This window comes from Cinclus cinclus, chromosome 17, assembly GCF_963662255.1.
Source record: "Cinclus cinclus chromosome 17, bCinCin1.1, whole genome shotgun sequence".
Classification (NCBI taxonomy): Eukaryota; Metazoa; Chordata; class Aves; order Passeriformes; family Cinclidae; genus Cinclus; species Cinclus cinclus.
This window is the reverse complement of record NC_085062.1, coordinates 10,189,664-10,303,292: the sequence shown is the minus strand read 5'-3', so window position 1 is coordinate 10,303,292 and position 113,629 is coordinate 10,189,664. Positions and strand designations below refer to the sequence as shown.

General features: G+C 49.4%; 2 protein-coding genes across 2 annotated transcripts; both read right to left on the bottom strand.

Moving 5' to 3' along the window:
* Positions 1-48,600: 48,600 nt before the first annotated feature.
* Positions 48,601-52,150, bottom strand: HSPB8 (heat shock protein family B (small) member 8). Its single transcript, XM_062504542.1, has 3 exons — positions 51,772-52,150; positions 50,693-50,756; positions 48,601-49,849 (listed from the first exon to the last, which is right to left on the bottom strand). The coding sequence occupies exons 1-3, from the start codon at positions 52,148-52,150 to the stop codon at positions 49,690-49,692; spliced, it is 603 nt and encodes a 200-aa protein (XP_062360526.1). The 3' UTR covers positions 48,601-49,689.
* Positions 52,151-60,521: 8,371 nt separating this feature from the next.
* SRRM4 (serine/arginine repetitive matrix 4) lies at positions 60,522-101,638 on the bottom strand. Its single transcript, XM_062504473.1, is given in 15 exon segments — positions 60,522-60,762; positions 61,363-61,497; positions 62,592-62,702; positions 62,957-63,169; positions 64,764-65,101; positions 72,114-72,227; positions 73,350-73,512; positions 74,499-74,591; positions 77,210-77,260; positions 77,724-77,750; positions 79,337-79,408; positions 80,160-80,240; positions 82,423-82,566; positions 101,391-101,393; positions 101,508-101,638. Coding segments are annotated over 15 exon segments (1,917 nt in total).
* Positions 101,639-113,629: the final 11,991 nt, after the last annotated feature.

Here is a 113,629-nt window from a genome sequence, read left to right as displayed (position 1 = left end):
TGTAACTATTCACTTACTAAATTACTCTGTAAATCCTTTAAAGACTCAAGGTCATCAGTTAATTGGCCATTAAATTGTTGAGGAACTGAACTTTTACTGCTAAAATTTGGGTTTCTTGGTGCCTTTAACCAGAGAATTACTCATAAAAATAAAAGGAAATCTTAAATTGGTCTTAGTTATGATTTAGTGCGAGTAAAACATTAGGAAGCTGTGATAGTAATGCCAAAAACTTTTTCATCAGGTTAAGGACAAGCTAGATATTTAAAGTTTTGGGTTTTTTTTTTTGTTTTTTTTTTTTTTTACATAGTTTCTGCTTGTTTAAGTACCCCAGGTCATCTTCACTGCCTTCAAAGGAATCACAGAAGGTTGTGTTTGTCCCAGAAGATCAAATTTTATAGTTGATAATGTCAGATCTACCGTGTGCAAAAACAAATTCAGGGGAGAGATGCTTATTAAAGGACTGATGTGATGCCAAACCCTTGCTCAGTTCAGCTGGTTTGGCTCCAGCCTGAACAGATTTGCCAGGAAAATGGGAAGAAAATTGCAAAGCCCTTGGCTGCTCCACTGTCTGATGCTACGGGTGGTGTCACCAGTTGCTTCGGCCTCATTAATTCTTTCTCCTCCTCTCCCTCTGCCCCTTTCTCTGAGGCTGAGTTGCAGACAATTTATACCAGTTTGGTTCTCTCTCTACATCTAAGATTCCTGGTGAACAAATATTTTAAGCAGTAAATAAAGTAATCAGATATCTATCAAGCAATGTACACATAGGTATTTCTCTGATCATGGTAATTGTTAGCCACCATTTCATAAAATGGCTCATTCAATTTTCTAACTTCAGCCTTTATATCAACAAAACTAATGACAGAACATCTCGTGCTCCAGACACTGTTAGACAGAATCCAGCCTTTTCCAGAGGCTTAAATACATATATATTTATATGTAAATATAAACAAGACCCATGTGTCACTACTCTGAAAGCCACTGCAAGCACAGGCTGAGGGCCATTTCCTTTATTTTCCTAAAAGCATTTCCATGTGCATCTGCAGCAGTTCCCTGCTGGACCCATAAAAGCTCCTCTCTTTGGGCACCTGGCCAGACCCTGCCGAGGGTGTTGGGAGGAACCTGCTGGGCACTGCCTGACTTGCTGCAGGAGTGGCAAACTGGAGAGGAGCTAAGGCTTCCCAGGTGAAAAAGAAGTGCAATTTAATTCACACTGCAACTTCAACAAATGCCAGTAAGTATTTTCTGTGGCAGAAAATGTAGTACAACAATCCATTTTCTTATAAACCAGAAAGCGCAGGAGGCAAAAACTTTGAAACTACAGCAAATACAGCTGAACTGTTTCCTGAGCAGACTAAAACTGCATTAAAACCCACTACAAATCTTCTAAGTGAGCACTTTGCATTATTTGCAGCCACGCCATCATGAGCTGTGATCCCATCACAAATACCAAATGTGGACAGTGAGCATCTGGACACTGAAGATTTCTGATATCCAGTGAAGGAAGCAGGGAGAGCAGGAAGTTGACTTCATTTGGATTAAACTTGAAGTCTGCACCCATCTGTAGTTTTGGGGGCACCATGGTACTGGAGGGTCTGGTTTTTTTGAACACATAATAAAATGGGAGTTCTGACAAGCTGAAGGATTCAGGATGTCATGGCAATTCTCTACAGGAGCACGAGTGTTAACACTGCAGTAATCAGATTTCAATTGATTACACACCACTGCCCTCGCTGCTGTTTCATTTTTAATAGGACCTTTTTTTTTTCTAATCCTTCCAGTTCCCCAAAATATATGTTGAATGAATCTGCTTTAGAACTCCACTGGAGCTGTTGCTGCATACTAATGGCTAAAACAATTCTTCCATGTCCCTTAACTTTCTGACAAGGTGCTGTAACAGCTAAATAGCAAATAATTGTGAAACTGCAGGAATTGCCAAGATAAAAGAAAATCCATATGTATAAAGTGCTTTTCTTATTTACAGAGCACACACAGAACAATAGGAGAGCAAACTCTGCATTTCTTGTAAACTGTCAACAGTGATACTGATTCACACCAGGGTTCCATTCTCTTATCAGCAAACACTGGAGCTGCTGACCATTTCACTGCAGGGCCTTACATTCAGCACTGTAATTTATATCCATGCCACTATGTCCCAAATTTATTTATATTAGGACTGTTCTATCACCTTTCCTGAGCAATGTAAGGCAGTCTTACTGTAAATGAGAATTAGGGCATTGTTCACTTAAGAATTATTCGGTGAGTTATTACAGGGCACACACATCCTGAAATTTATTTCTGAAATTACCAAAAGCCCTGAAGTTGAATTTATGTGGTGGTGAGTCTGAGCCAGCAAGTCCTACTGTTGAGCTCTGCATTTGGGTCATGCTCTAAAAGCTCAGCATGTGGACAGAAAAATCTTGCACCTAGTCACAGTTCAAATGTAGATACTATTGCAAATTAATTACAAATTCTGGTTTGGCAGTGTTCACAGCCAAGTTAGAGATGCCCACGCAAGGAATTAGGAGCACAGTGGTGGCTGCTCCCATTAAATGCTTGAACCAAATGGGTAAACATTCATCCACCCACTTTAATTCGGTGAAGACCAAATGATAACAACATTAAAAATCTATTAAATGTAGGTACCAACCCACAGAAACTCAGACATCTGTGATCATTTCCCAGGCTGAACCACTGGTGATTCTGCCAAGGAACTCAAGTAGCACCTCATCAACATCTGTCTGGAGCAGTTGAAGACACACAAACAATCTGGAATTCCCACATTGTTTCAGATGTTGATTCCCATTTTATTCTCCTGCAGATGAGTACAATATTCTGTACTCAAATGTCTGTTTAAAAAACAAAACCAGGATTTGCATAATGGGGAAGATGCACATTATCCATGGAAATCTGAATGGGAAATAAGTCACAAAACAAGATCAAGTAAGACACGGGCAAATTTGTGGTACATTCACAGAAGGTTGTATGGCAGGAAATAAAGATCTTCAATAGTCAAAACACCACCCACACTGTGATAGGAGATGTCACAGGTAGATGCATTCCCATAGTACTGCATATTTAAAGTGTCTCAGAGTGGTTTTCAATTAACTACAAAGATGTTAAAACACAGATGCTGCTTCCATTTGTGAAATGAGACAGAACTCGTTGGAAAATGAGGAGGCTCTCTAACACTGAGAAACCCAGACATCTTTGGCTACTAGGAGTTTAAAAACCCTGCCTCAGGAGGAGTACATAAACAAAGGTGAGTGGGCAAAGAACTTTCAGAGCAGCACCAAAAAGTCAGTTTTGTACTGATGGTGGGCAGAAAAATAGACCTGTGAGATTTCAGAGCTTTGCTTTAAATTTTCCTCCAAAAAGCTGTGGGTAAGCTATTACCAAAACTTCAAAAGAAAAAAAAAATCACATGGAGATTTCTGGGATTTTTGTTTTCTAGCTGTAAGAATGTACAATAATGCCTTTATGTCATATTACCAATAAAAAAATCACTGCTTGTTAAGTGTAATTTCAGTGAGGACTCTGGTCCTCCACCAGGAAACAATGCTGCTTTGAGATTTTCATATGAAAGTAGAAAACAATTCTCATTTCTTAATGTCTTGCTTTACTATTAAGGTATTTACAGAGCAATAACACTTTACTGCTAAATAATAGAAACTTCATTTTACATTTCAGCATTGTTCAAACATCCAGTGACAATGTGTCGTTGGGGTACCAGAAATGTGGGATTACACTGTTGTGTTTAGATAAGTAGTAAAATCTAATAAGGATGAACTATTTCCACTTAAGAAATCTCAGACATAAACAAATATTTTTGCCTAAAAGGAAAGGAATTGAGACTCAAAGGAACAGCCTCTGGAAAGACAGAAATGCTGATAGGAATAGCAGTCTTGCCCAGTGATTGATGATAGAGATAATGGTTCACACATCCATACACTTAAATGGCTGTCTTTCCCCATGACTGCTGTCTAATTAATGTGAGCCATCGTTCATGTAAAAGAAAAATTTTGCTTCTGGAGAAAAAAAAATGCTGCAAACTGCCAGCAGTGACAGTGCTAGAAACATGGCAATTAGAGTGATTTCTGCCAAGCAGCAAAAGGGCACAAAACACTGGTTTCCAAGCAACTGACATTATAAAGTATTAAATACACGGGAAACTAAAATTGGCAGATAAACACTTCACCTTCTCAGCACTGCTTCGTTCTCTCTTTGCTTCTTAACTCCACGTTGCCTCTCCTGCCTGTTCCTGTAGACTCCACTGTGCCTTCCAGTACATACATGCACGAAGGGATGGCAGCTTATCACACTGCTAAACACTAAACATCTTCTGTCTGCATATATTAGAGTAGCACTGGGACAGATTCACAGGTAAGGACAGAAAAGGTCGTAACCAGAACTCCAAAAATAACACATTAAAGTCTTTCAGTACATTTCAATTACATTGAAAGGATTTTGTACTAAAGGGAGATCCACAGCCACTACCAGGAAAGAAATAGGAGAAACTGCTCTTCAGGTTACAGTCAGTGTGCTGTCCCAGGCAGGAAGGATGGGTTAGGAGAGGCTGGGCTTTCTGCATGCAGAGTGACTTTTAGAGATCTGCCTTCAGGAAACTTAAACCATTTCAAAGAGCAGTCCAGTTCCTAGTTTAAACCAGAAAAAGCAGCCGGTTGAACACTGTTGAACTGCCAGCAGTTTGACATTTTGCTTTATCTAACCAGCACAGCCCAGGGGAAAAGGAGCACAGGAGGTATTTCCTTCCAATTCTGGCTAATTCCATGCAGAGGTTCTGTGTGGCCTTTGCAGGTAAGGGCTTGGCTGGCTCATGGAATAGCACAGACACTTCCCCTTTGGGTTTGCAGCTCCAAGCTGTCAATTCCTAGACACTAAGGATGACCACAATTTGTCATTTTTACATGGCACCTGTGCTTAGATGGCTGTCCTTGCAAAATTTCCAGTTTCTATCATCTTTCATACCTCCTTTTTACACACACAGAAAAGGTGTTTTCAGCCAGTCTCATTTGAAGCAATATGCTTAAAGATTTTATTTTATTTTTTTTTTTGTGAACAGGAGTATGTCCAGTACACTTGCATGGTCTTGGTGGGCTGAGTTAGTCTCAGAAGTGATTTATGTCAACCTGCTTTTATTTATGGATTAACCACTACAAATTTTCAATACTTTTGTAATCTCTCTTGCTGTGTAACTGTTCTTAATGCTTCTGCAATTTATTAATTATAAAGACTTCTACTTTATTGGTTCTCATACAGTACATCCTCATGCAAGCATGGATTACTTAACATTATTTCTGGATGCCAGGCATCACTGGAACAAGGCAATAAGACAGGATCTCCCTCAGAGTTCAATGTCATTTTGTAGGGACTGTGCTGCTTGAGTTTACTCAGTTCTAGTAAAATTAGCAACAGAAATGAAAACACAATTCTTAGCTCAAAAGCACAGATATTTGAATGCTCAAGGACAAAGGTGGTGCCTTTTCTGCCACACTGTATTCCAGCCACTGAATCCAACACTGGGCAGTACTAAGCAAATTCCCTCCCATGTTTCCATGCTGTGTGTGGGTGCAAGGATATCCAGGAGGGGACAGGGGTCTCCTGGAGTGATTGGGCACAGCTCATCAGGGAACACTGTACCTGGGAAGAGGGACTGATAGTTTTGAAAGATGAGTAGTTTGCATTCTGTCTCATCATCCTCTTCTATATCATCATGAGGACTCAAGAAAATGTAAGAGAATATTACTGACAGGAGGTATGAGGTCATAATTATAAGGTTTATCTTTAGTTTAATTATGTTTTTAATGTGTAAGGCAGAATATTAAAGCTGTATGAATGCAGCTAAGTCTGTTCCGGTAATGACTCCTCAAACATTTCTGAGATAATTTTAAAACTCCTACTACTCTGCTATGTCACTGTGATTATTAATAAAACTTCCTCACACTTCGTTCCATTATACTCTTTCATACAAACAAGCTGCAAGATCACAGACTCTACTTCCTGTGAATATGTATCAATTAATACCCAATTAAGACAACTGCTGCGTGTCCTTTTCAATCGGGAGGAAAAGCAGCAAAAAAACCAAATCCACAAAGGTCATTTGTATTCACTGACTCTCTGTAGTATTAACATGCTGCTCTGCTAGCCCAACTGCTTTAATTGAGATTAAAAGTTGCTGCCCTGGAGAAGAAAACTTCAGTGTTCTTCTTTATTTCTTGCACTTTCCATTCTGCTTTTTCCCCCTAATATATCCCCTTTTTAAATGTCTGAAATTATTACAGGAAACACTGCTGACACAGCCTTTGATCCAAACCAGCAGCATAGTCATTCTGATTTGAAATTATCTTCTCCTGCAACTTCCTATTTCAATATGTGGTTAAATCATCTGTGGGGCTTGATTTCTTTGCCATTCTTACTGTTTCTTTTTTCCTAGATTTAGCCAAAGTAACAAACCCTTAAGGTGAATGGCTAAGATGTTTTCATTATGAAAATGTTTCCACCCAGGCACAGAAAATCACGTGAACTTAGATTTGAATGCAGCTGTGAGTTAAATTTGTGTGACTAGAAGAAGATGGCCAAGGGATATTTAATAGCTAGGGAGTTTCTTACTGACCAGCACTTCAAACTCTGCCTGGGATGTTAAAATTAAGTTGGGTTCTTTCCATCTTCTGCATCAGAATAAAAGGGATTCTGCAACCCAAATTTTATACAGTTTCACAAACCCCACAGTGCTCTGTGGGTTGGAGGGCAGAACAGACAATTCTGCTGATAATGTGCATAAAGGACCACAATCATGTCTGTCCCTTTAGCAGCACCGGCTGCTGTAGGGTGGGCAGGGATGAAAGACTAAAATCGGGGAGTTTAATCACTCAAGGAAAAAAGATTACATCAAAACACATTAAGATCAAATCTATTCACATCATTAAAAAATATACATTTAACATAATTTTGCAGATTGCATTACCATTAAAAATTCAGTGGAAAGTGAGCCTGCATTTATCATAATGTGGCCCAGGAAACAAACGTCCTCAGTAAAATCTGGCTAGAGAGTCCATCTGTTAGAGAGAACAACTGCACTCCCGCGGAGTAATGGGCTGCAGCTCACAAAAAGTCTTTCCCTGGAGATTCTAATTTAGTAGGTCAACTTTGAAAGTAGAAATAAAATCAGAGAATCAGAGGCAGCACTGAAGTCTAGAAGAATTAGTAAGGTGAGTAGGGTATTTACTTCCCTGAGATACTCAAAGTTCCAGTTGTGGCTTACACTTACATCCCCAATTTGACTTTCATAATTAAGCCTTGAGAGTAATAATATTTATCCACCTAATACCTATCAGTGCTTCAGAGATGAACAGGACATTGATTGCACTTACTTGAGTACTAGGCATTGTAAGATTTATCAGATTAGCATTCCTGAAAGTATAAGAGAGTGGTAATAAGATTTTTAAAAATCAATTAAAATAGTGAGAACAGATATTACCTATGTGTAAAAAACCTGTAACTTGCATTGAAATGAGTAGTCCATCTTGCTTCATCTAAATGCCTACAAATCAATGTGTTACTATTTAAACTGAGCAAGTCTTTTAGTACCAATTAAATGAGGGTAATTTGCATCCTACAGAACACTTGCAGCTATTTCTCCTCCTACTCATTTGAAAATAACGAATGCAAAGCAAACAAAAGCAAGCTCCAAGCACCTGCAACTCATAGATCAAGAAGTAAAGTGATCTTTGGCACGTTATCACCAAAAGAACTTTAACTTGACCTCAAGGAGGCAATCCCTCTGAAACTTAGCAGAGAATAATGATTGCAGACAAACATAACTAACAGTGCATTTATGGGAAAACCAAGTCATGCTTTACTAAAATGGCTTATTCAGCCTTCAAAATACATAGGATTTATTATTTTGTTTACAGTTTATTACTATTTTCAGTCAAGTTTATCAAGGGAAAATCCACTAAAACTGATTCAGTTGACTAAGTGAATAATAAAAATAATTGGGGGCAGAGAAGGATAAGAAGGGAAGTATGTGAAATCTAATGTTACCGCAAGTAAATAGTATAAAATTTAGAAATCGCTCTCATATAAAAACTTGGGAACATTTCAACCACTTAAATTTCACTTCATTGTGAAATGTAAAGCTCTGGTTTCTCTACAGCAGTACATGCAAAGAAGCTGGTTTAACTTCCTTGACTTTTATGCAGTTAATCCCAAACAATGCAAGAGCTTAATTTTTCTTCAACATATGCAGATACAATATCCCACGTTGTCTTGACTGCCACATTTGCTCAGATTTAACCTAATTATTAAGGCTTCATATAGATGTCTGTCTTATTGCTGCTTGCTTTAATTCAACTTTTTTCCCCTAGTGAATGCTCTTCAAAGACTTAGTCTCAGAAGCTTGTAAACACTCATGTAATTTGTAGCCTGCTGGGGCTGGCAGGGGTAATTTGTCAGTTTTATTTGCAGCAGGCTGTAACTAAACCCTGCCAGATGTAAATCATCTTTTTGTGCTCTTTGCTGTTCAATTGCAAATGAATCTCTTTCCTTAGATTAACACTCCTATCAACGAAGTCAGAAGTTTCCCGGAAAAGTTAGAAAAACCTAGAAAACCTACTGCTAGGCTAATTGTGCAGTTTAGCAACTGTTTAAGGCAATTCCGAAAAAAACAGAGTGGTCTCTGTAGGCAAGTTTGGAGTGCAAGCAGAACTTGTGAGTGCCACAGAAAAGCAGAGTGAAGCCTCGGGCGCTGTCAGCTTAAGCAGCACCTGCAGTGGCAGTGGTGACACCTGGGCGACAACACATTTTTACATATTAAAAGTGCCTAAATGGGAGTGTACTCTGCTCTCAATAGACCTCTTCTAATGTTTATTTGTTTGTTCGAGACCATAAAAAATGTCCTGCTGGACCAGAAGTTTCTTGTGTCTACTGGCAATTAAAATACGATTTCTAGGAAAAGAACGCACAACCTTGTACAGCCCTGCCTGACTCAAGTTTCTGTGTGCTTTGGGTTCCTTCCCTTGATTCAGATCCATTCCCAACTCTCTAAAGGGGAAGAGCATCTTCCCTGGTCCATGTGGACCGGACTGAAAGTCACCAAATTGAAAATAAACATTACAGCATTAATTAAGAACAGCTCAGCACAGAGAAGGTATGTGCAGTCTCAGGGTCTGGTTTCAATCACCAAATATTTTCGGAGCTGGTCATCACCTGTGACAGCATTGTGTCATCTCACAAGCATGGAAACAAGTCTGAGTTCAAGTTTGACAGAGATCTTGCAGGAAGTTGAGCAACCACGACCTTCATTAAAATACCAGGCAGGGAAAAGAGCTTGTTCAATGGCCTAGACTTAAAGAATGGCTGCTGTGAGTGCTCATGGATTAACGACAAAACTACAAAACTTAGGCATAATTTTCAAAACAAAGCAGTGCAAATGAATTTTTCCATTGAGATGCAAACTACAGCAAAAGTGTCTCCACCAGTCTAGTGTAGAAAAACTTTGTATGCCAGGAAGTGTCTTTGGTGCCCAAATAGAGTCCATTGGAAGTACCTGTTCAAAATGCATGTATGTTTTATAAATTGTTATGCTTAAATGCTTAAGAAATGTAACTTTTTTTCTTGGGAGACTATTATATAGACCACTATGTCTAACATTAAAAAAAATCCAATTTCCAAACCCAGGAATAGAAAATTACTTACTTGTAGCTGCTTTTCCCTGAAGATATGCTCTGTTATAAACCTCTATTCTGGGGCTGTGCTTTCACCCCTAAGGAAGGCACAGACCCATAAAAAGCCCTCAAGTCAGACACAAGCACAATTTTGGAACTCCCATCACTTCAGTCAAGTGTCAAAAAAAAAAAAAAAGACTCAATCCTGCCTATTAAAAAAATTATATAGGTAGATTAATAAAAGACTTCAAATCATTCAGCTGCATCTGGAGTTCAGACTAAAAAGAACATGAAAACAGTAATTCCTTTCTGCACGAGTTTTAGATCAAAGGGCTCATTCACTGCTTCCAAGTAATCCAAAGCCCCAGGTCCCCAGAATTTGTGTCCATGTACTTCAGGTAGAGCAAATGCACAAAAAAGGGGGCCTGGCAGACTCAGAGCTGTGGCTGGAACACTTGCTCTGCTGTGTAGCTTTTGCACAAAAGAACATTCAGGTAGTTAAAAAAAAAAATTTGGAGGAGAACATTCTGCTTTTTGGAATCTTGACTTAAGAAGGCATAAAACTCTTCAAAAAATGTGTGTTCCTGTCTAAGATTTCAGCAGAACAAAGGTTCAAAATGAAAGGAGCAGTGACTAGGGCACCCAGCCTTCACCTGCTGGAAATGCCAACCAGAGATTACTGGACACATTCAGCATGGAGAGTTTCTTACATGGAACTGTAAGGAAAATAAAAATTAAGTATTTGTCATTATATAAATTTAATAACCACTATTTGACATATTTTTTCCAGGGAAAAAAGTTATTTATTGTAACAATTTATAATAAAAACCAGGTTTAGGATATTAAATGTCTACATCTCTGGAAACAGGCTTTCAAAGGTAGACTGGATTTTAGAAATTAGTTACCAGACAACATACTTTAAAAAAATTATTTCCAGTATAAAATCTTAAATATTTGTAACTTCATTCCTGTACCCCCCAAAATACAACTGATCTATCCATAAATAACACTAAAAGACGAATAATTATTTCTTCTGATAAGCCCTTCTAAATTTCATGGCATTCTTGAAGACAGAAAGGTGCCAGATGGATGGAACAGACTTTGTGGGTAGAACACCTTCAAAGAAGTTCATTCCAAAGCAAATTGATTTTAAAAACGGAAGTTTTCATATTTGGGGCAATATTCAACCTGTATCAGGCAGGGGACATGTTGGGACTGAAAAAATCCAATAAATTCTAAGTATTTGAACAGCCTTTGATCTTTTTTCTCCTTCTCAGTTACCATTTCCTTAAGGCTGCGTTTCCTGGCGTGTCTGTAATGTGGAACACCACGGCCTCGGCACAAAAGTGAACAACAGCCCCAAAATCCACCAGCTTGGGCCAGCCTTCTCCTCACCTCTGCTACAGAAACAGCACCGAGCACAGTGACGCCGGCACGACTTGTTTTGTGCGCTTTTTTTCAAATCTCACACATTGTATTTAAAGAAAATACTAGATGAAACCTGACTGGGATAATCCAGGAACAAGGAATTTCCAGTCTGCTTTGTTCATGACGTATATATATATTTTTTTTTTTTTTTTTCCCAGCAGCAGCTAAGGGTTGCCAACAGCCAGGTACCATCAGCTCTCTCCCCGATGACACAACTAAAAGAAATTAAAGAGTGTTTCGAGCTCGCTCCCCACCGAGGGGCAGGAGCGGAGCCCTCAGGCTTCAATAGCGGCAAGGCGAGGGCGCGGCCTGGAGACATTGAACCGCAATCATTTAAAGCGTTTAACGCCACCAAGGTTAAAAAAAAAAAAAAAAATCTGTTCTCTCATTAAAAACCTCGTTTTCTCAAGGTACAACATTTCCTCTGGCCAGCGAGCTGGGAGAAGAGAAAGCAGCGGGCGGTGGGGCCTTGCTGAGGGGGGGGGGGGGGGGGCTCAGTCCCTGCCCTGCCCTCAGCCCTGAGGGGTCATTCCAGCACCTTCCCCTCGGGAAACGCCGAAAAAAGGGAAAAGTTTTATTTTATCTGTCGCTGCAGCGTCTTGGCTTGGAAAGGTGCGAGCCGAGCCTGAAACGGCACGTAATTACAGAGCAGTAGAACAATCCCTTTTTAATTTGCCGTGCAGTTCTAAAACCAAAAAACACTGCTGGAGTGTCTCATTTGTTAAGCTCAACAATACATTATTGTGACAATCTGAACAGTCTTTGCAACTTGGGTGTCGGTGGGTTGGTTTTTTTTTTTGCTTTTTTTTTGAAAGTGTTTTCAACTTAAGAAGAATTTCATTATAGCTCATGTGACTGGCTTTAAGCCTGTTGCAGCGATCATTTCCTGATGTTAAAAAAAAAAAAAAAAAAACCAAAAAACCAGCTCGTACAACTGCATATGTAAGAAGCAATAAATTGCAATGCACGAGACATCCCCATAAAGTGAGAGGACACCAGGAAAGGACCCGAGAGCTGTCTGTGAGGATGATGACAGTGGTTCTGGAGGTGGGAGGAAGGCGGCCACGATGCAGGTGGAGCTCCATGGTCTCCGATGCTCCAGGACTGCATTCCCAAGCACCTGGAACACCCTGGCATCCCTGCTCCCTGCCTTGGACAGCTCTTCTCGTGACATCCCCACCTCTAGAAAGAAAATTGCAGGCTCCTGAAGTAATTTTTTATTAAAATTATTTCTTTCAGTCAAACCCCCTCTTCTGTAGACTCTAGATTTCACCCTAACAATTCTCAAATACTTCCACTTTCTCTTCTAGATAATTCTGGCAGTTGAAAATTGCTCAATTCAGACAAATCCATCCTTTTGCTAACATCATCCACCTGTCAACCTTTACAGATGTCATTCTAAGTTTTGAGATTTTTCCAATTTTTTTTGTTTGTTTAAGCTGGTAAAAGAACCTGTTCCCTCTGAATTAATGAAACTTTTTCATTCTGGGTAACTCATTAAGTTTATATGTTGTGTCAAAACTAGCAGACTGACACACCTATTGAACTCTTCTTCCTGGTAATATAGCACTCCACCAGGAGTATTATGGTAACATTTGCAAACTGAATGTTTTTTGATGAAAATAAATCAGCACAGCCTCATCATGGGCCAACATTTAGTCCTCCAAATGCAAATTCGACCTCAGAAATCTTTTTTAAAAAATTATTTTATGAAAGTGTTTAGGCAGCTTTTGTAAAGCACCACAGAGATGTCTGCTGCAGTTCTGCAGGCAGGATTCTAAATGTTGAATTTTAAAGACAATATTCTAGCCATGCACTCAGGAATTATTTTTTTTCACTATTTCCTCTTTTATTGCTGCTGCTCAATACTGACCCATCCTGCCCTCTCACTAGAAAGTGGGAACACAGAACAGACATCAGGACCAAAAGAGAATTTTCAATTAAACACAAGAGGCTCCAAGACAAAGAACGTGACAAGGAATAGACTGCAGAACATTTAGATTTCTTTCAGAGCAACACTATTTTAATGCTTAGGAAAAAAGGAAGAAAGACACAACTAAATCTGCAAGACAAGACACCTGATTTGTTAAGGCTGTGCTGTGCCATATTAATAATGCAAAGCACTTTGCAGTTGAGGATCTCAGTTGCCAAGGGGAGCACTTGGTAAGAGCTGCTGCAGGAGCTCTGGTCGGAGCAGTGCCAGCACCCACAGAAAGGGGCCTCATCCCTCTGTTGTTCCATGGCAGTTTTAATGAGCAAGGCACTTCCAGTCCTGCTGGGTGCCCCTCTGCACTCCAATGAACATGTTACTGTCAAGGGAGACACATCAGCCAAATGGAAGGAGACAGCTCAGAAGTCAGACAAAGGTTGCCTGCTAGTGAGAGCATGAGGAGGAAACTCTGAATAAATAGATTCAATTTCATCTCTGTCAGGAATTTCCTCTGACACTCTAAATAAAACATTTAGCACCTTATCCCAGCAGGCAGAGGCCTTTTCTTGGCTATGAATGAATTCCACAGCTCATCCTGCCTCCACTTCCAGTGCCTGGAATGGGAAATAAAACTCTTCTCTTCCATAAACATCCACAAAGCATTCTGATATTACGGTGATGGAAAGCACCTGTATGGAAAAAAACCCCCTGTTTTCATAACAAAACCACCTTGAATAGCTTGGTATTGTTTATCCCATACATTTGCTTCCATTTCTCATACTCCTGTGAGAAATCTCTTTATTTTCTTGTCTCCAAGGACTATATACTAATTCTGGCAAGGTTGGCAAGTTTTGAAAAATAATTGGATCAAATTAATCATGGTTGCAATATTATTGCTATCAGTGCATTTACCCTACAGCATCTTGGAACCCTTTAAGCAACTACATTATTTGATCTGCCATCTTTATAGTCTTTGTAAACTCTTTTCATTCAGATGATTTAAAATTTTTAAAATGTGTCCTTGGAAGTCAATAAAAATAAGGAAGAAAAAAAATATTCCACTTAGGTGGTATAGAGAGATGCCATACCTATCTTTGTCTTCTGACTCTGTCACTTATGTGGTCTGTGGACACTGTGCCTGTAATCAGAAATTTGCAACTCTTCCAAAGCCCTTTATGCACATTTTTGGTTGCTTCCTGGCAATGACAGTGTTGCTCAGACTTAGCTAATGTTTTCTAGATATTTTCCCCCTACTTAAGTCAAAATTACAAATGTTCTTGCCAAATTTCCCAGAATACCAAATGTCCCAAAGCCATTTTCAATTGCCAAAAATCCATTCTACTAGAAATTAATGCAATCACTGTTAAACAGAAAAGAAGAAAGCCCCATCTGCACCATAATACTGCTCACTTCCCCCCTTGCTATTAGAGTTTAAAGTAGATTACCAAAGTGCTGAAAACAACCCTTCAGGCACAAAGAACACTCAGAAGGCAGAAACATCCATGAACATCTTTAAAAAAATTGGTTTCTTACTTCTGCAAGTCTAGCACAGGATTTCTTATTGCAATGTTATGCTAAAAACATGAGAGTTCATGAACCAAGGCAGGAGTACCTAATAAAATTATCAGATCAATATCTGCTACAGCACAGACTCTCTATTCAATCCAAAAGCAGCAAACAAAAAAAAAAAAAAGAACATCTTATTCTGTTTTATTTCAGAGTGAGAGCAAAGTTAATTTGAAAAAGAACTGGGGGAAGACACAGCTGGAGAGCAGAATTTCCAGCCTCAGGAAATTCAAGGAAATGTAATTGAGAACAAATTATCTTTAATTACTTTTGACCAAATCAATAAGAAGCATGGAATAAAGAGCATGATGGCTGCCACCTGGTAGAGGACTAAAAACACCAAAGTTGAAAAGTAACACAAAACTAAAACACAGCTGTGGTAAGGACAATCAGAATACTTCTCTTATCAAATAAAAAGAAAAAGAAGAGTGTGAAGAGTAGTAGCTCAAGAAACAAACACTGCATTCAAAAATTGATAGTTGTTTATGACCACTTCTCACTGTTCTCAACTGTGAAGACTGTTAAGGCTTCACTATGTTGTCCACTCCCAAAATATCCCCTCATTACTTAGGAATCAGAAGGAAGAATCCCCAAGACCTCTCATTTCTTCCTTACTCTCCATTACTTCTCCCTATTTAGCAAATACCAATGTAAGAATTCTTTACTGTTTGAGTTTAAGGCAAGAACTTATTCTTGTCAGTGTGTTAATAAACCAGAGCAAGATCTTACCTCTCCCTTGGCTTCGTTCCCAGGTCTGAGCAGGAATACTCACACCCAGAGGTCATGTGTGTGTAGCTAAGCAGGGCTGGATGGGACAGAGTCCTCTGGCAAGGCAGAGATGGACGGGCTGCAGGGGCTGCACTGCCATCGAGCAGCAGTGAAGACTCCCAGCCTGCCTTCAATAATTAATTAATAATACATGGTCCCCATTCCCACAGTAGTTTAGCAGTTCAGCACCTTTAAGACATTAATCCTCACAGCAGCAGTGTGGCATTGTCCTCTGTCTTGCTGACGAATGAGGGTGGAACAGGACAAGTGCCTTGTCCCAGCTATTCCAAGCAGGGCAGTGAACCCAAAACCTCCATCTCAGCATGGAAACCCCAGATCCTCTCACACAGCCTGACTGAATGTTCCAGCATTTGTCACTGTCACTGAGGAGCGTGTGAGGAGGCAAATTGCTGAACCTCCTCCTCTCTCCTCAGCCACGTTTTAGTTTAACATTCCACAGCTGTTCTTCATGTGGCTGCTGGGCACTGGGGTTAAAGCAGATTTCAGATGTACTGTCGACACCTTGCCCTCTGCCTTTTTCTCTTTCTTATCGCAACTCCTGGGGGACCTTAAGATCTTCAGCATTTCAAACAGTTTCTTTAAAAGTCTTGGCACCTATATGTGAGCAGGAAAATGTGTTCATTTTATGGGCTGAGTAAATGAAATTTCACTCTGATGTGACCTTTGCTTGGATTTTTTTTCTTGGAGGAAAGCACAGCGGTCATTTTCCATCTCCAGAATCTTGCATCTACATTCACAGCACACATGCTGGGATGGCTGACTCAGCTGATCTGTTCACTAGCTCCTCATGAGGTGTCTGACAGCGATCATCTGCTTTATCTTCTTCACAGTACAGCTGCAACAAGAAATTCTAACAGAAACAAAATTTTACAGCACCAACAAAGTAACATCAAGCTGGCCTGTAACTGAGCTCCAACTTTTATAGGTCTTTCACACAGGGATCAAACCTGCAAATGGAGCATCTCTGTTGTCAAAAATCACAGTCACATTAGCCAGAATTTCAAAATAATTGAAAATTTGATATTACAAGACAATTTTTTCCCTTAGAAGTATACATCTTATGATTTTTGCATAGGTCTTACTGAAGACATGCCTAAAATGTTATTAATTTTTCAGTGAAACAGAGCTGACTTCTACTACAAGTAACATCCTTGGCCCAGAAAAAAAAAAAAAACCCTCAGAAAGATGAGCTAGTTCCTATTTTATTGTCAGACATACAATAGGAAAAAAAAAAATATCCAAGTGCCAACACAATGCAGACAATGCAGTGAGACATACTATGGAGCCTGAGGTGAAAGAAAGAGGCTTTGGAGTCCTTTTTCCTGTAAGCTGTTGTATCCAACTTAGCGAGTAAATGGATTTCTGGCCAAAGCCATTTTCATCACTGAGCCCATTCCCACAGAAAAGCATTCCCTGAGAGGTCCTGGGAGCAAACATGAACCACCCCACTGGTTTTGTCCATAAATAGAAAAATTCATTCTGCAAACAGAAATGAACATTTTTTCATAAGAACTAAAAATCATTTTAACCTCCAACAACAAAGAAAAACATATTAAAAAGATACAATGACAGGTTTCCTGGAATAACTCTCTCAAACAACAACTGGCCAAGTATGAGAGATTCACATAGAAGAAAGAGCTGGCTGTTCTTTGTAAGAGACATTATTTCAAACCAAGATCTCAGAACTCCCTTTATCCAAAGAGAAGTCTTTTTAGTTGGCTTAGGAGCTGAAAAACTATTGGTAGAATGAGCAAGTAATTATTGTTAAATTCACCTCTGGAAGGAACTGGGAGTGTAAAACCAGCCCTGTAAGCAGAACACACATCCTTTTAAAAGGATGCAGTTTCCTCATCACATCCAGATGGACAATATCCTAATGCACAGATTACAGGTTCTCTCCTTGAAGAACACAGGCAGATGAATCAGAATCTCTCAGCAGATTGGCAAATACAAAATTTGTTTGATGTTACTCAGCATGCAGTGATATACCTAAGGTCACACTGCAACCCTCCATATGGAGAAGTTAGACAACAGGAATAATGTAGTAAGATCATTACAGAATTTATCAAATTATGTTTTGTCTATCAAAACTTCAACTTCTACATTTATTTTTCACACTGTCTAATCTTTTTGAGATTCTAAACCTATTTCAAAATCTCAGATGATTGCGTTTGTATAATGAGAAATTTAATGACCTGTAAAGTGAGTGCATCTGCCAGCCCTTAAAAAAGTAATCTTTTTTATGTACTTCAAAATATGGGACTGATGGTTCCACTGTTACTTTTCCAGTCATCCACTCCTGTTGCCTCCTTAAAACAAATGTACAATTTGGGATGCAAGTTGAAGACTAAGAATATTAAAATGCTTAAATATTTATTACAATATTTTTCCAGTAACACTTTGTAGAGAAATATTAGCATTCTCTAAGTAAACTGAAAATAGAGAGTTTGCAAACAAAAAGATAAGCAAATTCTGAGCCACTGTTTGGTTTCACTTAAGCATATTTTTGTCAAAGGGTCAAATACTGTGCTGGAATAAAAATCCTGATTGAACATGCATTTTGACAAGGTTGAATATGATCCATATTGCAACAGCAGAATGAGCGTGTATCCAAACACTGGCTGGCACCAACTCCATCCACAGTAAACATGAGACAGATGAACATGTCAAGAAAAAGATCTTAGTGGCTACGTTTTTTGCAAGATTACAGAGCATCCTTTAATCCTGATACAAACTCCAAATCACCCTTCATAGCTGCGCATACAGAATGTGCTTTAAATGTAACAAACAGAGCACAATTTAAATGTAACATACAGAACTCAAAATGACCTCTCTTTATTAATTTATATTAAAACTTTAGCATTCAGGCACACACATCCAGGCTGGACGTCAGTTTATATTCATTAACATTCTGGCCTAGATTTGTTTGGTTTACTGCAAACAAAGCCCTAGCTGTGACTTTAAAAAATATTAATATTTAAGTATTACTCTACGCTCATTGCAAGTGAAGCTCAGCCCAAACTGCTAAAGGTCTGACGTGTAAATAAGGGAATAAACCCCAATCAAGCTTGCCTTTCTGAAGGACAGCTATTTTGAGCAGCAGTTTGTGATGGCCCTGCCAGCTGCACACACAGCCTGCCTTGCATCTGTGTCACATTCTCTGTGAGCATTGCCTTTGTTTTGATTTCCTAGTTTGTCCCATTAGTTTTAAGGCTGGATGTCACATTGCCATTAAATCACTGTTTTCGAGCAGCAGTGTCTCCCAGCTGACCTCAAAGGCACAAACACTTGCATTCTCTCTCCACTTTCTCTGACAAGCCAGGGGTGCTGAGAGGCTCCAGCTCACACAGCAAACATGCTCTGACTCACCACACACCAACCCAGATCTCACACAGATAATCAAAATGAACATTAATTTACGAGAACAGCTCAAAGTGGAAATACCTGAAGGGAAAAAATTACATACACAATGTTTCACTAAGAGCAGCTCCTCAAAAGGGAAGGATTTCTGATGAGCTAATGGAAACAGCAAAGTAACTGTTTGGAAAAGGTTTTTAGGGCCTTGGTTTCGGTTTTTTAAGAAAATGTTTTTATCTGCTTTCATTAAGAGATGAAGCAAACTCACCATCAGCAAGAGTGATTTCTGACTGTCAGACAACAAAGCTAAATAAATTTTGTGCTTCTGAGCTTTTAGAAAAAGTCAGAAAAAAACCAACAACAACAACAAAAAACCCTAGACCTTTCATCTGATGAACCTGGACAGGGATCACTAGGATCCTGCCAAGATTTAATTTCTCATTTTTCATGGATTAACATCATTGTTTAGATAGTGCAGGCTGTTGCATAGTGACACAGGCTCCAAACAGGGTGAAAAGAAACAAACCCAACCAAACAAATAACAATTCCAAGATGCAGCAATGCCTCTGATGGGTGTTTAGAATGAGCTTATTTTACAGAAATCCACCTATGAGCTTCTCTAGCAGAGACAGCAGTTGTGGAGCAGAGCTTGGGGGGATGAGGAGCCTCCAGTGATGTACAGCTGCCTGCACAGAGGAGTCAGCTCCCTGAACTGTGATGAGCAATTTGTCTCACAGCTTTGATCCACTGTCACTTTAGCTGACACTGACTCCAGGAATTAATTTCTAACATTTCAGGGTAACCTAGTAAAAAAAAATATATAATGGAAGCAGCGCGTGGTAGATATCCTGTAGATAACCTATCACCTGCTGCAAGTCTTGACAGCAAAGTTAAATATTTCCTGTTACAGCACAAAAGCTCTCAATTTCTTGAGCACATAAATACATAAACCTACCTAAGGCAAAGTATCAACAAAGTAAAGCAGCATAAAGGACAAAAATATTTCAGCCATATGTTCTAAGCTAGTACTGTGCTGGTCCGATGTATGTGAGAGGCTTCCTGAGTGGAAGATGTGTTATTTCAACTCTCTGCCCACTAGAAAAGGACATCAGTTCCATCACAATGGAATTGGGCTAGAATATGTTTGAGGGTTTAATTACAAGACAGTTGCTATAGAGCTTTAATTATCTTGTTAATGTGATAAGTGCACTGCATGAAAGCCATAAATATTTCTTGCTCTGGCTGAACTGATCAACACAAACTGGCTTTGGAAATAATTTAGGAAGGGAATAGAAACCCTTGTTAAATTCAGCCCTATTTTTATGCTGTCATGATGCAGATGGATCACAAACCCTCTATTTCAGCATGTTTTGGACAAAAATCTTTGTCATTAGCAAACTGACACTGAGCCGTAGCTTCGGGTTGTCATGCTTGGCCATGATGAACCAAAGGCAGTCACACCATTCTTTACCAGCCAGTGAACCTGCCAAGGTTGTGACCTGCAAGAAGGTACTGATCCTAAGGGCTCTCAGTGAGCAACCTCTGGTCCTTTCCTGGCTCCTACTCCCCTGTATCCAGGCAGGAGGTGACAGGAGAGGAAGACTGCTGACCCACAAACGTACAAGTTGAATTCATCCACAGTTCAACCAACAATCGCATGTAAAATGGTATTCTGTGTCAGACAGGACAGGTTGGACTTCCTGCCATTAACTCCCCCATCACAAAGGCAAAAGTTTGCTCTTTAGTTTTAGGCCCTAGTTGTGAGATAATTAATTCTTAAATTAAATAGCTCCCCAAAAAGCAGGGTAAACAATGAGCCCTGAGGATCAATTGTTACCTAATAAAGCTGTAAGTCTTCCTCTATCTGAACTAGGAACTATCAGGTTCAAGGGGTACAAGCACCAAAGAACAGCCTTGGGAAAGAGAGAGGAATCAACAGAGCACAAGTCAAAACCACTGGATTCCTGAAGCACTGGGAAGGAAATGCTGACAAACACTGGCACTCAGGGATGCCACCTGGACAGATGAGGATCCTCAGCATGGCAGACAAACGAGGCTCTCTGATTGCTGTTGTACCTGGGGGAGTACCAGGGGAGAAATGAACCACCAAGGCCAAAACTACTGAAGTAAATACACTTCAGACTGAAGGACTGCAGTCCAAGGGCTGCTCTAACAGACAAAGAATGATATGATTTCACCCTCCCAGCAGTGCCACAGACCTTAGCTCAAGGCCAAAGACACAGCAGAGAGCACACTGTGACCAGAATTGGCTTCAGTGGGTTCTGGAACCTACTGCAATGTGATTTTAATTGCAGAAGAGAAAATATTACAAATAACCCTAACAGCTTTGCAACCTCTTTATTCCAAACACATGGGTTGTTATCTGCAGCCTGATGTAACACAGCTAAAATGTGCCTTTTATGAGTAAGGAAACTTAGGAAAAATAGTCACTTTTCAAAAGGGAAGAGGTGTAATGGATGCAGTGTATGAATGAGTCATTATAAATTTAAATATATCATATCAGCTTTATGAAGCATCTTTTGACCCTTAAATGAAATTGAGTAGGTGTAAATGAAGTGAAATGCTCACAGACCAAAATCTACCTGTGTTTCTCTTGGAGAACTGTACCTTACTCCACAATTACTGCTCTGATAGACAGGCATATGAAATATCTTGGTCCTACACACCAAGAAGGATTGTGGAATCTATCCTTTCTGCCCATTAGATTAGCAGAGAGGATGCCTAAACCTTTTAGCAGCAAGCCATTGAGGAATTAAAGTTAAAACCTCCCTCTTAATACACCAGAAAAAACAGGTCCAGGCTATGGTACTTGGAACAACGTCACAGCCCAGATTTCACAATTAACACAAAGCAACTCCTTCAAAACGGATGGAATGCAAAGCAACGTTAAGCCCCCACTCCCCATTCCCTGCTTTTGAGCTCTTAATGTACAGAGTAAGTTACAGCTGCCTAATTAACTTGACTATTGCCCCCTAAAAATACTTTCTATCTTAGCTCTCCTTCTGTGCAAACAGCATAATGTTAATGTAATGGAAAGGTCACATTATACCACAAGGAAGGGAGTGACATTCCATTGTGTCCTTCTCGCCCTGCTCGCAATCCTCCCCCTACTGCTGCCATGCATGCAAGGCATTTTCTATAAACATTTCATGAATAATGAGAAACCATCTATCCAGGGAAAGTGCTGCCTTCCACCACTTGCTGTTGCACATCATTCTGCGGTCTCAAGGAAAGCGAAACACCACCCACTTGATTGTACACAAACGGTTTGTCCTCTGCAAGTCAAACCCAAGATTTAATTATTACACTTTGCCTGTCACTCCTGAAAGCCTTCATTCACTTTGCCTGCACAAGGAAATATTCCAATCCAAGAACAGGTTTCAAAGTTCTTGCATGTGGAGCAAGTTACCCTGAAACTCATTTTCTTTATGAGGGGAATGATTCCTTATCTGCCGTGCAGTGTTTGGGGGGAATTAGCAAGGTGTCCTGGCTAAACTTCATCTGCTTCAGCTGCTGTCTGCTCACTGAATCTCACCTCTCCTTTTCAGCTGGATCTATCATTCTTCATAATTTTCTACCCTGCTCTCTATCAGGTAGCTTTGCTCTGCTCTGTTGGCCACAGTTAATCAGGGGTGGCTGATGTGACCTCTACATTCGGCCCGCAGTGTGCTTTTGGCATCATTTGGGGCAAAATTGATCTATGAATATGTGATTCTTCCTAGAAACTATCACAACCCAATCTCTATCTAAAATTCTACTCCTGCATTTCTCTATCAGTCCTGATTATTTTTCTTCAAATATAGAAGTCTCCACATTGATCATGTTCCCCTGCCCCTAATTAAACAATTATCATTTCCTGCTAGTGATCGCAGAGCAGTTTCTGTGTATGCAAAAGAGCTCAGCTTTCTCTCCTGAAACATTTTCTTGACATTTCAGCTATGCACGCATTCACTCCAGACATAATTCCACTGAAAACAACATTAGAGAAATCCACCAGTGTCTGGTAAGATCAGCATTAACATTCCTTTGTGCTGAGTGACATAAAGGAACCAGAAGCTCATCCATAAATTATCAAGTGTTAACCAGTACATGTTCTAAAACTGAGCCTACTCAGAAACAGGAACTACCATTTATTTCTTACAAAGAACTTCAAATACAAAAGGGTTTTTTCCCATTCTCACCCACAAATAGCCATTCAATGTGGTGTTTACAGTTACCAAAAGTAATTCTTAGCTGCCACACTGCAGCTGGGGGAGCAGCAGATTCTCCAAATACAGGGAATAGTTTATTGCCTTCATTATCCAAACTACAAAGCATTTGAATGCTCTATTTCAGAGAAACAGGCACAAAACCTGTTAGAAATCTAGTGTTTTGAATATTCACTGCCCAGTGTAACCTAACCTTTCTAGTGCACTTCCCTGCTGCCCCAGGCAGGATAGTGCAGCTCAATTCCCAAAGCCAGGTGAGCTCTGAGGACAGCTCAACTTTAATCACAGCAGTTAATGCACCATGACTGGACCAGCAGCCTGACATTTGGCAAGTTTACTGAAACCTTCATAACAATGCATTATTACATTTGATATGCCTCCCCTCATTCATTATGGAAGCAGTCTTTAGGAACAGAAATTGAACTTTTGGAATTGATTAGACTGTTTTGAGCTTTAATAGCATGGATATTGTGTGGTCCTTCCTGGGTAGCTTCTATTTCACAGATATGTCAAACTAATTTGGTGATCATAAACCCTTCATTTTATAGAACATAACATTTTTACCTCGTTAGGCTCAGGTCAGGAGTACCACCTTGCATTTAATATTCATGTTAGACAGCAAAACTAACACTCTTAACCAAATAAAAAAGGCCCATTCTTAAAACCAGAGTTCCATAAGCATGAGCCCCATCTTGAGTCTGATTTTTATCACCATTTTTGCTTCACACTCTAAAAGACCAAGAAAACACTTGCAGGAAAAGCCAAGAGCTCAGGATCACAAAGCTTTTTGCTAGAATACCAGTTCTGCCCTTTCCATATGCAATTACCTAAAGATAATTCACTTTTCTAAGTCATTTTGTGTGCAAGTACAAGAAAGTCAATGACGCTCAGTCTCACAAGGCCATGAAGAAAAACATTTCCACAAAACTCTCAGTACATGACTGCTTAAATGTTATGGTTAACAGCAACAGAACCAACTCCTTCAGCACTGAAGGATTGCTGCTTTTCTAAAACAGTCAAGAATTCCTAATCCAGCCTAACTACAGTGGCAGAGTAAATCACAGTTCAGAATAAAAGAAGAAAATTCAGAAATTCTGCACCACCGGCTTCACTATGCCTGCTAAGTAATCTCAGATACTTGGCTCTCAGTGTTGTTATTCTCTTGTTAGAATTACTGCAGTATGATGTAATATTTCCCCATTTTGTCCATGCATGTGGGCAAATAAGAATTTTAGTTCCTCAGATATGGTGTCACTAACACTTTCCAATTTTTTTAAGGCATTTTGAAAATTAAGTCCAATTTAGAAGAAATACATTTATGGTTCAGGTTATCAAATGAGCTTTATTAATAAAATCAGCATTAGCCAGTGTACAGTCTGACAGCCTAATGTAATATTTGTTGAAAGAGATAGAAAGCTCTCTGCCATTGAGACTAAAACATGTATCCAAGTTTGATGACATATATCTAAAACTGAACTTCTTGCATCATTTGCTCTCTTCCAGTTCTTTGACCCCCTCACTTCTCAGCTTCTGTTTACCTTTCATTCCACTCCTCCTTTTACCAACTCTCACAAACCAAACTGCTGCAGACCACCAGTTCTCTCACCTAAAGACATAACCTTTTATTGCACAGCCAAATTATCCACATCTGCTTGGTCACCACTTCCTAATACAGCCTCATACCTCATGAATTCAGGCTTACTAACATTCAATAACAGCACATGACAGCAGAAATACAACAGCATTTTATGGTCACATTGCAAATGTCTGCTGGGTCAAAGCCTCCTTGGGTGGGGGAGAAGGTAGTCATGTAGGAGAGGGAACCCAGGCCATTAGACTGTTTATTTGGAAAAAAAAAAAACAAAACAAAACAACAAAACAAAACAAAACCCCCTCCTAGGTCATCTTCTACAACAACAAACACACCTTTTGCTATTTTAAAAAAGGAAAAGTAATATTGTGTTACCTTTGCTAAAACAGTTAAAGGCGACAGAAGACAGTTAAAAATAACATTTCAGCAAATCATTCTGTTTGCTGGATACCACATTCCCTGTTAAACATGCACAGCCAGGGTTGCAGTGGCTTGCTGAGAGCTGGAAGTGCATCTCAGTTTTCATGATGAGAAGTGAAGCAGAGACATCACCTCAAAAGGGGAATGGGCATGAATCCTGTCCTGCCTGGGGTTATCAGCTGGGACACAATTATGGATGGAGCTTGTAGGAAAAGCCATTGGTGCAACACCCACAGCTCCTTCTGCTCACAAACACTAAGCAGAACAGCTGCTTCCCTCTCCCTTCACACCAAAAAGGGAAAAAATCTAAACAGCTCACAACTTGTTAACACCAAAAGGGGGGGGGGGGGGAACCACATAGAAACAATCCCCAAACAATAAGAAAAACCACAACATCCTTTTGCCCCCTTCTCAAAACAAAACAGAAAAGGAAACCAGAGAAGGCTAGGCAAAGAAAAACTACCTGCAAAATCCACCTATGGAAATGAGGGACAAGAAATCTCCATGGAAACCTAAGTCAGGCATACCTGTGTCCCCTCTGCACGGCAGAGCATCACACACCGTGACAAAGCCTTTCCGACATTCCAGGTCCCAGAGGCACCAAACCATGCACCCTTTCACTGCTGTACAAGCAGTGAGAGTCTTTCCTTCCCTGTGACACCACCAGCTCTGAATCTGGAACCACACACAGTACCAGTGTGCTCGCAGCTGGTTTTTTTTTGTTTGTTTTCCATACCCCAAACTCACCATCACTAACAGGTTTAGGCAACAGCAAGGTGAGAAACTGCAGACAATTGACAAAGGGTAGTTTTCCAACTACTGACTTTTCTTGCACTCAGGAAATTTATTTTGTTCATGCTCTGCAAGGTTGTGCAAGCCATGACACAATCGTGGGCTAAAAGGAAACCTGTTTTGCAGATGCTTTTATTTTTCACACTGGTCCATGTGGAGGGCACATGCAGCAGTCAGAGCTTCAAAGGAAAAAAAAAAAAAAAAAAACACACAGTTATGCCCAAGTTCTCTTTCTTCGTTGCCAATTCTTCATCAGAAATGCACAAGGACAAACAAGATAAGCTTGGATGGCTGGGGAAGCTGAAAGCCTGACTCTCACTGCTACAATCTCTTCTGTACACTCCCTGTTTTGTCTTGTTCCCTTCATTGTGTCCAAAACACCAGCCCATACTAACACTGGAATCCTTGAGCTTACAGGTTGTCACATGAGGAGCCTGGCAAAATAATACAGCAGAAACAAAAAAATTCCCAACAAACCAAACAGCCTTAAATAAAATATAAATTAACCCCTGCAAACAAAACACATCTCAAAACTGTCACTTCCATGCTGCCAATATGAATTTTTAAAATTGTTAAAAAGATACTCAAGTGTTACCAATGAACACTTTGAGACCACTTCTAGCAAGCAGTGGAAAGATGTGGAAGGGCTCAGTTTCACCTGTCAGGAAGCTACCAAAATACCCCAAAGGGGTACTTGAATCTGAACATCTCACCATATTTGTATCTACCTCATATAGCTAGCACAGAAACATATTCAAGAAAGTATTTGTGCCTTTTCACTTCCAAGGACAGTTGAGTAGCTTATGGAAAGAAATACTGGGTTATCCTTTCTCAAAAGCATTTTGTTGAAATTTCATGTTCTTTAAATATGAAGTTCCAGGGTATGTGTGAAGCTAGGGTGGCTTTTGTTTGTTTTTTAAATGACTTGGACTCCTACCAGATACAGGGAGGAGACCTGTGCTGATCAGTGTCCACAGACTGGTTCTCAATTCAGGAAGGATTAGGAATGTCACCACACCAGTGTAGTCTGGCCAGACCAGTTTCTCCATTTAGGAGAACATAGGAAGACCATCCACCACCGATGTTTTCCTTCTGTTCCCAGAGCAATAAGAAATTATGACTAACCTTCACATAAGAGAGATGGCAGGGGAAAAAAAAAAGATCTTTGCATTAAAAGTTCTGCCTTGAAATACATGTTTTTAGTCTTCTAGAAAGCAAGGTTTTAAATTGGAAACACTGACAGATCTCTAACTGCAGCAATAACAAATAACATCAGTGTAATTTCTCTTGAAAGAAATTGCTCTGCTTTCTCAGCCAGTTTCCAGCTTAAAACCTTTCATTGCTGAGGCTGTTGTCAATCTTATCTAGTGACCCATTTACCCAAAGCACAGAATTACAGAACACAATATTATGACAAGTACAGAGCTGGCTTTGACACTAATAACACTCAAGATTTTGTGGACTCGGATTGTTTTTAGTGCTTGGTTAGAAAGGCCACCTTCCTTCCAATGCAAAAAGTCAACAATCCACCTCACAAGTTTTGCAAATGAATTTGTCGTGGCAATTAAGGGGAAGAATCTATGTAGCCATGATAAAAGGTGACTGACAACACCGTGCAGTACTACACTACAGAAAAAGAGAGAGACCTTTAACACATTGTTCTGAACACTTAGGAAATCAAAAACACAGTCTGGAGAGCTACATTCCATGATTTTCAATGAATCAGTGGCGTCTGAAATGCACACTTGACCTCTGAGGTAGAGGGGAACAAACCTCAGCCCAAACCAAGCAACTCCCAGTGATCTGTACCAGGGGGTTGAAGGCTCTGGCTCACGTGGACTGACATCAGCTGATTTTAACCCAACACAGAACCAGGCAGCCCTGCAGGGAGTCCCCTCCCCAACAAGGTTTGGAAAATACAAGAACCCAAAATCCACCTGGGAGATGCCTGGGGTATGAGTTCTGGTTAAAAAACCTGGTGTGTCCAGCTCCCCAGGATCCTCCTGGAAACAGAGCGGCAGGGAGCAGATGCAGAAAAGCCACAACATGGGCAATCTAATGCCATGAGGGTCACAAAATCCACATCACTGTGAAAAATGGCCACTCCATTCTGCCTGGATACTGCTGTCCAGGGGGGCTAAAAGAGGTCTCCTTGCTGTGGGCTTGAAGGAATTTGATTTTTTTGTGGGTTTTGGGGAAGGTTTTGTTGTTTGGTTGGCTTTGCAAGCACAACTGCTACACACCCTGAGCTTCTCCTGCCCTTCACTGGTGCTGCCAGTGGGTTGGACAGGTTTTATTTTGTTCCAGTGTGTTGCAGTGGAATGCAATTCTTCCACTTTGCTGGCCCAGCTGTGTGTTTTCCATGCAAGAGCCACCACATTCCCAAGAGACTACAAAACAACACCTTCCAGTGTGGTAGTGAGAATATTCAAATATCAGCTCTATGTTTCCTCACACCAAATTTACTTAACAAAGATACAAAAAGCATCCATGAACATACACCTTGTCTGAATGTATTTGTTGCCATCAATTATATTAAAAAGTGTCCTAAACATGCAATTATTCCATATAATGCCCTATGGCTGTATTATTTTGTGAAACATCCACACTCCCTCAAGTGGTTTTAGCTCTTAGAATCTATTTTTTAAATAATATCAGATTAGAAAGCAGCATTTCCCAGCAGATATTAACATACTCAAGCCCTGTTGAATTCACATTTTATCATCATCTTGTTGTTTACAAATTTTCCTGTCATTCATCACTGCAAATCATCAGCTGTACTTGTGGCTGAAGAAAACACTAACTCAGAAGGCAGAGATGAGTGTAAATGCATTCATCAGAGATCATGATTTTTCTACCAGGAATGTTATGCTCTCAGACACCTACAATTAGACATATGCAGTACCTATAATCTCCTCAGACATTCAAAATATTATGGGGACTGCTCAGCGTGGGTAGCAATGGAGCGAATTAACAATATAAAGCAAAAATGCAGGTGAAGCAAAGTATTTTTAGACTTGGGCTATAAAAACACATTTCTGTTCCAGACTTTCTAAAAAAAAAAAAAAAAAAAAAAAAAAAAAACAAACAAACCAAAAAAACCAAAAAACAAAACAAAAAACCCCCCAAAAAAACACAAACAAAAAACCAAAAACAAACAGAACCCTTACAAACAAATATTTTTGCAGAGAACACTGACAACCTAAATAGTGAGACCTGATGTGTGAGCAGCATGAAATCCCTGGACCTTCCCCAAACTGGGAGATGGAAGGAAGCAGAGGACAGGTCAGATTCCATTTTTTCTTTTTCAACTCAGTGATCTTTTAATAAAAAGGAAAAGAATCATCAGTCTGAGATTTCCAAGACTGTAGTGCTTTCAGCCATGCTCTGCATGAAAAGGAAGAGCAGGCAAGACCATTCATCTCTGAGTGCTTCATGATGCTCAAGCATAAGCCACAACCACACATTCCCTAATCTACATAGTTTATTTTCTGTTTTTATTGTATACATTTAATTTGGTCAAACTAAACAGCCAAGTTCCAACTGAGTTTCAGAGCACCCTTAAAGATCAGACCCTGACATAATTTTTCAATACCAAAACAACAATCAGTACCTTGAATTAACCAGTATTTTCAGGATTACCAGAATTTAAAGGGGTATATTTGTGGTTAAAAAAATCTTGAAAACAACTTCTAATATTCAGCAGAAAAGATGTTTTAGAATTTGAGGGACAAAAAACACTGGCAACACTTGCTGGATGACCTCTGGGTGAGCACAGGCAGCCAGATGCTGCTTCAGGTGGAATAGAAAAATGAACGCAGATGTTACCTGGAGCTGGGTCTGATGGCACAGGGGGTCTGCAGAGACTCCATTCTGCTTTTCCACGGAAAATTGCTCAGTACAAACAGCACAGACACTTCAGAGAGCCTCAGCTCTCCCTACACGAGCCCACAGCACTGAGGAAAAGAGAGCCAGCAGCAGAGGAGAGCAAGCCCATCTTGAGATCAGTGGCACAGCTCTCGGCCCTGTGGGGTGTGGGTCAGGCTTCACTTGGAAGTGACTCGAGACAGTGCAGGACTCACAAAGTCAGTGACTGTTGCAGGACTGAGGAGACCAGGAGATGATCAGTCTGTTGTTTGTGTGGGTTTTATCAGAGAGAGTCCTGGCTCACCCCCTGAAGCCCAGACACAGAGGTGAAGTGAAATGTAAAACAGTTAATCCACCATCGCTGAAACCATCCCTACTTATCTAAGCTGCTTTACAAAAACCTGACTTTTATACCATTCTTCTGCTCATCTTTTGAGCTGTTTACCCATCCCTCATCTGCCAGCATTTATCATTCCTGCTTCTCAAGCCATTCTTTACCCTCAAACCCTCACTACAGTTCCTTTCCTTCCATTTTCAAGGCTTGCTACCTTTCCCTGAATATTCTCCCTTGAGTGCAACCTTCTTATCTCATATTTTCCTTTTCACTCAGCCTGCTGCTGTCCCTGCTCCCTTCTAAGTGCTCTCATTAAGAAGTTCAAAGATCAGTTTCAAAAAACCAATTCCCAAGCCACAACATACCCATCGAAACAGTCCTGCTTTACTTACAAAACACTCTGTACCACCATCAAATATTGTAGCCTGTGATACATTTCCTGTGATTAGTCACAGGAAGGCATGGAAGAATATTCCAAGCATTTATTTAAACAGAAACAATGATTTTTTTTTTTCCTGGAAACAAGAGCTTACTTCAAAGAAAAGTTCTTCCTGCTTTAAAAAGGAACCAGGAAACCTTGGATCTTTGTGGAGAATCTGTCCAAGCTCCTGGTAAAGCTTCTCAGGTGGTTGAAGCACCTCTGGATGAATTATTTTTCATCTCCTAATGATCATTTTCCCAGAACTTGCTCCTTTGGCAATTTGCCGCTCCAGGCCAAGACTTCACCTTCCTGTGCAGAGTCAAGCAAACCCTAAATGGGCACAAAATCCCCAAGATTCAGCACTTTATTGGCTGCTGGCACCTTTATTCTGCTGTTCCCAGGTGCATCTGGGACCACAGGTGCCTTGAGCTTGCTGTTCCACCTGCATTTGTTATCACAGGTCCCTTGAGTCTACAATTTTTAAATGCATCTGGTACTGGCATTGTTCCAGAACAGAAGCCTTGGTGTTTTTTATTCCCTAAGTTATTAAAGCCACTTGTTTCCCAGTTATGAAAACACACACAGCTGCCCAAACTCTGAAGCAAGAGTTTTTAATTTTCTGAAGGGTAGCCCAGCAGAAGGATCTGCAGCTAATTAACACTACACAAGGTCTCATTCCCCTCTGCAGCCCCTGGAAAATAGAAACAAATCCTGAGGGGCCAGGACATCTTAAACCTAACCAGGCTTCTGAGGACCACGCAGAACATCTCCTTTGTATTTATATATAAAATTAAACATATTCATATCTATTTCTAGCTACAGCAACACCTCCCTTGCCTGCAGCCCTCATGCCAAGGGCCTCCCACCACCCAAATTCCAGGGACTAGGATGAAGTTTCCTCATCCCCTCCTGGGGCCAAGGGGCCATGCACCAGCACAAGTGGCCACAAGGGTCATGGGGCCGTGGCAAAATGTGGAATATGTAAAAATTTTCTTAGGAAAGGATGCTTTTGATGTTTGATAATTATATCTTTTCGAGCCTAATCAACAGATAGGAGCTAATAACCAAGTTCATGCATTAGAAAAAAAAAAATTGCCAGTTGGTGGAATTGCCTTGTTAAGTTTAGGGCTTACCATGTTTCAGTGATCTCAGGTTTAGAGGGAGGTTAACAAAGCTTGGGGAAAATGGAAGCCCACTGATAGTGGACACAAAGAATGCAGAATTTTTGGGCCATCTGGCAGAACTCCCAAGATAAGGAATAAACTAATAAACCCAACTCAGCAACTGTGCTGGAATCAGCTCTGACATCTCCCTGTGCCCCACAGGGCAGAGCTGCAAGGGGGCTGACTCCTCCTGCAAAACCCTCACAGGGGGACACCAGGAGGCACCTGCTGGTTTCTCCAAGCATGAAGGTCACCTCTGGAGAAGGATCTTCTCACTCTTCTTTCAGCTGAGGGTTAAGCTGGGGTGTCCCCCTGCCTTGAGCTGAGGGACAGCAGAGCTATGACCAAGGGACATGGCCATAAATGTGTTTTGCCTTTAGATCAAGAGAACTTCATCACTTCACAACACTGATGGAGAGCCCAGAACTTAAAGCACTGGCAAGGAGAAGACCTGAATGTCATTATAACAGTAAGGACAATATTAATCAGCATTTCAATTAGTTAAATATAATCCTTGGCTACTGTCCCATGTGGCAGCCTGGGGTACAGGACAGAGCAACCCCAGCCTCTGCAGACCCTGAGGAAACCCATCAAACCTCGCACCTCCCATCACTGTTTCCAGTAAAAGCTTTTAAAACTCCCCTCAAAACTTGTCAAACAGGCTGTAGCTGGTGCAAATGAAAACTCGAGATGAATTTAATACTGTACCTATTCAGCCCTAAAATACAGGGCCGATCAGCAGCAATAGCACATTATTTGAGGTATATGATTTCCAGCAGATTGGGTTTTTAGCCTGTCAAGATCACTCCAACCATCTGAATCCTGTGAGTTCTCTAAAGGGACAAGGTATCTGAAAACATCTCCTCCTTCCCCCTCCCCGTCTTTCCTCTCAGCTCTGAGCAAAAACACCCCTGCTATCATTTCCCTGCATTTAAATCTGCCCAACTCTTCTTTTCTATTATAACTTTTGATTTAGAGGGATGTGACCAGACAGGAGAAGTGAGGAGCTGCAGTGGGGTTGTGGGGCTCCAGAGACTGCAGGAGAAAGCAGGGGCAGGTTCCCCCCATCTCATTTTGTTCCCTGGCTTTATACTTTCTACAGGCTGAGTTTTACCCTCAAACCCCATGCACTGCTCTTTCTTTTCAGGATAAACTTCTCAGGCAGGTGGTGGTCAAGGCCAGAGGTGCTCACCCACTGACCTGCTAAACTGGGGAGCTGGAAATGCAATTTCTGCTACTTTTCTCATTGGATACAGTTTAATCATAGATGTTTCCAGCTGAAAGGAAATATTCCAACACTCAGTATTTGAGACAGCCATGAGAAATGTCACAATTTGGTAACAATGACCCTCTGAGCACCTGCTGGTTTTGGACGTGGGCATACAGGAATAATTTGAACTGAAATATTGGAGAAAGAACCAGTTTCAATGAATTCCCTAATACACGTGACGACATCTCATCTGGAACTGGGATTTCAGCTCGGGCAACCTTTGTCTGCAGCAGGGTTAGAACCTGTGGGGGCTCTGGCTCCTGGAGAGGGGGAACCCAGCTGTGACATGTCACCCCTGCAGCCTCTGGAGCTGTGGAGGAGCCATCCCACACCCCTGCCCTGCAGGCATCAACGCTGTCACCCTCTGGAATTGTGCCCAAGACTCACTCTCCTTCCCTGGCAGGTCTGTTTTTAATGGCTTTGGAACAACCAAAGTTCCATTTGGCTTAGGATGTTCAGGAGCCTGGAAAGGTCTGGAGGGAATGGAGGGGATGTGTCCTCCTGAGGCTGGACACTCCTTGTCCCTCCTGGTCTCCCCTCCTGCAATTTGTCCCCCCCATCCCAGTGGCACCTGCACCCCAATGGCAACCTGCAAGCCTTGGGGAAAAGCTCTTGCATAAATCACCATGTCTGTCTCCAGGCTCTTTGCAATTTTTTTTCTCCCAAAATTTTTCCTTGGGGAGCCTACCCTGCAAACTCCTTCCTGGCCAGGAGCTCCCTCTGGAACTCAGAAAGGAACACATGCCTGTGCCTGGCTCCTTAGTGCCCTGTCCACAGAAATGAGCTCCCTCCAAGACACAGGGGGATGTATTATTCAGAAACAAACAAACAAACAAACAAAGCAAACAAACAAACAAAACCAAACCAAAACAAAAAAAAAACAACCAAACAAAACAAAACAGAATATGGATTTATAGGTTTATGTTTTTGGAGACACTCCCCCTATTTTCCTCCTGCAGCCCAGCCCAAAAGAGCTGGGCCAGGTGGGATCTCCCAGCTTTTCCCTTCCTCAGCTCCATTTCTCCTCCACCCTGTTCATCTCTAGTCCCATTTTCAAGCAATACTCCAATAACAACAGGACTGCATTTGTTTCTTTTTTCCTTCTGTGTCATTTCTCCATCCAGCTTACAATTTTGGCAGCAATTTAACAGCTTTTACAAATTACATTCCTATCTTTTTCACTGTTATTGTTAGAGGAGGAAGTCCCATTTTTCACTGTGATCCTTCAGGTTTCTGCTGTCACTGTATTTAAGGCTTTTTTTTTTTTTTTTTTTTTTTTGTCCTTAGCTTTTATTTTCTTATCCCTGAAGGGCAGCCTTGGAAATTCAAAGTTGTTCCCTGCCTATCAGTGGATCTGGTATTCTCTTTGGGCAGTTCCACAGTGACTGTCTCTCTTCCTTCCAACCTTCCACCTAAATGACACCTTTTCTCAATAAATTACCCTTTGTCTCCCAGAGCAATGGTTCCATTTGTGACAGTTTGGATGTGTAATAGTTGCATCCCAGCGGATACCTCCAGGACCATCAACTAACAGGCCAATACAAACCCACTGGTGCAGAAAATAAAGAGATTTATGTATTTTGGGCTTTGTTTCCCCCCCCCCCCCCCCCCCCCCAACTCCGGTAGTCGAGCTGTGCTCTGCATTTTCAAAGTTTCAGTTTAAAGGTATGGCTGCTTCTTGCCAAAAAAACCCCTCTCCTGGATTGGAGGGGTGGCTGAACTCATGGCAGAATTCCCTTTTTTGCAACATTACATCCCTTGGGATCCCTGGAAAATGCCTCGGAGCAGCCAAACCCACCCAGCCATGCCTCCCCACACTGGTGCAGGGCTTCATGGATTGTTTATGCTACAGAGGAAACATTGATTTTTGCAAACATTTCCTAACAATAACAACAGGATCGATACATGATGCTGCTGCTCATGGTCTTGCTAACAGAGGATAAATGTGTGGAGCAGCAGCTTTGAGGTGTCCCTTGGCTCCCTGTGGGAAAGGAGGGCTCCTGGGGGGACACACTCACACCCAGTGCTGGAGGAGGGATGCAACAGATAAATCTTGAGAAATCTGGATGCTCACACCTTGCTCCCATCAGATGACAATGGAGATATCCAAGCCCATGGCTGGCAGCAACACCATCCTCCCTGGCTCCTGCAAGCTGCCCAAAAGCAAGAGACTGAACATTTTTATAGAAGTTGTCAAGATCCAGCCCTTGGCTTTAGCAGCCTGGGACTTTCTTCTCGCAGCCCTGCACCTTCTGTCTCCTTTCCAAACACCAGACAAGCCAAACATTATTTTCCACTCCCAGCATCTGGCACAGGGCTCTCAGCCTGTCGCTGGTGAGATAAATGAGCCTGTTTCAGCGGACTTCATAAAAGTATATGAAAAGTAGTTAACAATAGGGTACTTCACAAAGAGGGGAATGCAAATGCAACCTCCTAGATAACTAATTAACTGAAGGAGACAGACAAAGGAGAAGCAGCTTCCCATCTGTGGAAAGATATGTCATTTTGTAAAGGCTCTAATTAGTTCTGCCCCCGTCCCGCAGCCGTTCAGTTGTGGCACTCACAGGCTGCCCCTGCTCCGCAGCTCCCTGGGCTCTCCAGGTGAACAGGAGGAGAGCAAAACTGGGGGAAAAGCTGCTTCACCTTGCTAAAGTTCCCACAAGGGACCCAAGCAGCAAACAAAGCTGGGGTTGTTTTCTGGAGGTGGACTGTGCAGCCATGCAGAGCCATCCAGAGCCACCCGGCGCTGGCCACAAGGAGATCACAGAATCACACAACAACTCAGGCTGCAAAAGACCTCAAAGATCATCGAGCACAACAATTTGTCCAGCGCTGCCAGGTCCACCATTATACCCAGCTGTTCAATGGAGAGGGATTTCTTTCAGGTTGCTGTGGATGCCTCATCCCTGGAAGTGTCCCAATGTTGGTTTGGACGGGGCTTGGAGCCAGCTGGTCTAGTCCTGCCCAAGGTGTCCCTGCCCATGGCAGAGGGGGTTGAAAAAAATCTTTATATTCCCTTCCAACCCGAACCATTGTCTGATTTCCCTCCCTCCTCAAAACTTTCCAGCCAGTTTTGGGCACAAGCATTAGGTTTTGCTACACCCTGAGCTTTGGGCTGTACCCATGCTTAGGACTAAGGCACAGCTCGCATGGATGCGCTCTCCAGGGAATGTGGCACCTGCAGGGAGCATTCTGGGGTCCATCCCCACTGTGCCACCACCCCCATCTGCCCCTTTCAAGCTGTTCTCTTGCAACATCCAGCTTTTCTTTTGCTCCTCTGCCTGCGAGGGTCCCTTTGCAGCCCCCAGGCTGCAGGAGCTCAGCAGGGTTAAGGCTGAACGAGGCGTGCCATGGGAATTAGTCACCACTGGGACCTCAGTCAAGTGTTTGATTCTATGCCCTTTTCCAAAGACATTTGGACTTGAAAAAACCTGAAGAATTATGAGCTCCCTGCTAACAGACGTGACTCAGAGCAGTGGTGGGCACACACCACTTCAGTGAGAAGTGTCTTCTGCAGCGTGGGTGAGGGGAGAGGGGCTGCTGACAGAGAGGGTTTTGCAGAGAAAAGCACCCAAATGGCTTCAGTTTGTGCTGCCAACAGCTTTGCTACAGCAGGAGTGGCTCAGATCACTGATGGGGAGAGCCCACCAGTGAAACTGCTCCCGGGGGCTTGGCCAAGATCTTATGTGCCCTGGTCCCAACCACCAGAGCAGCTCTGGCATTCAGTGTATGGAGTAAATCTGTGCCTGAAACATGGAGCAGGAAAATGCTCTGCTATCAAAGGCCATACTGTCCCTCACGGCCCCTGTGAATGCCAGGAACTCACTCAGCAAGAAGTTCATGGGACATTGTGAATCCCCTGGAGCTGGCTTTGGATACCACGTGCCTTTGCCAGGCATTACCTGTGATCTGCCTGGTGCACAGGCTTCTGCAAGGAGCACCAGAAGCACAGATATGTGCAGGATGCCCAAGTCCCTGTGCCAACCATGGCAGGTCACTGTGGGGACATCATAGGAGCTGGGAAGTTTACAGGAAAAAATTGATAATTGAGTCATCCCTTCTCAAGACATCATTTCCCACCTGCATCCAGCAGTGGCATCACTGGAAATTAACAGACTGGGCATTGTCAGCAGCCAGGATGTGCTGTGCAGAGAGAGAGGGAGCAGAAATAAAGTTTATAGGGATACAAGCCTCGAACTTTCTCCAGACTGATTTTGAGTGCATTACCAGAATGGGGGGATCAGCTGCCAAGCGGAGGCATTTGGAAATCCTCCCAGCTCTTTCCCAAAGTGGACAAGGAGGAGGAGGAGTTGCCTGAGCTGAGCTGGGTTCCTCCAACCCCTGTGAGGCCCCCGAGGGACCAGCTGGGAGAGGGGACCTGTGGGACCCGGATGGCTGGGACAGGAACGGTGACTTTGCACAATGCTGTGCCTCGGTGACTCGTGACACCGCAGCAGCTGGCACAGGCTCTCTGGAGCTGGCTGCACCCGGGTATTATTAGACCTGATGGTTTTACTTCTGCTCCAGCCAAAGTTCAGCTGGTGCAGTCTGAGCTCTGATGCTGTGATGGGCGCTGGATGCATCCTGTCCCTCCAGAAACACTTGGTGCTGACAGTCACCATGTCCCCGGCTTGCCACCACCCAGCCATGCAGCGTCCCTCCTGCAGGGTATTTCCTAATCCTCCTTTTGTTATCACAAAAGAATAAGAAAAGCTTGATACTAAGCCAGGGCATGCAGGGCACCAGCTCTCCCAGATGATACAACCCTCCTTATTTACATTCCCTAGGGAAATTTCCTCCCCACTTTGCAGAGATTGAGCTTTCAGAAGTCCCTTTGCTACTCTCCTACCAGGGAGGTTGGGAGGAAATGAAATAAGAGCCTGCGGATCATCTGTATCAAGCTGCAGCACATCCCTCCACTCCTCCAGGGTCAAGCACCATCTTCCCCTTTGACTGGCCCAGCCCAGGCTTGCAGAGGAGGGAAGCAGCCAAAAAGCAGGGCCAGGAATTGGCAAGGGAAAGCAGCTGGACAAAGCAGGCACTGCAAGGAGTCCAGAGAGACAGGGGATCCCTCTGTGCCATCCCAGCATCTGTTGGGATAGGGGGGCACTTACGGGAGCCACTGAGCAGCAATTCCTGGCAGGCACAGAGCCTGCTCCTTGGAGCTGCTCAAAACTTCCCCCAGCACAGCACTGAGCCTGCACCCTGGGCTCGGTTTGTGAGGAGAAATGGAAACATAGAGGGAAAGTCATTAAGAGCTCTCCCATTAACACCATTGCTGCCAGGCCCGGGGAGGCTGGGGTTTTGTCAGATCCTGTTATCACCATGACTTCGCTGTTTCCGAACCTTGAAGAGATTATTCCCAAAAGCACAACCACCCCCTCACCCTTTCAATCCTCAGCTATTTTTATTTCACTCCTTGAGATAAAGCTACATGTGTGGGGGAGGTATTTACACACACATGAGAAAGTATCGATGCACATAAAAAGAACCTGATGATTTGAGGAAGACATTTCACTTCCACAGAGCTCTCTGTTCCCCGTTCCATTATAAGCAGAAAATGCTGGAGTTATTGAGGCATGTGTGAGGTTCAGCATTGCTCTCAATGTGGGTGCAGAGAATATTCTGCCCATGCACAGGGTCTGCAGGCTGGGGTAAACAGGCACTGGGTATGAGCTCAAGGGGTAAAAAAGTGAGATTTTTATGTTCTTAAGAGGTTTATGGCTTGCTGTGAAGCAGATACAGCAGAGATTAATTCCTACAGAAACCCTCCCATATTCTTATTTCATTCATGACACATTTCCAGATGTATAAGTGCCTGTCTTCACATTACTTTCATCTTTGAAATACCTTTTTCTAAGGGAACAAGGAAGGAGAAAGATAAGCACCCAGTGCCTCCAGCCACAAGCCAATGCTGCCTGCTCTGGGAGCTCAGCCGTGCCCAGGTGTGGGGGCAATGCAGCATCTGCCCATCCCATGGGGTGAGCAGCCCAGGGGCTCACACACCTGCTGCACACCCCATGGGATGCATTTAGCATCCACTGAGCCCCCAGTTTGGAATCCATTGGGCAAGACCACCCTGTGAGCAGCACATGGACTCGGGAAGGAGGGGGTGAGCTCACACAGCCAGGCAGGCAGGCCCAGCCCGGCTCAGGGGAGCATCTCTGCCAGAACAAGACGGCTCCTGAGCCCTGGGGCCGTGCTCTCGGTGTCCCTACAAGCATCAGCACGCCAGGACATGGCTGCATCGGGGCTGCAGGAGCCAGGGAGCAGAGCTGAGCAGCACAGAACATCCTGGCCAGGCTGCGCTCGGGTTGGCTCTGCCAGCCTTGTTGTGACTCTCTTTTGAACAGGCTGCCCACACGCAGCATTCTTGGGGACAAGTGACAGCCCCGCTGCATTAACAGCACTCCACCACATGCTATTACTATTATTATCTGGTTTGTGGGTATAATAGATAACACGCCAGCCCCCCCCCCTCCAAAATAACCTGGCGTTGGGAGCAATTTGGAGCAAAGACTGGGATATTTGCTGAGCATCCCACGCTGTGATAAACGAGGCAGAGCTGTGTCCTGCCTGCGAGCTGCACACCCCTGAGCTGCGGGAGCTGAGCCGCAGGACGGCTGCCTCCAAATCACTCCGTAATTGCAGGCAGAGATAACAGGAAAAGGCAGCGCTCCGGCAGAGCCTGCCCGGCCAAGGTTGGTTAAAAATACCCGGTCCCAGCCCCCGTGGTTTCTGCAGCTCTGCTGGGAGTCGGGAAGCCCACGCTGGTGTTGAGCAGGTGCTCCTTGCAGGCTCAGCCCTTTGAAAAAGCTGCTGGGATCTTGCCCAGGGTCTCTTCTCACAAAATCTAAGCCAGATCCCAGCTGGAAAGCGCTCTGACAAACCACAACCACATGCCCTGGCAGTGACCTCCATTTGGTGTTAGGCACAAAGCCAGCTCACCACCCGTGGGGAGCATCACCCTGCCTGCTCATGGACCCGTCCCATCTGTGGGATGAGTCCGACAACACTGGAGAAAGAATTATAAAAGGAGTATGTAAAAATAGCTTGCCCGGAGATGGGCTGGAGGCACAACTGCCCCAGGGGGACCAGCCTGGGGGGGCTCGGAGCAGCAGCTTGTGACCCAGCTGTGGTGCAGGTGTGGCACCATCACCGAGGCTTTCCGTGCCACTGGTGCCCACCGGCACAAGCAGGGAGGAGGGATGGACACGGAAAAGGCTTCTCGGGAATGCCAGCACATTCCCCCGGGAGGAGCACAACCAAGGTTGGAATATTTGCTGCTATTGCTCACGGTGTCCCCTGAGCCCATCCCCGGGAAGTGGGACCCGTCCGAGGGGACAAACCAGCCCGCACACGTTTCCTGGGCTGTGATTCACGCAGCTTAAGTAAACAGCCAGGTAAACAGGCTGGTTTTACTTTCAAAACAAAGCCAAGGAGCCGCAAAGCCCAGCTCGTCCTCCTTGAGTAAGGACGGTGTGTAATCACTGGCATTTGTCCTCCGGGTGCTTCCACGAGGTGCCAGCTCTTTAAAGCCTGGCAGCCCCTACGACACCAAGTGACATATTTAGCTCAGGAGTGAAAATGCTGCTCGCCTGTGAATGCCAAGGAGCAGCAAAACAAAAAGCACCTGCGAGGGAAATGCCTGCTGCTGGGGAGGCTCTGAGACCTCATCTCGAAGAGGCATGGAGAGCCTGTCCTTAAGTAGAACAGCTCTGGGCATGGCTGGACTTAGGGGGATTTATAGCCAAATGCTCCATTCGTGCATTTTAGGGTCCCTGCATCCTGCAGGAGGTGGCTTTCCAAGGAGAAATGCAGCTCCAGACATGGCATTGCACTCACACTGCAACCCCTGAGGCTGTGCCCTGCCACCCGAGGTTTGCCTATGGCTCCTTTGGTAGAAATGGGTTTGGGCAATCCCTCCAGAAACTCCTGTCCCAAAAGGCACCTTCCCAGGGAGTGGGTGTGGAGGAGCCCTGACCTGACCCTGCTGGGTTTGGGATCTCTGGGTGTTAAATGCCCTCAGATGAAGCCATTTCCCAAGCCATGTGCTGTAAGGATCTCACTGTTTCATGGCTCCTCTTATGTCATTTCAGTAGCAGGTGGTGGAAGTGGGGGGAGGAAAAACCTATAAAATGTTTAACATCCCTTTAGCTTCAATTTATCTGAAGAGAATTCAAACAGCACAATTTCCTCCCGCCATCTGGGTGCCACTTTAAAAGACGTTTTCTCATATCATTGCAATTTCAGGAAATCTTGTTGTACATCTAAGGAAATGCGAGATGCTTCTCCTAAATTGTGCATCAGCGTGAAGCTTTTTAAACCTCAACTGCAGCTATGATATATTGTGACAGCTCCCAGACGGCTCCTGAGAGAATTTCCCTGTTCCAACACAACCCGTGCAGGGGGGCCCAGCTTTGGGAGCTGCAGTCCTACAAGGCAAAGCTCTCTGCTTGGTTTTGTACCCATTTCTGCTTGGTTTTGCCTTGTTTTGCTTCAGTACTGTGAAGAAGTTTCCCTTGCAGTTCTTTCTGAGCACTTGGAGCTGCAGGCGGTTGCACACATGTTCATGATGTGTATTTCCCACTCATGCACCCCAAAATAGCTTAGAAACACATTGAACTGCTCCAAAACCTTAGAGACATCTCAAAGGGCCTGATAATCATCCTGCAAATGGGGAGTCTGGGAGAGGAGAAAGGCTCCAGTGAGGTCCCTGCTGCTCTCAGCCATTCCTAGATGCCCCAAACAACTGCAGGGAGAGCTCCACAGGAGAGGGAAGGTATTTTCTCCAGCACCCTTCTCCCAGGGGAGACTCCCAGCCCTCAGCCAGGTGAGAAAGACACCCCAGGCCCCAGCTCTCAGCCTTGGCTCCCTGAGCCTCAGCCCTACCAGCCACCTCTGAAAGCATCAAAACCCAAGCACTGATTCACAGCCAGAGGAAGCGCCCCAAGAATGAATCAAAGGGTTAACACAGGCAAGTGGTGTTTGGTGTCAGTCACCCTAGAGCTCAATAATCACATAAACACAGCAGGAGTAACTCTGGAGCAGCCAGTTCAACCAGGGGATGAGCTGTGATGGGACAGGGGCTGACTGCCCACTCCTGCTGTACGGGGAGAGGCCACGGGGCTCAGAGCTGGGGTGAAACCAGGACAGAAAAACTGGAGCTGACACCGAGCTAAACCCCTGCCACAGACAAGCGAAGTTTTTGTCATTGAAACTCCCCAGATTTTGGAGGGGTAGCTGGTAGCTCACCTAGGTCATGGACTAAATTTGGGTTTGGTATACCCAGGACCGGGTCTAAACCTGGCAAATCAGACCTGGATGGATCTAAACCATGATCCAGTCTCATCTTAGAGCAAGAAGCCCTGCCTTGAGCAATTTCTGCCACTCACAGTTCAGGGAAATCAGGGACATTTCCAATGGAGAAATGGGCTGTTCCTATGGGACCAAAAAGCCCACATCACATAACAAGAGCCTCAGTTTCCTCAACAACACCTTGAAACCAGGATGGATCTTTTAGGTTTGCCCCAGTGCCATCAGAAACCAGCTCTGGGGACTCAGGTTCTGTGGTGCTCTTCCCAAATCTGGCTCCAGCAGGATGGAGCCCCTTGCAGCTAGCTGGGAGGAGTTGAAATGCCGAGCACGCCTTCCCAACGTTCACCCTGATTTTCAGAAATTGCATTAAATCAGTATTGCTGCAAATTACACTCTTTTTTTGGCTCCAGCTTGATGTAAAAAGGAAAACAAATGGAGTTTTAAAATGCAGCTAATCAAGGAGTTAAAGAGAGGTTAATCCTAATGGATTAATCAACTCGCAGGAGGATGGGAAGGAGGCTCGGGTGAGAAGGAGCAGAGAAGCAGCCAAGCCTGGTTCCTCCTCCCAGGGGTGATGGAAATATTTCAGAGAGAGTGTAGAGACAGTGGTGATATTCCTTCTTCCACCTGGCTGCATCCAGCACGGGGACCAGAGGACTAATGTGTCCTGGACTTAGGTATATCTTCCCTGAGAAAACAGAGCCCTCAGTGCATCTGTCATCATCGCCTGAGGAAAAGGGTGAGGAGTGTTTGACATCACCACCCTCACCTGCAGGAACCAAGAGGTGACAAAACCCAGGATGTGGGGAGGTCCTGACCGGTGTTAACCTCCCTGCAGAACTCCGGATGGGATTGGGGAAGGGTTTTGAACAGAGCAGAGTCATCCCAAGGTTTCAACCACTGCCCTGAACCTCTGCAGGGTCCAGCCATGGCTCCTGCCACCAAATCCAAACATCCTCCTGCCCAAACCATCAGCACCTGCCTTCCAGCACAGCCAGGCATCCTCCATGGGACAAAGCCTCTTTCTTGGGAGCTAATTGAGCTTAGGAATAAGAAGGGCTTGAACATGGTTAATGACAGTGAAAGCAAGAAGGTTTAAAGAAGGTTATTAATGATATACACTCTGTATACAACAGCATAATCACCAAAAAAATATTAGCTCCATTAAGTATCATTATCAAGGCCTGGAGCTAATCATTTAAGCTTAATGAAACCTATACATTTCTCCAGCACCGGCAGCAGAGCTCATCCCTCAAAGGGAGGTGGCAGCCAGGGAAGGCTCGAGCTGTGCTGTCCCTGCAGCTTCACTGCTGCACCTGCTGGCTCTGGGCTCCGTGCTCCCCGGAGCTGAGCCCCCTTCCAGGTGTGTGCAGCAGTGATTCACTCTCTTCAGCATCAACCTTTTGCTTTGGCAGCTCAAAAACCTTCTGGTCAATGAGCACAGAACGATTTGGATGGAAAGGACCCTGAAGACCATCTCATTCCACGGGCAGGAACATCTTCCACCAGGCTGCTCAGAGCCCCATCCAGCCCGACCCTCCCACACCTCCCTCCTCTCCCTTGTTTTGATCAGTCTGGAGAGCAGAGGAGAAATGATCTGGAGCCAAGGCGCCTGTGATGATCTCACTGCTAATTATGCAGAGAAGTCATTTTGCTGTGGCTGTGGTGATGAAGTGATACGAGAGGAGCAAAACCCCAAAGCCACTTTGTGCATGGCAAATTAAGCAGAAATAAAACCCAAAGTGATCAAACCCAGTGCCTCGACCTCTGTGAGCCACTGTGGCTGCTGTGCTACCCCCAAACCCACTGCAATTAGGGACAGGCAGCTCAGGCTGGGACACAATTCACACAATTCAAAATGCCATCAGCTCCACTCTCCTCTTTGTCCATGTCTGTTTTCCACCCTGGTCCCAGCAGCAGGATCATTGCTGTAGCAGGACTCAGCATCATTTTAAAGGGGAGCTGGGGATTAGCAGCATCCTTATTAAAACCACTCACTCACACCTCATTTTACCTTCCCACTGGAGATGATTTAGCTTGATTTATTCTAATTAGTTGTAATTTATTGTTTTAATGAGCTCTTCTGCAGGCTTTTTGTGCTTCATAACCACCCTCCTTGGCTGCTACAATGCATTTCAAGGAGGTCTTTTAATAAGGAGAGGTTTCCAAGGCTGCCTCGGATAGGGAGGTTTTTGTTGGTTGTATGAAAGAATCAAAATTAAGCCAAAGTTTTCCTCTCCTCCAGGATGGGTTTGCTGGGGAGCATCTGGCTGGGAGCAGGAGGCTGCACTTCAGCACTTCACCCAAATGGCAAGAGAGCCCTTAATTATCAGCAGCATTTGCAACTGGGTTTAAAGACTGACAAAAGAAAACAAATAGGAGAAAACTCTCTTTCATCCAGCTGCAGCTCTGGAGCAGGGAATTTGGGCCTGGGAGGTGCTGCTGCCCAGAGGTAGCTGCAATTCCATGGATAGGTCAGGGATGCTCAACACCAGGGTCACCCACACTGCCCACCCAGGAGGGTGGGGTGTGCTGCTGGGGGGGGGTTACAGGCAGAAGCATCCAGAACACAATGCCATAATCAGCACTGCTTTACCCACAGAGATCATTCCTCCCCTTCCCTCTGCTGGGATGGGTGAAGCTGCAGGAACTTCCTGATCTGCTCCCAGGGTTGGCTGAACCATTTCATGGCTTTCCAGCCCTTAATTTGGAAGGGAGAGAAAGGCCCTCTGGTCAGCCAGGTGAGTTATTTCTGTGACACTGGGTTCTTCCATGAGAAAAAAAGGAGCAGGTTTTTGCTTCTCTCTCCCTATGCAAAGTGTTCCCTTTGGAGACACCCAAAATAAAGCAGATGAGATTCACTTTTCAAGTTGAGACAAAAACTTCATGAAAGCAAAACTTCCAAAGGAGGAGAAACTCCCAAAGAGAAACATGAAAACCCCCAAATGGTTTCAGCTACAGCAGAGAAACACCTGGGTGGTTACAGGATATTTTCTCTGGGAAGAGGGACTGGCTTGCACTGAAGCAGCTGAGATTTGTGTGAGAAATAGTGAGAAACCCTCAGGGAGCCAGGGATGCTCTGGAGGGCTCTGGGAAGGAAAAACTCCTGGAAGTGTTAGACCAAATCCCCTGTGCAAACCCAGATGGAGTCGCTTCAGGAATGAGAACAGCTGCCAAGCAAGAGCCTGGAAAGCTGCACGTGTCCTGGGGACCAGGGGAGCTCTGCAGCCCCAGGGACTGAGGAGGAGGATGCTGGAGGAAGTCAGGCTGAGCTCCTGCATATGCAGAGGCTCCCAGAGGGGCTGGAAAGCACAAATGACCCCATGAAACAGCAAAGGGGTTTCCGTGGGCACCCACAGCATGATCCAATAGGAAGATCCAACAGGGAGCAACAAGAGATATCAAGGGCATCCCTGCAGGGGATGCAAGGTTGCAGAGCCAGCAAGGGTGTCCCAATCCATGGGCACAAGTTAGAGTGATCCCCCAGAGCAGGGATGGCCACAGATTTGGGAGCTGCTGTGCCAGCCACTTGCCACAGCTCTGCCCAGCCACCACCCCCTCCTGCCACAGGGAGTTGGAAAATTAAATGAACCCTGCTCTTCTAGGAGAAGAGACCCAGTCCGTGGAGGTGCCTGGTGGATCTGGACAGCTCTGGAGCTTCTTGTGGATTATTTACCCAGCTCCACATGCTGCCAACCAAAATAAATCAATGCAGCTTTTGCTTCCATTTTAGGAAAATAAATCCTCTGGGACAGGCTGGGAGCTGGTGCCCTGCTGGGAGCCACGTGCTCTCCATCCCAGCCCTGGTGGGATGTAAATGGGACTGAGAACCCCTTGGCTCCACTCACTACCCCACGTGCCTGCCTTGAAGGGGGCAGGTGGTGCTCCACAGCTTCCTTGGCAGCTTGGGACAGACAGCAGGACACACCAGGAGATTTACTGAGCCTCCTGCCACCAAGCTGCCTGGAGAGCTCTCCCATGGCTTGGGTGACCTTATCCTTATCTCCTCACGTCCTTCAGCCCTCACAGCAGCCAGCTGGAGCAGCAGGTCCTCCACAGCCAGTTTCCCATGATGTAGTCCCTTATCTCATGGTACTGAGCCCTCTCCATCAGCCCATTCCAGCTCTGTGTTGGCAGCACTGGGAATCACCCACTTGTACTGCGGTGGGGATCACCAAAAATCTTTCCCTAAACAAAAAAAGCTGTGTGGGCCACCCATATTTTCCTCCAGCTGCCCAGGAGAGCTTTGCTGGGACTCAGAGGTGAGCTTTTGCAAGCTCATGGTCCTGAGATGCATCAGGAACTGCTGGATTTCCACCTCAGTCCCAACCCCAGAATCCCTCTTGTGGAACAGGCACACTCCTTTCTCCTGCCCCCTCAGTGCCAATTACAAATTGCCCGGCATTCAACCACTTAATCTCACCAGCTCTTTCAGATGTGGTTGTGTATTTGATCAGAACTGGCTTTTTAGAATGAATAAGATTAAAATCTTCCAAGCACCTGTTCCTGTCTCCTCCCCGTCCAGGATGCTGTGTTGGCAGCATCAATGTTGTTCCAAGAGCAGCATGTGCGAGGCCAGATTAGGATGGTTCCTCTGTCTCCTTCAGCAGTGAAAATTTGGTCTTGGATGATGTGGCTATTGGCAAGTCTAACGCTGCTCCAGGAGAAAAATGGGAGCACTGGAATGATTGGGACTGGGGCTGGCAGAGAGGTGCTGCTGTGGCTGGGGTGCCCCATGCAGTGTGAATTGCTGATAAACACAATCCTGCCCTTTCTCCCTTGTGTGAGAGAGGTCCCAAAATGCACAGCCACGATCTCAGTCCCTCCTGGGCTCCCTCAGGCAACCCCAGGATCAGACCCACAGGATGCCCACTCCTCCCCCTCTGGAGGATGCTCCCCTCAGTCCCAGCCTGCACCAGGTCAGTCCCTTAGAGCTGGTGTTAAGCCAAGAACCATAATGTGCGAATTGCTCCAAACCCACAGATGTGCTGCCACTGCAGAGTGGCTGCTACTGCTCTGTGTTATGGGGCTGGGGGCTCCAAACCAGCATCTCACACATGAGAGAGGGTGAGCAAACTGTTCCCAGTTCCCACCAGCCCCAGCTCTACTCACCCTGGAACCCCAGGAACACACAGAACACAGATCCCACCCCTCTCCTCAGACACGGTGGGGAGAGGCTGGTGCAGAAGTGTCCCACTGTTTCCAAACTGATTGTTGCACTTGCAGAAACACCAGCAGGGATCATTTGTTTAAAACCTCCTTTTGCAGGGATAATCAGATCATACTTGAAAAGAGCCTCCGGATCTCCAGTTACAATTATTTCATTAGGATGTGATACTCCAGACCATCCAAGAGCTTGGGAAGCTGCTGTCTGCACAGGTCCCTGGAAGAGGTCCTTAGTGCTAATTGCCAATGCCAACCCCAGCCATTAGGAAATTATTGCTAATGCAGCTTACGACAGCTTTTATAAGCCACCTATTAAGGAATTCATCCGAAAGCAGAAACAAATAAAGCAAAAAGCTGTTAAAGAAAAACAAAACTCACCCCAAAATGCAGGATCAGCAGCAGCAAGAGCTGGAGCTGTTGTGCGAGTGCAGCAGCCCCAGAGCTGAGCCTGGAGCTCCCTTTGTCCCAGCACTGGTGTTGCACCAACCTGGGGCCCTCCCCACACACCCCAGGACGGGAGAGTGGCTCAGCAGTGGCTCATTCCCCCCTGGCAGCTCCTTACGGAGTCACAGCTGGTCCCCTGCACCTGCAGCCCTGCTCGGGGAACCATCCTGTGCCAGACATGGATGCGGGGCCAGGGGTCCACAGGGAGAAATCCAGTCAGGGTGCTGGGCCTGAGTGTGCTCCCAGAGGTCCTTCCATGAAAGGGGAAAAAATTAAGGTTGGACCTGGGGATATTTTCTCAAAAGTCTGATAAAAATAACACTTTGAAGGGGTGAGAAAGAAGGACAATTTGTGCTGGAGAGGTGTCAGCCACAGAGCCTGACGGCTCCAAGTGGCACAAGGACACAGGGCTGGAGCTGTGACTCATGACTTTTTGGCATTCCAACCCGGTGTCGGTGTCACATTTCGAGGATTATATTTTATTCATAAAAGTTGCTGTGCTCACAGCCGTGCCTGGCAGAGCCGGAGTGGCTGAGCTTGAGGCTGGCTGTGCTCTCACCGTGGGGGGGTCCCAGCTCTGGAACAACTGCTGGAAGTTAAATGAGATCTGCAAAACTGGGTGAGAGCGCCCAGGTTCCCCTCCATGACCTGGAATGTGGGTGCCTTCATGGCACGCGGGTGCTGGGCCAGGACTTGCAGCACGTGGTGGGTGTTGTTGGTAACCACATCCCAAAAGAGCCAGAGTGGAACACGTGAGGCTGTATTTTTAACTCTGAGGTCCCGGTAACATGGAAAACTGGGTGCCTGGCCCAGGTGCTGCACAGATCAATGGAAAATTTCCTTGGCTTTGCTAAGCCCAGGCACTGGAGGGGTTTAGCAAATGGTGCTTTGCCCCAGGAATGGTTTTAAGGCTGTGCCCAGAACCCAGCAGAAACCATTTGCCATTCCACTGGGAAGTGCTTCCCGTGGATCTGCAGGTGGGGAGCTGGCACGGTGAGATGGAAATGGGGATGGAGCAAACCCAACTTTTCCAACTCACAGCCTCCCCATGCAGGAAGAACATTTTCAGCTCCCTGAGGAGCTAAGGACAGGATGAGCCCATGGTCCTTGCCCGGCCCAATGCCTTCCCAGCACAGTGTTAGCTGGGATTTGGAATTCCCCCAGCAGTGCAGGCATCCCTGCACATCTCTCTTGTCCTTGCCTTCATGGGGAAGCCCTGTGCCAAGCTGGGAGGTGGCACACTGTAACATTCCCCTCCTCCCCACCACCCTCCCACAGCCATATACCCACCCCACTGGATCAGCCCAGACAAGCAAAGGCTAAGAACATCAACTGGGTTTTATTCCTCAGGTCTGACAAGTAAAAGCACAAATTCTCTTTGGAAATAAGGAAAAAAAAAACAAAAAAAAACAACAAAAAACCAACACCAAAACCCAAAACCAAGGTTCAAAGCACACGGACTGTTTCTCAGGATGGAGGCCACACCAACAAGCTCCACCGCTGGATGCGTGTCCTTCGCAGAGATGTAGTTTTAAAAAAAAAAAAAAAAAAACTCACGGAGGAGGAAAAGACAAAGAGCTACAGGTTTCCATGTCAATCTTAAAGAAAAAAAAAAAAACAAAAACAAAACAGGCCCTTTTTTGCTACTGTTATAAATATCCCATCCGAGCGATTCGGAACAAACAATAACCATAAGGAAGAGGAACATCCTTTCTGCTTGGCCCCGTGGGCACAAAACCTCTAGGGGCACCTCAGAGGGCTGCAAGCCCTCGGGGTGGTGGCCTGGCAGCCGCTGTGTGCCCCGGCTCCACCTGGGGTGGCGAGTGCTGCCATCCCTGCGAGCGGCACCCGTCACCTGGGGCTGGCAGGGACCGGGGAAGGGGACAAGGGACAGGGGTGCCGGGGCGCGGGTGGCTGCTCAGGTGCAGGTGGCCTCCTGGCTCTCGACGGGGATCTCGCTGCCGCCGCTGCCCTCGCCGTACTGCTGGTAGGGGGGGATCTGGGGCGCCTCGATGATCAGAAGCCCCTCCGGAGACAAGGAGGCGAACACCGTGATGGGATCCACCTCGTATGGCAGCCTGCGGGTGGGGCAGGAAAGACGGGATGGGTTAGGATGCTGCAAATCCCCGCTGGATCCCGACCCTGGGAGCCCCGGCGGTGCCGAGGCAGCGGCCCCGGCAAAGCCTCTGTTATTACTGGAGCGCCTGGGAATGTGCGGGGGGATATTTAGAGCGGGCTCCTGGCCCCCGTGGGAGCTCTGTTTAATCTCCCCGGCAGATGTGTTTGACGGGATGTCACCGCTGGAGTGAATCCCGGTCAGCCCGCGTCAGCCGCGAGCCTTGCCCCTAAAAGGAGCCGAACGGCAGCGAGAGCGGGGCTCGCCCCAGCGCTCCCGTGGGACCCGGGCACGCACGGCGCTCCTTCGGGGCGGAAAAGCAAAGCTGAGCTGCTGCCAGCCCAGGAAACCCTTCCCTTCCCATGGCCTGGGCTTTGATGCTTTTCCCTGTTAACCGTGCGAGCCCCGCGGGTGGGATCTGCCCCCCACATCGGTCGGGGCTCGCCTTCGCGGTTGTTTGTTGCCAAAGCGAGCCAGGGGTGAGTCAAGGCGATAGCGATCTCACTGACATCATGGAGATGCGGGGATAGGCAGGGATGTGCTCCGGGGCTGGCGGTGGTGCCAGCCCGCCCTGCCCGGCTGCTCGCACCCCTCCTGCTCCCCGCAGCCCCGGGCGTGCAGGAGACTGACAGAGCGCCTCAAAAACTGCCTCCTCCTCCTTTCCCTCCCTTGGGAAATCACTCTGTGGCCCGGCCCAGCCAGGCACGTGCTTCAGAAGGGCAGATTTTGGGGTGCAAACAGTCCCTGCGTGTGTGAGCTGGGGTGCGGGGACTGGCAAAGCTCAGCCAGGCCGACCGGTACCTACTGGATTTTCTTGGTGAAGTTCTTGGAGACGATCCCTCCTTCCACCTGCTGCTCCTCGTGTTTGCCTGCAGGGAAGGCCAACACCCCACATCAGCACCTTACCGGGAGATTATTTCTTCCCCAACAAACAACAACTAAACCCAACAGGAAAGTTTTCTGAGCAGCTGCTTCCCTGGCCCAGTGCAAGCCCTTCCTCTGGGGAGGGCTCAGGAAGCCTCTCCGTGTGGGGAAGGAGATGCTAGACACAGCACAGCCACATTTCCAGCAGAAAGCTGGGATCTCTCAGGCTGCTAAGAGCTGGGGCTGAAGAAAATAAACAAATAATATAACCTTTGTAGGTGGCAGCATCTCCCTTGGCCCCACTCCCCAGGATGGGCTCCTTTCCACCATTCTGCCAGGCTCGGGGTCCCTGTACCTGGAGCATCAGCCAGCGGCTGCCTGGAGACCCCCCCCCCCCCCGCCCTGTAGCTTTCCCCCTGTACAGCAGTGAGCTCCAAATAAACACCCAGAGCTCTGTTAGGTGACAGCCCCTAGCCCTCCCTGGTGATCCCAGCCCGGAGAACACAGGGACAATGGGGAATGTCAGCGCCAGGCTGACGGGACACTGAGGGTACCCCCAAAAGCGCTGGACCCTACACCCACTGTTCCCTCCATTAACTGACTTTTCAGGGACGTGTTTCTGGCCGACTCAGAACCGGGCTGGGAGCAGCTGCTCCCTTCTTCCCAGCCTCTCCCTCGGCCCCTTTAAAGGGAATCTCCCTCCGTGCCGACCTCACCCCGGCTATAATTAACCGCGCAGAGCTGGGGCCCCTCTTGGCCGCTCGCTGCTGGGTGCCGCCAGCCAGGGCAGAAAGCAGGGAGATTTACCCCAAAGGACACGTGTCCTTTCGCATTTTGGCAGCCAACCACCGAGGCTTGTGCGCCAGATCCCCCCGTGACACCCACACTTCCTCTGGAGATGCCCCAAAGCCCTGCTGCAGCCCTCCCCTGCTCCCAAGCTTTAAAATAAAGGCGATTTTGGCATTTTGCAGCCAATTCCTTGAGCTGGCAGTGCCACCTCCCCGGTGCCTTGGCTCTCACCTGACACCTCGACGTAGCCATCCTTGGTTTTGACCGTCAGCTCCTCGGGTTTGAAGCTGTGCACGTTGACACACACCTTCCAGGGCTCTCGGGGGAAGGGTGCGGGGCTGCGGCTCTCGGGGTACCCCCCGAAGTGGGTGCCGTAGGCGGGGGCCATGGGGGGGGTGCGGCCGAGGCCGGCGCGCAGGGGACCCGGCCAGGTGGTGGTGAGCCGGGGCCGAGCCCAGTCGGGCCAGTCTGCCGTCAGGTCCCCGGGGAAGGGCGACAAGCCGAAGTCATCGTCCAGCAGGCGCGAGGTCAGGCCGGGCTCCCGGAAAGGGTCGCGGAGGCTGCGCCTGCCGGGATAATGGCAGGAGAAGGGCATCTGGCTATCGGCCATGGCTTCCTTCGGAGGGGTCTGAGCGTGTCCCCGCGGCTCTCCAACGGAGCCTCAGCCTCTGCGCGGCTGCTCCTGGCTGTAAACTTCCCCCGGGAGCCCGTCCCGGAGGAGACGCATCCACCCCGGGTGGGACCTGGGTGCGCGGGGATGGTCCCTCCTTCCCGGCACCAGGTGAAGGACGATGAGAAAATCAATTCAGGCTGAATCACCGGGAGCTGGAGGAGCGCAGGAAGGACGGAGGGAGCTCTCTGGCCGCGAGAAAACGCTTCCTGTCTGGCTACGATCCCAGGACTGGGGAGAGGAAAATAAAACTTCTTGTCAGGAGAGACAGAAAAAAAAATAATAAAAGCAAATATCCTGAGATTAAAAAGCTTCTCTCTCACTTCTCACTCTCCAGGACTTTATGTGCAACTTTCCCTGCTGCTCCTGGGTGAGAGCTGCAATAAATGCCTGAGCCTCGAGCCCAGAAACTTCTCTAACCTTCCAGCCGTTGGGCGAGTACTATTTATATGGATTTCAGAGGAGGGGGGTGTGTGTTTTGCAAGTCCTGCCCTGTCAGCCGAGTATTTTGGAGAGGATGAAACAGCCGTGGAGAATTTGGGCAGTGGCAGCTGACCTCTCCCGCTGGCCCGAGGATCCCTGCTGCCACGGGGCCACCGTGCTTCGGCAGCTGCCCCAGCCCCCTGCCATCCCCTCCTGCTGCTCTGCCGGCCCAAAATAGCCCCCAAGCTCACTCAGGGCTGGCTGCTTTCATCCCGCTGTCACCTGTTAAAAATACTGTGGTGTGGTTGACCAAGCTGCTCCCCTCACTGTAAAGCCACGTGTCCCCACGCCACCGAGTACCACTGTGCCGGGAAATGGGTCACTGCTGGCACCCCCAGCGCAGTGGGACCCTAGGGTGGGTGTTTGGGGCGAGTGGGGCAGGGCTATAGGATGACCCTCTCCAGCACTGCTTCTTTGGCCATCTTCACCGGCTGGGCCCGGGAAATATCCCCTAACTGCGGGAAGGAGACAGACCCCGGGCAGCAGGCACGGCGCTGCTCAGCGCCCGCCTCCTCCTCCTCTTCCTCACCCCACCGCATGCCCCGGCCCTGCCGCAATCGCGGTGCGGGCAGGGCGAGGAGTAAATCACAGCCGCGGCCCGGCTATTAATTACAGGGCAGCGGCGGGAGCGGGCTGCGGGAACGGGAGCGGCAGCAGCAGCCGCAGCAGCGCTGGAGGGGGAGCTCCCAGCGAGCATCCACCCGGGAGACATGGCCCCGAGCCGGGGTACGGCTGGCATACCCCATGGACGTGATCCAGGCACGGCTCCTGTGGGCAGCGGGGTGTGCTGGAGGATGGGATGTGACCAGTGAGGGTCACGTTGGCTACGGAACGACTTCCTCATGCCGCATCCTGGCTCTGCATCATGCTCCTTCTCTCCAGCATCTGCAATTTTTCTAATGGACCCTATGGAAGTAATTGCAGCAGGAAGGCTTTAATGCAGCACAGGCCGCGCAGGGATGCAGCTGCTGGTCACCCCATGGCATTAATCACGGCAGCATCGCTGGGGGCAGGGCTGCCCCCCGTGCATGGAGATGCCTGAGCATCACAGGGTCTCCCTGGGGTCCAAAGGGATGCCTGGAGGTGCCCGGGGAGGTCCCAGGTGCCGGCTGAGTATTCCTGGTGTGGCGAGGCAGCTGCTGGTGGAGGGACTGAGCATCCCCCTCCATTCCCTTGTCCTGCCTGGCTGGAGGCTCCTGGTGCCCGTGGGTGACAGTACGGGGACAGTCCTGGTGGGTCACTGTCACACACAGCCTGAGCTCAGCTGGGCACATCTCCGCTTGGCTGGGGAGCAGGATCGCCCCAGCACCCAGCCCTGCCACCCCCTTGGGCAAACACCAGCGCACGGGGTGAGAGGGACAAGCCCCGAGGTGGTTTCAGGCAGTCCCATAATCCTGCCGCGTTTCCAGGAGCCTCATAACATCCCCCATCCCACGTTTCCCACATAGCTCCAGGCCATTCTCCCTCCCCGGCCAGGAATTCTTTCTGTCGCCTAGTTCATCCCGATTAGTCACACGTCCCCTCCTCCTGCCTGCTCTCACCCTCTCTGGGCCATCCCAATTTAGCTCCTGTTGTCATTCCAATGCTCTGGGCTACCTCCCACCGCTAAGCCACCCCACGACATCAGCTCTGGGAAACATGAAGTGCCCTTGCAGCCCCCCTTCTCCTCCGAGGGACCTGGGGATGCTGCCCCGTGTCCCCACAGTCCATCTGTGCCACGTCCAGACCTTTCCTGGGTGCCTATCTGAGCTCTGTTGAGGAGCATGGAGACATTGCCCAGTGCTGCTGTTCCCCTGGGGGACTTCCAGGGTGCTGGAGAGTCCCCACTGCCCCTGGCTCCTGCTGAGGTGACCATGGCAGGGCCCTGTGGCATGGGAACTCTGTGCGGGGCTTGGAGGGAAGCTTATGTAGGAAGGGAAGGGCATAGCCCCGAGGAGAGCACTGGTGAGCCCAGTGTGACCTCCAGGGAGAGACAGACACACTTCTGGCTTGGACTCCCAGTGCTTAAACAGGGTGGGGGGATCCAAAGGGCCTGGCAAAGGGCAGCAGGAACCTGGCCCAGCAGGGAAAGGAGAGCTGCCAGAAATACTAGCCCACAACTTTTTTTTGCTTCAGCCCTGAGGAGCCAGTCCTTGGCAGCTGGGAGTGGAGGCACATGTCCTTCCCTGTGGAGCAGCTGAAACAACCCGAAATATCCCGCCGCACGCACTTATATCCAAAAGGAACATGATGCAAAGGAAATACTGTCCAAACCTTTATTGGAACCTTTTTCTAACCAGGCTAACAACTCAAACACCCAGGAAGACTAAAGGATACAGAACGCATGTGGATGGAGAGCAAGGGGAGATTTACAATGAACTCAAACGAACAGATGCGCCGGTGTCGCTGGGGGTGGAATCAACCAACAGGCAGAGAACACAGACACTGCCTCCCTCGTGGCTTTTCTCACCTCCTGGCTTTTGTTCTACATCTTCTTCTCATTCCCCAGTTTCAAAGTCAGAGAGCTGCCTTGGGCTGGTGAGGGTGTTGTTCTCTAGGCAATAGCCCAAAAGCTGGGGTGCTTGACCATGACACTGTTGCTTTAGAGTCCCTCCCAGTCATGTGCAAACTGCCAGGTAGCAGCAAAGTCATGAGAATTATTTATTCTCTGGTGAAGAGGTAATAAAACCCCATTGGACTAAAGAGCAGTCTTCCCTTAAGCACCTGAACCTGCCCCTTTCTCAAACCAATACCCTGAGAGCCCCAAGGCTGAGCACCCAGCAGCTCCTGGGCAGCTCTTCGGGAACAGCCCAGCTCTGGGCACACTCCTGCTGACACTGGAGCCATGTCCACACTCCAGCAGCACAGGCAGCTCTGCCCAAGGAGCACAAACACCTCCCACCCCAGCGAGCACAGCAGCGGCTGCGGTGGTGCTGAAGCGACACTGGAGCAGGGTGGGATTTTTAGCACATCTCATGTTCTTCTCAAAGCTGGGGGGGGGATGCTGCAGCAAGCTCTGCTCATGTTGGAGACAACAGGGGAGCCCTCCCAAGTGCTGTCCTGGCTACTGACCTCACATTGGGGCAAGGCTACTGGAACAAAGCTTGGGGAAGGGAGAAAAGCAGGACATGGCACGAGGGTCTCAGGATGGGGCAGGGTGGACATCCTTGCTTCCTGGTGGAGACCACAGCCAGACACTTCCAACCTGTCCCCTTCCTCATCACTGATGTGAAGGGTGACAAGTGTCCCCATCCCCCAGAGGGAAGATGGGACCAACAGTGGGAGATCAGAGAACTCCAGGGACTTTTGGTCATGGCAGCCCTATGGCACATGGCAGAGGAAGAAGAGCAGGGTTATTCCTCCACCAGAGCTGGCCTGTCACCTCTGAATTCCTCACACATTTCTAGGTGTGGGGATTTGTCAACAGAAGCTGGTTCAAGGAGATGGAGAGTTTTCCCCTTCCTTGTCCATCGCCATCACAATGAGGTTCCTCTCTAAATACTGGTGGTGAGATCCAAATGAGCCAAATTTGCCTTCCTCTCTCCAGCATATCTGGCAATGCTTCAAAGGCTCCTGCCTTCATGGACCCAACAGCATGACCCAAATAGCTTTTTTTAAAGTAATGTTCAATAAATAGAAGAAATAAATATTAAATAGAGGCCAAGTTCTCTCAGCCCGTTCAATATATGTACAATGCATAGCAAAATAACAGTGATTGGCTGTTGCAGACAATTTTGGTACAAATTCAGTTCCCAAGACAACAAAACCATTGAGAAAATTGCAGTCAACATAAAGCAAAGCTCAGCTGAGTTCTGCAACCAATGAAGAAAGAACAGAACAGTGCTTTGAAACGTCCCTTATCTTTGCTTCCCAGCAAACCTGCAGAAATGGTGTTGGATTTTCTGAAGCCTGGGGTTGGGAGAGGTGGGACAAGCCTCCCTTAGGGGGACAAACCCAGAGCCAAGGCAGGTCCAGTGAGTGGAGAGAGTTCATGGCTCCAGGGTCAAGGAGACATTTGGGAGTGTGTGCTGTGATGTGCTCTGCCAGGGAAAGGCAGAAGGGATGCCTGTGGAATGATTCAAAATCATGGGTGGGAAGGAGCCTTTGAGTGTGAGACAGGGCTTCCAAAAAGCAGCCAAGATATTATCCAGATATTGTGGCCAGTCCTGAACACCCCTTGTGTGTCTGATCACAGCAGCAATTCACCAACACCAAATGACCAAGATACCTTTCCACCAGGTGAACCCGCTCTTTGCAGAGAGAACACCTGAACCAATCTGAGCTGTTGGATGAAGAGCAAAAATCCATAAAAGCAGTGAATGAGAGAAACAACATTAAAAAAAAAAACAAACAAAAAAACAAACACTGGCAAAAGGCACAGAGACAGAAAAACTCACAGCTTCACGCAAACCCACAGAAACCCCGTCTGTCTGCTAACAGGGAGGGTGTACTAAAAATATTTAATAAGTTAAAAAATAAATAACACCGAGGGGAACTCACACGTATATGCACATGTGCACATACACGCATACACACACAGCCCGGGTCAGGACCGTCACCAGAGGCTGGATTTTGCAAGGACCTTCCGCAGGGATCGCTCTCTCACAGTCTCATCTCTTGTTTTCCCACGGGTGGGTCAGTGCGCAGGGATAAACACGGCAGGAGAGTCCCGGCGACGGCATCCTCCCAGGGAAAGCGGCGGTGGCTGCGCGGAGCAGCCGCGGTTCGGGCTGAGCGGAGCCAAGGCAAACAGCGCGGGGCCAGCTGGCACCCGGCCGGTGCGGGCGACACTTCCCCGGTGGCACTGCCGGCACCCCGCGCTCGGCCGGCCAGCAGACCCTCGCCGTCACCTCCGACACGTCCTAGACCCGTTTCTGTGGTCACACCCATCACATTCCTGCACAAATCGAATGACAAACACGAGATTCCAAACGGAAAACGCGCAGCTCTGCCCTGCGTCCCTTTGTCCGTCCCGTGCTGTCCGCCCTGCTCCTGAGAGCACAGAGGGACACGGTGGCAGCAGGAGTGACTGTCACTCCTCCAGCCACCTCACTGACAAGGGCCAGAGCAGCAAACCTTTACACGAGACCGGCGGCATGGATACATCTGAACAAACAAACAGATCCGAAAATAACGTTAAGGGGAAAAAATAGAATAAATAAATATTGGTCCATTCTGACATACAATTAAAAATAGAATAATAATAATAAATAAATAAATAAATAAATAAATAATTTAAATAGGGTTACTCCAATGCAAGTCCGCTTGGGAAACCCCAGGAGTGTTTAGCTGCCATGGACTGTACAGGCAGAGGCAGTCCTTGATGTAGGGATCAGCTGGATGAGTGCAAGAGCTGCCACCAGCCCCACACAACCCTCAGGGTCATCTCCTGACCCACAGGGAGTGGACGCTCATAACCCTGGTGTGGTGCTTCCATCATGTTCTCAGCCACTAGGACTCCAGTCAGTGAGAATTTGGTATCTACACCAGTTGCACAAAGCCCCTCCTCTTTTCTTTACTAGTTCTGAATCTTCAGGCTAGCTGCTTCCTTGCTATAGCTCCGTGTGTGCGTTATGGGGTGCCAAGGGCAGGAAGCTGCTCCTGAAACACTGGGAGAGCTGGGGAGGTCTGGGTTCCCATCACTGCCTTTGGATCTTCCCAGGGAGCAGAAGGATGGGGCATTTCAGCATCAAATTGGGAGAGAGTCTTTGGGGAAGAAGCATGAGGTTTTCAGCCCTTTTGAGAGGGAGTTCACTGCAGAAAGTGGCCGAAGAGCCACTGTCAGGGCCAGCCCAGGAGGGAAGGCAGTGGCATCCTGTCTTTGATCCCTCAACCACAGCCCTGGAGCATTTGCTCAGCCCTAGCAGGAGCGATTCTCTCTGTGTCCTAGGAAGGGTCCTCCCAGAAGATGGACACATCCCCACACTAAGCCACCAACCACACCAGTGCCCAGCTCTCTGCCTCAGCCCCCTCATCCTCACATTGCCTGCAGCAAGCAAGGCAGGGGATGAGGGTCTGGGAAAAAGGGGAGCTTTGGCCATTGAAGGCACAGGACAAGGGGTACCAGCACCAGGAAAGATACTGGGAAAGAGGTCCCTGACATCAAACTTCCTCTTGTACCACCCAGATGGAATCCCTGCCTGTGCTGCTGTACTTTCCAACAGATAACAGATTTACAGGCTTGCTGAGGCAACTATCCAGTTCCACCACAGCAGCTCATGGCACTCAGCCTTTCTCCTCTTGCTGCTTTGTCCCTTTTCTGACTGCCAGGGGCCTGTAGGTAATTCTGTGAATGGGAGGTGGATTGCGTTCCTCTCTACCCCCTCTGCTCCTGCAGATGGTGGCTCCACTCAGCCCTTTTCTGTAACACTTAAACAACACACACCTCCTTGACTCATTAAGCCCAAACTCGTTAATAATCGTGCAGGATGGAAGGGGAGGGGATGGAAAAAGGAAGGGAGGGAGGGAAGTCTTAAGCCCAAATTAGCGTCTCTAAGCACCCAGGTGTTGTAAGAGAAATAAACTCCTCAGCACCAGCTCAGGCGGTGCTGGGAGAAGCCTTTGTTACCCGGCAAAACACAGTAATTGTGCAGGCAGCTGGGCTGGCAGAGAGACAAAACCCCAGGGCAGTCTGTGGCTCCCTGGAAAAACAGGCAATTAGCGGGGGGGCATTCGTGTCCCTCTGCACTGCTCTGGCCTCCCAGTAACAACCTGGGGCACCACTGCATCCTGCTGCAGCCCGGCACTGGCCCTGCAACTGTGCTGCTGATTCTGACCCTGGGCAGCCAGAGGGGCTCAAGGAGGAATGATTGCCTGGAATCCTGCCTGAAATTGCTGCATGGTGTGAGGAAGGGGAATTGGGGTCCTTTGGCTCTTGCAATGCCCTTTTAACCCTGTGTGTTCTTAGTGCACCCCACAGCTGCTATCTCTGCACCTCCCTCTGGTCCCACCAGCAACACACTCCGAGGGCAATGCTTCCTGAAGAACCCAAACTCAAACTGTGCGAGGCTTCTGCAAATAAGGGAAGCCCATGGTCTCCCACATGTGGCCTGGCCCTTGGAGCACAGCACAGCACAGCACCACTTCCCCTCTGCCTTGTACCCCACCAGCCCCAGGTCTGCTTCAGACCTCAGCAGGTGGTTTGCAAGCAATTCAGGGCTGGGGAGATAAAATAACCCTGGAAAAGGTACTGTTGCCTGGTAGGAAAGGGCAGGAGAAAGAGCAAACAGCCTTTTTTTCCCAGGAAGCAAGTCGGGAGAGATTTCTAGCCTTCTATTTATAGCAGGGACTGGCTGACTGGCAATAAATAAATAATTTCTCTGCAGTGGGCAGCAGCGCTGGAGGAGAGACCCAAAGGACCTGATATTTGCCTTGGTGGGGACAGCCATGCCCTCCGTCACTGAAGCTTTCCAGCAAACTCCTCCCCAGCTGGGTCCGTCTCTCCAAGAGAAGTTAATTTGTTGGTTCCTGGTTTTCAGAAGAGCAAGGAGCAGAATTCTTTCCTTTGGACCCACTGGTAATGCTTTGGAGAGCAGTAGCAATGGGGAGACGGGAGCATCGGGGAGGACGGAGCAGGTCTGTGGTGACAGACCCTCTGTAAAGCACCGACCCTTCTTCCAGCTTGGCCTGGGGAGCTGGAACTGATCCACCCACTCCGCTCTAGGGCGGAGGGGCTGCACCAGGCGCTCCAGGGCTCTTACTCCGACCCGGGGAAGGGGGACCCGGCAATGCCACCACGTCAGTATCGGGGATGATTGCTATCGATGGCCAGGTAGGTGGGAAAGAAGCGGAGAATGCCAGGAATGCGGCGGTGACGCCGGCACCCGGTGTCAGCCAGCAGTGACACTCCCTAACGACGAAGGCTGTCGGAGCTGGCTCCTGAGTCATAGCTCCTGCTCCTGCTGCGGCTGCTCCTGGGGCCCGAGCTCCGGCTGCTGCTCCAGCTTCGGCTGCGGCTCGTCCGGTAGCTGGAGTAGCTCCGGCTGCGGCTCGGGGAGCGGCTGAAGCTGCTGTTCCAGGAGGAATAGCTGCCGGCGCTGCTGGAGGAGGAGGGGCTGGGACGGTAGTAGGGGATGGGGCGTTTGCGGGCACTGTGGGGACAGAGAGATGTGGGTTACCAGCAACACAAGGACAGACTTACTGTCAAAATCTCCAAAAAGCACTGTTTACTCGGCACAACGCTCCCAAAAATGTGTTTGTGTTCGTTTAAAAGGAAAAAGAGACAAGGTAGCTGACGGGCCTTGGGATTCAAACCACCCACCCCCACAGCTCTGGGGAATGTCTCAGCCACTCAATCTGCCGGGCTCTACTTGATGTTGTCCCAAAGAGCCCTGTGCATGCAGGTTAGAGTCAATAATTGACTCTCTCTAATGTGGGACATTCACCACAGGGCAGGGTGAAATAAAAAGCCTGTGAGGGAATGCTCTTGGCACTTGAGTCTCTGCTCTGACTTAATCTTCTTTTTTCCTTCAGCTACTGTAAATTGAGACCCTCTCCATCCTCCCTCTGCCTCCAGCTGGAAATCCCCAAGCTCTAGAGGAGGGGTGGAAGGGCCTGCTGATCAGGCTCGGGGAAACCGGTCTGCTGGAGAAACCTCCTCTGGCAAGGGCTGGGACCCAAGGACAGCCCTCATCCCCCCCGGGAAGTGCCAGCTGAGCCTGTCTCCAAAGGATGGGACAGCATCCCCTTGCCTTGTGATGCGCCGAGCTTCGAGGTGGCTGGGAGAGTCTCTCCGGCGTTTCCTCAGGGGGGAATAGGAGCGGCGCCGCCGCTGCCGCTGCGACTCCTTCTCGCTGGAGCTGTACTTGTGCTCCCGCTCGCGGTCCCTGCGGAGGACACAGCATGGGGACTGTCACTGCAGGGGCCTTGGGGGTGGTTCAGGGATGGGGAGGCAATGACCCACGAAGGCACAGATGAGCAGAGAATGCTCAGCTCCAAGAGGGACAACTCTCAGCGCTCCGGTGGCGTCACCCCTGAGCGCTCACATAGCTGGACAAAGAGACTGGACACCACTGATTGCATTCAGGGGCTCCAGCAATGTCTTCCAGTGGCTTTGCAATACCAAGCTAAGATGGATTCCAGGGACCTGTGTCTGTGGGTGCAGTCTGTATTTAGCTCTTGCTGGCTGTGCTACTGGAGCTGGCAGGAACAGCCCTGCCAGCAGGCCCCATGTGAGCCGAGGGCCTGGTAGCCCTGCAGGGCTCTGCACGCCTTGCCAGAAGGAGTGCCGGTGTTGCTATGGTTTTCTCTTTTGTTAAATTCCCATACACGTCAGCACAGGCCCTTGTGTGCAGTGTGGCTGACTTCATACACCCTGCTCAGTGCCATCTGCAAAGCAACACGTTACAGGTCAAGGGCCTGCCTGATCCCTGCATGCAGGCAGTGTTCTTCTCAGCAGCACAGGGATTGTCAAAGCCTGCAAGAATTGACCCTGGGAATGTACGATTTTGAGGCTGCAAAATGTTCACAGCAGCACAGGTGCTACCAGGAAAACCTGCCAAAGGCATCTCTAGGGTTGGACTGTGAGACTGTTTTCTATGGTGTATGGAGGGAGTAGAGGTGCCTGGACTGTGTTTCCCTCTGCAAGGCTATGAGTGCCATCTTAGGGTACCTGGCATCTGCCCTCGCAGCAGGGGCACTTCCCCAGGCCTGACAAAACTTTGGCAGAGCTGTGACTCTAAAAAGCAGAGTGTCTTTCCCTGCTGCAATCAGATCCCTCTCTGCCAGGGGCTGCAGCCTTGCTGCAGGGGCTGCTGGCTGTGTGGACAGACCCAGCTGGAGCCTTGGGCTCTGCCTGCCACTCACACCAGCACGACAGTGAAGGAGGCAGGGGGAAAGTGTGAGGCAGCAGGTACCCCAGGAGGGGACAGTAAATACCCCAGGAGGGGACAGTAAATACCCCAGGAGGGGACAGCTGTACCTGCTACGACTGTAGCGGGAGTAACTGGGGCTCCCGCGAGGCCTTGAACTTCTACTCCCAGGACTTCTTTTGCAGGATTTGGAGGAATAGCTGGGGGAACGTGACGAAGACCTGGAGATAGGAAAGAAACAGAAGAGAATTAAAGATGCTGGAGGGCGAGGCTGTACCAGACTACTCCAAATCATGAGGGAGAAGAGATGTCCCATTCTCCGGCATCTCTGCCCAGCTCTGCCTAGCCAGTTCACCCCAAGCCTTGTGGATTCCTAAGCACCCCCAAACTCTTACACCTCGCCCTGCAAGGAGCCTGCCAGCTGCAAGAACTAGACACCCCGGTCACAGAGACAGCTGTTCCAGCTTGGCCTTACCTCTTTCCCGAGGAGCAGGACCTGCTTCGGGAGTACCTGGGAGAGGCCTTGTGGTGCGAGGAGCGGGAGCGGCTGGAGCTGGGTGAGGATCTGCCCGTGCTGGTGCAGGACTCGCTGCGGGAGCCAGGCCTGAGCGGGGAGCTGTGCGCTGGGGAGGGGAGGAAGTTTCGCTTCTTCTCCTCTGAGGAACCGAGACATGAGGGTAGGCACGCTCTGTGAACATATATTTGGACACTTCTTGAAGCTGTGGCTGAACTGGGACTGGTCCCTGGCGGAGGGGAGCACTATGCTCCAGCAAATAAATATTCCCATCCTTCCATTCCCTAACTGGAGATAAAAAAGCCCCAGCTCTCTCTCAGCTACCCAGGCTGCTGTTGCAGAAGACCCCATGTGTGTGGGTCAGAGACCGAGCTCACCCCCTGGGCTCTGACAGGGAAAAGAAGTGTGGAAGAGCTCTCGGGTGGCACAAGCAGCAGCTCATCTGCTCCATGCCAAACACACCAGAGGTGTCTGGCTGAGCCTGGTCATGCCAGTGAGCAGTGATGGTCCTGGGCAGGGAGAGAAGTAAAAAATGCTGGAGCAGGGGAAAGGCAGAGCATGGCAGGGCAAGGGCTGTGCTCCAGCCTGGCTGTGGAACAACATAAGTGGGCACTTAGCAGGCATGTCCTGTTACCTTTGGACAGCGCTTTGTGAATTCCTCCTCTTCAAAGAAGTGCTCTGGGAATGAACTGGGGTCAGAGCCCAGCAGCCAGGCAGCCTCCCAGCAGCCAGGGCCAGCTGCAATCCCAGATCCACCCATGTGAAGGCAGAGTTATCCCACTGGAGTCACCATGTGAAAAGTACAGACAGACCTAAAATTTTACCCTCTGACTGAAAAATGAGGCTTGTTCTTACTAAAACCCATTACCCTGGCTCCCTCCTCTCACATTCAGTGCTCCAAACCATGTCCTGGCTCTAACTTTCAGCGTTTAGGACCTAAGGGCCTGAGCTGGAAGAGCTCTGTACAACCACTGCCTGAGCACAGCCCTGGGTACCAGCCACCACACTTCACTGCCCTCATTCCCAACATCCCCTGGCAAAACCAGGAATGGGAGGTGGTGATATAGGCTAGCAGCTACTCCCCTCTCCTGAAGACATCCTGTGGCACTGGGTGGTGGTTGGATGTCCTGTGGCCCCAGTGCAGAGCTGCTGCTGTGCTATCTTGCAGCCAGCCAAGTACTTGTCCCTCCCTGTGCTCCCCACTGGCAGGAGATGCTACCTTGTCACCATGGAGCTGTGCTGGATGAGCTGGGAAGGGACATGCTGGATTTGGCTCATTGGACAGGTGAAAGAACAGCCCATTATGATCTTAGTGGAAACAAGCCCTGCTTCCCTTCGCCACAGTAGGCAGAAAGGGAGAATTAGCATGGCAACCCCCAAATGCTCCTTTCAGATTTTGCCCAGAAGAACCAGAGACTTTTTTTTTTTCTTGACACGGCCATGCCCAGGTGAGCAGGGATGTGCTGTGAACACAGCCTGACCCAGGCCCAAACCCTTAATGAGCCACAGCAAAGCCAAAGCACTGACACAAGCAATGTCCAGGGATGTGATGGCTGGGTTTTATCTTCCTCCTCAGGCTACAGTACTGGTCCTTGCTGGGTTCTGGACTCCAGCCTGGCAAGACTGTGGGTCTGGTTGGTACCTGCCTGCCTCCAGAGCACAGAAAGCTCCCTGCCAGCTCACCACAGCAACTGAGGAGCGGCAGGAGACACAGAGCAACACGTACCAGGTATTGGGCTGCCTGCAGCAGCTACTGGCAATCACTGACCTTCGGTCTTGTCCCTGGGCATCTGGAGACAGATTTTCCAAAGCTGTTCCCTTGGTCTGGGAAAAGCAACTGGTGAAGGAATTTCCTGAATCAGAGCTGTTATCGCTGTTGGCCAGTTTGGGCTTCCTGGACGAGAAGGCATGGCCAAAGCCATCATGGACTAGACTTCTTTTCTCCTGGCTGTCCTTTGACCTGGATGAGCTCGTTTGAGTGGAGGGAGGGGAGGAAGTATCGTTTCCTGAGTCATATTCATGATACTCTCCATTCTGGCTGGCTAGGTTGCCAGGCGGGCTGTCTGTTTTGGTAAAGAGGTCAGCAGAAGACCCTGACTGAGAGATCTGAAAGCAAAAAAGCCATTTGGCATTGTTTGAATGGTTTTTGGGGGGGTTGTTTTCGGTTTTACTTTGCTTTTTTTTTTTTCAAATAAACCCAGAAATTTTACCATCATGATGCACTGAAACAAAATGAAAGGAAAGAAAAGAAACAAAGTAAGAAAGAAAGAAAAATAGAAGAAAGGAGAAGAAAACAAAAGCACATATCCCTAAAAGAAATCCACAGTAAGAAGAAACTTATTTTCCCCCTGCTATAATAATGGGAATATTTAGAGATCATGCAAAGAGTATCAGCATGCGGTTCATGTTAAACAAAAGAGCTTAAGAAAGTAAGCGGGCAAACAAAGAATTAAAATAAATAAATAACTAAATTAAAAAATGTAACAGAGGACAAAGCCCTTATTTAACCTTAAAGAGGGAAGGAAAAAAAAAAAGGGGTATATACATATAAAAAACCTACATAATCCTTGCAAAAAAATAAAAAATAAAAACATAGATGAGTGAATTTTTTAAGCTTCCTTAATAAAGTAGCTGAACCAATGTCACTAAAATAAGCAACAAAAAACAAATTCAAATCAAATTAAGGGCTTCTGTACAAAGCAAAAACTGGCAAATAAACAAGCTTATCACTTTGAAATTTAAAAAAAAAAGAAAAAATAAAATAACTAAGAGGGTGAGGGGAAAAAAAGAAAAATCCCTTTGGAAATAAAAGGTATACAGATACTTTTTTGTGTGCTTTTTACCCCCTGAAGAAGATACAGCTAATGCGCTCAAGTGACCTCTAATAAATTCCCTGGTGTCTTGCGGATAGCATCCACTTACCCATCAAGAACTCCTCCTTTAGTAGGTAAGGTGTAAGAAAAAAGGAAGAGCGGGCAACATAAGTCCATCATTAGAGTCTCAAATTACATGAAAAAAACATAAACCCTCTCTCTTCAATCCACACTGCCAACTGTTTGCTGCCTCCTCTATGCAAATGTCATGACTGCTTTTTGTCTGCTCGCTTGTCTCCCTCATTATTCATTTTTGTTTCCTTCTGCTTTAAATTGGCCTGTCCAGCCCATTCCTGGCGGCTGATGGCTCCTGCTGAAAGCCGCAGCTTCCACTGAATCCCCCCGGGTTGTATAGAAATGACAAAGGGAACTCGAGTGAGGGAAGAAGAGAAAGAATAGAGGAGGAGAAGTGTCCCCATGCTGTGTATCGGAGACCTGTGGGGAAGGGGATGGCAGCTCTGCTCCTGCCAGCCTCTGCCCTGGCTGGGCTGCTGAACACAGCAGGGCAAGCAAGGACCTGGAACTCACGCAGACTGATCTGGGCAGGGCTATTCTCTGAGACCCTGAGCACCACCAAGGGGATTTACATCATTTCAGTATTTTATAGTTGAGTTTTCACTGCACTGGCATTTGCCTGAGCCAGCTCAGGAATGTGGCAGCAGTGGGAGTGAGGCCGTGTCAGTGCTAACATCTGCCCTTGCAATGGGGTGAGAATTAGGGCCCAATGCAACACATCTGCACTCTCGTGTGGCCTCCTTCTCTTTCACTCAGAGCCTCCACTCCCCTCAAACCCACCCATGAGGTTTGGTGCAGGGTTCTTAGAGCGTGGACACACAGGTTTGGCTCCCCCCACTCAGGACAGTCCTCCAAACATGTTCCCAGCAAGCCGTGCTCCCTCAAACATGTGCACATGCCCTCATGCCACACTCTGGGGCACGCTGCCCCCATCTATGCCATGCTCTCCACACTGGGGACATGGGCCATGCCCTCTCCAATCTGAGCCAAAAAACACATTGCAATGTTGGTGCTGCCTCAGGCAGCAGAGGAGACCTGAATCAGCTGTCACACAGCAGGCACAAGGCCAGTCCCTTTGGAAAGTTTAGCTCAGGACTGGCTGGCTTTTTCATCCTCAGAGGGGCTGCAGACTCAGCCTGTGTCATGTTTCACATGGATCTCCATCCTATCAGATGGTGCCTCTATATCCATGCTCCTGCCTGTGACATTCAGTCTGTGTGCCCAGGGAGAGCTGCTCCCAACCCAGTTCAAGGTGCTAACTGGGACAGGGACAGCTGACTCGGACACAGGTGCTGAACCAGGAGTGAGTGAAACCAGAGCAGAGCTACCAGCACCCACAGCAGCTCTCAGCACAGTCTGCAGAAGCACGACTGCCCACAACACTCTGGTGCTCTGAAAACACCTGGAGCTGGAGGATCTCCAAGTACTTTCTGTGTTGCCAGGGAGAGAAGCATATTCTGGGGTAAGTGATTGGTTCATCCCAGCAAATCCATAATGGAGCTCCCCATCTCTACCCCACACTAGCTTCTAATTGATGCTCAGTCCCAGCTCAGAGGAATCAGAAGCCCCAGCAGCAAACATAGGAAATTAAATGATCCTTCTTCATTAGTCAACTTGCACCTTCAATACAGAAGCCCTGGACAGAGCAAAAACATCTCCCAGATGTTCCCAACTAGGAATGAATGGAGACACACATTGCAAATCCTCATTTCAGCATCTGGAATTGCTCCTTGCTTCTTCTCAGCTCCAGCTATTCTCTACCAGTCCTTGCTTACTCCAGTAGAAACTGGAATGTCAGTTAGGAGCCTAAGGGATCCTAATAGCCAGCTCTGCTTTTCACCAGTTCTTTCTGAAATCCAGAGCACCAAGAGATCTGACCTCTGTGCTATGGACCACTGCACTCTCCCCAGCTACATTCCAGAAGATACAGGATTCCACTTTCAAATATGTTACCAGATCATCTTCTTAAAAGATGGGTTTTGGTTTGCATTCAAGCTGAATCCTAACCCAGAGACAACCAGCTTTTCATCACCTTTCACTTCCAGGCATAAAGCCAGCATGTGAGGTACTCCCTGGCTGCAGGGCTATGATGAGCCTGGAGTGGGCACAGGGCTGCTCTAAGGGACACTGACCCCATCATCACACACAGAAATACCTTCCTTCTGTTCCTTCTCAGTTTAAACCAAAAGGCTGTTATTTCTTCCAAGAAATACAGCAGTTTCTTGGAATTTCTAAACCAGCTTTTTAGACTGACTCCAAGAACTGGCATCCCAGCTTCTGCTCTGCCTTGGCTGACATCTACCTTCAAAGCAGCAACTGTTGTCAGCACATCACAAAATCTGTCAAATGACTGGGAGGATCAACAAGCTCCTCTGTAGTTCAGCATCTGTGGCAGCAACACTCTGGGAAGAGGCAAGTATGGATGTCAGTGAAATATGGAGCTGACAGTCTGGGTGAGGGCTGGATGGGGCAAGGGACGTGCCAGGGGGACACAGCAGCTTCTCAGCCCCACCACCCTGGGGCACCAGGCTGTAGCCAGTGGCTTCCTGCAGGCTCTGGGGGAAGGCTCTGCCCTGCAGCAAGAGCCAGGATAAGTCTCAGGGTGCTCATCTTGCCTGCCTGCTCAGACCAATTCCCCACTGGATTACCTTGGCTTTGCTCCAAGTGGCATTTTACTGTTTCTGAAAGTCCTGCCAGCCACCCAGGATGAAAACAGAGCACCACACCTAAAAACACTGCACAGAGTTCAATTGAATCACACCATTCTGGGTGATTCTGAATTCTAATGGCTTTTTTTGCTTTTCTAGGGTGGCTTAAAAGAGCCTGCTCTTTCACAAATCTAATTCTCTCTATGTGAACATTTGGATTTCCCTCCCCCCACACAACCCCTAATAAGTAATTAAACAATCTCACTGAACTTTGCTTCATCCAGCTTTCAGCGGGGAACATATTGCTGCCCTCAAGGGAACCCAGGATATGTATTTATTAGATTTTTTTGTTTCAAATCATTATTTAATCAAGATGAGGGGGAAGCAGAAATGAGGCCCTTACTCATATTCCAGACTGTAATTCCAAGTGCAATCCCAGACCAAGACGCAGCGCGGTCTAACAGGTTACAAAAATACAATCACAGCTCGTTTTCCAATGAAACTGCACGGTTCCATTTACAGTGCCACAAACAGCCTGGGGCGAGAGATGACAATGCGTTGTGTCAGCCACCCCGGGGACAGCAGCGTGGCACAGCCTCACTCAGCCGCAGGATTCCTTCCGTGGGGCTTTTTTCTCTTGTTTTGCAACTCACTTCAAAGCAGAGTTAATTTCTCTTTCAGAGGGGCATAACGCCTGCCTTTCTCTCTTTTTCTAGGCACCGTGCTAATGAAAGGAATAAAACACTTGTGTCGGTGACCCTGGCGAGCCCCGCTCTCGGCGAGAGCCCGGGCGACATCTGCCAGAGCCGCCGGCACAGGGACAGCACCTGCTGGGGATGGGGCTGTGCGCCCGCCCTGGTGCTCCTCCACCTGCCAGAGCTTGGGGGAAAATGGCCTCACCTCTGCTGAGAACCCACCCCAGCTGGAAAGCCAGCTTCTGATTCAGTACAAAAAGCAGAAGTTCTGTAGCAATTCAGTATAACCCCTTTTTGCACCGTTATGACTCGAGGAACACTGAGTGGCAAAATCCCACTTTTTTTTTTGGCTGGGTGGGGAGTTCAAAGTGAGTTTTCTGTGAGTCCCAGAGCAGGGAGGCAGTGACACAGCTGTCCCTGAGTTTGTGATTTTTGGGGGTGGATGGCAACACGGCTGAGCAACCTGGCTCCCCAACACATTGCTGCGGTATACTCCAGAGAACGCCAAGCAAAAGCTTGTTTCTTTTCGAGGATCTTTTCAGCCTGCTGGGGTCCAGGCACTGCATCCCCACCTCAGCTTGAGCCAGGCTGGCACTACTTTGGAGCAAGGCTTTGTCTTCCACCACCTCTGTTTGGTAGCTGGTTGCACAGCCCAGCCCTTCAATGGATACAGGCACCCATCCTTTCCCCAAAGCGGCTGCTGCCAGCACTGGGCTTTGGATTTGTCAGACAATAACCAGGGGTAACCTCAGTGCCCCGGCCGGGAGGGAAAGATGGGACAAGAAAAAAAGAGAACAACTTCTATATTTATAGAAGGTTTTGCCTTTCTGCTCTTGAAGAGCCCTGTTTGCTGTCAAAAACATGCTGCCTAGCGCTCAACAGAATAGTTTTTCCTATGTAAGCCAAAAGCCAGGCTAGAAAACAGCAGCAGCGAGCCAATATGCAGGTCTGCCATAAGGTTTCCTCAGCCTTCCAGCACACTCTGTCCCAGTCCCTGCACAGCATATCCCCATTCTACCTTCCTGCAGACACGAGCACAAAGACAAACAGCATCATTTGTAGCAGCTGTACCCCACTGAGCTTCACTGGAAATCTGGCTCAAACCTCTGATAATTTGTGGCATCACAAATGAGTTACAGTAAAAGCAAAGGAGCTGGCAAGGGAAGTGTATGCACGGTGCAGTTATCTTCATCAGCAACAACAAAGGCAATTAGATCTGTGCCCTGCAGGTATTTATATTGCACCGCTAAAGGAAAGCACAGTGGCACAGTCATCCATCTGTGTCGGTGTGGAATAAAGTGCCTGCAGCTGGGCAGGGGTATTCTGTACAGAAATAAATGCTGCACATTACCCACAGCTTCTCTGTGCCTGCTGAGGCACAGGCCCATAGTCCTGCTCTCCATAGGTGCCTATTGCAACTGCACAGGATTAAGAGGACAAGAAGAGGGAGAAGCTTGGAAATTCACTGCCAAAAATAAAAGTAGCAGGGAACTTGAAGGTGTTTCTGCATGTGTACATGCATGTGTGGGTGCATCAGCTTTTGCATAAAAAGGGAAGGAAGCAGCAAGGTAGATGCATAGGCAGAGCATTGCTTTGTTGTGTGTATTATCCCGCAGCAGTTCCAGACAGACCTAGTTAGAAATTGTGGCTGTTTCATTACAAAGGAATGAAGACAAATAGGGTGGGGAGGATAGGAGAATTTACCACAAAGCACTTCAAATTTTCAGAAGCAAAACAATGTAAAATAAAAACCATCTTGAAAAGCAAACCCTTTCTTTTGGAAGTGCTATAGCATTATCTCATATTTCCCTATATTTCTGTGTATCTTTCCCTGATCCTCCTTGGACAATCCCTTTCCTTTAGAGATATGACAGTGCATCTCCTCAGGTAAGGATGGTTTGGTTTGGGAGCCCAAGCCAGATGGAAGGATAGGGAGTGTAACATACCAACTCTCACAGAGGACTGAAACATGGTATTTTGAATCCTAATTCTGAGGTTTTTGTGAAAAAATGTTTTATTCTCCAGCATTTTTTATTTTTAATATGTGATCAACATATTCTGCAAGAGCACATTTTCATTTCAGGCTGCTCTCAAACACTGACAGAACGAAGCTTATTCATAGAGCAACCATTTAACTCATGAAAAAGAAAGGCATCAAAGGGTTGTGTGTAGTCATTAATAAATGAGACTAAAGGTTCTCGTTCCATTTTTCCCTTGCCAGTTTTGAGTACACGATATTTAATGACCTTATTCAGCAAAATTTCAGGGGCAGCTCTTAACCAGGAGCTTCAATTTGAGCAAGTGCTTAAATGTGCTCTTGGTGTCCCAAGAGAATGTACTTCTTTTGGGGACAGGAGGACAGCAGTGGCTTTCATCAGCCATTATGCCTTTTAGTCATTAAAATATTTGCTCAAATTATTAACCCTTACTAGAAAGAACACAGGAGTATCAGGAGTATCCTGAAGATTTTTACTTTGCATCCACCCCCTACATCCAGAATTATCAAGCTCTTGTCTTTCCTTCCCTGCAGCTTTCCCATTTGCTTCACTCATTTACCTCGAGTGAAGCAAATGGAAAAGAGAGTGCAGGATGCTTGAGTTTAGCTCATTTTAAAGCTTTTCAAATTTTAAATCAAGAGTTTACTCTTTCTCAGGAAACAGAACAGCTGGTAGGTGACCTCACAGGACTTAGGGAGCCTGGCTTCCAAAAGAGGAAACCTAGCACTAATTAAGAACTGGGCTTAGGCTCAAAAGCATTTATGAAAAATACGCCGCTTGAACTAAGCAACACCCTGGTGACAAGATGCAGTCTTTGGCTGGTTGTTTCTTTTGGGGGGAGGAGCTCTGAACTCAGCAACACCCCCAGTTCATGACAATGAGCTTCGTACCTTGTTTTTCTTCCTTTGCGTGTGCGTGCACACATCAGCGTGTGGTGTGAGGTTCTGCTCTCCACGCTGCCTTATAAGGCTTTACAAGCACTGACTCACATGGCCCCACACACTCTATAACGAGAGCAAATATGCATATCTATAATGTTGAGAGACAGCTTGTGCCTGTCTGTACCCACGTACAATCCCTGGGTATTTTGATCAGCATGCTGTCTGTGTGGGTGAGTGGGTAGAGTCTCTGCTCTTGCTGGCACCATCCCTCTCCTATCTGATGTAGCTCCTGCGTGTGGCTGAGCTATTTCCAATTGATGACTGGGCCTAAAGGAGAAAACAACTTCGGGGCTTGGAGGACTCTGTAGTCAAAACACCTCTAGCATTACACATCCACACGTGTGGCTATCAGATCCTGCACTACCTCCAGTCCTATGTAGCAATTTCCATCTCCAGAGTGCCTATCTGATACCATCACCACAGTTTGGGCATCACACCTCTGCTTTACTGCTGCCAGGAACAAAGGGGAAACATGCCACAGAAAAGGAAGACTGATATCAATCTCTATCTAATATTTCTCTCCATCTCTTGCTCCCTCAATTCATGTATTATATCATCTCTTTCTGTGTATACGGAAAAACATCCCAAGGCACTGAGCCTGATTTTACCCTCAGATGCACATGCAGTTCCCATTAGCATCAATGAGGGCAGCTCATAAGTTCCAGATTTGGCCCCTGGGCTTGTCAGTCCAGAGGAACAGTGATCCTAGAAGGATCCTGATAGTCAGAAAACATCCCATGCCAATAATCACCAGCTCATTAAATGTAAATGCTCCTTTTGTATATGTTTGATACCTTTTATCAGCCTGAAGGACTAAACTTTTGTATGTAAAGACCAGTGAATTAAGTTCACATCCAGCTGAGCAAAGACTTCGTAACAAACTCTTCCTTCTAAAATACTGTTTCTGGAGGCCACTTTTTTTTTTTTTTTAATGTCCTCAATTCATTATTCATAGGCTAAAGACACTGCAAGTTTTCCCCCTCTCCAGCCCCACCCTTGGTGTGAAAGTGCTGAAGGAAAGAATGACTTTACATACATTGGAAAACAGCACCATGAATTAATAATACAGTTTAACCAAGTTTGTCTAACATTGCTATAATTGAGTTATAAAAATTTCATATCAGAGTTCTTGGCCCAGATTCCTCTGGCTAATTCAAGCAAAGAAGGACAGCGTGTAATACTTACTACTTCCTTAGAAGACAGGAAGCTGTAGAGTGGGAGGGTTTGGCTGGCTTTTTGACAGGCCTGAACCTCTGCAGAGGAGCTTCTCTTTACTGTCATCTTTGAATGGTGCCAGGAGCGTCTTCGCCGTGTTTTACGCCCTTCCTCCCGAGACCTGGCTCTGTGCCTCCAGGAGACAGGAACAGCCAAAATGTTATTCCTTAGGACTGCAGTAGTGCCCATTCCCAGCTCCATACCAACCCTTGGCAGGTCTGTGCTAGGGCTCTGTGTATGGGACAATGTTCTTCCACGTGACTACTCAGTGGAGTTATGAGGGAGAGAAAAGGGATGTTTTGCTTTTCTATTTTAAAAGAAAAATAATAATTTTGCATCCAGGCTTTGGACCTTAACCTCAAATTTCAGCTCCAATGCATGATTTTTATGGTGGCTCAAGGCAAACCAAGACCTTGGTGCACCCTAGAATGTTCCTATGGTGATACACCTCCAAGAGAAAACACACTCTGCTCCTGCATGAGCACCCCTCCAATTACTGATTGCATTCCTCCCCCCGCTGATCCTCAGCTTTTCATTTCAGAATTCCCAGTACTTAGGATGAGTGAAGTAGGAGAGTGGGGGTGGGCTGTTCAAGTGCTTTCAGAGAACATGAAACATGAACTCATTATGTGTATAAATCACTTGTTATTGCAGCAATGCTAGGTCTAGCACCAGCATCCACTTAGCTGGCCCCAGGATGCATCTGTCATCCACAGGAGAGATTTTAATCAGGTCAAAGACAATGACTATAGATTGCCACAGGCAAATATATTTTCATTGCTAAGACCATGTTTAAGGGTTTCCTGGGACATCAGCAGTACAGAGCCCTTGGGCTGGAGAAGGGACACTAGACTGGAATCAGCTGTCATGGGCTGATCACCAGCCATAGGGATTAGAAGTGACTGTCAGACCAAAAAGCTGCAGCCACTGCTTCTTGAGGCAAAACCTTTCAATGGCTGAGACCACAAACAACTCAGCCCCCAGTGTGTGACATGGCTGCTACCAGAATGGGAAGTGGCTGTGCACAGAGAGCCTGTGGGTCACACAGGCTGTGGTAGCCACATCCTTGAGCCCAGCAGGAAGCGCTGAGGACACTGAGCTTGGGAGCAGTGCTGTTACCTGCTCCGGCAGCTGGGGGAATGGGAGTCAGAGCTCTCCGAGCGAGAGTGGCAGCGGCGATGCCGATGGGATTTCCGGGTGCGCCCACGAGAGCTTTAAGAAGCAGAAAGGAAAACCAGCATTAGGTTAGCAAGTGGGGGGATGCAAGAGCCAGCAGCTGAAGGCTGAGGTCGATAATGTTCAAAGCAGTAGGGAGGCATGCCTTTTAAACCAGAGAGATTGGTGTATGAAATACAGCACAGAACATCAAGGCATGAGAAATTCTCCATCCCTTCATTGCTGCACTGACATCTTCCTGAGATCTCTGCTAGCATTTTACACACAAGCTATTAAGTTGGCTCTATAGCATGCTGGGGGAAGATTTGTGGACAAGCATGTGGGAGTGCAGCAGCCAGCACCAATCCTTTCAAGACTTTTGAGAGCCATGTGCTTGCCTTTCATCCTACAGCCAACCTTATAGCAGCCAGGCAACTGCCCAAGACCTTCCTGTTGCTGAGCCTTGGGGGAAGCACCACCTCTGGGCAAGCCATCACAGACCTCCAGTCCCCTGACCAGTGTTAAAGAGCAGGTACAGAAGGACGAGCTCCAAGTGACAGAGTTCACTCAGTAGCAGTCAGCCTTCCCCACCCTCTCCAGGAGGGAGCATTTCTCCAGTCCTGTGGGCAGCTCCTGCAGTTGCTGTACAAAGTACAGCTTCCCTAACCACAGCCTACCTCTTGCACAGCTCCTGCTTGAGAGATAGGGCTATTCCCCTGGCTTCTGACAAGGGCCCAGTCACTGGTGCTGCCTTTTCTGACAGGGCCTGGGGACAGTCCTCAGCAAACTGTGCCTAGGGGACAGAGGGCCAGTGCCCTGCTGCAGTTCCCTTTGCACCACCAAGCTGTTTCTCATGGATTACCTGGCCCTGTTACTTAAGGGCTATAGCTGTCCATGCCAGCAGCTGAAGTCCTGGGTGCAGAGAGCAGAGTGACAAGGGTGGCAGGCTAGCTGCCACCTTCTGTGCCCTGTCCATCCCATCTTCGTTCACCACAGCAGTTATTTTAGATCTGGAAGTATTTCCATCTGCTCAGGCTGGCACAGCTGTGCCAGCAGGCAAAACTAACTGTGGGTGAGGTGGTAGGAACAGCCAGGCTTCATGGCCACACTACACAGGCACTGACAGCACAAATACAACCTGCTTGGACAGCATTTAGCAACTTGCTGGTATAAAAACTCAGCAAATAATTGCTTGAGAACAGCATCTCCCTTAAGACAAAAGGGCAACCTCCAGGGCAATTCCTTCAACTCTGCTTGGCTGTTTTCTTTGATACTCTTCACACCCAATGATTATATTTTAAAAAAACTTCACATTTCAGGATCCTCCTTTCTTATTTCCATACAGCTGAAATCAGCAACACTGAACATCTTTCACTCATACGGTGGATTTGTGTGAAAATCCCTGTGTTTGTGCGTCGCCCCCTGCACCAGGTCCCTCCAATTTGTCCTGTGCGATTTAGATAACCAGTTGCTTGATGCAAAGATAAGTCAAAGCAGTGTGATTATACAAAAGTCCTCATGGGATCCATCTGATCCACGCTTGGGAGCAAAAGGTTTGCAGAAACTGGGAGTGGCTGAGCTCTGATTTGCCAGCATAAAGATGAGGCTAAAACGCCATGGCTGGTTTATCCCCAAAGAGCAATTGCAGCAGCTCTAGCTCCCTGAGGTCAAGGCACACGAGCAGGACATGGATCTGAGCTTTAACTGCACTGTTGGGGTACTGCTGTGTTAAGGGTAGGGAGATGCCTCCTTTTACAGATAACCTAGGAAGCCTCTCTTTTACCACTGAGGTTTCTAGGCGCAGGGCAGCGCAGTTTGAGAGGAAACTGAGCTGAAACTGTGCCATTTAATGTGCAGAAATCTTAGTGAAAAGGAGACTGTTTTTCTGCATGCAATGGAGATGGCCTGTGCAGGCAGTATCCCAAGGCCCAGCAAAGCTGGCCAGGGGGTCAGTGCCCAAGGTTCAGCCCCAGGACTGCTTCCGTGCTCTGAAAGCAGATGAGAAGCCACAAGTTGCAGTTGCCAGAAGACAGAGAATAAAGGGAAAAACAGGCAGCTTACAGTCCTTCCTTCCAGTCCTGAGGAACCCTATTTTATACCATACCCCTCGATTATGTGCCCCACAGGACAAGGACTGTGTTCTGCTAACACTCTAGGGCTGAACTTCAACACCAGATTTTTGCAAACTCCATCCCTTCCACATAATCCCTTCTCTTCCCCTTGACCCCATACATATTCTTAGCTGTATTGTATCTCATGAGTAGGTCCTAATGCAACCTCTTAGGGCAGTAAACCAGGAGTTGCTGAGGCCTTTCTCAGTAAGACTGTGCCAGCCTGCCCTTTTGGCAGACCAGAGTTCAGCCTCTCATGATGCCCCCACCAGAAAAGCTGGAGCTTTCTCTCTGGACTGGGTGGACAAGACCTGGCACATCTGTGCAAGATACACAAACTAGAGAAAGATATGTCACAAAAGAAAGGTAGAAGAAAGATCTCCAGCCTCTAGAAACCCTTTTCTATTCTGCCAAACCAGAATTGCTGGTTTTAGCTTCAAAATAATCCTGAGAAATGCTTAGAGCTGTGCAGCAGGTATTAACTCCAGGGGCCCCACCACATCAAGCACTTCCTAGCCCCACACTGTGCAGGCAGGGCAGAGAACTCCATGAACCACTACTTACTGTTTTTTGTGTTTTCTTTCTTCCTTTCTCTTACTTTTGGGGCTTGAAGAACTAAATAAGAAATGGCTAATTAATTCCGAGATTTGTGTTCCAATAAAAAGCTGCACAATCACACGTCAATGTTACAGCTCAGTTGCCCAAGAGCATGCAGTTAAAATGAAAGGGATTCATGATTGTCCCAGCACAGGGGGTCTGAGTGCCTGCTGACAAATCTGCTTCATGGGCTTGGCCAAAACCCTCAAAGGGATCAGCCAACTTTGAATTTGTCTTTTTTCCATAGAGAAAACAAGTACTTCTCGATAATGGATATACACATACTGGAATCAGAGGAGTTCTTCCAGTCCACACCTGGGGAGTCACTGACCCCAGACTCACATAGAATGGGGGAAACCAAGGGGATTTCACAAGCAAACACAGAAGAAACGTCTTCTGCCCCCACTCAGTGAACATTAACCTTGAAGAGACCATTAAACTTTTATTTCTAAGGGACCATACATACTTGCTCAACTCTTACCTGTGCCTTCTCTTCTTTGATGATAACCTGCAAGACACAAATATATACACTGAATACCCTATCTCACAAAATTGGAAATCTGAGTCCAAGACTGTTTAGGCTCAGACTGAGCACTAAGAGAAGACCTCATGCAGCACCTGGGCAGAATAGCCCTGCCTCTCCTTTAGCCAGCTGGTAAGGGAGCAGCTGAGAAATGCCAGTGAGGCAGAAGGAACCAGCACACTCTGCAAGTAATTGAGAATATGGTTCTCAAGAGAAGTCTTTAGAGAGATCAGATATGTGCCCTGTCTCTGATGGGTCCTTTTCCTCTGCTACTGCCTCCAGTTTTGCACTGCATATACAGGTGGGTCCATTCCCTGGTATTCTGTATGAAGGTCCAAACAGCAGTCAAGGAAAAAATCCTCTCTGTGTAACTCCAGAGCAGTCTCACAGCCAAACCAGCATCGTGGCCCTGTCTTGCCTCCTGGAGCTCCTCTGGGAAGACATAGGGGACACTTCTCTCATCCAGAACACCCTGGTGGCATGGAGGACACCCGCACACCCATACTGTCTCCTCTCAGCTTGGGGCACAACATCATGCAGAAGACATGGCCTGTAGGGGCTGTGAGATTGCCTCTGGCAAAGTAATTTGAGGTGTGTAGCTGAAATCCTATCAGCTGTCTGGAAACAACCTCCACTGGTCACTACTTCTGACTGGTTCATATCATGCTGTCTTATGGGACCAGCTCCAGCTTATCCTTGGCTTGCAGGGGCATATATAGCTACCAAAGGTTCAAAGCCAAAGAGTCCCTGACCCAGGACTCCCATCAGGAGATGGTATCCACAAAAGAGCATAAGAATCCCTCCTTGGGAAGAAGGTGTTTTAAAGGAGTTCCTATATCCTTGTCTCTCCTTCTCCTTTGCTCTTCTTTGGAGACCCAAGCTCAACTTTTCACCCTGTTATCCACTTTTGGTAGCTTCTCTCTTCGTTTCAATATATTATAAATACATAAACCTTCTTAGGGAGATGGAATCCACTGTTCTCATCAAATATTGGTTTAACAGCTGAGAGAAAACAGTGAAATATTTGCAATTTTAAAATTTAATCATGCTCTTTGAATTAAAAACGGACTTCAGAAGGGGAAAGTGGAAACAGTCACTGGGGTTGTGAGAGAAGACTGGGATTGTGGGTGTGGGGAGTTGGTCTGAGCCTGTTTCTGGTCCTGACACTCTCTGAAGGCTGGGGAGGAAGGGATGGAGACCAGCTCAAGCCCTGATCAGTATCTCATTGGCATTCCAGAGGGTGGAGACATGTGAGGATGGAGACATGAATAGGACAGCAAGGACAGCAAGATGAGGCTCAACAGACCTCACGGTGAGTTGGCTTGTCCATCTCTGTGTCTCCACACCCCAGTAGTTCATGATTTTCCATTTGCACTGGGTGGACACCCCATTCCATGCCCTTCTAGCCCAGAGGGACTCTGGCTATGCTTCCCCTTGGCTGCCCAGTGCTCACAGAGCTCAAACCTCTCTGCCCACTGGGACCAACAGCTGCCCAAGGCAGCAGAGCCTTCTGCCCTTTCTCCAAACCCCCAACAGCCAGCAGGGAATCACATTTTCAAGGAAAAAAATACCTGTTTCTTTTTCGCTTCTTGGAGCTTTTCTTCTTCTTCTTCTTTACAGGTGAAGGGCTATAGGAGGGAGACCTGAGGGGGCAGAGGGGCATTAGAGACCACAGGGCTGCTCACAGCCATCCCAGCCACCCCAACTCTCAACCCACCACCAGTGGCATCTCCAGGGCAGAGAATGGCTGAGGGATCCTGGCAGGAGTAGGATGAGCCCAGGAAGGAGCCTCAACCCAGCTCTGCTGCCCTGAGGGGTGGGCGAGAAGATGGCAGCACACACAGACATCGGCCTCACACCTTCATCTTACATAGACCCTTTTCCCTCATGCTCAGCTGAGAGCTGCCATGCCCTCCTGCCCCACACACCACCATGGCCACCCTTGCATCCTTTATCGATCCTCTTCCCTCACACCCAGCCAAGGGCTGCTCTGCCCGTCCCCTCGCACCGCCACGGCTCCCTCTGTCCCCTCGCACCGCCACGGCTCCCTCTGTCCCCTCGCACCGCCACGGCTCCCTCATGGCCCCTCGCACCGCCACGGCTCCCTCTGTCCCCTCGCACCGCCACGGCTCCCTCTGTCCCCTCGCACCGCCACGGCTCCCTCATGGCCCCTCGCACCGCCACGGCTCCCTCTGTCCCCTCGCACCGCCACGGCTCCCTCATGGCCCCTCGCACCGCCACGGCTCCCTCATGGCCCCTCGCACCGCCACGGCTCCCTCTGTCCCCTCGCACCGCCACGGCTCCCTCTGTCCCCTCGCACCGCCACGGCTCCCTCTGGCCCCTCGCACCGCCACGGCTCCCTCATGGCCCCTCGCACCGCCACGGCTCCCTCACCTCCTTCGCTTCTTGCGGCCAGATTTCTTTTTCTTCTTCTTCCCCCGAGCTGGCAGTGGCCGCTCCTCATCACATGAAGGGCTGAGGACGGGGGACAAGACCCAATAAACATTAAAAATAATCAAAACAAACCCTGAATGGGCTCCCATGGGACTCTCTGGCATCCCCAACTCAGGGACATGGGGCAGCAAGGTCAGTGTTCATGGTGGACCAAGGATGTGGTTGTTGCCTCATTACCCTCTAATGAATTATTTAGCCACAGATTAAATGAACTGTCTAATAGAGATATAACAAGACAGCTCCACCACAGCAATGCTGATTATTTAAAACATGTTTGCTGAGGTTAACGACTCCAAAACAGATTTATAGGTTTTGTTGCTCTTTGTAAATATGCTTTAAATAATTAATTGGCATTTAATTTGCATACAGTAATTATTGCAACCAGATGCATCTAACTATAATAAAGACTTGACATGTGTTAAGTAGCAATTGATTAGAAATATATATATTTATTGAGACACTATGGTAATTGAAGGAGATATGCATCTCTTATACAGTTGTTAAACCTTGAAAATAAACCCTCCTGCAAATTAATTTCTTCTTTAAACATATGATGCTGAATCGTGTTATGTTTCAATAAAAAGCAAATACCGTGGTTAATTAATTCAGAGCATTGGGCTGAAAAAAAAAAAAAAAAAAAGACTGATACTCTGTGGCTACTCATTAACTAATGCAAATGCTTGTAAAGACAGAGGCAGCTGGTAGCATCCCAAAATCAGCCACGTGGATCTCCAAACAGATGCACAGGTCCCTCTGAATCCCCAGATGGATCCAGGACCAAGGTTTGCAGGGCACAGCAAGCTCCCCAGGGCTTCTGGAAAAATCTCTGAGAGTGCTGAGTTTGTGCCTTGGTTTCCTCACTTCTTATCCTGCCCCAGGGAATAGACAGGAGCAAGGAATAGGTGAAAGCAGCCCCATGGCTGGAGAATGCTATGAGATCCTCACTAAAGAAACAGGCTAAAAATTGAGCAGTTTTCTGCAGCAAAAACAAACATTATTGCTAATGAAAGTCCTAATGCAGAGCAAATGATACTTTGGGGGGGGGGAGGAGGGGACACTCAGACTCCACCACCCCTCAACATTTGATCATCCAGGGCTTGAATTACCACTGAAATTACACTACCATAAAAACTCAGTTGCTTAGTGCTTTTAATACACTTCGGGGGAAAAAAAAAAATACAAGCTCTGCAAAATGAAATTGCAAGTTAATGCTTCAGTTGTGAGCTGTGAACAACGACTGCTTCTGGTGCAGTAAATCCAGCGGGCAACCACAGTATGGCCCCATGGAGCACACACATACTCCTCCTCACTCTCTCCTCCCAAGGATTTCACGGACCAGCAGCAGCCCCATCAGAGAATATGGCACACCTTGGGCTCATTTGGGCCTTCTACCTCAATGCAGACAGAAATAATGCATTTTCCAGGATATCTCATTGCCACTAAGCTCAGACACCTGCCCAAAGACACCCAGGACACGGCTGGGCACCGCCACAGCCGCGGCAGAGCAGGGAGGAACATCTGACCATGCAGCCCCAGGCGGTTCCTGCAGAGCCCTTCTCCCTCGCCCCAGATAAAGTCGATTGTCTTTGATGTGGCAGCTTTCTCCTATGCGCTGATCTGACTTCAATTGTTCCTCCACGATTATAATCAAAGTCTAATTAAAAGTGTGCTTTAGATTATTGTTCCGGTTGGCCTGAAATCTGAAGATATGAAATGTGCTGTCTTGCTCTTTCTTCCCAGCATCTTTAACTGAACGGAGAGGCTTTAATCCCAGAGACAGTTTGAGCGGGCAGGGCTCCGAGACCCCAGCTGCTTCATTTACAATGTTCCATTCATTTTTCCCCTCTCAAGCGGTCAGGGACTAACGACAAGCTGATAACGAGGTTGTGTCCTAATGAAGGCAGTGCTGCTGAGCTATCTAGGCATGGGGAGAGGGGAATTGCTGAGGGCGATTCCCAGCAGACCTGGCGGAGCAGAGGAGTGCTGGCAGGTCTTGGAAGACTCTGTAGCAGGCTGTAAGAGCGAGCCCCAGAGTAGAAATGAACTGCAGGTTGTCCCTGCAAACTCGCACAGGGATTTCATGAGATCGCACACATTTTCTGTGCACACACTGAGCCATTTAAGCCACCCCCAGCTCTCACAGACCCCTGAGGGGCCGAGTAAACATCCAGGGACACCTCCCCTGCCACCCTTGTGTTCCTACCTGCGTGACCTGCGGTGGGCATGGTCTCGTCTGTCCCTTCCCGTGGCACAGCCATTGGTGCTGGCAGGCTCCCTGACCACGCAGCTGCTCAGCTTCTCGGGCCGTCTGTCTTCCGCAGGGTACGGCAGGCAGCCCAGCGTCCCACTGCCAGGGTAAGAGGTGACAAAGAGCCATCAGGAGCTGTCTCTTCGGCCGGGGTCATTCCCCACATCCCGGGGAATCTCCTTTGCCTTTGACAGGTAGGAGCTGTGCTGCTGTGCAGGAGAGCTGCGGGTGGTTCTCCGTGCTCAGCTCTGCAATGGGAAGTGTTCCTGCAGGGCTCTGGAATGCCCCATTTCCAAGCCAAGGTGCACCCCAGCCCTGGGGTCATTGCTGTGCTCATTGTTCAGGCAGAGATGCACGAGCATCGTGCAGCCAAGGAGGAACTGAACAGCACAGGGCCAGATCCAGTCCCATGGGAAGGAAAGTCACGAGCCAGTCAGGACATCCTGTTCTGCATTGTGGGGTTTAGGTCACCAGCTCTGCAGAGACAGCACAGATTTTGCCCTCTAACAGAGGAGGGAAGAGAGAGGGGGTAAAAAAATAAAAAAAAAAAAAAAAAGAAAAAGGCCCCTTTCCCATTTAAAATGTAATTTTCCAAACCTGCTAATGCCTTGATAACACCTTGCCACTCATCCTCAACTGGCAGCAAACTTCCCCACTCCTACAAATAGGGTGCTGGGCTAGTGAAAACATCTGGTCCTGCTGATAGCTCAACCTTGTGAACCTGGGAGCCCAGCAGAGTTAAAGGGGAACAACCTGAGCCAGGTCGGTGCCTGCAAGAGCCCTGGGAGCTGGCAAGGAGCAGAGCAAAGGCAGGAAAGCCTAGAGGGAGTGTTTTCTAAGAAACACTGAGGCTTGTGCAGGCTGAAATGGAGAAAAGAAGCCGAATGGAGAAAACAAACCCAAACAAGTCTGCGTGCAGACACTCTGGAGGAAAGTAAATAAGTTTCCAGGCCCTGCAGATGTTTATTTCAAAGAATGAAAAGATTAATAAAAAGCCATAAACCATACCCAGCAGGGGTGCTGAAAACACTGGGGTTTGGTGTCATCCAGAGCGTTATAGAATAGATAAAGCAAACATGTCCAGGCCCAGCCTGGCTGTGGGGTGATACCCAGGGTAGGCTGGGCTCAGCTGGCACTAAAAGTGTCCCCATTTCTTCCCATTATCATTTTAAAGCCGCTCCCAGGATTGGGCTGTGGGTGCCACTTTATGGTCAGCTCTGCAAAGTACCGTGGCTGTGTGTGCCACCAGATCTACCTCCTCTCCTTGGAAAGCAACACCCTGGAGCCCTCAGGCCATGTGGATCCCACCAGAGCAGGGGGAGGCTGGGATGTCCCCCTGCCAGCCCTGCAGCCACACTGAAAGCTGCTTTGGCTTCAGAGACCACCACAGCCATCACCCGTGGGCTGTGGAGATAGGAACAAGGGCCAGGGCCAGATGTGTGCTGCGCATCTGGGGGTTAAGTGGGGGCAAGAGGGTGATTAAAGAGCAGTGGCATGTTAAAAAAGAAAAAAACAAACAGTTAGGCATGGCCAGAGTCTTGCATGACCCAGGGAACATCCTGCTGCCTGCCCCAGCCATGAATGATACTCCTTGGGCTTGGAGTTGGCAAAGGAGCACCTGCAGAAGGGTCACCCCTCTCTTCCCACCTGCATTTTATCTCTCAACAAGCATCCACTTTGTCTAATAGCCAGCTCCTCCTTGGAGCCCATTTTGTAATGCCTTAACATTTAAGCATCTCTACAGCCAAATAAAAGGGACAGGGATCAGTGGGGGGAAGCTGGATGAAATATTTCTGGCCCAGAACATGCAGGAGGTGAATAGTCCCTTTGTAATAAATCCCCCCGTCGCTTCCCAACATCTCCATCATCTTTAACCATCCAGGAAGCTACACGGTTAATTCTTTTCTGTGTGCCAGCTAATTGGCTTGTGGCCTTTCCCAAACCCCTTTTAAGAACAGCCTTCTGAGGCTCAATCATTAGGATCCATTAAAAACGTCCCCAAATAAATGACCTGTGCAAAGTCTGAGCTGGATGCATTCCAGCAGCAGAGGCAGGAGGGATCCTCCCCAGGCTGGCAGCAGGCTGCAGCACCACTGCCAGGACCTGGGCACAGCAGGCAACATCCTTGTCACCCAGCTTCTAATGGGATTTCCAGGTCCTGGGGTTAAAACATATTGGCCTCGAGGCAATCAAGGACTCCTGTCCTGCAACATGCCAGGAACCATTTCTTCTGGGCTTGGGAGCAATTATTGATGGAAATAATTATTCTCCAATTCCATCAAAGGCTGGCTTCCGTTCAACCAAATGTTCTCCTCTGATGGATGCTGAGAGTCACTAATGTTTTAAACTGGCTGGTAATCCCCTGGTGTGGAGCTCCATAGACATTGATTGAATATATATATATAACATTTTCTTTTCTTATTGTCTTTCATGTTTTTCATGACTGATATAAAAATGATGCAGTTTGGTGTGAACGATCTCTGTGACCTCAAAGGAGGGATTATCACACCTTCCCTGCTGCTTGTGCCTGCAGCAGAAAAGAAAAAGCTTCTGTGGGTGTTTTTGCTGGAGCTGGCCCAGGGAGAGCAGCAGGGATGCTCAGCAGGATGCTACTGGGAGCACAGGACTCACTCAGCCCAGGAGATGTGCCAGAGGAGGCAGGAAAAAGAGGAGGGATGCCCTGCTGGGGGACAGCACTGCTCCAGTACTTCTAGTGAGGACCACAGCCTCTCTCCCCAGTGTGCTGGTTGCACGTTTGTCCCTAAGGATGCACTCCTGGCCACAGGAGGTCAGCCCAGGACAAAGCAGCTGCCCACTCACCACACCTGCCCTCCAAGCTTCTCTATTTCCACTTGGCAATTCAACTACTTGCACTGTTTTTTCTCTTCCCTTTCTTTCTCCCATGCAGAAATCCAGCCTATCCATCAGACATCAGAGAGCACAGCTCCTCCTGATGGAAGCCCCCACAGCAGGGCACCTGTGGGCTGCCTGCCACCTGCTCAGTGCAGCACATGCCCTGTGCAACCACCCACCACAGTTGGCTCATCCTGTCCCTACTCATCCCAGCAGTCTCTGGTCCAGGAGGGGTTTTTTGGGCTCATGGCAATTTTTGTCAATGCTGCAGTGGCTGGAAGAGAAGCAGAAGGCACATAGGGCACTCAGCTCTCCACCAGCACAAGTCTCTCACAGCCCAGCTTGCCCACCTCCACATTGTGTAGTCAGATTTAGGCTCTCACATGTATTCCTTCTCTAATAGAATGTGTTGGCAGCAGAGGGAAATAATCTATTGCCTACCCTAATACAAATGATGCAGGAAAGGTCACTGGTGGGAAGGAACCCAAATATTTCTTATTTGAAGGCGGATGAAACCACCATAAACCACTCTGACCACATGGCGGAGAAGGGATGGGTGGCTCTTTGCTGCTGGCAGCGCCCTGAGGGCAACCCACTCTGCCTCCCTTCCCTGGGGAAGGAGGGAAATCCCCCAGTTTGTGGGGATATCACAAAGACCAGTAAAGCACTGCCCTTGCCCAAGGACAGACCCTGGCACTGTCCACAGAGGACGGGACAAAGGCACAAAGCGTTCACTGCCTCAGGGAGCAAACTCCCAAACCATGCCCATCCCTCCATCCTGGGCTGCCATGCTGCATGCCATGGCCAGATGCCATCTCATCAGGCCATGAGATGTGGCACTTGGTGACGCACGCTGCTCGGGGAGCCGAGCCCAGTGACAGCCGTCCCCCCTGGCCGTGCAGTGACAGCAGTCAGGGCAGGGTTGCTGTGCACTTGACATTCCCGGGGTGCTGCCATCCCAGGCCTCTGCCCTCCCCTGCCCACAGGCTCCTGTGTCCCAGCCCAGCTGCCCCGGCCCCGTAGCGGTCTCCTGCCACAAGCCTTCCATCAATCAGCCTTTTCCCTGCAGTAACTCATTTCAAGAGGAGACAAAAGCAGGAAGATTGTCTTCCTAGTGACCTTTCAGCTGCCAGACCGTGGCACCGGACCATGTCCCCACTCAGCTGCGTTGTCCCTCACCTCCACAGGATGGACTCCAGCAGTTCCAGCCATCAGTGGCCTTGTGCAGCTCCTGTGCCCTTCCCAGCTGCCCTGCAAGCAGCAGTGTAAGCAAACTGGGTCTGGATCATGCTAACCAAGCAGTTTTGGGGTTTTTTTAGCCTTTATTTTCCTTTGCACATGCAGCTGGGTTGGGTGCTGGGTGCACAAGCACTTCAGAGGCCTGGGCACTGAGTGCAGTTGGCAGACCTGCACTGGCAGCACTTCCAAGGTCAGACGATTTGGGATAGAAAACACAGAAACTTTACTACATTGCCTGCTTCAGCCCTGGCTGACTTCATGTTCTCATCATTCCTACACCCCCTAGTGAAAAGGCAGGAGCAGCTTCAGCCAACCAAAACCCCCAGACAAACAAGGTTAAAACATCTCTGATGAGCCTAAAAGCTGTGAATGTTTCACTGGCATTAAATGATGAAAGGTGGATATCTTTCCTGGAACTGGGAACATCAGGACGCAGGCATCCTGAGGGGAGGCTGGAGAAACTCCTGTGCAGCTGCTTGCACCAGGGATGTTCTCACCACTTCTCCAGAGTAACATGCAAAAAGTGCATGGACAGGTGATGGAATATCCCTTCTCTCCTTTCCTCACCTGGAGGTTTTGGCTGTGCAAGAGAGGGCAGTGGTGGGTCAGGATCGCTGCTCTCCCACATCCCTGCACTCTCTGCCACAGCTACATCACACGTGCTTCTGCCCTGGGATCTAGTGAGGGTGATCTGAACTGCTCAAAGCAATTCTAAAATCCATCCTTTGGGCTGAGAAGCCTTTTGGCACCAGCAAATGAGCCTGTGATTCTCTCTCTCTCTCTCACTCTCTATCTATCTATCTATCTATCTATCTATCTATCTATCTATCTATCTATCTATCTATCTATATCTCTGGCTTTGCTTATCTGATTGAAAAAGAAAAAAGAAAATGGTCAGACCATTCCCTCGTTCCCAGAGAAGGAGGGGACAAAAAAGAGGGTTGTAAAGACATTTCCCAGCAAAAACTCCAGCAGATGTGTTTATGTAAAGCTCTCTGAAATACGCACTAAAAATACCTCTTCAAAATTAGGAGATGGGGAATATTGTGAGTACTTCCCACAAGCACACAATACACACACAAACACCCATGGCAAGTTCTTTGCCCACCTCATTCAACCCGTTATTATTAGTGCAGCAGGAGCCCTGCAGTTTGTTATTGAAAATTATAATAGCAAATCACCAAGATACTTTCCTTGATTACACAGACTCCAAGCCAGTTCAATTTTAATCTTCTCCCTGCTATTTTTTTCTGTGCATCAGCAGAGGCACCAGCTGCAGAAAGGCACGTGGGTTTCTTGAGGCAGTTCAAACGCAGAAGAGAAATACAATTCTGTACTATACATTTTTCATCAAATTTTTGCCAGTCGTGACTCTCCTCCCCCTCCTGCTCCTGGGAACCCTGTGTCCTGGCACAAGCCTGGATGTGGCTCCTTTTCCATCTTTCACTCCGGAAAGGTTTAAGGACCGCTCTCAGCGCATCCTGGGCCAAAAAAGCAGCTTGGCTCTTTCTTTTCCAGCAGTTGATTTACTATGCATGGTTGGATCAGAACAGAGGAGCTTCCCTGCTGGAAGAGGCCCCCGTAGTGGCGCAGGATCAGTGCCAGATGCTCCGGGGGATGCTGAGAGGTGGCAGCCCACGGGGAGGGCTCTGTCCCGGGCACCAGCTGGCAGCGGCAGCTCCTGCCATGCAGCACGGGATGGACAATCCCTGCAGAGGGAAAACTCCACGGGGGGAAGCGATGCCTCCATGAATCACCTTCTTAGGGTCAGGCACGAGGCTGAGCACAGCCTCTTCCTGCTCCCCACGGCTCGCTCTCCTCCTCCCCAGGGGCACCAGGAGCCGCATCCCCTGTCCCCCTTCCTTCCTCAGCACTTTGCAGGGCTCGGTGTCCCTCTACCTCGCTGCCAGCGTCCCAGGATGGCTCTGCTGTCTGCCTGCCAGCGACAACAGTGAGAAACCTGAGGAATATGGCACATGGTCACATTCTTTCTAAAGAAAACTTGGACTGCTGCCCCATCTCGAGCGGTTTCTACGGCATCTTGTGCCTCCCACGCTGCCAGCTCGGAGGTCCCTGCGGAGCATCCTGCCCATCAGCACCTGCACACTGCAGGGCCAGGCTTGTTCTCAGGGGGACAATCCTGTGCCTTTCCTGTCCTCAAAGCCCTCTCCTTAGATAAACACCCTGTGGGTTCCCATGTCTGTACAGGAGCTAGTTTTCTCCTCCATCAGGAAATACGGCAAGAGGAGCTTTGGCTGTTTCAGGTGCCCGCAAATGCAGACAGAAGTGCTGACATGGCCATGCTGCCCCATGGCACAGCAATCTGGCACATCCCTGATCCATGTTTTGGGGGACCCTGGGCTCCTGGGTGACCCAGAGGCCTGGGGCTGAGAGCTTATGCCAAACCCCACCATAACCCCACAGCCACTCTGCTTGCAGCTGGCCTCAAACAGCACTCCTGGATCATTTCCTTGCCATCACCCCCAGGCAGCCTGGAGCAGCCATGAAGGGGGTGAGCTGACAGCCGGGCATGGGGAAAACCCGAAACAGCCCTTTCAGAGCTTGTGATTAGGAAAAGTCTGGATCAGAGCTCACCTTTCCCATTAAACACTTGCCCAAAAGTAGCACAGAGCAAAACCAAGCTGGGCAAAGGTCGGGACCAAGGGGCTGGGAGGGAGCCCAGGGGCTGTGGTTGGGTACTTCCCAACACTGCATGGGGAGCCAGAAGCTGAGGAGCACCAGTGGATGACGCTTAATGCTTTAGGAAGGATTTAACAAAAAAAATGAACTCACGGATGTCCTAGAAAAGAAGTGCTTTGGCATTACCTGCAATAAGAACAGGCTGGAGAGCACCTTCACACCCAAGGGGCTGCACAGTGCCAGCCTCGGCTCCAGGGACCATCAGATGTGCCCGTTCCTCCCATTGTCCAAACCCCATGCTATTTAGCATGGCAAACAGCAGTGAAATAGTGTATTTGCCAATAACAACTCGTTAAATTTTAATCAAATAGGGAATTGTAAGCACACAGTTACTCAGAGCTCCTGGGAGCACTGAGAGCTCACTTTAAAAATGAATTAGTAATTAGGCACTTTGGAAGCAGCAAGGAGAAGGTGGCTGGAGAAGATCTACTTGAAGCAGCAATGCTTTCTTTGCCACTCACAAAGTTTTTCCTCCTTTCCCTTAATTTGCTTCCTTTGAATTGTCACCGTAAAAGAGGAGAACACACTGGAGGTCCCAACACTCGGGTAACTCCAAGAATACAACCTGTTCATCCAGCTGCCACCTGTCTGCAGAGCTGCGCTGGAAATGCCTCTGGCTGAGTCTCTGCTGCCACATCCATCCATCCATCCATCCATCCATCCATCCATCCATCCATCCATCCATCCATCCATGCTGGGGACAGGGACGCTCAGGTCACCAGATGCTGTTCATAAACCAGCCCCTGAGGCACCCCATGTGCCAGAACACATGCATGGTGCTCAGTAGCCTGTCTATGGAGCGGTGATTCCCAAAGGCTCATCTTGAAATGACTCCAACATTAAAAAATGCTCAACCCCCCCAGGCCAGACTCAGGGTGCAGCCAAATGGGTGTCCCCCAGCAGGGCATCACCTAGGCAGGGTCTGGTGAGGAGAGGTTCCCTGGACATCCTTCTCTTTGGGACTTGTCTCCTGAACATCCAGCTCCCTGTGAAGCACAGGGCTGCACTGCCAGGGCCACCTGGGGCCAGGAGGGCCCTGTGACACCATGAGGAGCAGATGTCCCCACGCAGGGAAGCATGGGCTGAAATTAGCTCCTGTGGAAATGAATTAACCAGCAGATTTCTGCTGCTGAGCAATGAGCCTGCAACGTTCCCGGACCAGCAAGGGATGTGGAAAGTGGTCTTTAAACTCCCACCCTCACTTGCTGACAAGGGCTCTTTATGGGCAGAAGGGCCCTTTGCCTCCCTATGTGTGCAGTGACAGCTGAGCTGGGAAGCTCCCAAATTGCAGCTTCATGGGTGGGAGTGTTTGGTTTGACTCCAGTCTTCTTTCCCTGTAACATCCCTGGTCCTGTGGGAAACACCTTGGTGGTCAGGCTGCCTGCCCAGGAAGACCTGGTGAGGGGGCTTTGAGTGAAGGAGAGTTTCTGGAAGGGAAGACAGGGCCTTTTCTCCTCCCACTTTGCTCCAAAGAGGAAAAGGTTGGTATAGCTGTGCCATGCCTGCAACACGGAGGGCTGTAGGGTGCTCAGTGCTGTGTGGGACTCAGAGCCAGAAAGAAACCTCCTGTCTGCTCTCAGGTCTCCAGCCATCCATAGCACCCTGCAATTCTAGACATTGTTTTAAATCATCCCAAAAAGGAAAAGCTTGTCAGCTTGCTGCTTCCTAGGGAGAAGATTTGGAAGAGGCAGGTGAGTCCCCATGGCCAGGAGGGGCTGCAGAGAATCATTTCTGTTTCCATCCCATCCATCTTTAATTGGGTGTAATAATAATTTTATTGCTTGCTGGGATTTGTGAGGCTGAACTAATATTTGTAAAATGCTTTGCTATCCTCAGCTGAAAGGCAACCCAGAGTGGCAAAGCCCTGGTGTTATTCACATTTGGATAATCCAGAATTATTCATAAACAAAATCAAGATTATGCAAATATATTCATTAGTTCTCAGAATACCTCCAGGAAAAGAGAGGAATTAGTTTTGTTAACAATTATGTATTATGTAAGTGTGTGTCTAAGCACTCACAGCCCCAGTGCTGGGGCACATTCACCTGGGACTCATCCCAGCATCCCAGAGTGCTGGAGAACAAAGGTTTGGTGTGTACAAAGCGACCACCTCAATTTTGGGATATCCTGATGACCCACAGCAAATGACAGCACAGAGCCCTGTGCCCTGCCAGGGTCCTCCTGGCTGCTCTACTGACACCCCCAGTATCCCCTCTGTACCCTCACAGACAGCCCCTGGGTGAGCACCATCACCCTACCCCCCAAACCAGCCTTTCCTACCCAAATGAGGGGTTTTACAGTACATGCAGGGCCAAGAGGCTGTGGATTTGGGATCTGGGGGTAGCCCCCATACCCAGGGCCTGCCCTCTGTGCCCAGCACAAGCCCTCACACGATGCCAGCTTGTGCCCAGCCTGACTTTCTGCAGTGTGTGACCATCTATTTGGGATGTGCTGGGAAACAGGAGATAAAGGTGCAGTGAAAATACTGCATGGCTTAATTAATGCCACATGCCTTTCACTCTATAGGTTGTGTGGATGGTTAATTATTTTTATAAAGAAAATAATTAGTCACAATCAAGGCAGAAGCTCTCCAGAATTACAGCTCATTAACTGCTCTCACATTTTTCTGTTCTATAAAAAGTCATGTGGTACTGATGAAGATTATAGACCCTTGGAATCAGCATTAAATACAAATTCAGACAGTGTTACCAGCCTATTACCATCAACTGCATCGACTTGGCTTCGGTAATTGCAGCTGGAGATGAAGGGCAGGGATTTCTGCTCCACACAATCTCTGGAAACAAGCATCCTGCCCATCAGTTTGCCAGAAACAATGTGACACCAAGCCCTGACTTGGCTGAGTGCATCCCTGAGGAGATGACAGCCACCAAGAAGAAAGGGGAAAGCTTGCTGGGCATGTGAAGATGAGGAGTGCTCAGTGCTGGTTCAGTCCCTGTTTGCAGTGGGGCTGCTCCTGCACACAGAAGGAATCACCCTGAATCTGCCCTGGGCAAAGTCACCAGCCCAGAATGCACAGGGTGATGCACAGGGAAAGGAAATGTCCATGAAATTTCCAGTCCAGGAAATGCAAAGGGCACAAGGGGCAACCTTTAATCAGTGGGATTATCCTCATGGGACATGGGGAAAATAGGGCGTGGGGGGATGCTCTTGCTGGGGATGAGGGAGCATCTGCAAGCATCTCCCTCTGGGCCATGCTAGTCCAGGCACTGGTCCAGTTCTATTGAACGCTGCAGAGACCTCGCTCAAAGCCTAATTGAAAGAAATCACAGCACATTAAAGAGAGTTCAGGTCAAATCAATACCAACGTGGTGGGGAGGGCAAGCGGGGGGAGCAGGACACTGGCTGAGTCCCAGTGCCAGCTCTGCAGGCAGGGCACAGGCTGTGTCCATGGGCTCCACTGCCTTCTTTTCCACCAGAGGAAGGTGAGACCTGCTGTCCTCTGCTCCACGCAGGACAAACCTGGCAGCAATGCAGGCCGAGGGCTGGCTATGGCAGCCAGCAGTGGGGGAACCACGGGTCCTTAGGATCCTGCTTTTCAATTTCCATTAATCAGGGACGGATGTGCCCTGGGTGGCATTCACAGCCCAGAGAGCCAGCAGCCAGCACTTTGGACCACAAGCCTCTAGTGCAAAATTAACCCACCCATCCCCATGGCACAGCTCCTGTATCCAGAGCCCTCGAGCATCTGAGCCCTCTTGGGAGGATGGGGAAATTGGGGCTCTGCGTGGAAAAAAGAACTTATGGTGAACTCCTGAGGCAACAGGGGAATAACTACTGCCACAAGGCAGCAGATAGCAGGAGCTAAAACTTCCCACCTGCATGTGTTGTGTCTTTGGCTCTGCCCCTCCTCTTGAGATGCCCCACACGCACGGTGAGGGCAGGGATAGATACAGGGATCCCAGCAGCCTGGACTCACCAAAACATCCAAAACCACTCCCAAAAATATGAAGAACATCCTTCACCTTCACTGGCTCCTGACCCACATGTGGGAAGTATTTGGGAGAGCACAAGGACTGGTCCAAAACCAGTCAACCACTTCTCCAGCCACCAGACAGAATTGAATCCCTGCATTTGGGGATGTCCAGGGATCCTAGGGGAGATGCAGCCAACGTATCCTGTACTGTGCAGAGCTCAGCCCCACAGAGGGACTCCCAGGGGCCAGAGGAGGTCACCAGGAGACCAAGCTCATCCTTGATTAGGAGACACAGGGCACAGCCAGGCTGACAGCCCATGGGTTCCACCACTCCCCAGCAGGTCAGGCTGCAAACTTCCCCATTTCAGGGGTTACACCACAGCTCCCTTTGTTCCTACATCCTTGGCGGTGTCTACCCAAACCCCCTGCACCTCCCTCTCCGTGGCATTATCCTCCTGCCCCTCTGCTCCGCTGGCCCTGCACCCTCTAACCCAGCCACGGCGTGGCTGATGGGCAGACAAAGGCAGGGATGGGGTGGGTGCTGAGGGATAACTATGGAGGCTATCCCACACACAGGGAAGGGCAGGTGACACGTGGCAAGTTTTGTTGCTTTTGGGTTTTATTTTCTGGAGAATATAACCCACATCCCTTCAAAGAAGTGCTAAAGCCAGTTGTCTTGCTTGTCCCCATCATAACAGTCCTGACCAGGCTCTGATCTGAGCAGGGGGATCTGAAGAGGACAAATGCTTTATAGGCAGTAAGTTCTCTAAACTAAAGCACCAGCCTCAGGTAGATCTGCCCAAATCCCAACTGCCTCCTGCACCCTCTGGGCCACAGCCATGCCCGTGCCCTGGTACAGCAGGGTTGCCCCGCTGGCTGCAGCTGATGGAGCTGTGGAGAATAAGTTCTGTTATATTTACATGCCTCTATAGAAGATGTCACACTTACACAGCTTTGGAGGGCAGGGGATTGTACAGCAGCTCCAGCTGACCCACAGATTAATGCAGCAGGAGCTTTTTAACTGTGAAATCTCTCTTAATGCAAAAGTATTTCTTTTGCTGGGCAGTAGCTAATTCTTCATCCTGACAGTAATGTAGCTCAAATCCCAGCCTCCTGCCCCACTCTGTTCCAGTCACCCTTCAACACACGTGGGCACAGAGATAAATTCAATACAACCAGCCCGTTGCCAAAGTGTCATCAAGTTTCAGTGGGACGATGCACTGCTGGATTTTGATGTTAGTGGCAGTGAAAACCCATTTTCTCACCACTGCCTCTGGGTCTCAGAGCATTTCAGCCACCCTGAGGGCTGTGAGATAGGCAGCTGACCCCAGCCCTGGAACCCAGCAGCAGAAAGCCCCCACAGCCCAGACCAGCAAGTCACAGCCTCCCCTGCCCAAGGGAGGAGAGAGAAGAGCAGCCCCACAGGCAGCAGGACCCTGCCCACAGTGTCCCCTTTGCCCACCCAGGGGTGAACGAGGAGATGCTCCTGGCTGGAGCTGGGCAGCAGCTGCTTCTTCTTCCATTAATGACAAGACATTAATTAAACATGGAGAATTAAACGGGTCATCAGTGGAGCCCCAGGCTCGCTGCCTCCAGACCAGGGGCTCACTTCAGCCTGCCTGAAACGCCAGTACAGTTTTTAATAGAGTTTTTTTTTTTGCGACTTGCATTATTTTTTGTAAGCCCTTCCTGCAGTCCCCGCTGCGCTGGCAAGGAAAGTGTTCCCACCGCGTGCAAAAGAAACAGCTATTTTTAAACTCCCCACGTTTGTCAGCGTTTTCAGCTCAAGTGGCTGATGTAGAAGCCAGTTTTGCAGCACCCGGCGTCCCGCAGAGGGTCGCATGGCCTTTGCCAGCAGATGGTGGCACAGACGTGGGCACTGTGGCTGGCCACGCTGCCGGGGCTGGTGGTCCAGCCTGCTCATCCCTGGCACGTGCCACATCCACACCAAAGCCCTGTTCTGGATGCTGTGCTGCTGGGACCCACCCCTGCCAGATTTCAGACATCACAACTTCTGTGCCTTTGCAGACACCTATGAAATCATCAAGCAAGGCTGCAAACACAAGCTGGCTCCCGGGATCTGGCCTTTCTCACTGCCTTTGCTGGCAATGCCAAAGGGCTCCAATTCAGGCATCAAACCTGGGCTGATGGCACCACCAGAGACTTGGGGGCCAGGGGAGGACCGAAGGGGGTGGGACCTGTGTGTGGGTCACGGCAGACCCAATTTCAGAACGGCAAAGAACCCCTGGGGGGCTCGTGCCAGAGCAAGGGCTGTGGCAAAAGCCCTGGCACTGTCTACAGCTGAAACACAGGTGGGATTTTCTGGCCTGGGTCAGGCTTTGCAGGGATGAAGAGGTTTCAGTGCCCACAGGGAGAAAAAGAAAAAAAAAGGGAGAGCAAAGGATGGTCATGCATTAAATTATTTCATTTCAGTGACACGGGGGGTGCATTTGATAAGTCCAGCTTATAGAGAAATGGAGGTACAGAAAGGTACAGCCACCGGACATGGAGATGTGGAAATGGGGCTGAGCAGAGAAGGCCAGGAAAATCTCCCAAGCCCAGGGAGCCTGGTGAGAGAGGGGTCCCCCACAGACAGTGAGAGTGGGATCTGGGGTCAAGATGCATCAGGACAGGCTGTCCCAGATGATATGGGCAGGATGGTGACAGCAAGGAGACACGAGCAGCCACAGGACCTGGTGCTGGGCAGAAGCTCCTTAGCAATCCCTGTCATCAAGGTCATCACTGCTATTTATTATTTAGGGCCTCACAGCCCTAAATATTCATTAGCAGGACTTTGCAGGAGGGGTGTGAACACGTGCATGGGGTTCAAGTGTCCTGCTCTCCTGCCTCTCCAGGGATAGGATAAAAGGGATGGAGACTGGATGGAGCTGGTGCTGCTACCTGAGCCAGGCAAGACCCTAAATTGTCACATTTCACCCTGGCCTGGTTCTCTACACTCCATGAAACAGGCTCACCCAAGTGCTGGGATGCTGCTGAGCCAGGGAGGGAACCCCAGGGTCAGCACAGCCCCCTGAGGTGCCAGACCCTACCAGTGCTACCCTCACAAACCCAGCACCCCCAACATCTGCAGACGTGGGGCTGCCTGGCAGCCAGGGCAATGTCTTCAGTGGGTTTGTTCAAGGGTGAAATCAAATGTTTCTACAAAACCATCCTCCAGCCAGCCAGTGGAACTGTCCTCCCTTTTGCTTCCTTCCACCTGATTTCATCCCTCATCTGAAGGGATCGGATACGGTGCTTCCCCTGGCACAGCGTGGGCACCACAGACTCCCCCTTCGCCAGAGGTGGGGCAGCAGCACATCCTGGATTTAGGGAGACCCTCATGCCTTGTTTCCTCAGCAGCTGCTGTGGCCCTTCACTCTCAGCAGCAGGGCCAGCTTGTGCCCGTGTTCTTGCTGGCTGCACCCATGGTTTGGGCCCCAAGCAGAGCTCAGCAGAGCTCTCAAGCGGACTTTTACAGGTCAGAAATTATCTATCCCCAAAATCGCAGCGTTTCCCAGTGGAGAGGCCAGCAGGGTCACGGTGCCACCACCAGTCCAGAGGAGAAGCAGATGGACAGGGCCGGGGGAAAGAAGGAGGATGAGGATGATGAAGGATCTGCGAGCAGCAGGGAGCGGGTCCTGCGGGCATTCCCAGCTCTTCCCCTCACTCAGCTGCCCCCAGCCTCCCGGCAATTCCCGAGCTGCCTAATTAGCTCTCCCTGCTCCCAGCGCCGTCCAGCTGGAGCCGAAGGGCGGGGGCAGACAAAAGCTTTGCTATTGACAGCCCCTCCGAGGAAGGGGCTTTTCTTCTCCCCCTCGCTTTTCTTTTCAAGCCCCTCTCCCCCCTCTTGGGCCGGGGCCACGGGCTCATTAGCACTTGTGCTCGCTGGGCTGGAGGCAGCAGATGGCAGCCAGGCGGCTGGCCGGCCCCGCCGCCGCCTCTTCCCGTGGAGCAGATGCCCGGCCAGCAAGGGGGAGGATTAACGGGGCTGGGGCCGTCCGCACTGCAGGGCTGCCAGCGGGGGCTTCCTCCCCGGCAGCACAGCCCGGCTCCTGCCTAGGGACTCCCGGCCGCCAAAGGGTGTCTTGGGAAGCCGGAGGTTGGGATGGCCAAAAGTCACTGCAAAGGCCACAGGAGAACTGCAGCTGCTTTCTGCACTCGCTGGGGTACCGAGACCTCCGACACTGCAGCGCCACGGCTGCTCCTGCCATGTCCCGGTGCAGCGGGGAGGACACGTCACCCTTGTCCCAGCACCTCTGCAGCAGCACCCAGACTCCACGATCACCTGCAATGGCGTGATTAAACTATGGTTTAATCTCTCTTCAGCAGCACATCCCTCCCCCTCCGTGCACATCTCCCGGGAGATCAAGGGTTAAAGCACAAATCCCCGGCGCTGCCCTGATGTGACCCACTTAGACCATCTGGCAGGGAGGGATGCAGGAGCGGCTCACTCGGCATCACCGGCTGCCCCAGGAGCTGACACCAGCACCCACAGGCCCCAGCCCCAGAATGCCCAAAAGTGGATCTGGGAACAGGGTAGAGACAGAGCAGCTCACGCCAACAGCACTGTGGCTGGCAGTGTGGCAGCAGAGAACGAAATCACCCCCAGAATTGTCCCCGAGCCTGCAGACTCCCACCAGCCCCAGTTCCCTGGGATACCCTGGAGCATCTCCTGCCTGGATGTCCCCAGGTCCTGGCACCGGTGCTGATGAAATTCTCAGCAGTGCCGGGAGAAGTCAGCCTTCCAGGTGGCTCGGGGCTCCCAGCCCCATGCTGTGGCCGAGGTCATGGCCAGGAAAGAGATGCAGACAAAAGCCCAGCCCAGAGGGAGGAAAGCAGATCCTACTCTGGGGCTGGGGCCAGAGGGTGATGTTCACACCCACCCCCAAAGACTGGGCACAGGCCGGTGGCACCTTAACACAGCAGATTTTAAAACCATTTTCAGTTCACCAGAGCCAAAGCTCCATCCCTGTAGTCCAGGGGGAGAGACTGAGGTCTCCCCAGTTTGGCAGAGAGGCTCAGGGCAGGGTAAGTGGTTCCTGTCCCTGACCCCATCCCTTCCCCAGCACACTGGGCACAAACACCCCTCAAATCCCGCACTGGGATTTTGCATATGCTGGAGCAATTCCCCTGCAAAGGCAAGCTCTGGGTCAGCCCCAGCCTTTACCAGCCTCCCCTCTCCACCCAGTCCCTCACTTTCAGATGCACAGCAAAGCCTCACCAGGCCCTGCGTGGGAAAAGGTTAATTGGAAAAGCCCCTTTCCCCATCAGCTTGGTTTTTCCTTTCACACTGCAAACTGGTCAATAATCCATTTACTTTGGCAGAGCTCTGCTCTGGGCACAAAGCTGTCTGGGGGGCTGGATTTCATGTCCCCCCCCCAGCAGGAGCAGGAGGGAAGGCATTAATGTACTCTTTTGTTCCAGGATGAACCGTGGGTTTAGCAGAGCTTTAACCCTCCAAACCTCCAAGACAGCTTGATGGGAATTTAGATGGAAGAGGCTTTACCTGCAGAAGCAGCAGGAGAGTAGTGGTGAGGGATGGGGCAAGGGGAAAAAAAAAAATCACTTTCTGTCCAGGGAACCCTATTTCTGCTCCACAAGGATGCAGAATTGAGCCATTAGCCAGTCCCAGGACATCCTGCAGTGATGGCTTTGGGCTATGGACACCGGGAGGGCCCCCGGCAGGACCCCCATGCCACAGCTGAGCCCCTTGACACTCCACAGGGGCACAGGAAAACTGATGGGGAGGTGGGCAGCACTGGCCTAGAAGCCACGGCAGTGTCTCCACTGCTGTGGGAAGCATGGGGCCAGATCCAGGGCAGGGTGCTTGCAGGAGACCAGCTGTCAAGTGTGGGAGAAAACAGGAATCCAGATGGTCATCTTAATATTTCATTTGGCTAACTGGTCTCCCCATCTCCTCTCCAGCACCACAGTAATTTGCTCTTAAATTATCCGGGAGTATCATCAGGGAAGAGAGTCTGATCCAAGCAGCGGCGCAGCAAAACCTTCCGGAAAAACAAACCCAGAGTGGAGCCAGGCACGGAAACCACTACAAGAGGAGCTGCTGCAAGCCTTGGGTCTGCTCTCTCCATGAATGGGGAGCAGGAGCCTGGCTCTGGCTACTGCTGGACGACAAGCCTAGCACCAGCTTGGGGACATCACTGCGCAGCCCAGTGGGGACCTGCTGCAAAGCCCCTGGGGGTGTGAGATCTGGCATCTCAGAGGTGTGATGCTGCCCAGACGGCAGCCCCGGGCTCCTGACAGAGCTCTGGGGGATGCCCAGACGGCAGCACCGATGAGAAGAGCCTGGGAACCACATCATCTCTGTCCCCGGATCCTGTGGGGCGGCCCCCGGAGCGGCAGAGCCCCTCAGTGCCTGGGACAGGGTGAGCGCAGCGAGTGCCCCGCGGACCCCGGGGCGAGCCCTGCCGGGCTGGCCCCGCTCTCTGCAGCTTCCACAGCGCAGGGAACACCCCCGGCCTCTGCTGGCAGCACACACCGCGAGGGGACAAAAGGAGCCAGGCTCCACTGACCCGGCCCCGGCACTGCCGGAGCACAGCCCGGCGTGGGGACCTGGAGCTGCCGAAGTGCAAACCACAGCAAAGCCAAGCTGGAGGGGGGGGGGGGCGTTCTGCTCCGTGCCAAGAGCTCCTGACTGTTCCACTCCCACCGGAGCTGTCACTACCAACAGCATGGAGAGGTGCACACATTTGGGAACTTATTAATCTGGATCTGCAAACGCCCCGAGCCGCGGTGCTCAGCCCCACCAGGATGTCTGCGCAATCCAAACTGCTGGCTAGATAGAGCCAGGCATCATTCCCGGCACCCAGGCTAGCTGTATTTCCCCAAAACCCGAATTTGTTGCCTTACTACACCTCCAACTGCAAGGTATTTAAGCAGCACTGCTCACTCAGGCACCTTCAGGCAGGAGTGTGTGTGTAAGGCAGCCCTCAGCCCTTCGGGTGCCGACCATACCCGATGCAGGCACGGAGAAAAACACGGTGGTTCCTCTCCACCACAAAGGCTGAAGCCCTGCAAACACTGCCTGTGGAAACAAGAGTTGCTCTTCTCCATTGGAGACCAAAGCCATGCCTTTCCCATTTTCCTACCCAGATTATTGGAAATCAGAGAAGTTGGAAAAAAATCACACTCGGCAGCTGGGCTGCAGGGGTAGAAGGGACCCCCATCCCCACTGCTGCTCTGGCTCACAGCCTCTACTGACACAGCAAGCATCCGAAACGGCTCATTCCGAAGGATCTTTCTCCTCCCTCGTACAGGCTGAGCCCCCAACACCCAGCCTGCTGCAGATGGAGCCCTCTCCTCCACAGACGCAGCACCTCTATGGAACTTTGGCTGGTTCCCCACACCAGCTGGGCAGAAGTCAGCAGAGGAAAAAGAGCAAAGAGAGAGGAGAGCCAGCAAAAGCATCCTTTCTTTATAAAAGTAGCACAAACGGGATATTCTTAACAAATACTGATACAGTCAGCAAAATAAAGCTGGTCTAAATTAGAGTGTGGGGCTCTGAGGAAGCCACATGGACCTTTGTCTGTGTGACAGCCTGGCAGAGAGGCTCAAGGGCTACCCGCAGCCCTCTCGCCTCTTTTCATGGGTTTCTCTCTTGCTCAGCCTCTGGCAAAACACGGGGGCACCGACTTCCCTGGAGCAGGAGGACAGGACAGGTACTGGATGAGCACAGTCAAAGCTGTTTGGCTGTGGGATGTGGAGGACCCCATTCCCAGAGCGGTCCCGGTCCATGGCAGTGACCAGGCTGTGTGCACTGTGTGTTCCTGAGGGGCACCACACTCCCCTGGGTGACAAGGCAGGGTCCAGCCCTAGGGGGATGTTTCCCTCCCCAGGCTTCACCTTCTCAGTGATTTCAAGAGAAGAGTTGACACAGAGACAAGGCCACCAGCAGGACACACACCCCGGGGCTCTGCACAGCGGGGATGGAGCTGGTCACACTTTCCGGCTGATGGCCCCCACCACTGTCCCCTCCCCATAGCCCAGATAGAGCTTTGCAGACCCTCACCGTGCTCCCCTTCGGACCCAGCCAGCTGCCAGTCTCTAAACACCACCAAGCCAGAGTTTCCCAAACCTGCTGTGCTCTGGAACACAGCACCTGCCCAGGGAGGGGCCTCAGCCAGCCAGCATCCCCCAACCTCAGGCATGGGGAGGGTGCCCCGGGTCCTCCAGCCACGAACTGCTGGCGGGGAGACACGCTCAGGACTGTCTTTGTGGTAGGAAGGGGACTAGAGGTGGAGAAGGACTTGGGCTCTCCCAGAGCCCCCCCTTCCCTTGCCCCGGTAGCCCTTACCCGGGCAGCGGTTTGCGGGCGGTGATGCTGGCCACGATGATGCTCTCGGGTCGCGGCGTGGCCACGGCTTTGAAGGTGCCTCTCCAGAACTTCTCGAAGAGCTGCTTCTCGCCCTGCTGCACGCCGGCCATGGCCCCCGGTCCCACGGCCAGCCCCCGGCCGGTCCCGCCGCTGTCCGCGGTGCTGAGCGCTACATCCCCCGCGCCGCTCGGCTCGGCTCGGCCCGGCCCGGCCCGGCTCGGCTCGGCCCGGCCCGCGGCCCTGCCCGCTGCGGGGAGTGCGGCCCCGGCCGCCCCCGCCTCCCGTTTTGTGCCGGCGGGGCGGGCAGAGGGGCCGGACCCGCCGCCGTCCCCTCCCCGGTACCGCCCCCGCCGCAGCTGCGCCCGGAGCCCAGCCCAGGGAGGGGGCGGCTCAGGGGGACCCGCGGCCCCGCTCGGGTCCTGCCCGCTCACCCCCACCGGGTGGCTCCTGGAAGGGGGGGGTGGTTCTACCCCTTCGCAGCCCTCAGGATGGTCCGTGCGCCATCCCCCATCATTTCCTTTCCCAGCCGAGAGGCCGCTTCCAGCTCGCTGCTGGATCGGGGGCACCGCTGCACTTTGCGGGGCGCAGACCCTCCAAGGCAGAGCGAGTTCCCGTCCCCCCGCAGAGGTTGCCGGTAGCCTTCGTGTTTGCGGGGTGCTAACCAGACACAAGTAAAGAAAGGGAGAACCTGGAGCCGCAGCTGAGGGACAAGGCAGCAGGACAGCAGAGACCACTCTGTAACTCTCTGTGCATACCGAGACCCACATGGGACGGAGAATTTGAAATACAACCCCTTCCCCCCTCCCCCCCCCCCCTTTCCAACTCCCTTCCTATTTAACTGGGAAGGGGCAGGGATGGAGCATGCTGTCCCTTAGCTCCAGTGCAGTGGCAGGTTGGGAATCCCACAGTGGGGTCCCAACCAGCACAGAAAAGAATTCCTCACCTTCCAAGGCAGGATTTGACCCGCCAGGACCGGAGGCGTGGGGAGGGAAGAAGAGCTGGGGCGGTGCAAGTGCAGCGCTGCGATTTCCCTCAGCCTCTACGCTGAGCACAATAAAAGCGTCTTTAGGAGAAAACGCTTCTTCTACCACATGCTTTGAAGCGCAAGTAGAATTTGGTGACCTTGGATGAATGAGACTCTCTCTATTGTGCCTCAGAAACCCGCATGATACGTTTATGTAAGCGGCGGGGGGATAATGCAGCCAGGAACAATGGGCGGTGGGAGCCGGAGAAGGAGGAAAATCATGGGGAAACTTAATCGCTTCTTTGCGACAAATACAACATTAGCAGAAGGCTCGGTCTGGTGCCGTTGTTTGCCGACTCCTCCTTCCCTGCCCCGTTTTGCTTCCTGACCCCTCTGTGCCGCTGGCAGCCGGGGCCAGGAGCGGTGTCCCCGCTCCGAGAGCCGCAGCAGCGCTGGCACACGCGGGCTGGGCTTTGTGCCGCGGGGCCACGAGCGGCTGGAGATGGATGCTGGGGAAGCGGCAGCAGGGAGAACGGGCACGGATCCAGCAGGGCTTATAGAAACACTGTCAGCTCTGCCAGACAGTACCTAAAAACCCGACAGGGAAGGACAGCGCTCAGGCACAGCGCAGAGATGCTCGCTGGGAGGCTGCTCCCCCCGGGAAACCGCCCAAGGATGATGCCCGGGAAAGGCCGGCTCGGAGCTGCGGCTCTGCTCTAGCCCAGGGCACGCTGCACATGCCGTGGGCAGGAGATGTCGGAGCGGGGATCCTCCAGGGACAGAGAAAGGGCAGAAGGAACAGGAGAAAGGGCTTGAGAGGGCTGGAGCTGTGAAAGCACGGCTGGGGAGGGCACACGCAGCAGCCCCAGGACAGTCAGCAGTGACCCAGCACTCTTCTCCTGCTGCTGGGCAGGGACGGGGACTCCCCACCCAAGCAAATCCAAGCTTGGTTTTCCTCGGGTCCTTTCAGTCACTTCCACAGAGCACAGGCTGTTCATTAGGAACCTGTTTCCCCTTCAGAGCGCGTTAAACTCAGTAAAGAGATCGGGTGTAAGTACACACACATCACAATCTTGCTCTGACTTGGTGAATGACCCAAACGTGGGGTCAGGGTCAGACAGGAGCCCCACCGGCACTGTCAGCCCCAACTCCCCGCGGATGCCTCATTAGCCACACACGCTGCAAGGCATCATCATCCCCTGGGCACTGCAGGATGAGCCCAAGCACCCCCAGCTCCAACCAGTGGCACTCCAGGGCATTTCACCCCCTTACACCAGCGATCCCAGGATGGCTCTAATCGCCCTAACATGAAGTCCCAAATAAAAGGAATAATAAATGTTTGCACTATGAAATTAGCAGCACGGCTGGTGTGTGGGCAGGAGGAAGGCTGCAATCATTACAAGAGCCCTCTCTTCTGGCGTACCTTGTGGAGACATCAGTGAGCCAATTAAGCAATTGGCTCGGTTAACAGAGGCTCCCAGGAATAGACTTCCCTGCTACAGAATAACTGCGCAGTAATAAATTGTCTCATAAATAAACAGCCTGAGAAAGCATTACAAGATACCCAGAAAAAGCACTGTATCATAAGCAGAAAGGATGCTGTGAACTTCCTGGTGCCCTGGCATTGGTAACATTTCTCTGAACTGGGGCTGGTGGCCCTATGGGGGCTGTGGGACTGGTCCCATGGGGCTGGACGTGGCCACAGCATCTCTGGAGCCCCCAGAGGTACTGCCTGCCCTGTGGGATCACTGTTTGCCAGCGGCACAGAGCCCTCAGTTACTCACCCATGGGAGTGCCATAAATACCAGTCCGGGTTATTTACAGCTCCCGCTGTAACGTGGGGCTCTGCCAGGTTCAAATGTTTGCAGTAAACTGTAGAAGAGTGAATGAGTCCTGGGATGGCAACAGGGAAACTAGGACTTAAAGAATAATTACACTTTCCCTTTTAATCAGAGCCTATTAATAACATAAAATATAATAGTATAAAATGAAATATAAACCACATAAAATATAAAAACTGTCTTCTTTAAAGAGCTCTTTTTTCATTATTTGGGTGGATTTTTTTTTTTTTTTGAGTGACACAAAGGGCTTCCCCCCTGTCCATGGGGGCTACAGACTGGGCTCTCCCCAAGCCTACTGGCCCCCATCCCTGCTTGCTACACCTGGCCCTGCAGCCCTACAACTCCCTGTACCCCACAATTAAACACCCAGAACCCTCCTAACCTCCAAAACATCCCCTCAGCATCTAACCCCCCCTGGGAAACATGAGAGGAACCCACCTGGCTCAGGGACTGAGGAACTTCAGCCATGCCTTTTCCTGCTTTTCCCTCTTCCAGATTTAAAGGGGCCTGTGCCCTCATTCCCTCCCACACAGAGGATTTGATTTTGAGGGTATGGAGAGAAGAGAGGGGTCCCTGCTCTGGTGAACACACCCACTGTGGGCATTGGGCTGCCATTGAGGATAAGCCCAGGGAAGCAGGGATCAGCCGGAAGAAGCTGTGTGCATGCAGGAGGTACCCCAAGGCAGGGAAAGGAGAAAATGTGTTTAGCAGGGATTAAGTTTTAATCTGTTCCCCCCTAGTAGAGAGAAGAAAGCTGGGCTTGTCCTGGAGCTGCACAAATATTTTTCTATAAATGTTTAGCGTTAGGTTTTTTTGCTGTTGTTTTGGTTTGTTTGTTTGTTTGTTTGTTTGTTTTTTTCTTATTTGGCTTGTACCCAGTAGGAAGAGCCAGAGCCTAGTTTTGCTCAATCCACCCCATTCCCACCTCCACCCATTCCCCAGCCAAACAGGTTTACTGTGAGGGCAGAAAGTCAGTAATTATCTCTGGAAGTATTCATTATCATCAAGAGTCCATAAACAAAGGCTGTGAGTGCCCTCTGCTCGTGACACTCCAGAAGCACCTACCAATTATTCCCTCAGGGCTCAGCCAGCCCTGCCTGGCAGAAGGGGGTTCCTGCAAGACACTGCCTGCTTTGGCCAGGGAGGAGGAGGAGGAGGAGGAGGAGGAGGGGTGATGCTCTGCTTTGGAAGCTGTGGGAGATGTGGATGGACACTGAACTGGCTTGGCCATGGATATATCCAGGGGATGCTCAGTGGGGCTGGATCCAAACTGGTTTTCCCAAGAAAGGAGTGAGTGAGGAGTGGTCTGCAGGGTGAAGAAGCAGCAACAACCATGGGGCAATGCTGAGTGGCAAGCTGGGAAAAGCCCTCCCATGTGGTGGGACGCTGCTGCTGCAGCATCTTTAGCCTGGTAAATGCAGAATCCAACTGTTGCAAGAGGGAATTCACCATCTTTCTAGGGCCAAATACCTGTTTTATGGTGCTTTTCCCTGCAAGGCTCCTGGCTGGCCCCTCAGCCCTGGGCAGAGCCCAGCACCCAAGTGTCCTGCTCTGCCTGTCCCCATATCCACCTGCATCTAAGGTCAAGGCACTTGCCAAAGGTCTTTTTTCTTTTTTTTCTTTTTTTTTTTTGTCCTTCCTTTCTCCACCCGTAGACAAGCCATTTCCACCCACAGGAAACCCAGGAGGGCCCATGGCCCTGGGGCAGCTGCAAGGCTTTTCTGGCCCCTTGGGCACAGGATGGTGGCAGCGACCACCCTGTCCCCTCCCTCTATCACCTTGCCCAAGTTTCTCCAGGGAGTAAATAAGGGCAGTGGGAAGTGGAGCTGCAGCCTTCCCTGGAGAGCACCAAGGCTGTGGTCACTGGGGTGCATCCAGTGTCCCCAAGGGCCACCCATCAGTGTCCAGCTCGGGAGCTTCAGGATGCTGGACCTGGTATGAGGGGGCTGCTGGGGCTGATACTGGGTGGGGGGAGTACTGTTCTCCCCTGGTTTGGGTCCATAAAGGATGGGGGTGCCCACGTCCCCTCCATCAGCACTGGCTCCACTGTGCCTGTGCAGGGAAGAGGGAAACCTGTGGGGTTGGAGTGTGAAAAACCATGATGGGAATGGGACCAGTGTAGGGTGGGACATCCCCAGCCAGCCCCTGGATCTCAGGATGCCTCTCCATCGTCTCCAGATGGACATTAGGGACCTGCCAAGCCTTTGTCCCATCCGACTTTCTGTGCTGGCCTCTGTGGAAGCAGCCTGGCTTTTCTGTGGGCAGGAAGGGGCTCTGCGGCTCACCTGCCCATGGGTCTGCTCCAACAAAAACCTTTTTCCCTCCCTGTTTACCCACCGAAGCCGCCCGGCCCGGATATTTAAGCAGTATTAAAAAAAAAAAAAAAAAGGCGCAGGGACAGACACTGCGAGTGTTCCCAGGCAAAGCCGCCGGGAAGAGCGGAATGAAGGAACACGAGCAGAGGGAGGCAGGGAAGCCAGGCCACGTCCTTTTCTTCCCTTTGGCTCTAAAAAAGCTCCAGACTGGAAAGGGGGATGGAGCTGACAATATGATTTTTTTCCCCTCTGAGTGGCAGTGGCCGGGGAGGCGAGCCGGCCCCCGGGGACCATGCGGCAAAGCTGCGGAGCCGCCGCTGCTCTCCCAGTGCCACCGCCGAAAGGTCAGACACAGCTGGCAGAAGGGGACGGAGGGGACAGAGCCCGCAGCCACGTGTGTCCGAGCAGAAGAGACAGACCACGGCTTTGCAGAGCGGGGGAAAAGCTCCTCGCTGGACCGCGGGGGGCACAGGCAGCCCCCGACCGCAGAAGGTGCCAGGGCTCCGAGGATGTGCCCCGGAGCTGGGCAGAGCAGGGCTGCTCTCCTCCCAGTGCCCTCCCCGTGGCAATTAGCAGCCTGCAATCACACGAACAGCACGGCTGCCTGTTGGGGTGATGACAGACAGCTCGGCCGGATCCCAGCCCCGGGTCGGGTCTTGGCTGGACGAGGGAGTTTGGGGATGCTCAGCACAAGTTTGGGCTGCAGAACGGGAAGGCATTGGGATTTTGCCTCCAGCTTGGGAAAGAGGTCAGACTCAGGATGCGCCTTCTCGTCCAAGCCAGCGCTGAGGTGTTTCCATTCCTGACTCACCCCAGTTCCCAGTGACAGCCCAGCTCCTGCTTCCTCTCTGCACTGAACCCTTGAGCCAAGTCAGGGGCAGGAGAAGGTCTGAATTCCCCAAACTGCTCGAGCTCACCCTTCACCCTTCCTTGGCCCCCCCGGCACAAAAATCCATCTCTCTGGGGAAGCTGAGATCTGGATAAGGTGTGGGAGGAGCAATCCCCACCCTTTCACTTTGGATTCAGATTTTAAAACTCATTTCATGACATGAGCCCCCAGGAAGATGCTGCCCAAGACCAAAGGTATTTAACCAAATCTGCCTGGGGAGCGCTGATGGGACAAGTGGTTTCACTCCATGCTGTCACCTCTTGCTGAGTTTTTTCCCCTGGATTTTTCCCCCTCTGCATTATCATGCTGAGGCAGTGGGAGCTGTGGACAGAGGAGCCTCCTCAGCCCCTGCCATGCAGGTCTGCCCACACCACAGGGGGAATGGAGCAGGAGGGAGCAAAGTGCTGCTTTTTGGCTTTTATAGACTATTACTGATAATGGAGAAGAACAAAAATGCTTTAAAATAAAGCACTCGAGGGCGTCAGCCTAAGCGTTAAATAGGCTTCTGCTAAAATGCTGCTTCCACTGAAAAAGCTTCCCGATTTGGATTGGAGACATTACCGTGCTTGGGAGAAAGCTGGAGCTTGCATAAAACCAGGGGACAGGCAGCACCATCCCGGGAAAGGGGCTCTGGTGCTTCTCCTGCTCTGTGGGATTGCTCCCACAAGGGATTCAGGGTGCTCCTTGCTCAGCTCACTCCCACCCATGCAGAGCTGCCTCAGGACAGCACCCACTCCCTTAAATTTTAGGCTTCCCAGCCATGTCAGGAACAGCGCTGCCCCTGCAAAACACACGGAACATTTTGCAGTGTTAATGGGCAGCACAACTGCTAATGTGTAAACTTTTACTGCTCTGGAGAGTAAACAGAGAGTTTGGGGAGCAGACACTTCCCATTAAGATGCACTAATGAAACGTGAAAATGTTTTAGTGTGCTGTAATTTTATAGATTTTTGAGAGCAGCTGCAGTGCTGTTCCATTTGTGGCTAATTTAAGCACAATTAAACCAGGCTAAATTACAGCCAAGTACGCCGCAGGAACTGATGTGACAAGGGACGTGTCCAGGGGCCCCAAATCTCGCTGACCTTGCTGTCACTGTTCAGGCTGGTTTGCAAGCTGGGTGAAGAGCTGATAGCTCCTGGAGCTCACCCGAAGGCTACAGCAGATCCCTGAGGACAATGGGATCTTCCAACCAGGGTGGGGCAAGGGCCCCACAGCTCCCACGGGTGTTGGGGGTATCTAGGTGTGCGTAGATCTTGGAAAGGTTCTCTTCCCTGTTTTTGGGAGCTTACCTGAGCCCAGGGCTGTGGCAAACCCTTCTTGCTTGGCCAGAGACACCCCCCCCCCCCCCCCCCCTTGCAGCAGCCCTGGTGTCCTTCCTGGGACATCTCTGCAGCTCCCAATTACCTGGCAAAAGCTGAGGCTGCATCCCACACCTCACCCCAGCTGCCCCCTGGGGAGGCTGATTCATCTCAGAAAAAAACAAAACAAAACAAAACAACAACAACCCTAATTTTTCTAAAGAATGAAGGAGCTGATGGGATTTTGTTCTTCCTTTTGGGTAAAGGGAGGAATAGAATACCTAGAGGCTGTGTCTACCTGCTGGTACCACCTCCTTAGCATCCTGAGCTGGGCTGGTGGCTGCACTGCTGGGTCCTGGCTCCCCTCAGCAGGGATGGAGTCCCATAGCTGTGGGTCCTGCATGGTTTAGGGTGCAGAGCCTGTTCTCAGCAGTTTGGGGGTGGTTTTTACTGCTCTGGTTAGCTGAGGAAGGCCCTGCTCCAGTGAGGATTGCTCCGAGGGTTTCAAAAGCACCAGCAGCCAGCTCGGTGCTCCTGCAGCCCACGGCACGGAACTGCCGGCTCTCCCAAGGGCTTTTCCAGTTGATTTAGGCAATTGCTGTAAAGCCCCTGTGGCCACTCAGCTCAGGGACAGCAGGGCTGACATCCTCCCATAGCCTTTAGGGATGCTCCTAGGGGCAGCACGTCCCCCACCTCTCCCCCAGGCAGATGGGCACCAGGCTTAGCACAAGAGCAGCACGGCAGGGTCCGGCATGGCCAGCATAACCCTACTCAGCCTTGCTGCAGGACTCACATTCCCCTTTCATCTCCCTCCGTGCCTCTCCCCAAAACCTGGGGCAGAGGCAACACCACCCAGTGCCCCCAGACAGCCGGGGTGATGGGGAAAGCGACTCCGTGTCCCGCCTGCTTTAACACCCAGCCAGCCCCTCCTCGGGCTGCAGAGCCCACCCACAGCCCCCTCTGCTCCTGCTGCCTCTCACAAGCCCCGCTAACCGGGCCATGCCTCATCAAACCCAGTTAGCGGGCAGGTCATTCCCCTGAGCCCTCAGCCAGCTCGTCCCCCGCTGCTGCTGATCCAGGCACGGATCCCATGGATCCCACCGCTGGAGGAGGCTGCAACCAGGGCCAAACCTCCCCAGTGCTGCCGCCAGCTCCGCTCTAATTAATCCAATTACAACACTGCGTTGGCGGCGCAACCGGTGGATTAATTGTGGTTTGTTCCAGGTAGATGGAGGCGGAAACCTTCAAACAAGCTTCTTGTTTGCTGTTAACTGTGCAAAGCCCAGCCTCCAAGCAGCTGGGGAGGAAGGAGTCCTGCCACCAGCATCATCCTCGCTGGGTGCCTGCAGAGCCCTCACACTGCTCCCAGAATCAAATCCTTGCCTGAGATAAAAAAACCCCAAAGATCAGGGGGAGGGCGCTGGGAGCAGGACTACGAAGTGGAAGGCTGCTTGCTCTCAGACGTGTATATATGTATATTTAATAGAATAAAAAGGAGATTATTGGAAACAACTGATTGTTCAGTCTGTCAAAGAGATGAAAGTGTCAGGAGTAAACAGATGCTGGTCACGATTCAGCGCTCATTAAGGCAGGAGAAGGATGCATTTCATATGCATGATTAACTCCTGGCCACTGATGATTTACACAGCAGATGATCAAAGGAGAATTAATTACTGCTCAGATAGGGCTGCTGCCAGCCCGGCCCTGGTCCCTGGTGGCACAGCCCGTGGTCACCGCTGCCCCAGGCCAAACCGGGAGCTTTTTGGGAGCCCCCACGGCTCTCAGCCCCTCCACCCCATTTCACTGCCCAGCATCCCGAGAATCCTGGGCTGCACCCACCAGGCACCTCAGCATCACTGGGAAGGTCGGAGGTTTACCAGCTCACCAAGACCCAGCCCAACCATCCCCTCCCCTTTAGCAGGAATTAACCCAGGGAAGGTGTCTCTCCGCTTGACACCTTTTCTTTCCTTTGTGATTGACTCTCTCTCCGTTACAAATCCACGCTGTAATTAAAGGAAGGAACTCCACTCCCCTCACCTGATTTATTTTTTAATACCGTCCCCTTTTGATCTCGTTTCTCTCTTAATTAAATTACTAGCCGTGAATCAGCACCATTACCAAAGCTGCTGTGCCTCACTAAGTTCCCTCCTCCAAGAAGAATCGCCAAGAGTGAGAGGAAAACAGCAGCTCTGCTCATGCTGGGACTTCACGAGGAGTGCAGGGGCTGCATCCTGCTCAGCTCCCGAACAGGAGACGTGAGCACCCAGGTGTTGGGCGGGGAGTGATGCCTTGGGATGATTTTGCAGCCACTTTTATCCCTGGCAGGTGATGGAGGACTTGGGGCAGCTGGAGAAGCATCATTCTTCTGCCTGTGCCCGCTTTCAGGGATGGGAAGCCCTGCTGGAAACAGCACCTGACTCCGCTGGCACGGCTCATCTTTGGAAACGATGGGCTGTGAGTCCGCAAAGGTCCTGCAGCCCCCACGGGCTCCGGGATCTCAGCCCACCCTCGAGCATCCTTGGCACGCGTGGTGCCTGTCCCTGCATCCCTCCTGTACCATGGCACCCCCGTGCGCTCCAGGCCGGCTTTCCTGCACAGCTCCTGCCCTGCTTTCCTCCCCTCCCAGCTCTGAGGCCACCACGAAGGGACAATCGGATGTCACCTGCCCCGGCGAACCCTGGGCACCCGGCGCGCATCCCTGCGGTGCAGAGGGGCCAGGGCAGCCGCGTGTCCCCGGGACTGGAGTGGCACCGTCTCTCCGGCAGTCCGGGTGTGGACACAGCTTTTAATGACGGATAATGGCAGTTTTTTAAATGCATTTAAATGCACCGCACTCTTGACTCATGGCTGTAGCGACACCGGGACAGGAGGAATAAATCAGGGAGGGCTCCCGGGAGCCTCAGGCCACTGGAAGCGTCTCCTGCGGACATCCCAGAGTGAGAGCAGGGGAGGCGGCAGAGCCACCTCTGCCTCATCCCCTCGCTGAGTGCAAATGAGCCTGATGCCAATTTAATGAACTGCTGATGACTATCGCCTTTATTTTTAAATCTCAATTCCCGCAGGAGTCACCTTCAGCAGGGAAGCAGCCCCTCCCCGGCGACGGCAGCTTGGATTGATTGCCTGTATCTGATTAGCAATTACACCCAGCACACTTCAGTGGCAAATACCATCACCCTAGGCTGGGCACGAGGTGATGGCAGACTGTGGGGTCCGGGAGCCTGCAGGGATGGGACCCTCGGGGGCCACAGGCACCTCCCGGCTGGAGGGGACAATGCCTCACATAACCTGCTTCCCAAAGATTCTGGAGGCTCCATGTGGTGGACTGAGCTCCCCACTTTTCCCTCCCCCAGGATAACTTTCTTCTGGTACAGCCGAGCTGGTACTTACAGGCATTTATGAATTGTGTCTTTAATACGGCGCCGGAATATTTGCCCCATAAATTCTTAAGATCAGATTTATGGATGAGCTATTACTGACATCACAGACTATTAATAAATTGGTTAAACCTACAGAGAAGATTGTATTCGCCCATTTTACCACGGCACAATAAGCAAATAAAAAGGGCCATAAGGCGGCACAGCAGCTGCGGGTGTGATGCTTGGCCACCGTGGCAGAGGGGCCATGTGCTGTGTCCCCCGGGCCACCTGCCCTGCCCTGGAAGCCACCAGCCATCCCTCCCTGGGGGATGCCCGGGGCTGAGTGAATGCCAGCGATCCCAGCACATCCCCATTTCCCTGGAGGCAGAGGTGCCGCAGGCGAAGCGGAGTCAATGCCGGGGCACTCAGGAGGGTGGAAGGGACACAGAGGACGCTGCTCCGACCGCTCTGCCTCCTCTGCTCAGGAGAGGAGCTATTTACAGAGCCGAGTGCGCAGCTATTTCTGGGAGAGGTTTCATTGAGAAAAGCCATCTGGAGAGAGGCGGCAGCCGAGCCGAGGCTCCGGGAGCAGCTGGCTCCGCAGCTCCGGGATCCGGTGGGTTCCCAGGGCTTTGATGCACAGGGAAAATGTGGAGTCTCTCCTCATTCCCAGGCACATCAACTGGCTGGATATGGGATGCTTTGCCCCTAATTCAGAGCCAGTGAAACCTGGTGGTTTTTTCCCCACTCCCACCCTTGGCAGGGTTGTTCCCAGCCTGGGGAGATGCTCAGCCTTCCCATATGATGCTTAAGATTTAGGCAGACAAGACCTGGAGACACCCAAAGACTAGATCCTGGTGCCACCATGGGTGATAGGAAGTATGGGATGGAGGGCTTGAGCCCCACACCAGCTCCTGGAATGGGGGTACCGTGTGAGACCCTCTTCCTGAAGAGAAAGGGGCTGAGGAGAACAGTGGCAGGAGGAAGATCCCACTGCTGGGAAGCCCAGCCAAGGCATGGGGCTGGGAGCCGGTGGCTGGCAATGACCCCACTGAAATGGCCCCACATCCAGCCCGTGCCCCTCAGTGCCACCAAGCATGAGGAGCCCCCCACAAGAGTCAGGACATCGCCCCAGGAGCACAGGGGGAGATAAACAAAAAATGCAATATTTTCTTCCACCACCAAGTTTCCATCAGTGCTAGCTGGCTGGGTTTGATTAAACCTCTCATTTATTACATTTTGCAATATAATTTCACTGCCAGATTAAACGCATATAAAACCCACAGGAAGGGTCTCAGCACACCCAGTCCCCAGAGCCAGCACAAGCCATGGGCTGGGGAGGGACAGTGGTAGCTTGGGGTACCTCAGGACCCCTTCCCAGGAGCTGCTGGCCCTCCACCAGCTTTCCTCCAGCTGGGAATGCAGCCCTGTGTGGGTG

What these genes read in the sequence shown, in the direction of transcription:
- HSPB8 (XM_062504542.1), bottom strand. Translation starts at nt 52,150, where the DNA reads ATGGCCGATAGCCAGATGCCCTTCTCCTGCCATTATCCCGGCAGGCGC. An exon ending in TGGCTACGTCGAGGTGTCAG is followed by an intron (nt 50,757 to 51,771) that starts GTGAGAGCCAAG and finishes CCTTCCCTGCAG; the next exon opens with GCAAACACGAGGAGCAGCAG. An exon ending in AACTTCACCAAGAAAATCCA is followed by an intron (nt 49,850 to 50,692) that starts GTAGGTACCGGT and finishes CCCCACCCGCAG; the next exon opens with GCTGCCATACGAGGTGGATC.